The sequence below is a fragment of the Gymnoscopelus microlampas genome (genome assembly GCF_963454915.1).
Source record: "Gymnoscopelus microlampas genome assembly, chromosome: 3".
In the NCBI taxonomy this organism is placed as follows: Eukaryota; Metazoa; Chordata; class Actinopteri; order Myctophiformes; family Myctophidae; genus Gymnoscopelus; species Gymnoscopelus microlampas.
Genome location: NC_139940.1, coordinates 25,686,197 through 25,830,375, shown reverse-complemented (window position 1 = coordinate 25,830,375; position 144,179 = coordinate 25,686,197). Strand labels below are relative to the sequence as shown.

Here is a 144,179-nt window from a genome sequence, read left to right as displayed (position 1 = left end):
ATATATTTGAGACTATGTATATGTATGTACTGTATATGTAAACATATATAGTTACAATAGGGGTAGAGCCAGATAAGCTTAGGCTTCTTTCTACTCCTTTTCGAACAATTAAGATTTTATTATAAAGGTGAAAATGATTATGCATCACCACATTTTTTAATGTTTTATTGTACTTTTGAGTTATCGTTTTCTGTATTTTACTTCTTTTTCTTGTATGTTCTTTTTTTTTTTTTTTTACCTTGAAACAGTTCCTATGGGAGGAGTTGATGGTTTAACTCCGCCCACCATCAGCTCATATAAAGTTAATATGGGCCCCATATTAAGTCAGATAAAGGAATCTGCAGCATGCCAAATAACAAATTCATATTACCAAATGAGGAAGTTTGGTGACAATTGTCATGGAAATGTTCTTAAACTAAACAAATCTGACCTCTTAAGCTTGGTGCTGAGGGTGCAAGAGGGAATTAACTCTTAATCAATAATAGCACTAATAGCCAGTGGTGCACAACACAGCTATAGGTGGTGTGTTTCATGAAGATGAATAGTTAGGAAAAATGATGAACCACTACTGCAGTGGAGAGCAGGAACAATGTTGAGGTTCCTGAAAACAGCATTCATGTAAGCAACACTACCGGTACTATGCACGATATGCAACAATTATCTGACCCCTTATTGGATGATGGAAACCATGGAATTCAATTATTACGGGGCCAGAGCTCAGCTCTGGACCTGTTTTGTTATTGGCAGTATTCTGTCACTTCTTCTTTTTCTTCTTCTGCCACTTTTCGCAGTTCTGGCTGAACCGTGCAGTCGCTTTTTACGAAACTCGGCCATATGGTAGATGGTCATGAAAAACGATCAAGAAATAATTCTCACAATCTTTCGTCCAAAGGTGGCGCTATAGCACTCAATTGAAAATGGCAACTTTGAACAGGTACAACTCATGTCCTGTTTGACCTACAGCCATGAAACTTGGATACACATATGCGTCTCCTCATGCTGAACAACTTTCACCCTCTGACTTTTGACCTCTGACCTTTAGATCTCCCACCATTTTGAATTATATGAAAAACAGTCATTGGCTCCTAACTTCTGCATTTTTTCACTTATGGAAAATCCGTTGGAAATTTTTGTAGGCAGTGGTCCAAAGTTCAAGTGTTAAACGTTTCGTGCAGATTGCTCCAAAATCCTAGGATTCCATAGATTTTAACTATTGCAGTTTTATGAAAATTATTCATCTGCGCCTAAAACATACATGCAGACTCACATTTCTTTGAAACTTTGCAGAAATGTACAGGGTCATTCCAAATATCACTGAAACCAATCTTACTCCAATTGGCCAAAGGGGGGCGCTATAGCAATTTTTTGAAAATGCAGACTTTAAACAGGCGTAAGTCATGCCTCGTTTGGCCAAAAGTCGTGAAACTCTCTTACACATGTGCCTTGACTCATGAGCAACACACGTATCGATTTGACCATTAAGCTCCGCCCTTAGATTTTCCGCAATTTTGAGCAGTTTGAAAAATACTTGTTTTTGCCAGTTCTGGCTTAACCGTGCATACGCTTTTTACGAAACTCGGCCATATGGTAGATGCTCATGAAAAACTACCAGGAAATAATTCTCACACTCATTCGTCAAAGGGTGGCGCTATAGCACTCAATTGAAAGTGCCAACTTTGAACAGGTACAACTCATGCCCTGTTTGACCTACAACCATGAAACTTCGATACACACATGCGTCTCTTCATGCCCGACAACTTTTGTGGTCTTTTGACCTCTGACCTTTAGATCGCCCACCATTTTGAATTATATGAAAAACAGTCATTGGCTCCTAACTTCTGCATTTTTTCACTTATGGAAAATCTGTTGGAAATTTTTGTAGGCAGTGGTCCAAAGTTCAAGTGTTAAACGTTTCGTGCAGATTGCTCAAAAATCCCAGGAGGAGATAAATTTTAACTATTACAGTTCTATGAAAATTATTCATCTGTGCCTAAAACATACATGCAGACTCACATTTCTTTGAAACTTTGCAGAAATGTACAGGGTCTTTCCAAATATCACTGAAACCAATCTCACTCCAATTGGCCAAAAGGGGGCGCTATAGCAATTTTTTGAAAAGGCAGACTTTAAACAGGCATAAGTCATGCCTCGTTTGGCCGAAAGTCGTGAAACTTGCTTACACATGTGCCTTGACTCATGAGGAACACACGTATCGATTTGACCATTAAGCTCCGCCCTTAGATTGTCCGCAATTTTGAGCAGTTTGAAAAACACTTAAACCCAGGATTTTTCAGCTATTTGCGTGAAACTGTATCATCTGAGTGATCTCCTTTTTCACAGTTACTTGTCTGTTGGGCCAATGGCGTCTCACTTAAATGAATGCCTCACAATCTCAAGGTCGCCAGTTCAAGCCTCACTTGATGCAGACTTAATTTAAGTTGAATTGCAAACAACATGACTGTATCAATGAATACATGTGCAAATGGTAAAGATAACCTGAAATGCTTATTTGAGAGTACGTTTTTTCAACGTATGACATACTTTATCTGAAAATAGCTGATCTACAATCTCACAACTTTTCATGGTTTGTGAGCTTGTAGATCGGCTACTTTCACTAGTTTTGGTTCTGAGGAGATGTACAATTTCTTCATTGGTAAATGGTTTGTGAACGAGTGATCTTAGTGTTAGTGAAACAGGGGCTTGGTTCATGAAAGAAGGCAAGAGTTTATGATCTTCAACAGACAATATCAGCCTGGACAAAGCTATAGCACTATAGGTAGTGTTGCAGCCTATTAGTCTGAAGGTTGAGAGTTCGAATCCTGTTAATGGCAGTAGGTTGAGATGTCCAATCAAACCATTATGTTTCCATCTCTCTCTCTCATCAATCTATTGTTTCCATGTCACTCTCTCTCTCTCTTCAATCTATTCCGTTTCCATGTGTCTCTCTCTCTCTATTCACTGGCCCGTATTATCGCTGCTTGCAGCTATATTTTAGTATTAGTATTTGAATCCCACCCAGCTGGTGTTCACACTGGGAACATGAGCTCCCCGTCGGACAGGATGTTCCGGTTGTCCGGCAGGCGGTTCTTCCTCACGGTGCTGTGGCTCTGTGTGTTCGGACGTGTGCCTCGCAGGACATCGACTCAATGGTAAAACATCGCCGATCAAACAATACCGAACTATTCTTTCTGTCAACTGGGGCTGATAAATATATCATTGTCGTATCATTATCTAGATCAGGGGCCTTCAACGTTTTTCAGCCAAGGCCCCCCCTAGCTGAGAGAGAGATGAAGTAAGGACCCCCTCTATATTGTATAAAATGGTGTTGCTTTTTTTCCCTCTACACCTAAACCGCCTTGCACTGCGAGGCGTTGTGAGCTTGTAGATCTGCTATTTTTGGCTAAAGCTCTCCTCAGAAATGGGATGCTTAGTGGTTAACGTAAAAAATATCATATCACACAAAGATTTGGCGGCCCCTATGTAGTAACTCTGAGGACCCCCTAGGGTTTAATTGTACAACTTACCAGCGTAGTTCAATTAATTTGTGTCAACCAAAAACGGGGCTAAAAGTGACAAATATTGAGACCAATATCACTTTGTACAAAAATGCATAATGTGCCAATGCTACATTATTTTGTGAAATAAATGGGTTATATTTCACTGATAGTTATACTGTTCTTGTACTAAATTATATTAAAATGTAATCATCCTTCCTACCCTGGCATTTGGCCTTTGTGCCCTCAGACAATTGACAAACACCAGCCTAAAATGACAAAATTCCAGGTGTACACATATATATATATATATATATATATATACAGTATATACACTGTTTCTGGTTCCACTTCAAAATAGTCAATGCATTTTTCCCATTGACATTTCCAAAAATATTTATATCAATTATTTTAAGCCTAGCCATCCAGGGTCCTGGTGAATCATTACCATAAAACGTTTAATTCTGTGATAATTTTTTTTGGAAAACGAAGGGTATTTATTAAATATAGTATATCATGTAATTAAATATAAAATTAAAATAAATCACAGGAAAAAAATGTTTTATGGTCATGATTCACCAGGATTCACCACCTCTGGATGGCTTGATTCTAGGCTGACATGAATTGATATAAATATTTTTGGAAATGTCAATGGGAAAAATGCATTGACTATTTTGAAGTGGAACCAGAAAATGGCCGCCACTGCAATGCCCTATAAGGCATGCACACACCCACTTCTTTGTTCCTGTGTGTCTCCAGAAATGGCTGAGACGGTTTGGCTACCTGCCCCAGGCCAGTACAGAGCAATCTGCCATGATTTCTGCTGATACCCTGTCTGATGCCATCAGTGACATGCAGAGGCTCTACAACCTGGAGGTCACTGGACAGATGGACCACCAAACCATCACGTATGCTAGCTCCTCCTATTGGCAATAATGTGTGATAATGCTTGTTTCCATTGTGGTCCATTGTACAGTACATTGAGGTCAATTGAGGGTGATGTTTTTTGCTCCAAGGGTTTCAGATTTACTGGAAATATTCCCATTTATGTCCCAAACCACATTTAAAGAAATGCTGACTTAAAGGGATACTAGGTAACTTCGCAGATCTGTGTTTGTACACCCCCCCTTCCCTCTCCCCTCTTTGACAGGTATCAAAGTGATTGCTGTCTCTGATGCATTCATTGATTAGAGAGAGCACTAACGAAGTTGACACTTTTATGGCCCTATCAATCAACTCAATGCACAACCCCTTCGAAGTTCAAAGCGATCAATTAAGGACTCCGACCTCTCCCCCCCACAGACTTTTCAGTCCCTGCAAAGGGATGAATGTCAATACAAACAGTGGAATGTCAACAAAAACAGTGGAACGAAACCAAAATACAGCCAGAGGGATGTGTCTTTCTGCAGGAAAGGAGATATATATATATATATATATATATATATATATATATATATATATATATATATATATATATATATATTTAAATGTAGTCTCAAAGTTACCTAGTATCCCTTTAAAGTCAGCATTTACACTGAGACACATCACTAAAGGTACAGACACTTCAGCCAAAATCGTATCGAACAGTCGTGCAGTTCCACTGCAGTATGTATTTTCTGTAATATCTCCTTCTCTCCACCTTCCTCTCCCCTTCCCTCAGAGCCATGAAGCAACCTCGCTGTGGCGTTTCTGACAAGACTGAATCCAAGTTATCCAACAGCAGACGGCAGAAACGCTACGCTCTGGGGGGATACAAGTGGGACAGGAATCATCTCACTTACAGGTAAAAAGGAAAGTTCTGTTACTGACATACTGTAATTTTTCTATGTATAAGGTTGCTGTATTGATATGTGTGAAAATGATGTTGTGTTGTACTATGTAGACTGTACATACATACTATGTATATGCACTATGTAGATGTGGAGCATATGCCGAGTGTGCATCCATATATGTTCTTATATTTGTCCTGCACCTGGACACTTAAGTGGATGTGCATACACTTTCTCCTTTATGAATGGTTACCACACGATTTGCCAACAGTTTGGAGACTTACCTAATCTTGACCAAGACTTGCTGAGTTCTAGGCCAAATCCAACCAAAACCTGTGGAATATTAGGTTTCTGCATTCCTGTGGGGTTACTGTGGGGTTTAGGGAATTAATATTCCAGTTGGACAGCTCATTATTCTTATTTTCTCTCTCCTTCTCTCTTCCCCTGCCTCTAGTATCCAGAACTATTCAACTAAGGTTGGAGAAGATGAAACATACAAAGCCATCCGGAAGGCCTTAAAAGTCTGGGAGGAGGTCACCCCATTGACCTTTGAGGAAATCCCGTACGAGGAAATAAAAAGTGGACGACGCAATGAGGCCGACATCATGATGTTGTTCCCCGCCCGTCCTGTCCATGGTGACGGGGCGGTTTTTGATGGGCCAGGAGGGGTCCTGGCTCATGCCTACTACCCTAATGATATGTTAGGTTCGATAGCAGGTGATCTACACTTTGAATCATGGGAGTCATGGACAATCGTTAATCAGGATCTGGAAGGTAAGTGAAGGCGGTGACATCTAGCCTGGTATCCCCCCCCCCCTTCCGGAAATCTCATTTGCATTTGATTTCAGCAATCGGTCCGGTCTGCAGACCTGTATGGGCAATTTGGCTGTGGGCAGCAGCTGGGCGGGAGTAATACCGTTGACTGACAACCCCTTCAGCCAATCAGCAGTCCGTTACAGCACCACCAGAGCAATGTGACGCAGGGGGACTTTTGAAAGGGCCATGCCGAAAATAGGTTGCCTTATTCGGATACATGCGTGTCACTGCCCGCCCCTGCCAGTTCTCTGATTAAAAAAAATAAATAGGCTCTGTCATGATTAATTGACCACATGTATGAAGTTAAACAACTAAATTCTATCCGAACGATATGTTAAAAGTAAATTCCGTGCCTCAAAAAAGAAGTTTGAGAGCGTTTTGAAATTTTAAAAGAGATGAAAACAGCCGACTGAATTTCAATTATTACCCATTTCGGTCGGCTGCACTCGGTTCCATCCGGATTCACTCGGGTTCCACACCTGATTGGCCTACCTCCGCTGTCAATCACAGAACAATGAGCGAGGACGCTGATTGGTTCATGCTATGAACTCCGCAGAAACGCCCAGACAGGTCTGCAGGCCAGACTCACTCCTGATATCAAATGGAATTGAGATATCATTTTAAGGCTAATTGGAGTTGGTCACAGCCCAGTCAGCTCCTGTACATCATCTAGTATTTGCCAGGCTCCTCTCCTCAGCTTCAAATCCCTCCACCCCATGTTTTTGTCCCACCCTTCTTCCTGTTTCCATCCATCCATCCATCCATCCATCCATCCATCCATCCATCCATCCATCCAGGTACCCATAATCTGTTCCTGGTAGCAGTCCATGAGCTGGGCCACAGCCTGGGTCTGGAACACTCCAACAAGAAGGAGTCCATCATGTTTCCAAAATACCAGTGGATGGACACTGACAACTTCCAGCTGCCAGAAGATGACCTTTCAGGGATTCAAGACATCTACGGTGGGTTTACCGTACTGTAGATGTCATTACCTGGATTTGGTACACAAAGTTGTTCCACATCTGACTCAACTCTAGCTAAAGACTAGAAAAAACGGGTGGACAATTAATAATGCTAAATAGTGGATAGAGGATGACATTAGTGCTGTAGCCTTAGCGAATCCACAATAATTTGGTCCCCACTCTTTTGGGATGTTTGTTATTATTTGCACATACATTAAATGTGTCCTCTGCACTTTATCCTAACTATAAGAAGCAGTGAATGCTATTAATACAGCACCCAGGGAGCAGTTGGGGGTTACGTTTCTTTTTCAGGGTCAGTTTTGATGCGGGCCGAGGACCTTAAGGGCTTCTCTACCTAATCACTGGTCCTTGTGTATACTCTCTCCATCCATGTACTTCTTCCTGCCCTGTCCTCTACCATCCCAGAGGTGACCTGCTACACTGGCAATGGCGCAAACTATCGGGGAGGGGTTGCCAAGACGATCTCTGGCAAAACCTGCCAGGGCTGGTCGGCCCAGACACCTCACAACCACGACCGCACGCCTGAAAACAATCCAAGCAAGTATGAACACCCAGCCAAATATCTACCTATCTACAGTATCTATTAGGGGTGTGCCGATACACAAATTTCACGATACAATACACAATATTGGGCTTACGATATTGATACCATACGATATATGGCACTTTATTATTATGAAAATCTATGGGGGGGAAAAAACGCTTATGAAAATATATGGGGGGAAAAAGCAAATGCAAACAAATACTTCTGCTTTTGCAAAAAAATATATAATTGCAATTTTCTTTTTAAACGCCAAAACGATACATATCGTCACAAAAACGTATTGTGATATATTAAGGGACGATATATCGGCACACCCCTATCTATCCATCTGTCTGTCTGTCTGTCTACATACTACCTACTGTACTTACGGTATCTACTTACATATGTTTGTCAGAGGCCTGGACAACAACTACTGCCGTAATCCAAACAATGAGAGGATGCCATGGTGCTACACCACTGACTCAAAGACACTTTGGGAGTTCTGCCAGGTCCCAAAATGTGATGTTTCTCGCAAGCCAGGTAGCTTTTACCACTTAAGTTCATGACAATGCTTTCAATTGATTCTTTTTAGGACATTTCTGTTGAGACAAATAACAAACACTCATTTCTCTGTAACTATGATCAAGCTTACAGTTTACTGCTCTGTTACCAGAGCATACTTGCGGAGTTGAGTGGAAGCGGAGCGGGACGGGACGATTTTTTACATAGTGGGGAGCGGGTTTATAAAAAGGTAGGAGCCAACGTGGAGCAAGGACCGCTTGCCGCTCCAAGCCACTCCGGTCAGGGGCCGTGCACCACATGTTTGAACGCGCCCGGTCGCACAGACAGACTAAAATAAATCCAGATGTGCACAGCGCACGTCCCTGATCAAGATTTAATTCAAATGTCTCCGTAATCCACACAAGTATGTTTATAAATACCTTGTGTCAGCTATGTTATATCACTAGCCAGTCAAAGGAAACGATTTGAAACGTGCTAAAAGTGACAGCTTTTGGCTGAACAGTGACAGATTTTGGCATTTCCCACCGATCCACTCCGCTCGTATACTCTGTTATGTCTGTTACTGATCATCAGTAGTAACAGTATCACTGTCTCAGGGAAAGACAAGTGTGATTCCATTCATCAAGACACATCCTGGTTGCATTGAAACTACGGTTCCTGTAGATTGCAGCTCTACAAGCTCAAGAGTTTTAGGCCTCATGCAGTAACATTCTCTTATACTTCACTTATATTTGCTCTTTTGTCCATTATGAGGAATTCATAATAATAATAATAACTAAGGAGCTCAGGTCTCCGCCAGGACGAGTTGCCTAGCCAGGCCCGCAAACCAGGCCCGCAAACTGGGGCCACTTGGAATGGGATCTGAAAAATCTGACACATACATCTTGATCACATGACCCAAGAGACAAGCTGGGAACCCATAGTAAAACAAAAACGGAAAAAACATCGGCCTCTGCCACACATAGATACGTTTTCATGAATATAAATGAAACTTGATTTCGTTCACCTGTGTGATTCCCATAGCTGCACGATCCTTCAAACACACCTGATTTTCATCCAGACGGCGTATTACTCATTTTAAACTTAATCTGCACACTATAATGTGACATTTTAGGTTAGAAGTATGCCACTTAGTAGCAAACATGCTTACCTGGCCATCTCTCTCTCCCTTGTAAACAAACAATAGCCTAGCTGCATCCATGTGCAGTAGCAAACATGCTTACCTGGCCATCTCTCTCTCCCTTGTAAACAAACAATAGCCTAGCTGCATCCATGTGCAGTGATTGAGATTCCAGCGTCCCATAGCCTGAAGGGGTGGGACCTTCTGATTGGTTGAGACCAGGTTGAGATGACTGAATCTTCAAAATAAAATGACAGAAAAAGTCATTGCGCCCGGTCTTTAAAGGTTGCATGATGCTCAGTTTTACCACACATGAAAAGTATTTGTCATGGTCCTTCAAATGTGTATAAAAAGTTTTAACAAAAAATTCCACTCCATTGATCCATGGCAGGTGATTTTCTCTCACATTTCTAAAGCCTTTTCAACTGCAATGAAAAAATAAATCACTGGGAAGAAATCTTTGCCTGCGGGTGTCACTAGGAATAAGGGAGGGGATGGGCGAGGAGGAGAGTGGCCGGGATTAATGGCCTGTGTCTTCACTGTGTCAGATTACTTTTCAGCCTAATTATTCAGAATTTTTGGGTGTAATTGAGGTCATAAAACCCCCCAAAAAACATAAAAAATAAAAAAAAGTGAAAATGAATGTCATAGAACCTTTAACACCATTAATACAGCACCAAGGGATCAGTTAGGGGTTTCTTGCTCAGGGACACTTTGACACAGGGTGGTAACCTTTGGTTTACTAGAGGGCGTCTCTTCCAAAACACTGGTCCTTGTGTTTACTCTCTCCATTCATCTACTTCTTCCTGTCCTGTCCACCATCCATCGTCCCAGAGCTGACCTGCTACACTTGCGAAGGCAAAAACTATCGTGGGGAGGTGAACAGGACGAACTCTGGCAAAATCTGCCAGAACTGGTCTGACCAGTGGGTCCTGAACCCCGAATCCTTCCCACGCAAGTGAGAACACCCATTATGTGTACATGTACATGTGTGTGTATATGTATACAGTATGTGTATATGTATATGTATATGTATGTGTATATATTATGTGTGTGTGTGTGTGTGTGTGTGTGTGTGTGTGTGTGTGTGTGTGTGTGTGTGTGTGTGTGTGTGTGTGTGTGTGTGTGTGTGTGTGTGTGTGTGTGTGTGTATATATATTTGTTTATTTTTCTGCCATTTGTCTGTCTGTCTGTCTGTCTGTCTGTCTGTCTGCCTACTGTAGCTACCTACATATTTTGTCAGAGGCCTGGACAACAACTACTGTCGAAATCCAGGCTTGTATGACATGAAGATGCCATGGTGCTACACTAGTAATAAGTTTGACTTGAAGGAAAGCGTGGAGGCCTGCCCGGTCCCCACATGTGATGTGTCAGGTAGTTTTGGCCACTTACATTTATAACGATGATTTGATTGATTACTTTTAGGACATTTCTGCTGAGGAAGAATAACAAACCGTCATGTCTCTGTGACTCACTGTGCTGTTTGCAGAGAAACTGACCAGCTTACAGTTTACTGTTCTGTTACTGAGCGTCAGGGAAAGACGAGTGTGATTACACTCATCAAGACACTTGTTTCCACTCCAAGTACATAGATACCAGACACTATTTTAGTAATTTAAGTCATTTATCTCCCTCAATTCCCCAATGTATTAGAACAGATATTCTATTTTATCACAAAACAAAATATACTGTGCAACCAACAATATGGATTTAGAAAAAAAACGGGAATAACAAGCACTATACAAAATAATTAAAATCATACAGAATTCCAGTTCATTAAATTAAAGAAAATGTTTAAAAAGAACATACTGAAAGGATGTAGTAATGAGGTCTGAAGTCTCTCTCTCTCTCTCTCTCTCTCTCTCTCTCTCTCTCTCTCTCTCTCTCTCTCTCTCTCTCTGTGTCTCTCTCTCTCTCTCTGTGTGTCTCTCTCTCTCTCTCTCTCTCTCTCTCTCTCTCTCTCTCTCTCTCTCTCTCTCTCTCTCTCTCTCTCTCTCTCTCTCTCTCTGTGTCTCTCTCTCTGTCTAAGTGCTGTTTTTGTTATTAGGACTAGGGGTAGGACTAGATTTTTTTTTTAACTTCACCCCATGCCCTTTTCGAGCACTCTAGCGCTACCTCGTTTTTCATGTTTAAATTGTATTATTATTATTATACTATTATTATTATTATTACCCTTATTGTAATTATTATTATTATTATTATTTTAAGTATATTATGTTTATTCTACGTATTCTTTGTCTTTTAACAGTGTCGAAAAACAAACAGTGAACAGTATTAATACAGCACCCAGGGATCAGTTAGGGGTTTCTTAATCTCTCAAGACAGATTCAGAGCTCTGCAGCTGAATCTGTCGGGAGCTGCTGTTACAACGTGTATAGTTAGGAATGTTAGGAATATAAACCAAGACACGTGGGCCGGAAGTGGAGGGCAGAGGGCGGACCTAACGGCCAACATCCTGTTATCCACATTCTATTGGGAGGTCCCCCCATAGTCAAATTCAAAAGAAAAAAACAGAAGAGGGCGCTGATTTTTTCTTTTTTTTTATATATGGGTTCCGAGATTGGGGATTTCTTGCTCAGGGACACTTTAACACAGGAAGGGAACCGGGGACCTTCCTAGAGGGTTCTCTATCAAAAACACTGGTCCTTGTTTACTCTCTCCATCCATCTACTTCTTCCTGTCCTGTCCACCTACCATCGTCCCAGAGCTGACCTGCTACACTGGCAATGGCCAAAACTATCGGGGGGAGGTGAACAGGACAACCTCTGGTTCGATCTGCAATAAGTGGTCTTGGCTACCCTCTTTCCACAAGAACTCGCCCCAAGAAAAGCCATGCAAGTAAGAACACCCAGCTTGTTTGTATGTCTGTCTGTCTGTCTACATACTACCTACTACTGTACCTACCTACATATTTTTGTCAGAGGCCTGGACAACAACTACTGCCGTAATCCAGACAATGACAAGATGCCATGGTGCTACACCTCATTGACCATCCCGAAGAAGGAGTACTGTCAGGTCCCCACATGCGATGCTCCCGGGTCAGGTAGCTTTCACCACTTAAGTGATTGTATTGATTACTTGATCAACAAACCCTCATGTCTGTGTTACTCACTGTGCTGTTTGTAGAGAAACTGATCATGAGTATAGCTACGTAGAAGTAGATGTTTTTCATATATAAATATAATTGTTTTCAAATATATATTTTTTCACATTTTGGACAAAACAGACAATTTTACATCAAGGTGCCCAGATGTCCCTAGTGGCCACCTATCCTGTATCCACTTGATAAAGGATAATTCCTTTTAACAGGTCGTTCATGAAAGTCCTTGCGGTCTTGTTTCCAATGAGAACCTGTGAGCAATTAGGGGTTAAGAGTCTTGTTCAGGGACACATGTGTGCTGACCTGGCCTGGAATCGAACCTGGGGCAACCAAAAACTCATGTCTCTGTGACTCACAGCTTCCCCGTCTGTCTGTCTATCTATCTCAGCTAATTTTAATTGTTCTAACAGTATTCCGTTGTTTTAGTGTAGATAGAATTAGCCAATTATATTTGATCAGTGTTTTCACCTACCTGACACCGAGGACCGCACTCCATCTGGATCCGTTCTCCTGTACCACCATAGTCGGATCTGCGTGTCCCCACCACCGCTGCGAGGTGACTCGTCCATTGTTCCACCGGACTGACGCTGAGAGGCATCCCCCAGTTAGCCTCCCTACTGTTCTCGGTGTGGTTCTAGCCTCTGTTGCTAGCACCGCTGCCTTCTCAGTTTGTACTCTTCGGATCTCCACTACTCCTTTAACACCGACTCAAACTCCATCTCTGTCGTCGAGAGGTATCCCCCCGGACAGCCTTCCTGTTGTCCGCGGTGCAGTTAGCCTTGTGCTGGGACCGCTACCTAATCCACGAGCCAACTGTCTGCTGCTACCAGTACCAGCTAGCGTAGTTAGCCTGCTGCCTTCACTCGCTGCTTGGCTGGTCACGACAGTAGTCGGTCTGTCTGAGCAAGATCCAAGTCTACCCCGTCCTCGGCATGCACTGGATCGTATTCCTCTGTCTTCTTGCGCTCTGTCCACGGGAGCCCTGCCTGCGACCGCCTGCTGACAGTGCAAACCTAGCCTGCTGGCTAGGTTTGCTGTGCTATCCGTTAACCCAAACAAACGTGGGCAAATTCTCCTTCTATAGCACTGCCACCCAGGTTGGAATAGTCTAACCCCATCCCTCAAGAATGCAGTTCGCTGGGTTCATTTAAAACAGCCTTAAAAACTCACCTTTCTGGAGACCAAAAGAGGAGGTAGTACCATTTTCCCAAAAGAGGAGGTAGTACCCCCCTCACACTTTTTTTGGTGAAAATTATGTCATTTCTGTTCCTGCATTCTTTTTTAAATATAGTGTTATTTTTTCTGTATTTTAGTGTTAATATTTGGTTTGGTTGCTACAATATAGTGGGGCTCCAAGCTAGCATTGTTGGGCTAGCGGTTAGCAGAGGCAGAGCCCCGACAACAACACCACTGGACAGCATGACAATCCACTATTCCACCGCTGAACTTTACCAACTAAATATCCCCATCACTCCTGGATACATTAAAACCATCAAAGAACACAGACTTCTCCGCCGGCCCTGCTATGTTCACAGGGGCAGCCGACGCAAGTATATTGTTCGCTCAGAGAATCACATTCCCTCTCTGTTGCCCAGCCACCGGCCAGCTGTGACGTCATGCAACAACAAACCACACGTGCACACTATCTGTCTGAGAGCCTTAGCCAAGGCTCCTCACTCCGTCAGCATATCATCCCATCTCAATTGTGCACTGTTCAATACCCGTTCACTCAACCTCAAGGAATCCATCATCAATGACTTCATCACTGACAATAATCTGGATTTGATCTGTTTTACTGAAAACCCTTCGAATACATTTCACTAAACAAATCCACTCCCCCCTGGCTACTGCTACATGGACAAACCTCGCCTGGATCTTCTCTCTGCATCGCTCTCTGATGCCATCTCTGTCTCCTCCTTCACACAGAGTGAGTCTCCCACCAAACTGCTTAACATTTTCAACACTTCACTCACCTCCTGCCTCGACCAGCTCGCACCCAACCAAACCCGATCTGTCACCTTCACACACACTGCCCCCTGGTACACTGAAGAACGTCGCCACCTCAAATCCAAGGGCAGACAGCTGGAAAGGCTCACTAGGAAGACCGGGCTCACCATTCATGCAGAAATGTACAAACAACACATGCAGCTCTATACCGACACCATCAACTCCACCTGCAACCTCCCACCTGTCTGGAATCATTCTGGCAGTGGCAACCCCAGAGTACTTTTCTCCACCATCAACAAACTCCTCAAACCCATGGACACCATATTCCACTCCTTCACTGTGGAAAAAGGCAATACCTTCCTAACTTTCTTTCACGACAAAATCAACAGTATCCACAACCAGCTGGCATATACATACTAATAATGGCCGCGTTTCCCAAACGAATTTCAGCTCCTGCGTAGCCTAGAAGCTGCGTAGGAGCCTCCACGCAGCTGCGCAGTAGAAACCCCGCTGCACACTATCTTCGTTAGTAGCAGCTGTGTGTCCCCAACGTGGCATCTAAACAGGCTTCTGGAGACACCATCGTCGTAGGTTCCGCTACGTCTGTGCTAAAACTACATTCGTGAGACAGCATGCACGTAAAGACCTCCTGGACGAAGCTTATGTAAAGCCTACGTAAACTACTTAGTGCTGTCCTACTATAGTTTAAACACCCTTTGCATACATATATATATATACCTGTATATATATATATATATACAGATTTTTGCATATATACAAAGATAAAGTCTGACCTTTATCTAAATTACCTTTATATTTATTGGACACTTACATTTGTTTAGGTACATTCTGTAATGTATTAAAATGCATTTTAAGGTGACATTTCAATGCTCTTAAATGAACGGCGGCGGCCATTGTTGGCCGCCATTCAAAACATTTCAGAGGATAGAGGGGGCGTCCCCCTGCATGATTGACAGCTTTTAGCACCAATGGGGGGAATTTACTTTAGGAAAGTTTAGGAATATATATATATATATATATATATATATATATATATATATATATATATATTATATATATATATATATATATATATATACACACACATACATATATACACACATACATATATACACACACATATATATATATATATATATATATATATATATATATATATATATATATATATATATATATATAAATAACGGCGCGTAACGGGCGACGCCTCCCCAAAAAAACAGACATACATACAACAAAAACACTGCGACATGCCGTGTTGATAGCTTACAGATCTGTTCTTTTGGGGCGAGCGGCTGTTAGGAGGAACATCTGCGCTGGTTCTATGTGTAGCCCCCACACTCAAATTAGCGAGAAGTGGCGTGCAAAACACCTAACTATCGGGCTCAGTCTTATTGGCATGACTGGTAACGCGTTGGGCTGGCGAGAGGGAACTTCGGGTTCAATCCCAACTCACTGCTTCCACTACATATGCATGAACCCGGCGTTGATAAATTATAGCATGATCCGATAAAAATGCTGTCGTTGACAGAGCCAATTGTCAGATGTCCTGAAGCAGTCCACTGTAAATACAACGTTTGAATAATATATTTATGCATTAAATTACATCTACAAGCTTATGAGGCGTTGTGAGCTTGTAGATCTGCTATTTTCAAAAGATTTTTTAACCATTCACAGCTGTCACTTTGTGAGAGGAACTGGGGACTTTCGTCCTTTAGTTAACTTGGCTTGCTTAATATTTTTATCAAATGATCAGATCAGAGATCATCCGTGACAATTTGTAAACTTCGGGTTCATGCATAGAGGACGAAGCAGCGCAGCCGCTGGCCCTACCCAAAAAACAGATCTGCAAGCTGTCGATGCGGCATGTCGCAGTGCGTTGACGTCTGTTGTATGTCTTTTTTTTTTTGAGCAGGCATCGCACGTTATGCAGCGGCCCGGCCGTAATTTATATATCTAAAAATTACGGCTGTGTGTGTGTGTGTGTGTGTGTGTGTGTGTGTGTGTGTGTGTGTGTGTGTGTGTGTGTGTGTGTGTGTGTGTGTGTGTGTGTGTGTGTGTGTGTGGTCGTCGGTCTTTTCATCTATTTCGCTACGATGGGTGTCAGCGCTCGTAACAAACTGCTTCGTAGGACAGCACTCACGGCTATGCCTCTCCCAGGAGTAGGCGGGGAGTAGGCGGGGAGTAGGCTGCGTGCATTCTGTCTCACGAATGTACTTTTACCACACACGTAGCCAGTTTAGATGGCACGTAGGGGCACAACCACCTGCTACTAATGAGGATAGAGGCGTAGATTTCGCCGAGTCCCAGCGGTGTAGGAGGCTCTTACGCAAGCTGCGTAGGCCACGCATGACCTGAAATCTACGTGCCTGCTAAGGTATTACGCAGCCTGTGACGACACACGTTAGACCCGTCGTAGGTCCTGCGACGATGCTCTACGCACGAGCTCTTTGGGAAACCCGGCCAATGTCTATGGAGCAATGAGAGTTTAGGCGTGGAATCAAGCCACCCAGGCTCCTGGTAATTCATGGCCATAAAACATTTGATTCTGTTCATAAAATAAATATTTGGAAAACACTTGGGGGTCCCCAGATCAAATATGATTTGTTTAAACTTTAGGGGGTCGCAGCCTGAAAAGGTTGAGAACCACTATACTAATGGACTCCTAATGTCCTGGCATAGACATAGTGCCTGTGCAATGTGCATTTTAAAATGCAACTTCTGTATTAATTAAATCAGTGTACTACCTATTCTGAAGTAAACCAAGAGACTGAGAAATCAGCCACTGCACTGTATAGTGGCTGTAAAGGCATCAAAGCATCATGGTCCAACTCTATTGTTTCTGAAAACATAAATAAAGGGCCCTATTCTTGTCGGTGCCTTACCCGTTGGCATTACCCGCTGCCCTTGAATTACGCACAAGGGAACTGGCACTGTCACTTAACGGTGTCTTGCTGCCGCTATATCCGCTATTCATTATGCTGACTCCGTTACTTCCGCCTGGAGGTGTGCCCGTGGGTGTTTTGTTGCGCTTTCCCTAAAATTGCTATCTTGCCCACACACGTTTGGGAAAGCGCATAGTGGAATATAAAACCAGTAAACCATGCCAAATTAGCCTGGCATGGCCAGAGGGCAATTTTTCTTTTGCGATGGCAGATTTGTCTGGAACCAGGCTAGAGCGTGCCTGCAGTGGACATGTCGGAACTCTTCTCTCCTCATTCTCCACATATCTCTGTGATTCTAATTTTCCTATAATCAGCAGAAGTGAGAGTGTCTGGACTGTAGCCAGAGTGCGAACTGGGCACCTTCTGCTTAAAAGACATCCTCTCTACCAAAACAGTGATCCTCTCTCCATCCATTTACGTCTTCCTATAACAGATAACATTGTCTCAGAGCGGGCCTGCTACACTGGTGATGGCGTAGACTATCGGGGGAAGGTTACCAGGACGATCTCTGGCAAAACCTGCCAGAGCTGGTCTGCCCAGACACCTCACAACCACGACCGCACGCCCGAGAACCACTCAAACAAGTAAGAAGACACAGTATCTCAGTATATATACACATGTCGACCCTGTGTCTGTCTGCCTGCCTGCCTGCCTGCCTACTACCTACTATACCTACCAGTGGCGAATTTTCAGGACCTTCAGGGTATTCAGAGAAGGCCCTGGGATCCTCAGATGAAAGAAAATAAAAATTCTATAAAAAAACATTTTTTTTTTTTTTTTATATAATTTTTTTTTTTTTAATCAAGTAATTTTTTTTTTGCTAATCTTTTAAACTGCACTGTTTCGCTCGCCATACTTATTTTATTTGTTTTTGCCCCATGCACTGTGTATTTGAGTGTGTTTGTGCTGGGAAAAATAACAGCCAATCAGAGGATTTTTGTACATAGTCTCTGGGCAGAACATTCGCCATCGTGGGTATTCGAGCATACCCATGGCCATTGCGCTCAATAGTAGCTTAGGTGTGGATTGACAGTTTAAGCGACCAATCATATTTCGAGGTGTAGTAAATGGGCGTAGTCTTTCAGAGTCCAGGGTATTCTAGAAGGTAGCGGAAGTCGCGCACCAAAACCCGCTTGCCTGAGGTTACGTTTTTAGGAATACTAGGTGAATACTGGCGGATTTTCCCCGGGGTGATTGTGTTTTGGGGCGAGTGTTTGGTATACTCACTCACCTACGGGAAAGTGCCAGACTCTCACGGGGTCACACAGACTGTGATTGTATGTAAACAAACGCGACGCAACATGGCAGAAAGTGAAGTTAATACCGTTGCAAATGATGATGTTGTTGTGGATTTATTATCAGTGCCCTTCTCAAAGGCCGCCCAACACCGGATAAACTGGAGATCAACCAAGCTTCAAAAGCCGGCTACGAGCGGCATTTTCAGGGAAGCAATTGGGAACGATACATGTGGCTTACAGGCTCGGTTCTTAATAAGAAGCTGTACTGCTGGGAATGCTTGTTGTTTGGGACCGATAAGGGTGCGTGGAACTGGAGAGGTTACGATAACCTTAGCAGTTTAACCAAGGCTGCACAAAAACATGAAGGCTCAGCAAGTCACCTTAAGGCAACTATTAGTTTGAAAACCTTTGGAGACAATTTTGTCTTCAGGTGAACGTGAACCACGTCATTGGTGAGTGAAGCTGAATTAATTTATATTGCTGGATCTGCCGCTGTGCATTTTATTTACACACACTTAAGTTTGTCTTGAATTATTGGCCGCTGTGCCTTTTATTTGGGTCTTTCTTTGCATTGATAACTGTTGTTACGAGGCTGGTTGTGTGGTTGTATGGCACTGGTGGGCACCAGACCAGCGTTTATTTACCGCAACTGTTGGACAAAAAAAAGACTTGTTTTTGGAGCTTTTGTGTGTAGTGGTTCTGTGTTTGTGCGGTTACTTTTGCTTTACCAAGTAGCCTATACAATAGCCTACTTTATGCGGGAGTGCGGGAGGGTCGAGATGATATCCCCCCCACTTCTGGGACGAAGAAAAAAGAAAAAGACGAGCAGGAGGTTTTTCACGGCTGGAAAAGGGAAGGCTCGTCTGAAACTCACTGCCCCATTTTTTTCTCTAACCGAGGCCACCGGATTAGACCCGGGGCGAGGGGTTTAAGGGCGGCGGTTCTTGTTATCCATTTCTCAATGGAGAGGTGCGTTATGAGAGACATTTTTCTGATCCGAATTAACCGAATAAAAGTAAGAAAAACACGAAATAAAAGGGATATAACCGGGCCAAACCCGAAAAAAATCGCGCGCGCGCTTCGCGCGCGCGCATGGGCCGCACGCACGCAGCGCGCGTGCTCTGCGTCCCTGAGAAGGTCCGGTTCATTCAGGTACGCTTCGCCACTGATACCTACCTACATATGTTTGTCAGAGGCCTGGACAACAACTACTGCCGTAATCCAGACAATGAGAAGATGCCATGGTGCTACACCACTGAATCCGATACACGCTGGGAGTACTGCCCGGTCCCCTCATGTGATGTTGCTCCCGGGCCAGGTAGCTTTGAACGTGTAATGACGATGATTTTATTGATTACTTTTAGGAAATTTCTGCCGAGGATGAATAATGAGCCCTCATCTCTATGTGACTCACTGTACTGTTTGCAGAGAAACTGACCATGAGTTTAGCTACATGTCGATGTTCCCAAGCTTACAGTTTGCTGTTCTGTTACTGAGCATCAGCAGAATCCCTGCCTCAGATAAAGACAAGTGTGATTCCACTCATCAAGACACGAAGGCAAGGGATTATGTTTTCGCTCCTTTGAGTCTGTCCGTCTGTGAACAGCTAATATCGGACACCGCTGGACCGATCATTTTGCCACCTTATATTTGCGTACAACACGTATATTATACGTGAAAGTTGTACCCTGCATTTACCCATCAGAACTGTTAGGAGCAGTGAGTGCCTGGAACACCGCTGTTATACCTTTGTGTAGTTGAAGTTTTTCAGAAAACTTCAGGATTTAGAAGACATTTTTAGAATCGGCCTCAGGTCTAAATGGGTTATTACAGCACCCAGGGAGCTGTTAGGTATTAAAGTGTCTTGCTCAGGGAAACCTCTACACATGGACTGCAGCCAGAGTGCGTACTGGGGACCTTCTGTTTTAAAGACCGGATCTCTACCAGAACAGTGATCCTTGTCTTTCCTCTCTCCATCTATTAACTTCTTCCTATAATACCATCGTCTCAGAGCTGGGCTGCTACACTGGTGATGGCGTAGACTATCGGGGGAAGATTACTAGGACGATCTCTGGCAAAACCTGCCAGAGCTGGTCTGCCCAGACACCTCACAACCACGACCGCAGGCCCGAGAACCACTCAAACAAGTAAGAAGACCCAGCCAAAAATCTATCTGTCTCAGTATTTTATATATCCTATATCTGTCTGTCTGCCTGCCTGTCTGTCTACTACCTAACTACTGTACCTCCCTACATATTGTTGTCAGAGGCCTGGACAACAACTACTGCCGTAATCCAGACAATGAGAAGATGCCATGATGCTACACCACTGACTCACAGACACGCTGGGAGTACTGCCCGGTCCCCTTATGTGATGTTGCTTCCGGGCCAGGTAGCTTTGAATGCGTAATGACGATGATTTGATGATTACTTTTAGAAAATGACTGCGGAGGATGAATAATAAACCCTCTGCCTCATCTCTATGTGACTCACTGTACTGTTTGCAGAGAAGCTTACAGCTTACTGCTCTGTAACTGAGCAGCAGCAGTATCCCTACCTCAGAGAAAGACATGTGTGATTCCACTCATCAAGACACGAAGGCGAGGGATTATGTTTTCGCTCCTTTGAGTCTGTCCGTCCGTCTGTCCGTCTATGAACAGCTAATATCGGACACCACTGGACCGATAGGCGTGAACGCCGTGAAGCTTTGCACGCACACTCCTTCTGTTAAATCGTAACATAATTGACCAATTCACCCTTTTTCCTATAACTCAGGGCCATTTGAGCCAGACTAGATTTGTGCCATTTCACGTTTTCTTCTAAACACACTTTACTCCTACATTTTGTTCCCCCAGAGACGCAACCAAATCGTTACACCTCATCTCTGTAGATTTAGAAGCACTTTATAAGAAAACTAACACTTAACAGTATGTTGGTCTAACATTAGTACATGTGTTGCCACTGTTTTATTGTTGGACATGCGTTCGTGGCAGGTTACTTATGGACTTTTGAACGACCCCTCTTCCTCCTCTTCTAACCGGTATAGCGTGCCGGCACATAATCTTTAACAGAACGGCAATACCGGCTCGTTCCGGCCCACTGTCACCCCTGGTCTCAACGAGACGTGTTGTGAACTTGTAGATCTGCTATTTCCGCTACTTTCATACAACATCGTCATATGATGTATAGCAACAAGCTGTTTTAATCGTTGTTAATAGAAATTGATTCTATTGTGTTTATGTTTTTATTGTCTCCCATAGAACTGATCAGCCACTAACGGGAATCATGTTAGCAGAAGTGGAGAGCCAGACCGATGGCAGATTTCTGAGTCTGATCCTGATGTTCGAGAGTCCTAGCGATGTTTTGAATGATATTGTGTCAATAAGTGCAACATTTCAAAAAAATACCATTGCTTTGTGAACTATTTACAATTTACAATTTACATCCCTACATTTCATGTTTCATATTTTCTAACTGTGTTTCACGCACATGTTTTTACGCGGCCAGAGCTCAGCTCTGGACCTGTTTTGTTATTGGCAGTATTCTGTCACTTCTTCTTCTTCTTCTGCCACTTTTCGCAGTTCTCGCTGAACCGTGCTGTCGCTTTTTACGAAACTCGGCCATATGGTAGATGGTCATGAAAAACGATCAAAAAATAATTCTCACAATCTTTCGTCCAAAGGTGGCGCTATAGCACTCAATTGAAAATGCCAACTTTGAACAGGTACAACTCATGCCCTGTTTGACCTACAGCCATGAAACTTGGATACACATATGCGTCTCCTCATGCTGAACAACTTTCACCCTCTGACTTTTGACCTCTGACCTTTAGATCTCCCACCATTTTGAATTATATGAAAAACAGTCATTGGCTCCTAACTTCTGCATTTTTTCACTTATGGAAAATCCGTTGGAAATTTTTGTAGGCAGAGGTCCAAAGTTCAAGTGTTAAACGTTTCGTGCAGATTGCTCAAAAATCCCAGGAGGAGATAGATTTTAACTATTACAGTTTTATGAAAATTATTCATCTGTGCCTAAAACATACATGCAGACTCACATTTCTTTGAAACTTTGCAGAAATGTACAGGGTCATTCCAAATATCACTGAAACCAATCTTACTCCAATTGGCCAAAAGGGGGCGCTATAGCAATTTTTTGAAAAGGCAGACTTTAAACAGGCATAAGTCATGCCTCGTTTGGCCGAAAGTCGTGAAACTTGCTTACATATGTGCCTTGACTCATGAGGAACACACGTATCGATTTGACCATTAAGCTCCGCCCTTAGATTTTCCGCAATTTTGAGCAGTTTGAAAAATACTTGTTTTTGCCAGTTCTGGCTGAACCGTGCATACGCTTTTTACGAAACTCGGCCATATGGTAGATGCTCATGAAAAACTACCAAGAAATAATTCTCACACTCATTCGTCAAAGGGTGGCGCTATAGCACTCAATTGAAAGTGCCAACTTTGAACAGGTACAACTCATGCCCTGTTTGACCTACAACCATGAAACTTCGATACACACATGCGTCTCTTCATGCCCGACAACTTTCGTGGTCTGACTTTTGACCTCTGACCTTTAGATCGCCCACCATTTTGAATTATATGAAAAACAGTCATTGGCTCCTAACTTCTGCATTTTTTCACTTATGGAAAATCCGTTGGACATTTTTGTAGGCAGTGGTCCAAAGTTCAAGTGTTAAACGTTTCGTGCAGATTGCTCAAAAAACCCAGGAGGAGATAGATTTTAACTATTACAGTTTTATGAAAATTATTCATCTGTGCCTAAAAAATACATGCAGACTCACATTTCTTTGAAACTTTGCAGAAATGTACACGGTCATTCCAAATATCACTGAAACCAATCTCACTCCAATTGGCCAAAAGGGGGCGCTATAGAATAGAATAGAGCAGTTTGAAAAACACTTAAACCCAGGATTTTTCAGCTATTTGCGTGAAACTGTATCATCTGTGTGATCTCCTTTTTCACAGTTACTTGTCTGTTGGGCCCTTAAATGAATGCCTCACAATCTCAAGGTCGCCAGTTCAAGCCTCACTTGATGCAGACTTAATTTAAGTTGAATTGCAAACAACATGACTGTATCAATGAATACATGTGCAAATGGTAAAGATAACCTGAAATGCTTATTTGAGAGTACGTTTTTTCAACGTATGACATACTTCATTCTGAAAATAGCTGATCTACAATCTCACAACTTTTCATGGTTTGTGAGCTTGTAGATCGGCTACTTTCACTAGTTTTGGTTCTGAGGAGATGTACAATTTCTTCATTGGTAAATGGTTTGTGAACGAGTGACCTTAGTGTTAGTGAAACAGGGGCTTGGTTCATGAAAGAAGGCAAGAGTTTATGATCTTCAACAGACAATAACAGCCTGGACAAAGCTATAGCACTATAGGTAGTGTTGCAGCCTATTAGTCTGAAGGTTGAGAGTTTGAATCCTGTTAATGGCAGTAGGTTGAGATGTCCAATCAAACCATTATGTTTCCATCTCTCTCTCTCATCAATCTATTGTTTCCATGTCACTCTCTCTCTCTTCAATCTATTCCGTTTCCATGTCTCTCTCTCTCTCTCTATTCACTGGCCCCGTATTATCGCTGCTGGCAGCTATATTTTTGATTGTTTTACAATCTGTAACAAACTTTGCACAGGGCAGATATCGTAGATGTATTTTATCGATTTTGATGAATGTGACCAGTAACACATGTACAAAATGCAAAGAATTAGGTGCTTGCCCCAAATATTAAGTAGGTGTCCGGAGTATTTATGCAATGTATTAGTCCATATTTGTCAATAAAGAAGTGTTTTAATCCCATCTGTGACCGAACGCCATTTCCCCCCTCGTTTAATTCCTGTTTACATTGAGTGTAATTCCGGCGTTCACCAGATGTGCCCCGTCACTAACACCCATTAGGAACTTCCGACAGAATCGGCCACAGACGGGATTAAAACACTGATTTATTGGAAAATATGGACTAATACATTATACAAATACCCCAGACACCTAGGTAACATTTGGGGCAAGCGGGTAAGCACGTTATATTTTGTATTTGTACACGTTTGGAGAAATACGGGCTTTACTGGTAAAATGGCAGGACAAACGGGGGGGTGGTCGCTAAGACTCTCGTGGATACGACGGTAAAAGGAAGACTCGATAATACTAATCTACAATAGTCTTGATCTAAGGCTACAGATCAACAAACTTGCTACATAGTAACATATTCTATCGTGTTGTGGTGTATATTTAACAATGTATTTCTTATAAATACATGCATAGAACTTATTGGGTGCATACTGTTAGTCCGACAGTGCATTGGTCCGACAGCGCGTTTTCAATGCTAAACCTAACCCTAACCCTAACCCTAACCCTAACCTCCATCGGGTGCCACAATGGTCGGAGCAATGCGCTGTCGGATTAACGCGTGCCTCCCGAACTTATTACAACTTACCTTGAGGAGTTAAGAGCTGCTTTAGGAATTCCCTCCAACTCGAAGCAGATATCCGGTCGGGGATAGTCTCGCGTGGCCAGACTGTTATCATAGTGAAATAGTTTTCTGGCAACGCGAGAACGGAAACATATATCCGGTCTAGAACGGATACGGAAACGGAAACGGCTGTAGTAGGCGGAGATTGTTACTGAGGTTGCCATAGTGGGGTCATGCCTATGTTCCCTCAGCCCTATGTTCCCTCAATCCCTAACAAATTTATTTTATCCAAATTAGTCCCTATGTTCCCTCAGCCCTATGTTCCCTCAACCCTATGTTCCCTCATCCCAAATTAGACCCTATGTTCCCTCAGCCCTATGTTCCCTCATCCCAAATCATACCCTATGTTCCCTCAGCCCTATGTTCCCTCATCCCAAATTAGACCCTATCTTCCCTCATCCCTATGTTCCTTCAGCGTCACATATGGCCCTTCCATAATGTGCTGTTGGGGTCACCTGTTGGGTTCCCCCGGGCTCCCCAAGGTATCCCCCAAAGGTATAAGACTATATATAGATATATTATTAGTAAGTTATAAGTTATAAGACTTCATAAAGTTTTATTTACACCGATGATGATGGTGACCACAACATTAAATTGTGGCTACGTGGTGCAGCTCCGACGGCCCGCTGCTCCGAAAGCCCACCAGTCCAACAGCCGTCCCTGGGCACGGAGGTGGACCGGGGACCCCCGGGGGTCCCTGGCTCCGGAGGCTTAACCCGACCGGTCTGTCGGTCGGGTCAGGCCTCTACAGCCAGGGACCCCTGGGGACCCCCGGGGAGGCCTCGACGGACACCCGGCTCTCCAGGCGGTCCCGTGGACCCACTCTTAACACGTCGGGTGCCAGCGTTTTTTCATAACAACTTACGTTGGGTGCCAGCATTCTCCCCATTGACTGCGCTTTACTGTTTAAATCTGTAGACTCCGCGATGAGCAAATCCACACGAAAAAAAGCATCGATTCATGTTGAGCCATGAGCCTGGCTACAGCCTGGAACCATAACATTACCCTTGCGAGTTACAACGGGGGGGGATCGCACATCGCACATGACCGGTTTTCCCCACAGGAAACAGATTCGGAGATATAGGCGTTTCAAAGTAGGAAATAGACAGGAAGCGGATGTGATTTTTTTTTTTGTTTCCGGTGAGCGATCTGGCACTTCCTTCGCAGGATTACAATGGGTGCTCCCAGAGCTGCTCTAGCCCCGCCCGCGCGGAGAAAAACGAAAAAAACAAAAAGACCGTGTTCGGCACCGAACCGCCACTATGTAAACACACGGTTCAGACCGTGTTTGGCACCCGATGTGTTAAGCACCCCTCAGCGGGCGTTAAGTGAAGTTACAGACCGTGGCCCAAGCACCGCGGGGACCTGGTGGTACAAACCAGAATAGTCGCCCCTGGGACTATTCTGAACTTAGCGCGTCGGGCCCGGCTCACCGGCCGGTCCCGCGTACCCACGATTAAGCACCCCTCGGCGGGCGATAAGTCGGGGGGGGGGTCCCGCGGCCTACAGACCGCAGGTACCTGGTGGTACAAGGGGTGCCGCAATAGTTATCACGCCCATTAGCAGGGTCTTGTTTCCTCGCTGAAGATTGTCTTCTTTCCTCTATGGTCTGAGCTGATTTCATTTCTCTTGGCTATGGTTTCGCTAGGTAGCTGGTAGGGACAGTGGGAATCTCGTTCGATTAACTCAGGCGCAGCCACTGCTGAGTTGCGGGACAACCGCGGCGCCGGGCACAACCCACATAGATACGTAGCTGCTCGCAGGTTCATGTCAAGTTCCCCCGCCCCCAACCCCATCAAGGTAACTTGCCTTGTGGGTCTACAATCGGGAACTTTGGTTTACTCAACTCCTGCGTGCGCCACCTATGTTGTCTACACCCATATCAGTTACTGTCCCGGCGTGGTCACTTGGCAGTGACTGCACACCCAACTCAGACAAGTCTGCAGTGCCCTTTAAGACAAGCATATGCTACTGGCAGGATCAACCAGGTAGGCCTCCTGTTCCGCCACGGAGACAGCGCGCCCAGGTGAGGCGCGCACCGTGGGGTTGCCGCTGAGACCGCCAAGGCCCCCCGTGAGAGGGGCGGCGGGAGCTCCCGGCGGCGCGCACTGCGACGGTCACCACATCTGCCTTTGCCCCCTAGCCAGGTCGACGGCATTTTACGGGGGATCAGCGCCCGTGGTACGCAGCTGTTTGGTCGGTCGCCGGAGTACGCGACGCAAGCAGGGTTTGAGAAATGCAGTCTCCGGAGCGCGCCTTTGGGCGCCTTTGAGGGGCCCTCGGGCGGTCCGTGGCAGGACATCTAGGCAGACGGGGCGTCTCGGTCTCGCTAGGCCGGGGTGGGCCGCGGAGGAGTGCGGAGGAGGCCGGGGCCTCTCTGCACGTGGTCCCTCCGCGCCTGGTCGGCAGCGTCTGCCGAGCAACCAGAGGTGCACTAGAGGTGCACTAAAGGTGCCGGCGGGGCCCTTGCAAGAGGCGGGCTACGATTGCCAATCGGTAAGAATCAATTGTGGGTTCCACGGCCCTTGCAGGCGGCGTGGTTCCCGGAACACAGTGCTTTCACTAGAGTGGCCACCGTGGCCGACGGCGGGCCCTGCATTCGGGCAGGCCTGCCGTCCGTCCCGAGCATCCGCACGCCGGATCAACATATCCGGTCTGGGAAAAGTTGAAAAGTTGTACCGGGAGAGAATTTCAAAAGAGGGGGCCACGGTGGACCCCAGATCCTCCTGGGTTCTCCGAGGACCTCCAGGGCGCCCGTCCGCCCGGCCGTGCCCGAGCGGAGGCCTCTGTCTTCCCATAAGCCCGATGGCCACCGTGGCTCCAATTTCATGGCTCTTTCCCCCCTGTCGCGGAGGGGGGGAAGGGACCCATGGCCATCACCGCTCGGCCCACCCGGGCCGCCCCAGACGGAGCCTCGCGTCGGGCATCGCAACGGCCATGCTCCACAGGTACGTTCTAGAGCGAGTGGGCGTCCCGACCGGGAGACTTTTTCACAGGAGGGAGGCAGGGACGAGCGGGACGGCCCTAGCTATCCTATGGCACCAGTCGGCCCTTGTCCGTAGCTTCCCCCTCTCCACCAGGGGAGAGCCAGGGCGACCTGAGGCTGCAACACTTCAGGCTGCAACCTCCAGGATCCATGGCCCTGCGAGGCACGGGGACGCCCCCGAATATGGTGCACCATGTCCGGCCATGGTCCCTAGCCACCCTATGGCACAAGTGGCCACTTTCCCCCCTATAAGAAATTTCACGCATGGGAGAGGCCGTGAGCCCTAAAGCTCCTGAGCCTTCCAGAGCTTTTTTCAGGTTTTTCGGCCGCCGTTTGCCCGGGCAGCCACCCAGGGGCCCGGGGAGAGGCACCGACGCGTGCGCACCCCCGGCCCGGAAAAAAAAAAATCGAAATTTTTCAAAGAACCATGATTTTGGGGGTCATCGCCGCCCCGTCGCTACCCCAGGAAGGTGCCTCTTCCTGGGCATGATCCCTAGCTATCCTATGGCACGAGTCGGCCCTTCTCCCTGGCTTCCCCCTTCCAGCAGGGGAGAGGCCAGGAGCCCTGGGCCTCCCAGCAGACTGCCGGGTTCACACTCGGTTGCTCTACCCGCCCCGGGAGCCAATTAGCCAATTAGCTGTCCACAGACAGAATGACGGACGGACGGACGGACACACGGACAGGGGGCAAAACATACTCTCTCGCCATGCCTTTCGGCCTGGCGGAGACAATAATGATAATAATAATACATGTCTATACTAATATAGAGCTTTTGTAGATAGCCAAAACAACTATATTACAAAACAAATGAGTTTAAAGGTATACTAAGCTATGTAAAACTTAGCTTATTATAAAAATAAAAAAATTAAAGGGGGATTTAAATGAGTACAAACAAAGTTCCGATATACATACATGAACATTATACAGTCAAATGAATACGGGTTGGACATATATGGCGGGGGGTCCTCCCCCAGAAACGTTTTAACACAGTAGATACTGTATTAAAAAGGGAGTTTAATACTTTTATCAGTCATAGGAAAAGTATGGGTCAATTATTTTATTTTATCCATTACAAACCTAAACTTATAGAAATCGACAGACAGACAGACAGACAGACAGACAGACAGACAGACAGACAGACAGACAGACAAGACAGACAAGACAAAACATTAGAATATTACATGGGCTGATGGAACATAAGGCTAAAGGAACATAGGGCTGGGGGAACATAGGGTCCATTTTGGGATGAGGGAACATAGGGCTGAGGGAACATAGGGTCTATTTTGGGATGAGGGAACATAGGGCTGAGGGAACATAGGGTCTGTTTTGGGATGAGGGAACATAGGGTTGAGGGAACATAGGGTCTAATTTGGGATGAGGGAACATAGGGTTGAGGGAACATAGGGTTGAGGGAGCATAGGGCTGAGGGAACATAGGGCTGAGGGAACATAGGGTTGAGGGAACTTGAGTACGCTCCCGCCATAGTAACATCGCAACAGAAACAAGCTGAGAGAAGTCCGTAGATTGTAGCGAAATAAACTTTGTACACGTACTACAAATAAAATAAATGTCCATGTCTTGCTGGAAATGTTAACAATATGCATGTAAGTGCCAAGACGTTTAAGTGCTGAAACGCTCTTAAAAGTATAATATAATAAAAGTATTGATGTCCGCCATCTTTGGGCAGGTCACGTGACAACACATACCTTAACATTGCATCACCCATAAGAGTGGTTGATAACGGCCTACCAGAGTCTCCTGGGAGGCCAGTAGGGGCCTACTGGGCCATACTTATGGACTGAGACGAAGAGAAGTGCCCTGGCGGCCTTCAAACATTGCCCTAGTGAAAATGACCTGCTGATCCTTCGGGCTGCCCGCAGTGCAGTGCAACTGAGTGCCAGGCGATGCGCCAATGACTACTGGCTCCAGCTATGCTCTCGGATACAGAGCGCAGCTGACATGGGCAACATCAAGGGTATGTACGAGGGAATCAAGCAGGCATTGGGACCAACGCAGAGGAAAACCACCCCTCTGAGGTCTGCCACGGGTGAGGCAATCAAGGACCGGGCACAACAGATGAAGCGATGGGTAGAACACTATGGATGCCCTAAATTCCATCGAAAGCTTGCCTGTGCTGGAGGAGCTCGACAGTCAACCAACACTCGAGGAACTCAGCAAGGCCCTGGATTCTCTTGCTCCTGGCAAGGCACCAGGAAATGATGGAATCCCTGCCGAGGTCCTGAAGTGTCACAAAGACTCCCTCACCATTGAGCTGCACGGAATCCTCTGCCTCTGCTGGAGAGATGGTACAGTACCACAAGACATGAGGGATGCTAACATCGTCACACTGTACAAAAACAAAGGTGACAGGAGTGACTGTAATAACTACCGTGGCATTTCCCTCCTCAGCACTGTTGGGAAGCTCTTTGCTCGTGTCGCATTGAAGAGGCTCCAAGTACTGGCAGAGAGGGTTTACCCAGAATCGCAGTGTGGATTCCGAGCCAACAGGTCGACCATCGACATGGTCTTCTCCCTCAGGCAGCTACAGGAGAAATGTAGGGAACAAAGGAAGCCACTCTTTGTAGCCTTCATAGACCTCACCAAGGCCTTTGATCTGGTCAGCAGGGAAGGCCTCTTCAAGATCCTCCCCAAGATCGGATGTCCACCCCAGGCTCTTGTGCTTCATCAAGTCTTTCCACGAAGACACAAAGGGTACAGTGGTCTTTGATGGCTCAACATCAGATGCTTTTGACATCCGAGGTGGAGTGAAACAAGGCTGAAGCAAGCCTTCGGATCTGCCACAGAGGGCATCTATCTCCGGACCAGGACAGATGGAAAGCTCTTTAACCTTTCCAGATTAAGAGCAAAGTCCAAAGTTCAGGTGAAGTGCCTGAGAGAGTTCCTCTTCGCAGATGATGCAGCAATCACCACCCACTCAGCTGAAGAGTTACAGCAGCTCATGAGCCGCTTCAGCGAGGCATGCCACAACTTCGGACTTACAATTAGCCTGGAAAAGACACAGGTCATGGGACAGGATGTGGACTCACCACCTAACATCAGGATATCCAACTATGTATTGGAGGTTGTCCACGACTTTGTGTACCTGGGTTCAACAATCTCTGACTCACTCTGTATTGACCAGGAGCTCAACAAGCGCATCGGCAAGGCAGCTACCACCATGTCCAGACTTACAAATAGGGTGTGGACCAACAGTAAGCTGACACAGCAAACCAAGATGCAGGTCTACAGAGCATGTGTCATGAGCACCCTCCTGTATGGCAGTGAGTCCTGGACATTACACACTCGGCAGGAACGTAGACTTAATGCCTTCCACATGCGCTGCCTTAGACGCATTATGGACATCACCTGGCAAGACAAAGTGCCAAACAACACCGTCCTGGAGAGTGCTGGAATCCCCAGCATGTACAGCACTCTGAAACAGAGACGCATGCGCTGGCTCGGTCATGTGGTGAGGATGGATGAAAAAATGAGGCCCAAAGCCAGACAGACAGACCAGCATCAGTCTTCCCCTGTATGAAGTGTGGAAGGGAATGTAAATCCCGCATAGGTCTGTTCAGCCACACTAAACACTGCACCAGGAGCAGTGGAGCCACTCACCGGGGCGCGACTCCATAGTCTCTCGAGACTGACGGATGCCAATGATGAGACCAGGGGTCTTCAATGTTTTCCAGGCCAAGGACCTCTTGAGAGATGAAGCAGGGACCCCCCCCCCCCCCCCCATATTGTATAAAATTGTGTTGCACGTTAAACATTTTCATAGATTTCATAGACAGCTTCATAGACTTTGACAGCACTATTGGATTCATGTTAAGTTGCAGCAGGAGGCGTTGTGAGCTTGTAGATCTGCTATTTTCTGCTAATGTTCCCCTCAGAATAGGGATGCTAGGGTTCAAGTGGTTAATGTAACATAAAGTGTTGTGGAAATTCAATAATTCCTCGGTGAGAGAATTAAGTGTTAATACTGAAATATGGTGACTTAGACAGGGGCCATTTTCCAATTGCAGCCTCCTGAAGGTGTATCTTTAGGGCTGTTTTGAAAGAGAGTAGGGTTTTACACTCCTTTACTCCTTTTGGTAGGGCGTTCCAGATTTTTGATGAATAGCATGAGAACGAGTTACTTCCCTTTGTTGAGCCAAAAAAGGGTTGGACAAGGTTTGTGGAGCTGCCTCTGGTATTGTGATCATGGACATCATTAACATTTTGGAAGTATTTTGACAAATACAGGGGGATCCCAATGTTATGGTATATCTTGAAGACCAGGCCCATAGCAAGTTGCTGTACTCTGTCCGCAACCCTTAGCCATCCAATCCTGTCAAAATGATCAGGGGTTAGATGGGTTTTGTAATTGAGGCCAAGAAGTAGCCTTACAAGTTTGTTTTGGGATGTTTGGAGCCTTGTTTTTAAGGCCTTGGAGGTGTTGTGATACCACGAAGTACATGCATAATCGTAATGACCTTGTATGAGGGCCACTGCAAGAGTCTTCAGAGTCTTCTTACTGACTTTACGATCAATACTCCGCAAATAGCGTGTTTTTTTGTGGACCGTTTTGATCGTTTTTTCAGCATTTTTGTCACCAGAGAGGTCAGCCTCCAAGATAGAGCCCAGGTAGGTAATTTCGTATATACAATAATATGACAATAATTCCTATGTAATATAATAATGAGAACTAGAAAGTACTGTTCCTGAAGAAACAGTGTGGGATCGCTAAGAATGTTGCTGGTATTGATTATTGATAGTGTTAGTAGTGCTAAAGGTTTGACATTTTTAAGGTTTGAAAGGGTTGAAAGGTTCTAAAGGTTCTAAAGGTTTGAAAGGTTTGAAAAGTTTGAAAGGTTTGAAAGGTTCTAAAGGTTTGAAAGATGTGAAAGGTTTGAAAGGTTCTAAAGGTTTGAAAGATGTGAAAGGTTTGAAAGGTTCTAAAGGTTTGAAAGATGTGAAATGTTCTAAAGGTTCTAAAGGTTTGAAAGGTTCTAAATGTTTGAACGTTTTAGAACTTTGCATCTGCCTTGCCTGGCCAGTGTTGAGTGTAGCAAAAAAATAATAAAGTCATTTCATCAACTTATAGGATATCAACTGAACACTGCATACACGCGCACAACAGTGGTTAAATAACTACATTTACTCAAGTACTGTACTTTTTTTTAATGTATTTTTGACTTTACTGGAGTATTTTCAATTTTCATTACTTTTACTTCTGCTCCACTACTCTAAACCCAGTCCACTAGTTATTATTTGGTCTCAAATAACTCTTAAAGGAAATATAAAACGGTATCACATGAAGCATCATTCACAATTATATTTGTTCAAAGTTTCAGCCGTCTGACGACAGTTTTACCTGTAAACAGGGGCAAAGATGAATGAATGAATTGAATAATGAATTCACACGACACGGTGCATTCTCTCCAAACACCAGATTGTATCTGAGGAGAAAATAGCGCCGTTGCCCTCTACAGCAGGGGTCTTCAACCTTTTCAGGCCAGGGACCCCCAAACTGATGGGGTGATGGAGCAAGATATATCCCCCTACCCTACGAGGTAGGGGGTCCCGGCCACCACATATATCGTATATTTATGTATAACATTGTGTTTCATATGTATAAACAATTAAACATGAACAAATGGTTGCCTGGAGCCTGCTCCTACCCACAGGTTGTCCCAGTAGGTGTGCAAAAGACCTTTTCTTTCGCTACAAAATATGTATAAACATACCATGTTATTGTGCATTCAATACTAAGCTATTAAAATATGTCATGTTATGTTTAAAGACATATTGACATTTTTGGAAAAAAAAATAACAAAAAGTTTTTAAAACGTTTTTTTTTTTTTTTTTTTTAATCAAACAACAATTTCGCGGACCCCCTGCAGTACCTCCGCGGACCCCCTAGGGGTCGCGGACACCCTGTTGAAGACCTCTGCTCTACAGGAACCTCTGTGACAGACCAACATAATCGATCACTGACTCCCCAAAACACTCACTAGCCAATCACAGAATGATAGATCAAGATTATGTAGTACAGTAATATAATCATATTAAATTCTGTAAAACGAACCCACAATGTTGCTTAAAATAAAAGGAAATCCCTCAACATAGCTGGACCAAAATAAAGACATTTAAATGAAATACTTTTGACCAATATAGCTTAGACCGTTTTTGTATAAATCAATAAATCAAATAATTTCAACCTACTGCAATTTTTTTACTTGGGTAAAAGTAGAAAAATATTATAAAACATACTTAAAGTACAAAAGTACTCATTATGCAGAATGTCCCATTTCACAAGTTTTCAAATGTAGCCTATTAAAAAACTTCTGAAAATATCAGATCTACAAGCTCATTGCATCGCATAGCGACGCATTGTGAGCTTGTAGATCTGCTATTTTCAAATGGTCTAAATGTATAGGGCTAAAGTGGGTAATGTGTGTTTCACAGTGGTGGAAAGTAATTAAGTACATTTACTTAAGTACTGTACTTAAGTACAATTTTGAGGTATTTGTACTTTACTTGAGTATTTCCAATTTCCAATACTTTTACTTCTACTCCACTACATCTCAGAGGCAAATATTGTACTTTTACTCCACTACATTTACTTGAAAACTTTAGTTACTAGCTACTTTTCAGATATAAATTATGATATAATGAAACATACATTAACCACTTTAAACCTATTTTATACCTATGCTATTTGAAAATAGCCGATCTACAAGCTCACAACTCGTCGCATCGCAACACGTTGTGAACTTGTAGATCTGCTATTTTCAAATATTTAGTACTTTTACTTTTGGTACTTTAAGTACATTTTGATGCCAATACTTTTGTACTTTTACTCAAGTACATTTTTAATTCTGGACTTTACTTGTAACAGAGTATTTTTATATTGCAGTATTGGTACTTTTACTTAAGTAAAGAATTTGAGTACTTTTTCCACCACTGGTGTTTCTTAATAATAATCAAAATCTACACAGTAACTAGTAACTACATTTTTTATTTATTTAATTTTTAAATCATTGTAGTGGAGTAAAAGTATAATATTTGCCTCTGAGATGTAGTGGAGTAGAAGTAATTAAGTACAGACAATTGGAAATACTCCAGTAAAGTAAAAGAAATACCTCAACATTGTACTTAAGTACAGTACTTGAGTAAATGTACTTATAGTTACGTTTCACGCAAAATCTGGAGTGTTTACTTTGCACAGTAGAGAGTGGGCGGGGTCTATGGTGTAGCGTCGGCCTGGGTGTTGCCATGTCCGCCGATTGTAAGCGCTTTAGGGCCAATGTTGGTGTTATAGGGTTCGTTTGGTTTGGCCTCGTTTTCATAGACCTCGCTGCTTGTTTCTCTCGCGAAACCTGGCACACAACGACGCATGCGCAGTTTGATCACCAACACCACCGTGAGCTTACTAGAATTATAATAGGATTGCTCTAATGTGTATATAAAACGGAGAATACAATATGTAGCTTTGTTGGCTACTCTTCTCAAACGTTATTTCCATTGAAATACATAAAATATATATATTTGTTAAATGTTTTAAAGGTACTGTATTGACACTTGTGTAAAGCTAGCTGTTAGCATCATGCTAACCGTTAGCCGTTAGGTCCATATCAGCAGTGTTAGCTGGTGCTTAATTGCTTGGTTAGCTAACACTATTGTAGAATACACTAGCTACTATGTTCACATGTGTTTATATTACTGTTGCATGTTGCTAAATGTTATATATTATAAACATTTAAATGTACAACAAGGGGCCAGTTATATTAACATATTCATTCTCTCTCTCTCTCTCTCTCTCTCTCTCTCTCTCTCTCTCTCTCTCTCTCTCTCTCTCTCTCTCTCATATGTGCTGAAACATTGCCTGTACATCAGCTGCCAATGGTAAGTTAATTTCTTTTGTTTTTTATTCAAGATGCTAGATCTGCTTGTAGATCTGCTATTTTTGAAAAATCAAAACATTTTGCAAACCTTTGAATATATATTTTCGAATTTAATGAAGTAGCAGATCTGCTAAAATGGTACATCTGCTATTTTTGAAAAATCCTGAATCATTGAACCATTATCTTTTTTTAGTTTGGCCTATTCAAAAATAGCAGATCTACAAGCTCATAGCGTGGCACTGTGAGCTTGTAGATCTGCTATTTTTTTTAAATCTTAATTTTTTGCAAACCTTTGAATATATATAATTTTAAAATGAACATTTGTTACTCAAATCTTTGCTTCTGGGGATTCTACAAATGTATTCTAAATCCTAACAGTTTTTAGAAAAAACGTATGTTCTATAATCAGTGGTTTTCAAACCTTTTCATGTCAAGGGCCCCCAAAATGATATGCATTTGTCCGCGGACCCTCCCCCCCTCCAAAAGCACACATTTTCAAGATTTTTCAAAAATAGCAGATCTACAAGCTCATAGAGCAGAACTTGGTTCCGCACTATGAGCTTGTATATCTGCTATTTTTGAATAGCCAAAGTATAAAATAATGGTTAAAGTGGTTACACAGTTGTAATTAACAATTGTTAACTTTGTGCAGGCCTTCTGCCCACAACCCATAGCCCCAACTCCATTCATAATCTTGCAAGTGATCGCGCGTATGGGCATTAGAGAGAGCGCAAGACAGAGATTTATGTGTTGCTGTGTGCGAAAAATAAAACCGTACAAACTGACTGACCACAAGCAGGCGGGCAGTAGCCTATTCACACCTGACCGCTTGGATCATTGTTATAGTAGCCTATTGGGATCATTTGCGTCCATTCTGCGTGGATGTGTGTGAGGTGTAGTGTTAGACAGGGCAAAAGCTATAGACCATATTCACACGGCCGCCATATTGGAATTTAACATTGAAAGTGCCGCCACCCGGGGTGGCTACTTTCATTGACTTCATAGAAACATGGCCGCCGTATGAATATGGTCTTTAACAACCTCATTAACAGGTGTATCTAACTTCTCTCAGTTGTTCCTAATTTCACGTAGAATCTAATTCTGCTCGGGACATTTTTGTATTGTGCATAGTTAATAAGATCATTTGCATAAACAGACCTTTATTCCCGAAATGGGACCTGACCGTGGTGCTGGAAGCACTGTGTCGGCCCCCCTTTGAACCCTTTGAGACTATAGATCTGATCGTAAGTTTCAAAACGGCGCTCCTGGTGGCCCTTTGCACGGCGAAGCGTGTAGGTGACATTCAGGCTCTCTCGGTGAGTGAGGACTGCATGTGGTTTTCGGACGACGGCAAGAGGGTTTTGTTGAAACCAAACTTGGCCTTCGTGTCCAAGACCGGCGCATTCGCCAGGGCCCCGGTGGAACTGGGGGCTTTTCATCCTCCGCCGTTCTCTTCGGCGAAGGATAAGCGGTTGCACTGTCTCTGTCCAGTGAGGGCCCTGAGGCTCTACTGTCAGAGGACAGCAATGGGCCGCAAGTCGTCTCAGCTCTTCGTCTCCTTTGGCCGGGGTCAGAGGAAGGCGGTAGCTAAACCGACCCTGTCCAGATGGATTGTGGAGGCGATTCGGTTGGCCTACGTTAGTAGAGGGGTCCAGTGTTGTAGTGCTAATTTTGGAAGTGAGGGAGCGCACCCGCCCCCATGATTAAAAAATGTAAGAAAAATAAAAATTAAAACAGAAGAAAACAAGAAATGACTAAAGTCATAATATAGCCGCTAGCGGCAGGCTTTTTTTGCCCCAATCTGCCGTTGAAAAAAGGAAATTTAAAAAAAAAAATTAGAAAAAAAAAACTTTTTGAAAAAACTTTAAAAAAAAGAAAAAAAAAAGAAAAACTTTTTTGAAAAAATATATGTCCTTTTGAAAGAAAACAAGAATAAATATGATTTGACATTCATATTATTAGCAGCTGTATTGTGTGTGTGCCCCCCCCCCCCAACTACTCAAGTTAAAGTGTCAATACTGCAATGTAGAAATGTAGAAGAACTCTGCCAAAAAATGGCATACCTCAATATGACATTTTACGGCTATATTATGACTTTGTCATTTCTTGTTTTTTTATAGTGCTGTAACATGTTATGGCCTAATCACTGTCATTCAAGCATAAATGTCTTAACATTAAAATAAAAATAAGTAACTGGTATAGGACTAGCCTACCTATTGTGGTACAAAACAAGTCCTTCTGCAGTGAATTACAACATTAGGATTGTGCAGAATTCAAGAAGCTTTATTTGTTACTGACTCATAAAGATACAAGCAGCTAAATGTTGTTGGAACTTGTACCACAGATGGTTCTACATATAATTGATATAATGAAGAAAAGAAAATATTAAGCAAGAAAATAAAATGGACAATAATAAATAAATAAAAATAGCCTACAGATATATACAGTTTTACGAATACTCTGGGACTTGTCTTAGACAGGCATGTCATCAGTGGTGTAAAGTAACTACATGTACTCAAGTACTGTATTTAAGTACAATTTTGAGGTATTTTTCACTTTACTGTTGTATTTCCAGTTTTCATTACTTGTACTTCTACTCCACTACATATCAGAGGCAAATATTGTACTTTTACTCCACTACAATTATTTGAAAACTTGAGTTTCTAGTTACTTTGCAGATATAAATTATTACATTATAAAACATACATGAACCACTTTAGCCCTATTTTATACCAAGGCTATTTTCAAACATTTTTGTACTTTTACTTTTGGTACTTTAAATACATTTGGATACCAACACTTTTGTACTTTTACTCAAGTAAATTTTGAATTGCGGACTTTTACTTGTAACAGAGTACTTCTAACATTGCAGTATTGATACTTTTACTCAAGTAAAACATTTGAGTGCTTCCACTGCATGTCATCTAGGGCTGTCAGTTGTACTGTAAAATGGCATTCGAATTTCAAAGCATTTTTATGTGTAATATGCGCGCGCGTGCATGTTCCTGTGCGTGCGTGCGTGCGCGCGCGCGCGAAGCGATTTTTTTTTGGGGTTTTATTTTTGAAAATGTTCGGTTTTCGGGCGGGTTCGGGTACTTTTTCCCCGTTAAAAAAAAACTTTATTTCGGTTTTAGGGTTGGGTTCGGGTTACACAGTACAACGAACATCGAGGTAGTTAATTGTGCACGTTATGTCCACTAGACGGCGCCCCATCCAAAGCTACTTTTTCAACGCAACAACACTGATGTCGCTTGCATGTAATAATGGTAGGCAGGCACAAAATGTATAACGTTGGATACGTTGTATTTTATTGAGTACAGCACAGATTGCTATCTAATGCACTTCACTTGCACTCAGTAGACTCAATATGAAATGAGGAAGGAACAGTCTTTAACAGCAAGTCCAGTTTCTCTCTCTCCTTTTTTACCAGCTTGCAAAGCTGGTCTAAGAATCGACAGACCTACTTTCAACACATTACAGATTTGCATTCAACACATTACAGATTTGCATTCAACACATTACAGATTTGCATTCGACACATTTGTGTGATTGGCTGTCCTTTAAGCCCCCCCCTCCCCCTGCAGAGGGCCATTACTGGTCTCAGCTGTGCAAACAAAAGACCTGCTTGAATGGAATGTTAAGTAGGCCTCTCTCTCTCTCTCTCTCTCTCTCTCTCTCTCTCTCTCTCTCTCTCTCTCTCTCTCTCTCTCTCTCTCTCTCTCTCTCTCTCTCTCTCTCTCTCTCTCTCTCTCTCTCTCTCTCTCTCTCTCTCTCTCTCTCTCTCTCTCTCTCTCTCTCTCTCTCTCTCTCTCTCTCTCTCTCTCTCTCTCTCTCTCTCTCTCTCTCTCTCTCTCTCTCTCTCTCTCTCTCTTCCCCCCCCCCCCCCATTGGAATGGCTGAGATTTTATTTTAAAGACAACTTTTACATTTTGTGCTGCAGATTGGGGCAGAAAAAGCCTCCCGCAAGCTGGTATATTATGACTTTGTCATTTCTTGTTTTAACAATGAATAGGCTATCAATCATGACATGAACACATTGTGTTCATGTACACTGACCAGTCCCAATAAGTCCAGCAATGAAAGTGAAATAAGCGAACATAGCGACATTGCAACTGTAGTGTAAATCTTAATCTGTTAAATTATCTTGTCAACTTTGACCAAACAAAACCACTGTTCCAAACGAATAAAATAATATGAAAATAATAAAGTGCTCAGCGTTCAGCAGCATCAAATAAAAACAAAATAAAACAACAACATTGGCGAGACTTAAAGGTTGTTAGCCAAGAACACAAGGCGATCCACATTTTCTGGATCTAATGCAGAGCGTTTTTTATTTACGATTATCCCGGCGGTGGAGAAAACCCTCTCTGCTCTAACTGAAGTACCCGGGATGCACAAATAGCGCCGTGCCAGCTGAGCAAGGTGGGGGTACTTGGAACATGACACCCGCCACCACTCCAGTGGGTTGCCGTCGCTCGGTAGCGGGGTCTCTCTCTCGTACGACACCATCTCTTGTTGTAGTAGGTCTACGGTGGCACCTATAGTAGGACCAGATTGAAAATAAGTGTTTTGTTACACTTTACACTGGGTTTAAGTTATATTGTGCTTACTTTTATTAATTGTACCCAAAAAATGTACCAAAATAAAATAAAAACAAACCTGATGGATCTGTGGCTTGACTGTAAACATTCCCAAACAGATCTCCCATGGCGCTAAGAGCTGTTTTCTTGGCTGTCTTGCCCTGGCGCGATGTCCCTGCTGTAGCCATGGCTGCTTCTTCCTCTTCTTGCACCGGGCCCTCAGCAATCACAATCACATCTCGCTCCTCGTCAACCCGCAGCAACTGCAGTTCAGTTTTAATTTTCTCACGTACTTTATGTTTTTGTCCGTCGTCCAAATGAACCAGCCGAAGGAACCGCGGGTTGAGGTAGCTAGCGGCGTTAAGTAGCATGAAGGCAGATTTGTCCTCGCTGTATCTCTTCTTGAGGTCAGTTGAGATCTTTGTTTTCATTTCATTGACTGCTGCTGGGTCGTCCGTGGAAGCCTGGAGTTGCGACAAAAGCACAAACTTAAGGGGAAGAACGGCTGATGCTGTTGGGAATCGGTCGGTTGATAAACCCTCAGTGGCCACTTTGAAAGGCTTAAGCACTTCTCTGACCCTCTCCATAATCCTCCACTCATTGGTGCTCAACTCCAGATGACTGAGTTTCTTTTCCATGATTACCGCTGCAACGGGAGCTTGTTGCTCAGCTGCCCGACACACCATGTCGTAGGTGCTATTCCACCGAGTAGCGCAGTCGTTGACTAGCTTATTTTGTGTGACTTGAAGTGCCGTCTGCTTGGCGTCCAGGAGGTACATGTCTGCTGGAGACTTGTTGAAATGCAGTGCTGTGGCCTTTAGTCTGCTGACCGGAGTTTGAATGGCTCGAACTGCTAGACCTTTCCTCACAGCCAGGTTAATTGTGTGAGCCATACACGGGACGCTGGTGGCATGGAGGTGCTGCTCCACCGCATTAATATAATTAGTTGCATTGTCCGTGGTGATGGCGAGAACGGACTCACTACTAACGTTGTACTCATCGAGTATGCCTTGTATGTAACCTGCGACATTCTCAGCTGTGTGGCTTGTCTGGGCTTCCGCGGTTTTGAGAATGACATCTTTCATCTCCCATTTCTCATTTATAAAATGTGCAGTGAGTGTCACATAGCTTTCCGTTGCTAGTGACGTCCACCCATCTGTGGTCAGGGCAATCTTTTCTCCAGTAACCATTTCTCTGACTTTGTTTTTAGTGACATCATATAGCTTCACAACTATGTCAGTGATTGTAGTGTTGCAGGGAATTATGTACCTTGGCTCAAGCTCCCGTATGAACTCTTGGAACCCAGCCCCCTGCGAGAGGTTAATCGGCCTCATATCTTTGCAGATAAATTGTGTCAATTTGTTTGTAATCGCCTTCTGGCGAGCAGCAGGTAAACCTCGCGACGAGGAGGAGGGGGGCAGAAACGAGGTGATCCTAGCCTGCTTTAAATGTGGTTCATCCACATCTGCCATCTCGGCAAACGTAGCAGGGTGCAACATTGCGACATGATTCCTCAGGTTGCTTGTAGTGGTGTGATACTTCATTTCGATCTTGCATACTCTACAGATTGCTATGTCTTTTCTTGTTATTTTTCCGTTTTTGGATGGAAATCCAAAAACTTTCCACACATCACTCCTTAAATGATCAGGAGTGGTGATCTCTGGTGCATCCACGACGTCGCCGCCTTCTGCCATGTTTACATCTACTGCACTCACTGTCGCGCGGTGCTGGCTCACAAACAGTATTGTTGATATCACGTGACCTGACGAGCACATTTTTTACATGCCTGCAGGCAAGAAGCGGGCTTGTTTCGCATCGTTAGATTCTTTAATAAAACACATTTTATTTAAAATATTATAAAAACAAAATGTATTTTTTTTAAAATAATAAATGATAAAAGCTACATTCGAATATCAATTTTAACATTCGAATATTATAAAAAAAAATATCATTCGAATTATTTTCGAATAGTGAAATTCGTTCTGACAGCCCTAATGTCATCACAGCTAACTCCTCAGAGTTAAATCAACACTGAAGGGAGCCGCGATGTCTATTGTGATGAGTGTGTGTGGAACGGCTGTTGTAAATCACAGATGATTAGCAGATTCTCCGCTGGCCGAGTTTTTATGACTCTCAGCCTCTCACTCTGTCCTCTCACTATTACGGTTAGCATAGCATGTTGCTAACACATCAGCACAGACAGTTGAATGCAACGTTGCCTTCTGAGGAAAAGCAACAACAAACTTTTCGCCGGAGCTGATGTGTGTGTGTGTGAGAGAGAGAGAGAGAGAGAGAAAGAGAGCGTGCGCGCGCGCGAGAGCGAGAGAGAGAGCGAGAGAGCGAGAGAGCGAGCGAGAGAGCGAGCGAGCGAGAGAGAGAGAGGGACAGATGGAGACGGAGGGGAGGTGCTGCGAGGGGAGGCGGGTGCTGCGAATGACGGCCGTCCATTGGCCGTCCATGGACTTTAAAGTAGTGTCTCCCCATTGGCTGTAAAGTAGTGAAGGACAGCCAGGACAGCCAATAGACAAATAGGTGTCGCGAAAACATGTCGTGTTGCGGATGATGATGTCTGAGGCTGTTTGTAGAGCCGCCGCGCTTTCAGCTAGCGGCTAAAAAGAAGTGAGGGAGCGCCGCTCCCCCGCGTCCCCCCTCCACTACACCCCTGGAGGGGTCCCTATTCCTGTGGGACTGAGGGCCCACTCTACTCGGAGCATAGCTGCATCCTGGGCCCTTTACAAAGAGGTTTCGATGCAGGAGATCTGCTCTGCGGCTACCTGGTCGTCTCCCTCGACCTTTGCCTGTTTCTACAGCCTTGACGTGGCGGCGTCTGAGATGGCGCGCACTGTCGGAAAGTGGTGGTGACACCACCGTGTGTGGCGTCACTCGAACCATGGACACACGCATCATTCCTATCCCAAGGGGTCAGGATAGGCGCAGTGGTGTCCTGGAAAGTGATCACCACGGACGCCAGCCTCTCAGCATGGGGGGCTGTACACGAAGGCTACTCAGCCTGGGGGTTGTGGGACTCCTCTCTGAGGAGGGCCCACATCAACTACCTGGAGCTTCTGGGAGTCTTTCTAGCTCTCAAGTATTTCGAGAGCCGCATCGTGGGGTGTCATGTCCTGGTCAGAACGGACAATACCACAACGATGTGTTATGTCAACAAACAAGGAGGCTTGGGGTCCCTTGTATTGGACAGACTAGCGCACGAGCTGACGCTTTGGAGCGTGCAACGCTTGACGTCGCTACGCGCCTATAATAACTTGTGATTTGTGAAATGGGACATTCTGCATAATGAGTAGCCTACTTTCTAGTTTTGGTACTTTATTTTGATACCAATATTTTTTTACTTTTACTTAAGTACATGAGTACATTTCCAACCACGAGGATAGTGCCAGGGACCACCATATAATATTTGTGGTGTTCAGTGTTTCCCCTAGCCAGAAGCTGAAAGTGTGGGGGAGGATGAGTGGCGTGAAGTTATTTTGCGTGCACGCCTGTGGTATTCATTTCTATCTGATTTTGACTTGCATACTGTTCATAAAATATAAGGAAATAAGGGCCAATATACGACACGTCCAATATTTTTTGGGTTCTCAAAATGCATATTTGTGCTCAAACACAAATATTTATATAGTACATGTGCACAGTAATGAGCAGGAAAATATCTGTATAGTTTACATATGAGTTGTCTCCAGATTTAGAAAAATATACTTTTATTAGACCAAGTAGTATAGACAAACTGTCAAACAAAAAAGACAGTGGTGGAGGAAGTACTCACACTTCTTACTTAAAGAACCAATGGGCTATATAGCCTGCAGTGCGCATCTGGCTCACTCATCTTCAACAGGAGTTGGATGGGATGGCTATTAGTAGGGGGTGCTAACCACAAAAAATGGCCAAATCGTTACGCGGCGGATAAAAGCATGAAATTTGATACAGATGTCCCTTGGGTCATCCTAAAACATCCTAGAAGGGGTGCCCAAAAAAATCTTAAACAGGAAGTGAGTTATGGACAAAATTCAAAATGGCCACCTAAACTGTTGACCGTTGACTCAAAAGACACCAAAAGAAACTCCAAAAAGCATAAAATTTGGCACATATGTCCCTTGGGTCATCCTAAGACATCCTAGAAGGGGTGCCCAAAGGAATCTGAAACAGGAAGTGAGTTATTGACGAAATTGAAAATGGCCGCCTAGTGTTGTCGATTGACTCAAAAGACAACTAAATAATCTCATAAAAGCATACAATTTGGCACACATGTCCCTTTGGTCATCCTAAGACATCCTAGAAGGGGTGCCCAAAAAAATCTTAAACAGGAAGTGAGTTATTGACAAATTTTAAAATTTAAGATTTTTTTGGGCACCCCTTCTAGGATGTTTTAGGATGACCCAAGGGACATCTGTATCAAATTTCATGCTTTTATCCGCCGCGTAACGATTTTTCACTTAGCACCCCCTACTATATAGCGTGTTTAATAAATGAATACATATTGTGGGGTATCGATCAAAGCCAAGAGTCAGACAGTGGTGGTACAAGCCCAAACATGGGTTTTTATTCAAGTAATATGGCACACTGCATAACGTTCAAATCATAATAAAGGTGAATTATCTAGCACTGTGAATAATTGTTCAACAAAAGTTCTTCCCAGGGTTGGGGCTCAGTTTGGGCATCAATCATTCAGCATGGTGCGACACAGATTCAAAGAGGGGGGGGGGGGCAGTCAGAGAGCATTGTTTACACAGGGAATCACTTCTTTAGAGGGGCTGTCCTCACCCCTTTCAATAGGCCTCGCTCTGCCTTTGCATGCGAGGCTTGTATACGTTCCATACGGTGCCTACAACATATAAGAGACAACATTTTAGCGGACTTTTCACTTATCAAACACACAAGCTTTGGAAGGGAAATAGTGGAGTCTTTTTCTTACCGCCTGGCTGCCCGTCCTTCACCATGGAGAGTCCTACACTAGTGAGGGAGAGAGAGCAGAGAGTGTTTATAGCCAACGCCCTGCCTGTCACACAGGTGCGCGGAGTTGTGGCTGATCGAGGAGGTAGAGTGGCAGGTACCGCCCCTCGATGACGCAACCTAGGCTACAGCGCTGTCTCCTTGTGTTCTCTCTGTCTCTCCACCTCTGTCTCCCCATGGTGGGGCGCTTACCTGCCAGGCGGTCTCGTGGCAAGACTCCACAATATATACATTTTGAATGGTCAATTCTAGATTTACTTGAGTAAAAGTACAAAAGTATTGGTATCAAAATATACTTAAAGTACAGAAGTAAAAGCAGTCATTATGCAGAATGTCCCATTTCAAGTTTTCAAAACGTATAAAAACTTTGTAAAATAGCAGATCTACAAGCTCACATTGAACTTGTAGATCTGCTATTTTCAAGACAAATCTGGGAAATTGGATAGCTCAGATTGTTGTTTTATTGATTTGTCTCAATGTAGGGGTTCCTAAATTTTTAATTAGAATCCTGTTTTTTTGGTACACACATCAGACAATGTGTGTTAGATTACATGAGTTTTCGTAAGTTTAGTATGTGTTCAGCTTCTGTGAAGTCCACACTATTCAAAGCTTTTTGTACACCTATGTATACTGCCCACTTGTGGCGGCGCTGAATGAATAGATGAATACTAAATGAATAATAAAGTCTTCCCGGTTCAAGCAATTACCTCCTTTTATCTTCTTCTTTACAGAACTGTCAACATGGGTGATTTTGCTGAGAGAATTAAAGACTGTCTCAAAGACAATGTCGATATCGCTGTCAAGTGCCCATCCGGGATTAGTGAGTTTGATATAGTGGAAGCAAAGGAAAAATCCACTAAGTATCAAGTGGAACATGGCTTCATGGCAATTGCCAGAGTAAACTTCGACAAGGACAAGCTTAAAGGTATGGATGGGTCAGAATCATCGAATATTCAAATAGTCGTTTTTAGGATACAAATTTAATATAAAAAATATTAGTAATGTTGTGGGCGTGGTCAAATATTGGAATCATCGTTATTAACACTTGCATGACTAAGCCATCAATAGGACCGATTTTGAGAATTTAAAGTGGATTATCTTCTCTCATGAAGCTCTGAGAAAGTTCCCCTTTCATGACTTTTCCTAAATATTTGTTTCAAATCATCTCCGTTTTTTTTTCTCCTGAAACATATTATAAATATGAAATATATACCATATATACCATCCCAGTCGTCATATTTTGGCTAAATTGACCGCTCTCCCCCTCTCTCCCCCAGGGTAGAGCACTTTACACCTCGAGACCCCCCACAGAGCGGCCCGTAGCGCAGCAGAGACTGCGTCTATGTTGCCATGTCTGCTTATTATAAGCGACTTTGGGCTTGTTTTTCACGTCTTTCTATTATTATTATTATTATTATTATTATTATTATTACACATATATAATTACATTATAATGGTAATAATGTTCTACTCCACTGCACCTCAGAGGCAAATCTTGTACTTTTACTCCACTACAGTTATTTGAAAACTTTAGTTACTAGTTACTCTTTTTCGAATTCAGTCATTGTAAAGTCACTTTATAAAGGTCGGCTATAGTAACTTTAGTTACTTTGCAGATATAAATAAAATATATAAAACAGTCAATAATAAAACCAATCACATCACTTTATAAACAAGCACTGAAAATAATGAATAAAAAACGATTAATACACTTTATTTAGTAAGACAAAAAAACAGAAAAACAGTACATGGAAGTAACAATGAGATCCCCACATACACAAATCACAAATCATGATGACATATAGGAGAGAATACACACTAGCCTATTGCTTCATGTCTCACTGTTTTCTATGCAGTAACATTTTCATAGACCTGCTTGCTTATTTCTCTCTCAAAATTTGGCAACCCATTCACTGCATCGTACAGCGCTACAGGTCGTGCTGTTTTAAAATGCTGTGCCAACAGATCTGATCTACAAGCAGATGGCGTGTCAGGCAGCGGCTGTTTTATGTTTGTAGATCAGATATTTAGCGCAGGAATGAGCACATTTGTGGAACATAGCGATGTGTTCACTTGTTACGCTGAGAGGAGAGGGACAAAGAGGAGACGATTCTGTCAGCGTGGACAGCTGATAGAATGAGAGCTTTACGCTGAGACAATAATGTGAATATTATATAATATAATATTGGTTTGTCAAGAGATATCCATGTGTTTTGGACAATGGAGATAGTCACGTTATTAGACAGTGGCTTCAGCGTTCATATAGGCTCCATGTTTCACTGAAGAGTTTAATGTGACGCTACAGATTGTGCTGTTTTATACGCTTTTTTTTATAAAGATTTGACATACATAATCTGCAGTTACCATTACATTTTATAATACTATTTTATATATATATATATATATATATATATATATATATATATATATATATATATATATATATATATATATATATATATATATATATATATATATATATTATATTATAATATATATATATATATATATATATATATATATATATATATATATATATATAAATATAATACATTACTATTTTATGTTTCTGCCTGCCTACAACAACAACATGTGGGCTCACTGACTGCGCAGAGTGCAATTGAGATGTTAATAGCTATTTAGAAGACAATGGAAGCCCCCACTGTTTAGGGGAGAAAGTGTGAACTAGTCTGGAGCACAGAGGGGAGACAGTAGCCAATAGGATAGCCTTATTTGGGGATCAAAATGATCATTTTTCAGGCAGTGTAGGGGATAATGAAACCTCAGTCATGCTAGTGTTAATAGAATTATAATAATCAAATCTCATTTTGGTCCTTTCCCCACAGGTTTCAAAAATAAAATTGAAGTGGGGTGGATACAATTCCTGGTTAAAACTAAAGGCAGCAATCCAGACCATGTCTATGAGGTCATTGGCTTTTATGAACCCGAGGATGAACACGTGACGGGAGGCGACCACGCAAAGGGGTAAGTGTTGTGACAGGTGCAGAAACAAAACAATGGATTAATAAAACAGAAGTGTATAGACCCTCCAGAAAAACTTGGGCAAAAATCCTTAATTATGCGGGCTAAAATTCTTGATTATGTGGGCTGAAATCCTACATTTTGCTAGATGATCCTAGATGAAATATGCAGGGTTTTTATGTGATTTTATGCGGTGAAATTGTGATATATGCGCCGCATATTATGCGATGCAATGCACATATTAATCGATGCTATGGGATGTGATGCGCATATTATACGATGCGATGTGGCCTTTTTGATTTTTTTTACCCCTGCATTATTATGCGCCTTTTTGCTGATTATGTGGTAAATTATGCGATTCATAATCACATTTATCTGGAGGGTAAAGTAATTGGAGCGAATGGCATTGCGTGCAGCACAAATCATTGTCTTTGAATAATAATAATAATAAATATAGCTGCAAGCAGCGATAATACGGGGCCAGTGAGAGAGAGAGAGAGAGACAGACAGACATGGAAACTGGAGAGAGAGAGAGAGTAATGGAAACTGGAGAGAGAGAGAGGGAGAGAGACATGGAAACGAGAGAGAGAGAGAGAGTGCGATGGAAGCGGAATAGATTGAAGAGAGACATGGAAACGGAATAGATTGATGAGAGAGAGAGATGGAAACAGAATGGATTGATTGGACATCTCAACCTATTGCCATTAACAGGAATCGAACTCTCAATGTGGTATCTTTAAAACCACAGACTTACAGGTTTTACTGCACTATTGAAGTTTGCCAACAACGCCATATTGTAAAGATAGTTTGATGTTCCAGAGATGTGAATGAGTAGTTGAAGAATGGATTTGAGACATCACTCCAGCAGTGAGGTTACTTATTCCAGTTTATTTCATAGCACAAACAGAGTATCAACAGCTTTCTATGGAGACCCTGAGGTCCCCACAGTCGGCCCTTCGGCCCTGACTGGCACACACACCCTAGCTTACATTTGAGTCCATCTTTTATAGCAGTGGTTACATTGAAATTGCCAACAACGCCATATTGTAAAGATAGTTTGATGTTCCAGAGATGTGTAGGATGTTTGAAGAATAGATTGAGACATCACTCCAGCAGTGAGGTTACTTCTTCCGATTTATTGCATAACACAAACAGAGTACAAGCAGCTTTCTATGGAGACCCTGAGGTCCCCACCGTCGGCCCTTCGGCCCTGACTGGCGCACACACTAACTTACATTTGAGTCCATCTTTTATAGCAGTGGTCACATAGAGAATAAGAGGAGGTACGTGTTGGGTGTGACAGCCCTGTAAGGTGAACCCCCACCTTCCCTGGCCCCACACATTTGCAACTATAATGGAGCCAGGAAGGGAAGGGTGTCAGCCTTGATTCCAAATGCATATCCGCTCTGTCTATCAACTAAAACAATAGGCAATGTTAATTGTCACCCCCACAGTGATGTTGCTAGGTATTCAATCTAATGGGTCCTGGGACCCAAGGGTGGTCTTTTAGATGGGTCCCACAAAAATGCACGGCGTTTAACTCGTGTTTCATCTTATATGGTTATATTCATGTAGAACAGTGTTTATCAACCTTTTTGGTGCCAAGGTACACCTGGCTTAGCCAAAATATCCCAGGGTACACCTAGATATATGGTGCGTATATATATATATATATATATATATATATATATATATATATATATATATATATATATATATATATATATATATATATATATATATAATATATATATATATATAATATATATATATATATAATATATTATATATATATATATATATATATAATATTATATATATATATATATATATATATATATAATATATTATATATTATATATAATATATATATATATATATATATATATATATATATATATATATATATATATATATACATACACATATACATACAGATTATTGGGCAGGTATAAAGAAACCTTGACCATTACAAATATATACATCTTTGGCCTACAAATATATACTGTCTGAATGAAAGCCATACTATTTTGGCACACTGAGTATAGCAACATTGTATGCCTTTCATTGCTTTCAAGGCAAAAAACAAACCATGTCACTCTGCCTTTCATGAATATTCAAGGCAAAAAAAGTACCATATGTCATTGCTATGCGCTAACTCCTAGCATCAAACTCCGCGGGAATTGATAGTTTTAAACTATCTAAAATGGATCTAAAATGTTGTGCTTACCTCGACAATAAGTGTTGTCCCTACCTACTTCAATGGACTACTTTATTTGGGCTGTTTGCTGGATTCTTTTTTTTTTAACGTGGCACAACGAGCGTGCGTGCGTGCGTGCGCACACACACACACACACACACACACACACACACACACACACACACACACTCTCACAGGCTGCAGGCTGCAGGCAACCCTAGCAGTGGCTGCACAGGACAACATATTTGCATTCCTGTGGGTGATGGTCCCTACATTGAATGGACTCGGCCGTGGCTGTGTGTGAAACGGATGATGGCCGTATCGATTGACCGACGCGCCATTGTTCTCGAGGGGCTGGTTTCACACGTTCTTCAAAGCTCACGGTACACCTCGCAAGTACACTTAGTGTACCATCTACCGCGGTTGATAAACACTGATGTAGAACATGTATCTGAAAGAAAAGTACACAATTCCAAATCCGACAACTTTAATAGTGCAAGTGTAACATAGAACAGTGCAAAGTATATGCAAACAGAACAGTGTATAAAGTTAATTAAATGGCATCAAAATAAATACAGTAAAATAAAGACATAGTAAATTAAATACTTTGTGGTGCACTCAGTGAGGTAAATACAGTGTACTGTATGGTACATTATGCACTGCTCAATTAAAGGCTCTGTAGCATAGAACATATATTAAATAGCACCAAAATAAATTATTTTCTTTTAGCAAAAATAAAGAGTTTGAGGTCCATTTGGGACTCTAGATTGAAAACTGAAAAATAAAGCAGAATTAAGTCTCAGTAGCACTTCTACTTCTTGTACTTCATTGTGTACAGCTTCCTATCCTTGGCATGTTTCCAGTGGCCAAGTGCCTCTTCAAAAGGGAACTCTGGCCATGTGGGACCCAGGTTGACCTTGAGGAGCTGCTCCTGGTGCTCCAATGTCAGCCTGTTCCTGAGAGGGGTGAGGATGAGGTTCTGTTTGGAAAACCCTCGTTCGCAGCCAGCTGTGTGCACAGCTAGGGTAGTGGCCAGTTGAGCTAGGATAGTGAGGTTAGGGAAATCTTTCTTGTGGTACTTAGTAACCAATGACCATAGCCTCCACATGCTGTCTTTGGGGTAGTGCTGCGCTATCACAACCTTCTTCACCAAAGCCCACTCCTCTCGTGTTTGTGCAGCGTTAATAAGGGGCTTAGAAGTTGTCTGGTGGTCCTCCCTGTCCTCCTTCCATCGATGGGTTTGCTCACACCCATAGTGAGCAATAAGTATTTCCAGCTCCTCCTCCCCAAAGACCTTCAACTCCTCCTCACCCATGAAGGCTACTGGGCGGAGACTCAGCACACCAAATGCAGACACCAGAGAGGTGTTTGGAAATCTGGAGTGCATGTTACCAATCATGTTGTCAATGAATTTGACGCATAGCTGCTCCAGATTTAATGTGCCCCTGGTGATTTGGTGCTCACCCTTGTACATGTTGTCCTGGATGTCGCTGGCTAATGCCATCAGGTTGGGGGATTTCATCTCTTTGATCTTTCCCAGATCTTGTATTGCCAGGTCCAGCTTCACTTTAACCAAGGCAATATCAATATTCTCAGTTTGCAGGAACTGGGACAAGATGGTCACAGGGGCCATTGCATCCATCATCAGAGCGGTGATGCTGATGAATTTGACTGTACCCATCTTCTTCTTCAGGCCATTTGCCTTGGGGTCTTTGCTGACATCCTGGGATACATCTGTGAAATAGGACAGCAAACTGTCCATGGTCCTGTGCACACTTTGCAGAGCATTGAAATATGACAGCCATCGGACTGAATGCATCTCTTTGTATGTCAACACAGGGTCTTCCAGCAGTATCTGTATATCTTTGATTCTGGCTGCTCTTTTGGGACTGCCACGGAAGTAGTAGAACAGATCAGTCAGAATCTGCTGATGTTCTTTGAGATCTGCTATTGACTCTGCTGCTTGAGATGTACACAAGGCAAGGGAATGGGCAGCACAGTGCACATTAACCATGTGTGGGTTGGCCCGAAGCAGTATTCCTGTAAAGCCTTTGTTTCTTCCTGTCATGACGGCCGCTCCATCCGATCCCATGCTCATTCAATTCAATTCAATTCAATTTTATTAAAGTGTCAAATCACAACAAGTTGTCTCAAGACACTTTACATGTAGAGAAGAGACCCAACATCCCACCCTGAGCAAGCAATTTTGCGACAGTGGCAACGAAAAACTCCCTCTTAATTCAACAGGAAGAAACGTCAGGCAGACCCTGGCTCTAGGGTGGGGGCCTTCTGCCTCGACCGTGTCGGGGGAAAGAAGAGAGAGAGAGAGAGTAGTAGTAACACAAGTAGTAACAATAACAATAATAGCAAATATAATAGTGTAAGATACTAGCATATGATAGTATAATATAGTACAGCAATAATGTGTATGCAGTATATAATGGAATAATATAAAAATCTTTAAGATAATATAATATACAGTATAGCGTAGTGGTATAGTGTAGTGTAGTAGAAATCCACGGTCGTGTCCAGGGTCATGCTCCATGGAGAGGCCCGGTCCGGTCCGCAGTCACAGCCTTGAGCCGCAGCTGGGGGTCCATAGTAATAGTTCATGGACCTGCGACGTGGGAGGTAGAAGAAACTCCGGGGAACGAGTCCCCGGTTGTAGAATTAGTGGCAGGCCTTACTAGAGCGTGAATCCGTACAGGGTTAATTACGATTGTACCAATGGGACACAAACCCACACAACCAAAGGGAGGACGAGAAGAGAGAGGACGAGGGGAGAGAGGAGAAAGGGGGAGGTGGGGGAGAGAGGATGACTATAGGGAGACTGAGTCTATACACTTCGGCTATAGGCTTTATCATAGAGAAAGGTTTTTAGTCTAGTTTTAAATATACAGAGTGTGTCTGCTTCACGGACTGAGACTGGGAGAAGGTTCCACAGCTGAGGTGCTTGAAACTTAAATGCTCTGCCTCCTGTTCTAGTTTTTTGGGGGTTTACTGGAGCCTTAAGCATTTTTTTATACTGTGAACGTAACCTTTATACTGTGAACGTCATCACCTTGGTTAATGGGACGTCCAGCTCTGACATCACTTCCTCAATGGCCTTTGCAATCCCCACACCCGTTGCATCCCTACACTCTTTATTGGCAACAAAATGAGTGCTTGGTTCAAATGTGCCAGCGTCAAGGATTTGGACATACACAACAAGCCGTTTATGGTTTGTGATGTCTGTAGACTCATCTGTGAGTACTGTCACAAATGGAGATTCCTTCAACTTCTTTTTTAGGCCAGCATCCAGAGTGGCTGTCATACTGGACAGCATTTCTGTGGCTGTGTATCGTGAACTGTATGAAACAGCCTTTTGCTGTAGATGTGCAAGATCTGGGACACCAATCTCTGTCATAAAGCTACTTAACGACCCAAACTTGGAAAGGGGGACCCCCTCCTGGGCCATCCAGTGAGTGGTTTTAAACAGTGCCAGTGCTGCCTTGTCCTGCTGGCTGTCCACCTTCACTTGAATTTGTTCTAAGTCTCTTTGCAGAGCAGGAACTTTGAGGCAGGACTTCGTTGGTAGTGACATGGCGAGTGAGGGCGGAGCACTGGAAGTTGTTGCATTGCTTAAATTTGTGCAGAGATGAGCTGGTTTTATTGTATTTTGTACAAATGTCACAGTACATGAATTCATCATTCGAGTATCGCAGCCATGTGAATGTGGTGAGCCTCTGCTTGAGAAAGGTCCGCTTTTTCTTTTTAGAGGGTGGAGGTGCAGAAGGTGGCAGTTCATCTGCAGTAGTTGGCTCATCAGACTTTGAAGTAGAGGCAGAGCTAATCATTGGCAATGGAGAGGTAGGCTGTGCGGCTGTGACAGGGAGGGGAGCATCACAGGGAAATGTAGGAGTAGAAGATACTGTATAACAGAAGAAGAAAGAAATTATTATAACTAAAACTAGCAAAATAGATAACTTACTGAATATGTGATGAGACAAAAACATCAATGTTTCATACTACATATAATATGTAGTATGTATACTAAATATGATATTTCATAGTATTTTGGCTATATAATCTATATTCCAATTATTTTTAGCTGTGCCAGTTTGAACTGTTAATACATCTTTACATCGATTGTTAAACAAAATAAAAATAATGAAACAATCTAAACTATTACCTTGAGATGAAGTAGAATCACAGGTAGATACAGAGGATGTAGTCATGGAGGTAGGTATGGGGTCATCATCATTAGCAGTACTTGATTTGGGTTTAGAAAATAGGCTTGCTATTTTCTGTTGCCCTGCAGCAGGCTTGAGAATCTTTTTTGGTGCCATTTTACACTAACATTATATATTTACGGGGCCAGGCTTCCAGCATGGACCCGTATTGTTATTGGCATTATTACGGGGCCAGGCTTCCAGCATGGACCCGTATTGTTATTGGCATTATTACGGGGCCAGGCTTCCAGCATGGACCCGTTTTGTTATTCAGATTATTCCGTTTCTTCTTCTGCCACTTTTGGCAGTTCTGGCTGAACCGTGCAGTCGCTTTTTATGAAACTCGGCCATATGATAGATGGTCATGAAAAACGATCAAGAAATAATTCTCACAATCTTTCGTCAAAAGGTGGCACTATAGCACTCAATTGAAAAATGCCAACTTTGAACAGGTACAACTCATGCCCTGTTTCACCTACAGCCATGAAACTTCGATGCACACATGCGTCTCTTCATGCTGAACAACGTTCACACTCTGACTTTTGACCTCTGACCTTTAGATCTTCCACCATTTTGAATGATATGAAAAACAGTTAAAACCTATCTCCTCCTGGGATTTTTGAGTAATCTGCACGAAACTTTTTACACATGAACTTTGGACCTATGCCAAAAAACGTTTGCAAAATATTTTCCATAAGTGAAAAAATGAAGCTTTAATGAGCCAATGAATATTGCAGTTTTATGACAATTATTCATCTGCCCCTAACACATACATGCAGACTTACCATTCTTTGAAACTTTGCAGAAATGTAAAGGGCCATTCCAAATATCACTGAAACCAATCTTACTCCAATTGGTCAAACGGGGGCGCTATAGCAATTTTTTGAAAATGCAAACTTTAAACAGGCAAAAGTCATGCCTCGTTTGGCCGACAGCCATTAGACCTGCTTACACATGTGCCTTGACTAATGAGGAACACATCTATCACTTTGACCAGTAAGCACCGTCCTTAGATTGTCCGCAATCTTGAGCAGTTTGAAAAACACTTAAACCCAGGATTTTTCAGCTATTTGCGTGAAACTGTATCATCTGTGTGATCTCCTTTCACAGGTTCTTGTCTGTTGGTGGCTTCTCGCTTAAATGTGTGCCCCACAACCTGAAGGTCACCAGTTCAAGCCTCACTTGGTGCAGACTTCATCTAAGTTGCATTTCACACAACATGACTATCAATGAATACATCTGCAATTGTTAAAGATAACATGAAATACTTAATTGAGTGTTTTTTTTACATACAGCTGATCTACAATCTCACAACTTTTCAGATAGCAATGAGAGTATGTTTTTTCAATGTATAACATACTTCATTGTGAAAATAGCCGATGTACAATCTGACAACTTTTAATGGTTTGTGAGCTTGTAGATCGGCTACTTTCACTAGTTTTGCTTCTGAGGAGATGTACAATTTCTTCATTGGTAAATGGTTTTGTGAACGAGTTGTGTTAGTGAAACAGGGGCTTGGGTCATGACAGAAGGCAAGAGTTTGTGATCCTCAACAGACAATATCAGCCTGGACAAAGCTATAGCACTATAGGTAGTGTTGCAGCTACCTAAGAGTGCCTCACGATCGCAAGGTTGCCGGTTCAAGCCTCACTTGATGCAGACTCATTTAAGTTGAATTGCAAAAAACATGACTCAATCTATTCCGTTTCCATGGCTGTCTCTCTCTCTCTTCAATCTATTCCGTTTCTATCTTCAATCTATTCCGTTTCCATGTCTCTCTCTCTGTCTCTTCAATCTATTCCGTTTCTATCTTCAATCTATTCCGTTTCCATGTCTCTCTCTCTGTCTCTTCAATCTATTCCGTTTCTATCTTCAATCTATTCCCTCTCTTTCAATCTATTCCGTTTCTATCTTCAATCTATTCCCCCTCTCTCTCTCTCTCTCTCTCTCTCTCTCTCTCTCTCTCTCTCTCTCTCTCTCTCTCTGAGGGTCGGCCATAGCTGAGTGGTTAGGGAGCCAGAGGCTCTGGTTGACCCAGGTACGATTCCAGGCCAGGTCAGCAAATGTGTCGATGAAATGAAATTTGTCCCTGAGCAAGACTCTTAACCCCTAATTGCTCACAGGCCCTCATTGGAAACAAGACCGCAAGGACTTTCATGAACTGACCTGTTAAAGGAATTATCATTTCTCTTTCTCTCTCCTGGCCCCGTATTATCGCTGCTTGCAGCTATATTTCCATTTCTTCTTCTTCTTCTTCTGCCGTTTTTGCCAGTTCTGGCTGAACCGTGCATACGCTTTTTACGAAACTCGGCCATATGATAGATGGTCATGAAAAACGATCAAAAAATAAATCTCACAATCTTTCGTCAAAAGGTGGCGCTATAGCACTCAGTTGAAAATGCCAACTTTGAACAGGTACAACTCATGCCCTGTTTGACCTACAGCCATGAAACTTCGATGCACACATGCGTCTCCTCATGCTGAACAACTTTCACACTCTGACTTTTGACCTCTGACCTTTAGATCTCCCACCATTTTGAATTATATGAAAAACAGTTAAAACCTATCTCCTCCTGGGATTTTTGAGTAATCTGCACAAAACTTTCTACACATGAACTTTGGACCTATGCCAAAAAACGTTTGCAAAATATTTTCCATAAGTGAAAAAATGAAGCTTTAATGAGCCAATGAATATTGCAGTTTTATGACAATTATTCATCTGCCCCTAACACATACATGCAGACTTACCATTCTTTGAAACTTTGCAGAAATGTAAAGGGCCATTCCAAATATCACTGAAACCAATCTTACTCCAATTGGTCAAACGGGGGCGCTATAGCAATTTTTTGAAAATTGAAACTTTAAACAGGCAAAAGTCATGCCTTGTTTGGCCGACAGCCATTAGACCTGCTTACACATGTGCCTTGACTAATGAGGAACACATCTATCACGTTGACCAGTAAGCACCGTCCTTAGATTGTCCGCAATCTTGAGCAGTTTGAAAAACACTTAAACCCAGGATTTTTCAGCCATTTGCGTGAAACTGTATGATCAGTGTGATCTCTTTTTTCAGAGGTTTGTCTGTTGGTCCAATAGCGTCCCGCTTAAGTGTATGTCTCACAACCTCAAGGTCACAGGTTCAAGCCTCACTTGGTGCAGACTTCATCTAAGTTGCATTTCACACAACATGACTATCAATGAATACATTTGCAATTGTTAAAGATAACATGAAATACTTAATTGAGTGTTTTTTACATACTTCATTGTGAAAATAGCTGATCTACAATCTCACAACTTTTCAGATAGCAATGAGAGAATGTTTTTTCAATGTATAACATACTTCATTGTGAAAATAGCCGATGTACAATCTGACAACTTTTAATGGTTTGTGAGCTTGTAGATCGGCTACTTTCACTAGTTTTGCTTCTGAGGAGATGTACAATTTCTTCATTGGTAAATGGTTTGTGAACGAGTGATCTCAGTGTTAGTGAAACAGGGGCTTGGGTCATGACAGAAGGCAAGATTTTTTTCATCCTCAACAGACAATATTAGCCTGGACAAAGCTATAGCACTATAGGTAGTGTTGCAGCTACCTAAGAGTTTCTCACGACCGCAAGGTTGCTGGTTCAAGCCTCACTTGATGCAGACTCATTTAAGTTGAATTGCAAAAAACATGACTCAATCTATTCCGCTTCCATGGCTCTTTCTCTCTCTCTCTCTTCAATCTATTCCGTTTCCATGTTTTTCTCTTCAATCTATTCCGTTTCCATGTCTCTCTCTCTGTCTCTTCAATCTATTCCGTTTCTATCTTCAATCTATTCCGTTTCCATCTCTCTCTCTCTCTCTCTCTCTCTCTCTCTCTCTCTCTCTCTCTCTCTCTCTCTCTCTCGTTTTGAAAAGGTTCTTAAGTTTTGAAAGGTTTGAAAGGTTTGAAAGGTTTGGAAGGTTTAAGGTTCTAAACGTTTGAAAGGTTCTTAAGTTTTGAAAGGTTTGAATGGTTTGAAAGGTGTTAAAGTATTAGTAGTGTTAAACGTTTTGATAGTGTTGAATAGTGTAACATAGTTTCCATCTCTCTCTCTCCCTCTCTCTCTCTCTCTCTCTCTCTCTCTCTCTCTCTCTCTCTCTCTCTCTCTCTCTCTCTCTCCGCAAGGACTTTCATGAACTGACCTGTTAAAGAAATTATCATTTCTCTTTCTCTCTCCTGGCCCCGTATTATCGCTGCTTGCAGCTATATTTTTTCTTTTTATTTGTATAGTTTATTTTTAATTCACGTTTGTTGTTTTCAAACGTGTTAACCATCAGGTCTGCTACGGATCTACAGGTCTACGTCATGGCAGAGACGTCACTTTTCAACTCTGCAACAGACGGCCCTTGTGTGTGTGTGTTACACGCAAAATCGTTACCCAAAGAATTCGGTCTGAGCAATGAGCATGCGCAAAATGGCGGCTCCCATGGATCCTTATTATCATTTGTATCGTCTTTCTAAGACTATTTCTACGTGGATTTTATTGTTTATAAAGTAGGATGTGGCCATGCAAAATGGTGGTGTCCCATGGATTTGTCAAATATTCGCGGTAAAAAAAATATTTTACCGCGAATTATTTTCATATTTTTTTCTGTTGGTGACAATTGTAGTGCGTCCCATGGACGCAACGACGGTGCCATGAATGCGTCCTTTTTCAATACGGTGCGTCAGAGACGCAGGACGAAACCTTTTACACATGAACTTTGGACCTCTGCCGACAAAACGATAGGAGTGGATTTTTTCTAAGTGAAAAAATGCAGAAGTTAGGAGCCAATGACGGAGATGTGTGAGATCTAAAGGTCAGAGGTCAAAAGTCAGAGGGTGAAAGTTGTTAAGCATGAGGAGACGCATATGTGTATCCAAGTTTCATGGCTGTAGGTCAAACAGGGCATGATTCAAAGTTGGCATTTTCAATTGAGTGCTATAGCGCCACCTTTTGACGAATGAGTGTGAGAATTATTTCTTGATCGTTTTTCATGACCATCTACCATATGGCCGAGTTTCGTAAAAAGCGACTGCACGGTTCTAGCCTGGTAAACCCTCCCTCCGGAAATCTCATTTCCATTTGATTTCAGGAAGGAGTCTGGTCTGAAACGCCTTTCTCCAATAATCGCTCTGCTCGCCGAGCCGACGAGCCTATCAGCGTCGTCGCTCATTGTTCTGTGATTGACAGCGACAGTTGGCCAATCAGGTGGCGAGTTCGAGTGAGCCCGAATGAACCCGAGTGCAGCCTGAGAGCCGCCGACAAAAGACGAACGGCAGCCATTGTTGTTGTCCGAGTGCCGTCACTTCTTAGTTTCGTTCTTAAAACGGTCTCAAACTTCTTTTTTGAGGCACGGTATTTACTATTAACATCGTTTGGATAGAATTTAGTTGTTTAACTTCATATATGTGGTCAATTAATCATGACAGAGCCTATTTAAAAATATAAATTTAGAGAACCGGCAGGGGCGGGGAGTGACACGCATGTATCCCAATAAGGCAACCTATTTTCGGCATGGCCGTCCCAAAAGTCCCGTTGCGTTACATAGTCTGGAGCTCGTCAAAATGAACTGCTCATTGGCTGAAGGGGAAAAACGATCATTGGTTGAAGGGGTTGTCAGTCAACGGTATTACTCCCGCCCAACTCCAGCCCACAGCGATTATTGCAGAAAGGCGTTTCAGACCAGACTCCTTCCTGAAATCAAATGGAAATGAGATTTCCGGAGGGAGGGTTTACCAGGCTAGCACGGTTCAGCCAGAACTGCGAAAAGTGGCAGAAGAAGAAGAAGAAGTGACAGAATAATGCCAATAATAAAACAGGTCCAGAGCTGAGCTCTGGCCCCGTAACTAGAAAATACTGTTCCTGAAGAAACAGTGTGGGATCGCTAAGAATGTAGTTGGTATTGAGTATTGATAGTTTTATAAGTGTTAAAGGTGTTAAAGTATTAGTAGTGTTAAAGGTTTTAAATGTTTAAGGTCTGAAAGGTTCGAAAGGTTTAAGGTTTGAAAGGTTTAAGGTTCTAAACGTTTGAAAGGTTCTTAAGTTTTGAAAGGTTTGAGAGGTTTGAAAGGTTTGAAAGGTTTGGAAGGTTTAAGGTTCTAAACGTTTGAAAGGTTCTTAAGTTTTGAAAGGTTTGAATGGTTTGAAAGGTGTTAAAGTATTAGTAGTGTTAAACGTTTTGATAGTGTTGAATAGTGTAACATAGTTTTTTAGGGTAAAACAGTGATTGCTAGGGTATAATAGGCATTTGCTATGGTCTAGTTGGCAGTGCAGTTTCTAATTAGTCCCCCCAGGAATTCGCGATCGCGGAAATTACCGCAAATTTGAAGGCCATCATTGGATTTCAAAGCCGTCCGCGGATTACAAGGTATAATGCAGAAAATCTTGGTAAAACACCGCCGTACGGAGAAGTATTCTCTCTCTGTCTCAGGGCAGTGCGAGCTGCTGCTAAACCCCCCCCCCCCTCCTCTCACACACACAGGCATGTAGAGGGAGAGAGAAAGAGAGAGGGAGAGAGAGTGAAAGTGCTGCGCAACTACAGCCCAACTTCAAAGCAAGTTAACGATGGCTCGTTGACCCCAATGTGACCACTAGGCAATCAACACTGAACAGCACTAATTAACTAATTAATTGCACCTGTGATTCTTGTATCTGTCCGTGCAGCCTAACTTCAAGTGTGACTTCTAAGTTCTACTTCTCCTCAGAAGGACAACTTTATTATTTCCCTTCCTGAATGACAAGAGTATTATTATTGCATTTGGCTATGTGCAATAACTGCAAGCCAATGTTCAGAGGCATTGTCAGTATTTGTATTAATTTCTTTCATTCATATTTCTTTAGTCGCCAATAATTCAAGCCTGTGTTTTGAGACATATTGTCTTGTATTTCTACAAAATAAATGGTAAAAATGCATTCTACATGCATAAATACAAAAATAATAAAAAATAAAAAATGATTGGATCGGTGATTACTATCGGCCTGATCGGACCACCTCTATTTATAACCAGTAACATTCACTCAATTACTATGTTCCACAGTATTTTAGTGTTTTAGAATGGTATAACAATTAATTGTATCTATTTCAATATGGAATTTACTTGATTATTATAACTTAATTTGTTTTAGCTTGATAACTGGCAATTTCAGGTTGTTTTTTAATGCCCGGAATATTAACGATAAGCCACGGAATCAAGAATTGCTCTCCGCGGAATCAAGACTTGCTCTCCGTGGAATCTAGACTTTTTCTCCGCGCTTTCCTGGGGGGACTATCTAATAGGCGATTGCAAGGGTAAAACTGGTTGCTAGTCTAAAAGTACAAATTATTTCAAAAAATTCAAATGGTAGCCGATATGTCCTAAGTAGGCCGAACGTAGAGTAGAGTTGGAACGGAGTTTGTAGCTAAAAGTATAAAGGACTAGTTAGGGTCCAAAAAACGGGCGGAATATGGTATATAACTAGAAAGTAGTTAAGTTTTATAAGTGTTAAAGGTGTTAAAGTAGTAGTAGTGTTAAAGATTTTAAAGGTTTAAGGTTCTAAAGGTTTGAAAGGTTTAAGGTGTTAAAGCAGGGGTCCTCAACTACAAATCTTGAAGGTCCACAAATCATTTTTTGAATAAGCCAAAGGTCCGGTCATTAAAGTCGGTCAATCAAGCCAAGCTTATCAAATCGGATCCCCTCCCAACCAACCAACTTGACAATACTGGGGTGCAGAGTATGAAAACATAAATGAAAAAAAAACATGTTCCTTTTAACTAAAATAAATACTAACATAAAACTAAAAATCATTTTAATTTGAACAACAATTCAAATACTTTATTACGCCCCCTCCAAGAATCCCCCAAAAATATATCAGGAGGGGGTTAAAGAACCCTCTCTTTTTAAATACAGGCAAGTGAGCACAGGAAAGGAGGGGGACTGCTGTGTTGTTCTTCCACTAAATCCTCCCCCCCTTAACGCCAGAGGTTAATCTCATAATGTACTCACCAGTGCCAAGCGTTTATTGTTGTTTTTTGTTTTCTTCATGTCGCCATAGACCCCGCTAAAAACGGTAAAACTCGCGTTCATTTGGTTCGACACAAACACGGGATCCGTGTGAAACAAACAGTGAAAACTGCGATCCGATCCTCCATTTTGAAGTTACAGCCTATAACGTTAGACAGGGCGATGCGAGGAGAAAAACCACAAAGGAGCTAAATCGATTCAAAGCTGATTCCTAGACAGGAAACAGATGCGAGCGAAAAAAACGGAACCAGTTTTATTTCGTTTCCGGTCGGCCCCCGGAACCGGAAGGGGTCGGAAAAAAATCCGGAAAGTGCACTTTTTCGGTTTAACATGGGATTTCAAGTTTGCGTAGATCTACGCGACTGGCACGCTGCGGCTTTAAATTGGTTCGCGTAGATCTACGCGATTGGCAGTCAATGTGTTAAAAGTTTTAACTCTACTCTCAACTCAGCAACTCAACTTTGTCACCACATCACTTGTACCTGTAAAACCTGTGATGTGGTAATACAGTTGAGTTGATCTGAGCAGATGAGCAGGGCTAAAGGTCAACCTCAAGGGGGCAGCGTTGCATTAGGTAATACTGCAGAGTCAGCTTTTTCCATTTACGTATCCATTCATTTAGTAAAAAAAACATTTAAAAAAATTAAGAGGTTTCAATTCAATTCAATGGTTAGAAGCTGAACACATCCTTAATGTACAGTAAGTTATGTCATTGTTAACAACATTATTAACACTTTTTTACATAAATTAATTTAATATACTTGATTGTATTTGAATATAAGATACGGGCTGCTATTTACCTGCACACTCGTTGGGCCTGCCTGATGATCTTCTGGAACCGTCTCCTCCAGAATTTCCTCATACATGTCCCTCAGTGACGGTCCGGCGACATCAGAGTCATTTTCTGCTCGCGTCTTCTTTCCTTGCGGTTCTTCTGGGTCAGGTGTCTCACTCTCAGATTGGATCATCTTCTCCACTAACTTCTGTAGCGCAGTTGTTGCCTCTTTTTTGTTGCTTAGTACATTAAAATAACGGTCTTTGAAGCGGGGTCTAGGATCGTTGCCAAGTAGTACAATGGCTCAGTGAAAACGTTAGCAAATCTGTCAGTCACCGCTTGTAGTAGAGTAGAGTGCTCTTCGAGGTGCCGACCCCACTGTCTGTTGCAACCGTCTTGCTCAGGAAACGTTTTAGTGCGAGAACTGATGGAATCACGTCAGCCGCATTAGCTGAATGAGAACTAATCTCACGGGTTAACTCTTCGAATGGTGCGAGAAGCGTGGTCATTTTTTCTATGAGGCCCCACTTGTATGCGCTCAACTTTTGATTCGCAGGGAGCTCATCATGTTCTGTCCCATAGACACCAAGTGCCCTCTTCTGCTCATAAAGTGTTTTCATCATATAAAATGTGCTATTCCACCTCGTTGCGACATCCTGTTGGAGCACCTTGTGAGTTTGATCCAGCTCCTTCTGTATGGCTTTCAGCCGAGAGGTGGCCAGTGGAGAGTGCCTAAAATGTCCTACTATTTTTCTCCCAACAGCGATACAGTCAGAGATGCTTTGCTGGCTTAAAGGACAACTTTGTTTTTTTACAACCAAGGTTTATATTTTAGCTTGTAATTAAAGTAAATAAAAGATGAGTGTTCTTTTTTTTTCATTTACTGCTTTCTATAGTTTTAGCAATTTTCGCGCTATTTTTTACAGTGGGCGGGGGCATTCTGTCCGGTGGCTAAATATGCATTTTTTACACAATAAAAAAGGTCCTGTGCTCTTTGATGGCCAGATGTGAGTTATTGGGGTCTAGAAGAGCTACTGTAAATAATAATAAAGAAAACGCCGGGTTATTGTGTAAAAAAAGACATATTTAGCCACCGGACCACTGTAAAAAAGATGGTGAAAATTGCTAAAACTATAGAAAGCAGTACATTTAAAAATTTTAACACTCATCTTTTATTTACTTTAATTACAATCTAAAACATAAGCCTTGGTTGTAAAAAAAACAAAGTTGTCCTTTAACACACCATCATGTATGGCTAGCTGCAGTGTATGAGCCATGCAGCCCAGGCTTTTAACACCACAGTCTCTCATTCCCTTCTCCATATTGCGGGCGTTGTCACGCAGCACAACGTGCACCTTATCTTTTGGTATGTTCCACTGAGCAAACATTCTGTTAAATGCGTCAGCTATGTTGGTCCCTGTGTGTGAACAATTAAATTCTTTTGACTGCAACACAGCTCTGTTTACATTAAAGTTGTCGTCAATCCATTGAGCAGTAAGGCTTAATATGCTCGTCTGGCTCACGCCAGAGCTCCAGATGTCCGTCGTAAAGCTCACGTCATTTACATTGCTGTCCAACAACTTCTGGATATGTGCGGCTACGATGTCATATAAAGCAGGGAGGGAAGTGTCGGTAAGGTACTTGCGACTTGGTAGGGTGTAACGCGGGTCCATATGTTGAATCAAACGGCGAAATCCAGGATCATCCACGATAGAAAATGGCTGGTCGTCCAGAGCGATCATCTCCATGATCTTATTTGTGATTGTCGCTGCCTTTACACTGTCTTTAACATATGTTTTGTTTTGTTTTTCAATGATTGGCGTATGGGGCTACCCTCTGTGGCTGTTGTTGCTTTTGGCTGCGTGGTTTTAGTTTTGGTTTTAGCGCCTTCCTTTCCCAATAACTCTTTGACAAGGCTCTCATGGCGGTTGTGCAAATGAGTCCTCATGTTGGTAGTGTTAAATGATTTTACATGGGATCCTCCTCGCAAAACTTCGCCATTGCATATTGCAATTCTTGGGTCTTCAGGTTTAACCTTGAATTATGCCCAGACGGCCGACATCTCTCTTTTTTTTATCCTCTCTTTACTTGGTTTCTTGTTTACTGTTGTCTCGGCCTGACAAAACAGTGGGTTGTCTGAGAAGTTGCAACCGGCTTTATCATACGTTTGTGGGCAAGAAGAAGATAGCAATTTTAAGAATAGAGCAACAACACGCCCATTGCCACACCTCCAGCCGCAAATAACAGAGTCGGCATAATGTATAGTGGGTTGTGTGGACGTAAGATATTGTTTGGGGACAGCGGGAGCTGCCTTGTGCGTAATTAACGGGTAGTGGGTAGTGCCAAGGGATAGTGCACCGCGGAAGATGTGTGTGCGTGCGTGCGTGTGCATACAGCATCCATCACACATTCTCTCACACACACACACACACACGCACACGCACACGCACACACGCACACACACACCAGGTAGCCCTGGTTGTTATTGTCAGTGAATCTCTCTGTCCTGCTCACTCTCTCTCTCTGCCCGCTACAGGATTGTGTCTTATTATGAAAGGCAACAAAAGCCCATCCTGGATCAATTAGATAAGTTCAGGTGTCATGACCGTGAGCACTTCCCCTGGGCCTGCAACAAAGGGACCGTGATGAAGGGTGGAGGCCAGTACATCGAAACATTCGACTATCCTTCCACCTCTTGGCAACTAAGAGAAAACTTCAAAGATGATGATGATGTATACAAGATGCACAGGTGAACTTAAGAAAGACCCAAGGCACTGCATTCAGTTGAGTTTTTTTTAAAAGCCTTTATTTTGTCATGGCTTGCTTGGCAAAGTTAAAAACACAGGTGACCAGCGTGTTTCGGCTCAGGGGCCTTCATAGGGTCCAATAGCTATGACATGCACACACTCGTCACTATATAGCGACCACAGACTGTCACTCATCATTAAAAACTCATTACAAATAGAGGTGTAGAAAGTTAATTTCTGATTTCCTGTACATGCCCAGGTTTACTTATATTCTATGGAAGATGGATTTCAGAAGCATCTTGGTGGCAATGGACACCGAAACAAAGGTAGGACTATAGCCATTTACACTGAGTACGATATACTATAACTATAACACGATAATGAATTACTGTATGTGAGCGTCCACACCGAAGAACGATAACGTTATGTAAACAGTGCACCAAACACGCACTGTGCAGTAGGCTACAGCTGTGTCAGCTGATTATTAATTATAAGAAGGTGAGCTTACCTTCAGTAATGCCAGCTAGCCTAAACGCTATCCTTAGCTATTCAGAATAAAGTGCATAATAAAACAAAATTGTTTTATAGGTAATAAAGTATTAATAGTGTTAAACGTGTTAACACATTACCTACTATCCACGGTTCTACTCGTGAATCAAAATGTACCCCTTTACCTGCCACGGGCTCATTCACGGTTTAAACCGTGAATGTGTTTTTTCATTGATTTACTGTATATTACACTCTTGCGCAGCCTGTGCGTTAATATTGGACCTGTAGATGAAGGGGTTAACCGAAAAAACACGTCATCAGTCAGCTGATCACAAACAGCTGTTTGCCCATTTGTGACAAAATGGAGACGGACGGTAGTCCTGCAGCGTCGGGCCGTCGGCCATTGCGCCCAAACATTTGCGAGAGACAGAGAGTGACGGTGATCGGAGTGAAAAGAGTGGGGGTTGGTAACAGCAATAGAGTTAAAATTATTTTTGAGACAGGTCAGTCAGTTTGTGAGTCAGTTAGTGATTGAGAGAGTGTGTGTGTGTGTGTGTGTGTGTGTGTGTGTGTGTGTGTGTGTGTGTGTGTGTGTGTGTGTGTGTGTGTGTGTGTGTGTGTGTGTGTGTGTGAGAGACTGCGTGAGAGTGTGTTAGAAAGTGTGAGCGTTTGAGTGTCTTTAGTTTAGTTTTAGTTTTTTAGTTTTATTTCAGTCGAGAGAAGAGAGGAGAGGAGATCATATGGTGTAGTGTAGTCGGAGAGAGAGGAGAAAAGCTTGTAGTTATCGGGGAGAAGAGGAGAGATAATTTGGTGTGGTCGGAGAGCGGAGCAGAGAGGAGAGGAGAGGTCAGTTATAGTGATCGGGAGAGGAGAAGAAAAGAAAAGAGGAGATCAGATATAGCGTAGTATAAGATAATACTGTCTCTCTCTGTGATAATATGAGGGCAAAAAAAAACTCAAACAAACAGGGGCGCCAAACAAGTGACCGGTTCGCTACGCCAGCAGACACTGTTGGAGTCGTTGATGACTCGGGCTACTGGGGCACAACCAGCGCCGCTTGTGGACGATAAGAAGTGGTTACGCCAGTTACTGGGATTGGGCCCGCAGCGGGCCCATCTACTGCCGCGGTACCGACCGATGGTGTTCGTCGGAGCGGCAGGACCCGTCCGGAGCCCGGAGCTCACTTCAGCAGTGGTAAGATTATTTTTTATTGTGTTTTATTGTGTGTGTTTGGTGGACTAGACACGAGAAGTTGTTGCCAGGTCTGCTTATAAGTTATAAGAGACACACACACACACACACACACACACACACACACACACACACACACACACACACACACACACACACACACACACACACACAGGATGATAATGTAGCCTATATAATTACTATGTTCTATTGTGTGATGCCTTATACAATTGCTAAAACCCCACAAAGCAATGGTACATGGAGGCTATATATTTATCATGCATGTGTGTGGTGCCATAACAAATAGCAGATCTACAAGCTCGTTGTGAGTTTGTAGATCTGCTCTTTTTATTATTTTTTTGGAGGGGGATGCATGTGCACACAGCCCCCCTGTGTGTTGATCTGAATTGGACTGACTATAGATTCACACACAACACTGTAGCACCACCAACACACTCTGTCTGATTATGAATGATGATAATGTAGGCTATGTATTTACTATGTTCTATTGTCGGATGCCTCATAAAAATAGCAGATCTACAAGCTCTTTGTGAGTTTGTAGATCTGCTATTTTTAGTCGCTCTGTCTGGACACGAGTGTTTGCTAAAAGTCTAAATTGGTATTTTGTGTATGTATATTTACAGCTAACCGACAGCCCTGCCGACTTTCTACAGCTACTCCTGCCTGATGTTCTGCTCCAGGAGATATGCAACCAAACCAACTCATATGCTAAGCAGAGACTTTCAGAGAAGCCACATGCCAAAGGAAACCGTTGGACAGCATTGACCGTTGTAGAGCTGAAGCGTTTCCTGGGGCTGCTGTTTCTGTCTGGGCTTGTTTCCAAACCTGAGCTTTCACACTACTGGTCAACCGATGAGAACCTAGTAACACCGTTCTTCGGCAGGACCATGAGCAGGAACCGCTTCCAGTTGATTTGGAGCAATCTTCACTTCAATGACACTCCTTCTAAAGACCCGATAAGTATGGCATCAAATCTTATATGCTCTGTGACTCAACGACCGGCTATCTTCACAACATGAAGCCAGACTGTGGCATCAAGTGTTCCATCCCGGATACCGTCACCTACCTGCTAGGAGGCCTTGCAGGTGAAGGATACCGATTGTGGATGGACAACCTCTACAATAGCAATCTCTACAATATAACCCTGTAACAATTGAGCACACACACACACACACACACACACACACACACACACACACACACACACACACACACTCTCTTTATTACTTTGAAAAGAAAGACTTTGAGCTGTGTTGCACTTGATATGCCATGTGATAAAATGTGTTCAAAAGCAGTTTTTTTTTTATAAAGTATTGTTTACATGACTGATGTCAATGAAGGCGAAAAATAAACGTCAAAGACTTGAAATCATTTTTTATGTCTAAACGTGTTTCTTTCACTAAAACTCTGAATCCAAGAGAAAGCTGTATGCAACTACCTCTAGCTAAAAAACAGAACATGCTATAAACTTACTTTTTTCCCAGATGAAAGAAGAGATTCTAAGCTTTATTTTGAGATATTCCATGTGTCCATAGTCCTAGCACAAAACATTCTGTGTGTCCTCAAAGATTTTTATGACTCTAAACGTGTTTATTTTACTAAATCGCTTATATCTCTGAATCTAAAGCAGTTTTTTTTCATTTTTTATTTTTATAAAGTATTGTTTACATGACTGATGTCAATGAAGGCGAAAAATAAACGTCAAAGACTTGAAATCATTTTTTATGTCTAAACGTGTTTCTTTCACTAAAACTCTGAATCCAAGAACAAAGGACAGTTTTTGGTGAAAACAAGCTGTATTCAACTACCTCTAGCTAAAAAACAGAACATGCTATAAACTCACTTTTTCCTTCAGATGAAAGAAGAGATTCTAAGCTTTATTTTGAGATATTCCATGTGTTCATAGTCCTAGCACAAAATGTTCTGTGTGTCCTCAAAGATTTTTATGACTCTAAACGTGTTTATTTTACTAAATCGCTTATATCTCTGAATCTAAGAAAAAAAGGTCATTTTTTGGTGAAAGCAAGCTGTATTCAACTACCTCTAGCTAAAGAACAGAACATGCTAGAAACTCACTTTTTCTTTCAGATGAAAGAAGAGATTCTAAGCTTTATTTTGAGATATTCTATGTGTTCATAGTCATAGCACAAAATGTCCTGTGTGTCCTCAAATATTAGTCAGAATGGTCAAAATCCCTGGCACTGAGGGAACCTTTTCTGAAAAACCCCTCTGGCAGGGAATGTGTTAAAGTACTTAAAGGTGGGAAAGTATTAGTAGTGTTAAATGTGTTAACGGTTTTAAAGGTGTTAATGGTTTTAAAGGTGTTCAAGTATTAATAGTGTTCAAAGTGTTGATAGTGTTGACAGTGTTGAGTAGTGTTAAATGAATTTTTTTAAGGGTAAAACAGTGGTTGCAAGGGTCTAATAGCTGGTTTCTAGGGTATAATAGGCGGTTGCTAGGGTCCAATAGGCAGTTGCTAGGGTATAACAGTGGTTGCTAGGGTCTAATAGGCGGTTGCTAGGGTCTAACAGGCGGTTGCTAAGGTTTAAAAGGAGGTTGCTATGGTCTAATGGGTAGTTGCTATGGTAAAACAGTGGTAAGGTCTAATATGCAGTTTCTATGTCCAATATGCAGTTGATAGGGTAGAACAGGTGGTTGTTACTAGGGTGCCTACTTGTTGTCAATTGTTTTATGAGCTCTTGTTTTATTGGATCTTGTTTATTTGATACACTTATTTGTTTGAGCTCTTTCTTATTTGATTTTCCTATTTGTCTCATCTGCTTAAGAAAGTAGGTAGCTGATATATTGCACTTTTACCTTAGCGCTAGGTATACTCTTAGTTGCTTGTTTTAGACTACTGGTGATTAGTAGTTTCTTGCCTACCTATGTTGAATGCACTTTTTGGAAGTCTCTTTGGATTAAAGCGTCTGCTAAATGACTGTAATGTAATAAGCCGTTGCTATGCTTCACTGGAGCTTTTTGGAAATGCAAAATGGCATTTCCCCTGAAATGAATGGGATTTTTGCAATTAAAAGTTAAATATCTCTAAAAGTACAAATTATTTAAAAAATGAATATGGTAGCCAACAAGTAGGCCGAACATTGTAGAGTTGGAAAAGGGGTAAAAAAACGGGCAGAATAAAGATAATAAGTAGTGAAGATAACCCTAGGTTACGTATGTAACCCAGGTTTTATTAGTATCGTAAGTGAGCTACTTACTATGGGATATCATCGCCCCCCCGGCGATACTACAGAGCAACACACAGGACTCCCGAGCTCCAATTTCATTGGTGTAGGGTCAATGTGACGCAAAACACCGGCGACAGGTGGTGGTATAAATACCATCGCGTCACAGGAGCTCGACCTCGGTAACCTTCCACTCTGCACGCTACACTGCGCACAGAGGGGGTTAAAAGCGTAAGTATCTCACTTACGATACTAATAAAACCTGGGTTACATACGTAACCTAGGGTTATTATTTCGTATCTCCAGTGAGATACTTACTATGGGACACATACACGTCCCCCGGGGGAGCCCATGTTTAACCAACCCCACCCAAATGCATGCCCACCGACTCGCCATTGAACCCGTCATGGCAAGCGGAGGTCGCCAGGTACACCTTAATGGTAGAGAAAGCTAAATCATGATCTAACCTGTCCTGCAGGTAGGTCAGAATGCTTACTACAGAAGCCTGGAAAGCCTCCACCGGAGGTGACTGCTCCAGGCACCAAGTCTCGAACATATTCCACCGAACGTCATACTGACGTCTGGTAGAATCCGCCCTAGCCCCCTGTATATTGGCTACCACCGCAGGGGGCAGGCCTTGCGAGTTTAAACTCAACTTTTCACGGGGTAAACCCACAGGTCTAGGTCTTTGGGGGTCTCGTGGAAAACCTTGTTCCCTCCTGGTGTCAGAAGGTCTCTGAACAGGGGGATCGGCCACGGCTCGTCTTAGAGGAGGGTAGTTATCTCCGACCTCCACGTGCCCCATGCTGGTGCTACTAGCAGAACTCTCCCCCCCTGGGTCCTGATCCTCTCCACTGTCGGACGGATCAGACCCAGAGGTGGAAATGCGTACAGTAGACCGCTCGGCCAACCGTGCGCTAGAGCGTCTACTCCCAGGGACTGGTCCTGGATCCTGACTGAGAAAAAACGCGAGCACTTCGCGTTCTCTCTGGATGCAAACAGATCGACCTGAGCCCGGCCGAACCGGGCCCAGATCAGATCCACGGCCTGCTGGCACAGCGATCATTCCTCGCCCCGGGGCCCCCCTCTGGACAGCAGGTCCACCCCGCTGTTCAGGTGATATTGTCCGTCCTGACCAGGACATGACACCCTTTGATGCGGCTCTCGAAGTGTTTGAGAGCTAGGAAGACCCCCAGCAGCTCCAGGTAGTTGATGTGGGCTCTCCTCTGGGAGGAGTGCCACACCCCCCGGGCTGAGTAGACCTCGTGAACAGCCCCCCATCCTGAGAGGCTGGCGTCCGTGGTGATCACCTTCCAGGACACTACAGCGCCTATCTTGACCCCTTCGGACAAGAAGGCCGCCTGCATCCATGGTCGGAGTGACGTCACAAAACGTGGTGGCACTACCACCGTCCGAGAGCCCATGGAGTGCGGTATCCTGAGAGACCGCATCCATCTCTGGAAAGGTCTCATGTAGAACCTGCCCAGCTGGACCAGGTGTATGGCCGAGGCCATGAGACCGGCAGCTTGCATGCAAGTTCTGTACGTGACCCTGCGCCCCAGGCGCAAGGATCTCACGCATGACAGAAAGCTTGTTATCCTGTCCTGGGACAGGCGCGCCACCATCTTGGTGGAATCCAAGGATATCCCCAAGAAGGTGGCTTGTTGGGACGGAATCAAAACGCTTTTCTGAGCGTTCACTGTGAAGCCCAGGGACTGTAGCTGCGCAATGGTCAACTTTGTGTGCCGCGCCACCTCTTCCCTCGACTCCGCTGCCAGCAGCCAATCGTCTATATACGTCGCCAGACACAGACCCTGCTGTCGCAGCGGGGCTATCGCCGCCTCCGTGCATTTCGCGAACACCCTGGGGCTCAGTGACATGCCAAACGGGAGCACCGTGTACTCGTACACTTTGCCTTCGTAGCCAAAGCGTAGGAACTTTCAGTGCGGTGGGTAGATTGGGACGTGAAAGTAAGCATCCTTGAGATCTATACTCGTCCACCAATCCCCTTGACGTATCGTCTGCAACAACGTCGCCGTTGTAAGCATTTGAAAGTTGAAAACCCTCAGAAACCTGTTCAAACCCTTGAGGTTCAGAATAGGTCTCACCCCCCCCCCCCTTTCTTTTTCACCAGGAAATACCCTGAATAAAAACCCAGTCGGTTCTGATCCGGAGATAGTTCCCTGATAGCGCCCTTGCTCAGGAGAGCCAACACCTCGTCCCTCAGCGTTATGGCCGCTTGGCCCGACGCTCGGGAGAACACTAATTTGGTTGTTAGTGGAGGTATGCTCGAGAATTGCAACCTGTATCCTTTTAGTACGGTGCGTAGCACCCAAGGATGCGGATTGCAAGCTTTCCATTTGGAAAAACATTGAGCGAGAGGATTCACGGGGAAGGTGGGGGCTACTGACGTCACCTGCCCTGTCGGGTTCTGACCATCCGCCCTGTAGCATTGCACGTTAGCGCTAGCTGGGCTAATGTCGTTTTCGTCATGGAGCGAGCGCCCGTTCCCATGGGAACGTGAGACGCTGTCGCTCTGCGTGACGAGACAACGGAACCGAGTTGCGGTGTTGTACCTATCCGAATTGCGACACCCCTCGGGGAGCGTTGATGGAGTAGCACCGGGGTTCGTTGATGTGAGTTCCGTCTCGCCTCGTCCGCCATGTTGGCGAGGTCGAGGGGAACGGACCTTTTGTGTGGTGTGTTTACCCGGAGCGAAACTTGTGTTCCCCCTGGGGAGCTTCGCTGGTGTAACACCGGGGTTCTCCGAGACGTAAACTTCCGCCTCTCCTCCGCCATTTTGAGATGACTGAGGGAGGCGGCCATTTTGTGCTTCTTCCGAGCCCCAGAGGCGTTTTGCCGCCATCTGCCGGACGGAAGAAGGTACTGCAATGGCGCAGATGGAATTAAAGTTTCGACTACATTGAACCCCCTATTTACACAAGACATTTGATACATTTGATTCATTAGCAAAGGTTTCTCTACCTGCGTTTGAGTCATCATGTTTACAGCATGCACAGTATTTGACAGGGAATCAGCTGGGCGCCCGACAAAGACGGGCGATGAATGTCACTTCGTCTGCCTCCCTTTACGAGCAGGCCCGCTGCTGTCCTTGTGCTGGGGCCTGGGTGAAGGTGGAGGAGGTTGAGCACGCTTTTCATCCTTGCGCCTGACATCCTGAGCACCGAAGGAGCCTTGAGGGCGCTCCCAGGAGCTGGCTTTGGTACTGGATGCCCTGGACGCTCCACGTTTGCGTCCAGATGTGCGCCTGCCACCCGCAGCCCCCTGTTGTTGTGGCCTAGCCGCGGTGGGGGCGGTGGGTGGTGAGAGGAGGCCTGCGGCTGTCTCCTTTAGCTGTTTCTCCGCTACCTGGGTCCTGGTGATCAGGTCGGCTGCGGTGTCAAACAGGTTGTTGGCCTTGAGTGGAAGGCCTCTGAGACCCGTGGTCATGATGGCCTTCGACTCCGAGCCCGTCCACATCAGCGCGTTGCATGTGCAGAGAATCGCGAGCTGGACCAGCTTCGCGAGCTCCACAGCGTCGTCGACCGAGGTGGAGTGCAGGTCCGCCGCTGTGTCCGTCTCCAGCAGAGGCCGGGCTAGTTGCTCTTTAAGCTTCGCCGCGGCCGAGCCCTGGAGCAGCGACCCCACGTTCATGGCCTTGACAGCCGATGCAGAGGCCTTGTACAGCGCGGCGTGTGCGGCGGTGGTGGACCTTTTCTTGTGATTGACGAAGACGGGGCCACTCCCGTGGCTCAGTCTCACCGACCCTGATTTGGCCATCTCGATGGCAGTGGCGAGGTCCCTGTCCATCGGCGGGAGGTCCCCGTCAGGATGTCGGAGGCGAAACCGAGAGGGATCGGCTCCTTCCTGACCGCCCAGGAGTACTGCACTGCGTCCCTGACGCCGCAGGCCTCTGGTAGCAGCTTGGACTCGATCACTCGAGGGGGGAGGGGTGCCAATGCTTGGAACCCCGGTATGGGGACCCCGACGGACGCCTTCGCTGGCTCCATCGGCTGTGCCAGGCCGCATCTGGCCACAGCCCTCTTGAGCACGACGGAGACGGCCTCCTCGGATATCCTCGCCTGGCTAGGAATCTCCGGGGATATCGCCGTCTCTGGAACAGGCACAGGAGGACCCGGGCTGGTCATCGTTACCTCCTGTGACTCCTGTTCTTGGTAGGATGTGAGGCCTCCACCCTCCTCGTCCACCCCCAGGATGAGGACATCGTAGTGTCTCCCCAGGCGGCGATGGAGGTAGTGGGGGAGAAGACGAGGTCGTCGCTCTCTTGGGAAGGCCCGATGGCCTCGACAGCGGCGTCCGGGTCCGGAGATGAGGATGCGGCCCTCGAGGCCTCCTCATTCCGGATCTTGCTGACGGCTCCACTGGCACGTGGGGCCGAGTGGAGAGAAGGGCCCAGGGCCCCCAGGCTAGTGCTAGCCGCCGGCGCCCTTGGTGCTTTGGCGGGCGACGCTTCGGGGCTAGCACTGCCGTTAGCTGAGGCAGCTAGCGCCGTGGCCCTGGCCAGGCGACGCTCCAGCTGGGCCTCAGACAGGGCCCCGCAGGGGCTGCAGCCGTGTTCCGCCCAGTCTCGGTTACGGGTGACCCAGGCGTGAGCGAGCCCCAGGCAGGACAGACAGAGGGTGTGGTCGTCGTCTGCGGCGATGAGGAATTCACATCCCCGCATGCCGCAGGCACGAGGCGCCTACATCTTCTTTTCTCCGTCGAGCACGAGGCAAACAAACAAAAGGCTAGGTTAGCCTTACCGCTGTTTACAGCGCTTTAACGTTAGCGTTAGCTTTAGCTTAGCTGCGCGCCTCGTGTCGAGAAAACGGAGAGGATAGGAAAAATAAAGTAATAAAGTTGAAGGAACTCGGGAGAGTTATCGATTTAACTGAAACTTGTTTCACGAAAGCACCCGTGGAGGAACACGTGAGTGCCCAAGCTTTGGGTTGTGTTGGAATTCGTCAAGTTTCTCCGTGGTTTGTAGTTCAGCTCCGTGCGCAGTCGCGTTGCAGAGTGGAAGAAGAGGTCGAGCTCCTGTGACGCGATGATTTTTATACCACCATCGGTCGCCGGTGTTTTGCGTCACACTGACCCTACACCAATGAAATTGGAGCTCGGGAGTCCTGTGTGTTGCTCTGTAGTATCGCCGGGGGGCGATGATATCCCATAGTAAGTATCTCACTGGAGATACAAAATAATAACATTAGTTATTATTAATTGTGCAGCTGATTCTGAACTCAACTCAACTTCACTTTGTTGTCACATCACAAGTTTACAGGTGTAAAGGAGCTAAAGGGATAGTTCACCCCAAAATTACTTTTTTTCCCTATGGATCAGTCACTCCATGGAGACTTGAATTGATGGATATGTTTTTGTCTCATTCCTAAGACAATAATTTGATGACCAGCGGACCGGTTGGCAGCAGTTCCAGTAGGAGACACAAAGGAGACTCTTTGTGTCTCCTACCGAAACCGTCAAATTATTGTCTTAGGAATTAGACAAAAACTAAAGAATATCCATGAATTCAAGTCTCCATGGGGTGTGTAATCCATAGAATAAAAGTCATTTTGGGGATGAACTATCCCTTTAAGATTTTGTGCCAGCTACTCACAACTTGCAATTACATTTATGTAAATATGTATAAAAAATCACACCCCGTGTGAAGAGAGCGGTGCCTTTGATGAGCCCCGTATTGATGTTGTCATCAATGTTTGTCTTTTGGACAGACACACAGACAAAGCCAGATATAGGAGTGTTTGGCACCACTCAAAAATCACACCCCGTGTGAAGAGAGTGGTGCCTTTGATGAGCCCCGTATTGATGTTGTCATCAATGTTTGTTTATTGGACACACACCCGGACACATACACGGACACACAGACAAAGTCAGATATAGGAGTGGTTGGCACCACTCAAAAAACGAATAAGAATAAGAATCTCAAATCTCAAAACAAATATCAACAAGTTTGCTATGCATGAGGCCACGCACTCGGATTGGATACCATTTATTATCTGTGATACCCCAGTGTACACTGTAATATCCTCAGTGATAATTCACTGTCCATTTGGAACCTCTGGAGGTCCCCGGACCTCACATTTATGCAGAAATGGATGCGGAAATGTGAGGTGTTGTGTGAAACACAAGGCCTAGTTCTCGTCATGAATTTAAAATAGACTGTGCCTCTAATGCCCAATGCTGTACACCGATTGCCACGTATCATATACCGCCTCTGTTGGATGGAAACCTCATAAGTCCAAATTCCAAAACTTACTTTTCAGGATTCAAATTCAGAAACAGCAAAAGTAGCTGATCTACAAGCTCAAAGCGCTTGCGCTGCGTTTTGAGCTTGCGGATCTCCTACTTTTGATACTTTTGTGTGACGCTGTAGTATGATCATGTCACTCAAGTCACTCATTTACGAAAAAAACACAAAAAGTTAGAATATGGCGATGAGAGGTTTCTGCCCCACAGCAATGATATATAAAATATACTAACATTACACTTTCCTCTCTCTCAACCCAAGGAAATGGCAGAGCTTGGACGGGTCGACTGGTGCATTGATACGGCGTACGATGTCAAACTTAAACAATGTGCCAAAAAGGACAACAAGGCAACAAAAGAAGTGGACGGACCTTCTGGACTCAATTTCCCTCGTTGGGCTAGTGGTGACTATCACGCGGCGAAATGTGAACACATGAAGCGTATGATTAAAAAAGAGTACTCATAAGGAAATAAGTACTTTTTCCACCAATTTGGAATGTCCTCAGAAAAGTTAATCAATTACAGTAACGCGACTTTTGCCCCTGATAAGCAACGTATTATGCTGTATCTTGATAAGAAAGTCGTCTAAATGCCCAATGATAATTACTGGGCATTTAAATTACTAAAAAAAATCACTCTGTCCTTTGTCACAGGCTTTCCTTTAGTTGTACACGTTCCATTTCCACTTCCATTTCCTGTCAATAGAAAGTAGAAAGGAAGCTTAATTAGAGAGAGCAAAGTACAGGTGCTCATGCTCAAGGCTATTCTTCGGCACACATAACCTACCTACCTCTGTAATATCCTGAGCAACAACACCACAGGCACGCGCGCGCACGCGCACACACACACACACACACACACACACACACACACACACACACACACACACACACACACACACACACACACACACAGTATTCTTCCATGAGCCATCAGTCCTGGCAGTAAGTGCTGTCCTGGTGTTTTTACTGTAGGTGATTCTGAATTATTTTAGGATTGATTCTCTACCGAAAGTTATCTCAGTGACTTTAATCTGCCTTTCCTCTTCATTTGTCATCAAATTTGGTATCTCCACCTCATATTAAATTCATCTCACACAAACTTTTGTATAATATCTATATCAGTGGAAGTCTGAGACAGTGGCATATTGTAAGCAGCAGAATAAACATTTGTTTTCCATTATCTATTCTTTTACCATCTTTCTTTCATACCTCTCATTTTTGCCAGACCCAGAGGGTCGGCCTACATGAGGCTTTGTCTCACACACACACACACACACACACACACACACACACACACACACACACACACACACACACACACACACACACACACACACATCCCCTTCATCTTTCAGACCATTTTAAGCTGTATTTCTTTCAGACTGGGGTTCAATGGCACTTGTCTACGTTTCTGATTGTTAGTTTTAACTTCCAGGTACACTGTCTGTCGTAGCAAAGCATACATAATTGACTTATAACTATCCATTGCTGAAATTTTTGCAGGTAAAGGCAGTATTTGCCTTTACCTGTGTTCTGGAGTGACCCCACTCTGCATGTTTTCCAAGGAAAACAAAACAGCAAGTAGCCTACTTCTTGACCCTGGAGTGAAGTCTTGATAATGTTCCAATCCCCAGTCGATCTTCCACACATTACTATGTCATGTGCTTTGTAAAGACATATGTCCTTGTCTAGAAATCGCTATATATCACATTGACAGTAAAGAAGTGTACACACACACACACACACACACACACACACACACGCACACGTTCACACACACACACACACACACACACACACACACACACACACACACACACACACACACACACACACGTGTACACGCGCACACACAGGTCAGTACTAAGCCAGGGTTGTGTCCGGGGTTCAAGGGTAGCTGAAGGACACAGCCCCAGTTCTTCCTCTTAGGAGGGGTTTTGACATATCCTGTTATTCAGACAAATCACCTCCACCAACACTGGATAAGTCAGAACATGCTGACTGGACCCTGGATATCCTTCAGTTGTTACATCATAGTCTGTGTGAACTGCAGAGCTACAGGGTAGCAATCTGATAAAAGAAATTGTAGGTCTGTAAAGCATAAAACACACTTTAGGCCAGTATGCACTTCAATGTTCAATGTTTACACTCAGGATTCTGCTAGAATGTCTCATAATCTGTCCAAGTCACTCATAGAGAAAAAACAATTACCACCTGTTACCAAGTGGTGCCGCTTTATTTATGGGAAACATAGAGCCATCCAGAAAAGTAATCTACTTGCTTATGTAAGACTTGACATTAGTGAATTGTGATATATCTCATTATCTTATATTAAATGACTATTATAATGACTATTATGTCCGGTGTAATGTATTTGAATGAATGATCTGAATGTTTCTCCATGCATTGTCCATGTAGTTTGTCTGTATGTAGTCCATCTTAAATTATTTCTTCTTGCCATGAGTAACAGGCTCCTGCTGTACCACATTTCTAGCTGCCTATTGTTTTTGTTTAGTTTTTTTGCGACAGCACCACCTAGCAAATTGGTTCCATCCGCAGGCTTGCAGACCCATTTATTTATTTATTAGAATATCCCCTTGGCTAAAGGGAGGGCGCGCCGGCCGGCCGGCGGGCGGACCTCTGACGTCACGATCATGTCACCGTGTCACCATGACTCAGCCATAACCAGGACGGATCTGTTACCAAACGATCAGTTGTGTGCGAACAGATTCAACAAATATGTTTGGACGTTGACATTGTGGTAACGAGCAGCACAGACAAGGCTGGTCAATAGGAGGGTCTTTCACTCAACAACAGGATTGTGGGCAGGATGGGAGCCTCATCTTCAACCCCTGTTCCTCCAACCGCCAAGGCTGAGGCAGTGGCTTTCACACCACCTCAGGGCTGTCCCATGCACCACGATCAACAGTCTGTCAAAGTGTCTCCTCCGTCAGAGTGTCCCATGCACCAAGCACAGCCAGTAAGTGAATTTCCCATGCAGCAAGCAGCGCCACCAGCAGCTCCAGCTCATCAGGACAGGGCCTATGAGTTTGTGGGATGTCCAATGAAGGGAGCAGCGGCGGGCATGAAGAGTGTCATCGACCCGACAAACATGATGCCTCCTCCTAACCAGATACCCGCTCCAGACCAGCCCTTCCCCCTGCCCGTCAACCGGCAGGAGTCCATGATACCCCGGCACGGTTCAAGCAAGAACTGGGTCTACCCTTCCGAACAGATGTTCTGGAACGCCATGCTCCGGAAGGGGTGGCGCTGGCGTGAGGAAGACCTGGGTCCACATGACATGAGCAACATCATTAAGCTCCACAACCAGAACAACGAGCAGGCCTGGCAGGAGATCCTCAAGTGGGAGGCTCTTCATGCACAGGAATGTCCTTGTGGTCCCTCTCTCAAACGGTTTGGAGGTAAAACAGAGTTTTCTCCCAGGGCACGCATCCGCCACTGGATGGGGTACGAGCTGCCGTTTGATCGCCACGACTGGATCGTGGACCGATGCGGGAAGGAGGTGCGCTACGTCATCGACTACTACGACGGAGATATCAACAAGGAAACATACGAGTTCTCCATCTTGGACGTCCGTCCCGCCTACGACTCCCTGGACGCGGTCTGGGACCGCATAAAGGTGGCCTGGTGGCGTTGGACCTCCTAAAAAAGACTGTCCCTCGTTCTCTTCTCATTCGTCGGGATGTGACGTGTTGTGAGCTTGTAGGTGTGCTGTTTTCAGAACATGCCCAAAATAGGAACACCAGCTGTAAAGCACTTAATTCATACTCCATCGTACTAGGATCTACATGCTAACAATGCGTCACGGTGCTCGCTTGTTTATCAGTTCTTTCTGGCAAGTGACATTGTCGTACTAGTATAAATTAAGCTTAAAGGATTTAAGTACTTAAAGTATCTCACACACAGACACACTTCAAAATACTTGTTTGGACGGAATCCTCTTTTCACATTTGGAACTAGTGAAGCAAGTCAAGAACACTCAACATTACCTCAAAGGAACAGGCTGTACCGATATTCACCATGCTAATCATATTGATGATATTTAAACATTGAATTATTTCCTTTAGGCTTGTCATGCAATTAGGAGGTCTATTAAATAGACCTCCTGCATTGACTGAAGCTGCTCCTCTGATAGACCCAAGTGGAACCCATAGGATTCGTTGTTAGAATTATTGTTTGATGATAGATATTGGGAAAACAAAAGAACCCTTCCCTGGGTGCCTTTTCTCCTTCCAGACTGGGTAGGACGTTCTGGGACCCCAAGCCGGCTCAAGGTCCTGACCGTTTCCAGTCGTATCCCTGGTCACCGTCACAACCTCTGCTGCACGCTGTCTGTCTGAATGGCTTCGTAGTTTGAACCAAATGGACCCGCTCTCAGAGTTACGGAGCCACAAGGGTCCATTTGGTTCGTGACTGTTAGTCATATAGCTGGGGACCCCCTCTAAGGTCCCCGGGCCCCACTTTGAGAACCGTTGGTGTACAGCATCCATGCACTGTCGCTACAATCAGATTTTGGTCAAACCCACCTTATTTAGGCCATACCGTGATCCGAGTTGAGCTGAAATCGAATCGTCGGTTGGGGTTTAAGTGGAAATGTGCCTCAATTTCATGTGAATGCTTTGAAAAAGTCGTTTTTGATGTCCAGCACGCTGGATTCATATTGTTTATAGAGTTGAAGTGGGTTTGACCAAAGGGCCGTGTAAGTGTTAACCCTGTAAGGACAAGACTAAAATATTACTTTTAATGCAATAAGTCAGACTTATTGCATAACTGTTTATTGCAGTTACAATTGCCCCTGTGATGGGGGCAATTGTGGCTGGGGGCAATTGTAACACTGTGAAAATAAGTCATATTAACACACTATATCTCAAATAAAAGCACATCACTAAGTAATATGTATTGTATTGTATAATTTAATATTGTTACTTAAGAATGTTTTATATAAAATTACAATTATTGTTTTTTTATACAAATTATTTTAATTTATTTTTTGTTTTTCCAAATGTAAATTTTTTATTTAAATGTATTTTTACTTTGAAATGTAGTGAAATATGTTAATTTACTAACATAAAAGTATGTAATCCCATACAAAAAAATCTGCTTGCACTGTAACACATTGTTACAATTGACCCCGGTCACAATTGCCCCCCATCGGGCAGCCATGATGAAATCCCATATCCTAGCTAGAAACACCTATACTAGCATAGGCTACTAATGTTAATTTGTGACCAATAACATAGAGATGCAATTCATCTAAGTTTAAATTAGCTGTCGTCTAAACTTTAGACAGCAGAAGGGAAATACTACTTTCAAAAATGTACTTTTACACCTCAAAATCTGTTTTTGTTGAAAACTTCTGCTGAGATTAAATGATCAATTATTTTACCCTTCCATAGCATGTGCAGAAGAAGCCTCATCCCTCTAGCTTGTTTCTGATTAGAATTATTGAGTGTGTTACATTTGGCCCCTGTTACTTTTGACTCCAGTCTCCCCTATAGTTTTCTTTTTTTAAGAAAAGGAAGGAAAAATAAGTTCTCAGCTCTGAGAATCAGAATCCCTCCCTTCTCCCTCCCGGTTTGTGTGTGTGGTTTTGAATGCTGAGGGGTGATTTCGTATCGGAGGAGGGTTAGGGTTATGCTTATTTCATGGTTTGGATTGGAGGATTGATTGACAGCCCCAACCACTATCCTGTCCCAGTACTGTAAAGTCATCATCGCACATTGCATCGTAGGGCTGGCCAATAAATCCTTATTATATTAATATGATAAGAGACTAGATGTCATATGGGATTTGGATATTGTATATGGCATAAGTGTTATCTTGTCCTGGTTTTTAACTTGAGCCTTAATTTATACCTTCCAAAATTGTCCCGAACTTTCAAAAATAGTGAAAATAGACAATCTGGCGTCAGTTCAGCAAAAGCTAAGGTAAGGTTAGGGTATGCCACCTCATACCCTGATGAAGACATAATATGTCGAAATGTTGGTAACTTATAAATAAAAAAGTTTATTGCATCGTGGCTGCGAGTCTGTGCGACCTCTCCTTTCCCCTTTTTTAGTTTACTATTCCAGTGGTCAGCACCTCCTTACTGCTGGTGTGCGCTTTTGTTCTTCTGTTTGATAGGGTATGGCACCTGCCATACCCAATTGACACCCCTGCTCAACGAATCGCAATGCAAAGCACTCACCATATATGTGCATAAAAGGGACAAGCAAAGCAAAAAGCAAAGTTTGTTGTTTACCCAGGGTGTCGGACTAAGCACGAAGCTTGTTTCCAGCCGGACCCTGCATGGAAGCCTTGCTCAAGGGCTATTCAGCGGTGATTCATGATTGATGTGATGAATTGGGGAATCGAACTAGGGACCTTCCGGTATCAAGGCCGCCCCTCTAACCACTAGGCCACCGCTGCCACTAAGGACTGACAGATACAGAAATCTCCATATATGGGCATGAGAGAGAGAGAGAGAGAGAGAGAGAGAGAGAGAGAGAGAGAGAGAGAGAGAGAGAGAGAGAGAGAGAGAGAGAGAGAGAGAGAGAGAGAGAGAGAGAGAGAGAGAGAGAGAGAGAGAGAGAGAGAGAGAGAGAGAGAGAGAGAGAGAGAGAGAGAGAGAGAGAGAGAGAGAGAGAGAGAACCCGATCCTAAGTTGGCTAGAAAGTACTTCAATTTTTAAGTATAATATTCTACCCTCAGGCCACCAACTTGACCTCCCTCAGGGGACTGCAGCCGAAAGAGAGAGCAAGGGGAAGTCATTCAGGTTTTCCTGAACGGTTCTCCCTGCCTCCACTTGTCGGCTCTTGTTAGTGCTGAGTGTCAACATGTTCTGTCTGGCCCAGTCTGTCACCCTGTGTCCTTGAGGTAAGCACACAAAATGTCTGGATTATGCAATCTGCCAGATGGTCACCCTATCTAGCCCCTCTATACTTTCTCCTCTGGTGAGCACTGGGAATGAAAACATGAAAGCAAAAAACAAAAAATGAAAGAAAGAGAACGTGTGTGTGTGCGTGCGCGCGTGTGTGTCTGTGTGTGGCACAGAGGTCTAGCCCTAATCTTTTCACAACTTACCCTCTTCCTCTCTTCTCTGAAGCCAAACGGAGAGACAGGCAATGTAGATAGATGGATAGAAAATAATCAATAACTATAATCCACTTTATATAATACCTTTCTTGAACAATGTTTACAAAATGGTTAACAGAATAGAAACAGAAAGCAACATAAAACAACACAACAATCCAATGTTAAGAATTCTGAAACAACCAGAATAATGAAAGAGTAAAACATAGGGAAGACTAGAAGGTGCACTCAGTAGAGCCCAAATCTGTGCCAGGAGGCATGCCTACTAGTAATAGGACTAATAGCGATGTATGCAGTTCCATTTCTACATACAACCATGATAGAGAAAGGTGGCATGTGATACCAGTGGTATATTTTATGTACTAGCTTCCTCCCAGGATATCCTGATCACATCACCCTGATCACATCACCCAAAACTTATTTTGAAATCCGGCATGCTTGTTCGTCAACTTTACATGTCTGTGATTTCAAGACAGTGCTCTACAAGGCTTTAGTCTTTGTCCAAGCTTTTCGGAATTCGTTTCGGAATTCTGTACTCTAAATTCTGTAAAACAGGCCTTAGCTCGTTTTACAGAGTCTTTAAACTGCAAACACCTCGGACTGAGTTGCGCAGACATTAAGAAGGCCTGTCATTCTTTTGTGCCATGACCAGTTAAATCATCTGAAGGGCTTTGAGAGACGTTTTGCTAATGACAGAGCAACAATGGGAATTGTAATAAACTACAGGAGGTTATGAACGCATGGATGACAGATAGATGCTCCTTTCCTTCCTCTAGATCCCACTCATACGGCTCTCTCCTCCCCTTGCCTCTTCTTCCCTGACCCCTCCCCTCCACTTCCTCTCCACACATGAGATACGAGTTGACGCTAGCTGTTGCAAGCCCTTGTTCCGGTTCCGGACATTCCTGGCCGTTACTCAAGGCAGACCGGAACCTGGATATGAGCTTCAGACGCGCATCGGGACGGTCTTTTCGGTTTCCGACGACTTGTATCTTATGTGTTGATGCACCCTCTGACTACTCTTCTCACTCTCTCTATCTCCCCTCCCTCCCTTTTCATCACTTCCTTCAGAGACATGACCATAATACAGAGATAAATAAACAGATCGGCTTTCATGTGGATATGGATTGAACTTGTCAGTCTGCTTAGTGGAAAGATCAGTACTCTGTACATCTGTCCATAGCTTGCCAAAATGAAGATACGGTAGACAATTATTGTGTCTACTGAACACTGATAAGGGGCTCTTTAAGCTGGTGATGTGGCGCCCTGGGGAGCATGGCAAGATTAAGTGTACCTGTGGATAAGAGAGCATCACTGAAGATGACGTCAATGTGCTCATCTGGTCGCACTGACATCTGATGGCGGCGTTGGATATGGATAGGGCATTAGATAGGCTCCTGTTTGAATTGTCTCAAAAAACAAACAAATACCTCCAGTGACAAAGCATTCTGTTTATTAAATACTGTGGTGTTCTTTGTAACAGAACCATGAGTTCTGACATCCCCAAACAAATGATAAGACAGCGATAGCGACACATTTTGGTGGTGGTGGGGCGATACTGAGTCAAGACCGAACCAGAAGAATATGAATCCCAATAAATTCCATGACCAAATAATTCTGTTGTACAAATTTTAAAATGTGTATATATATATATATATATATATTTATATAAATGTAAGTAAAATATAACTCATACAACATTTTACTGACTTTGGAACAGTTCAGAAAGTGTCAAACACCTTATTGCCCACGCTGATAAATATGATACCATCTGGCCTGCATTCAAAAGAATGTGTAAATAATTTACATCAAACCTTTTGAAATACGCGAAACAAAATGTACTGTATGCATAAATTACTCAAATTAGGAAGTAATTATTCAGGTGATTAATTACAAAATAAATTGAAAATCAAAAAATAAATTAAATAAACTGTATTAGATCGAGATCGAAACATCAACATGAGACAACATTAAAGCCTTACTCCCTGCTGTAAAGTACTGTAAAGAACTTGGACATACTAGTCTGGTGGTGACGGTTTAATTTAATTTAGAGAAAAAACAAGTGGCATCCATTAACACAAAAACAAATGTGCTTTGACCCCAGCTTTGACTGAGGTCATGTAGCCTACTAATCACATGTTGAGGTTGAATGCTTGGTTATCTGAACCAAAGAGCTGTGAATTTTACAGCAACCCATTGCTCATATGCCTTGTCTTGCTTTCAGGATATATAGATATACCAGCCTCAGACCACTTTCAGCCTGGTGTCCCTATTTTGGGCATGTTGGCGAAAGGTTCAACTTTTAATTAAAAAAAAAAACATTAGCAAAATAGATGACAAGCAGCTCACTGTGCCTTTGTGAGGTGTATGTGTATACGGTGGATGAGGTGAGGTGAGGTGAATATGTATGACCGGAGGGTGCTATTGGAAACATTTGAAAATTGTGGAGGCAAGATATATTATAACTATCATGGGCGAGTGGGCGACAGTCTGGCCACGCGAGACTATCCGCCTGGTAACGCTATGTTAATTGGCTCCTGACCTTATTTTTAGCTCTATGCTCCTGATAGCTTGGGTTCTGAAGGCTGAAGGGGCGTTCCCATTACTCTATGGGCGTTCCGCAGCGCGCAGCACGTACCACATTCATCATCATCATCAGTCTCCCTCTACTCTGGAGGACACAGTGGAAGGACGCCGCTGGCTCAGTCCGTGGATATTCGCCAAGATGCTTCTCTCATATGCACAATATAAACATTAAAATAAAGCAAGCCTGGGCTAAACCACCACAACAGCAACAGCATCAACTAGGCTCCTCCATAAATTGAGGAATCGAACGTTTTCAGACCGTTAAAAACCCTGTCAGTTCAGTTGGTACTTGGTACGTTGATAACGTCAGATTGTCTTTGTTCACTGTCTCGCTGCGAAATGGATCATTTAAAGGAAAACAGATCGGATGAAGAAACTGAATACGAAGAAGAAGAGGTGGACCCTAGAATTCAGGTAACATTATGCAAAAAAATACCATGCGGTTATTGACATGCTGTCTGGTGACATTTCTCTCAATCGAGTCGAGTGTGCAAGAGCATAATGTAAGAATATCTTCTGTGCATTATTGGGGTAGATTTGTTGAACGGTTCTTTCTAACTTCTTATTTAGACCTCTAAATAATGGCAATCTAGTTAGTAGTAGACTATTCTTCACAGGTTTGACCTGGTTTGGTTAAATCTGGAGCTGGTGACAACCAATGCCCAAGATACAACAATTAGCTGATTTAACGGCATTAAACCTGGGTACCTATTTTAATGTAATAATAATAAAGGTTTTCAAACCTTTTCAATATTTGATATAATGTTCAATATAACTATTAGGATACATGTTTTAAATAGGCTACAGATGGTTGAAATTGACTATTTTTAAACCATTGTTCAGTCTCCTATGGGTTTTACATATAATATTTCAACATTATATAAGCTAATTCATTCCAGCTGTTGGCCTTTCCCCCACTAGTATATCAATATACATTTTTGGATTGCTTTCTCTCTCTCCCCCTCTCCTTACTATTGCTCAACCTTCTCCATGGTTCTCCTTGTTCCAGGGAGAGCTGGAGAAACTCAACCAGTCCACAGATGACATCAACAGATGTGAGACAGAACTGGAGGTGAGTTTATGGGACGATAAGTACACACACACACACACACACACACACACACACACACACACACACACACACACACACACACACACACACACACACACACACACACACACACACACACACACAATAATGTCTGTGTCAGGACCTTGTACATGAACTATCCTTCACTATGCAACTTATGACCAGATAAGACAGACTGACATTGACAGGCAGTTAAATTAAACTGACATTTTCAGATGTATGCTTAATCATTACAGTTAACATAACGTCCTACATATCTTAAAGTATCCAAGAAGAAATATGTTCACATGTTATTATGCTTGTCTTACCAGATATGGTCTGGTACGTTAGAGTACAATTTGGGTGTTGTCTAACATTCACAATGAATGGGTCAATGGACACCACCACAGTATTAAGGCAGGGTAACTGCATTATTATAGGGGCAGCGGTATCGGCTACCAATTGTGATACATATACAGTACTTGAATTTAGAAGTTTAGCAGACGCTCTCATCCAAAGCGTCTTTCAAATTGCAAGGTTGGAGTAAGTGCCATTAACCTATAACCATTAAAACACAGACTTTGACCCGGGGAATCCAGTGTGCCTTTTTGGTGTCAGCAAGCTCAGTCAAGTTGCATAACTCTGATCTTTGGAAGCTATTGGCCTATAAAGGCTGATGGCTTACATTTCTGTGTGTGTGTGTGTGTGTGTGTGTGTGTGTGTGTGTGTGTGTGTGTGTGTGTGTGTGTGTGTGTGTGTGTGTGTGTGTGTGTGTGTGTGTGTGTGTGTGTGTGTGTGTGTGTGTGTGTGTGTGTGTGTGTGTGGGCTCAAAACGCATTGTGAGCTTGTCGTGATTTAAGTGACTTTATCCTTTCATGTGAGGATAGAGAGAGTGAACTCTTCAAATCTGAAGGGCAGTACAGAGGGTTTGGATGCTATTATCATGTTGACGATAGGGCTGAAGTTTTTGTTTAAAAAAAAGCTTTTTTTTACCTCTTTCTCCCCAATTTAGTCACTATGCCAATTGGATCAATTCCTCCCAAGACACATTTGTGCGTTGTCACTGCTGTTGTATCCTACTGACTCACCTGCCAGTAAGGAGCCTCCTTTTTACTCCTCTCGCCCAAAACTCCTGCTGACAGGTGCCGCTCCAGCCTGCAGGAGTATGTGCAGTGACAAATATCACCCTCCATGCCCCCTTTGCCAATTGTGTTCCTATAAACGCTCAACAAAGCCGGATACACCGCGGTGGATTCGAACACCCAGCCTTCGTGTGGTGGGCAGGCACTTTACCACTGTGCCCAACTGTTGATTATTTTCTTAGTGATTATTCGATCAATTGCTTTTTTGAATAATCAAGAAGTACATTTTAGTTGTTTTGTATATCAATGAATCAACATGGAGGAGAAAAAAAGAAATTATGATTTAAAAGAAAAAGAGTTCATGGTCCGCTTATATCATTGTATGTATGTATGTATGTATGTATGTATGCATGTATGCATGTATGCATATGTATGTATATGTATATATATATATATATATATATATATATATATATATATATATATATACACATACACATACACATACACATACATATACATGACATGTAGAAACGACATCTAGGATTCAAGCCTATAGAAATAATTACTAACAATTGGTCACCCAGAAGAAATTCCCCATGTTTAATAATGCACTGTACTTCCCCCTTGCATGCAAAGCAGAAGTGATGAGCAGCTGAAAATGTTTGTTTCTCCGGAAGCCAACGATGTTCACTAAACATAAGCTTATTTTCATAATAACACACATGGCACTGTCGTAACTTTCACCAGCAAAAGTGGAAACGAAAGAAATACAAAATCGATTATTTTATTTAAATTGTTTATTTGCCATAATCGAGTAAAAATCGAATAGTCCGATAACTGTTGCAGCCCTAGTTGATGAGAAGAATTGCATCACTGTTTGACCCCAGGTGTGAGGACAGAGTGTCCGCACTGCAGCCTCCGCATCTCTGCCATCAGCAAGAGAGGAAGAATTAACCCATTAAGACCTGAGATACAATTCTACAAATGTCTTCTAGATCCTAACAGTTTTCTGAAACACTTATGTTGCTATAATATCAGTGGTGCAGTGGCGCTCCAACGCTTTCATGTCAAGGACCCCCAAAATTATATGTATTTGGCCTCAGACCCCCATCTGAAAATATTTTGTTCCAGGGACCCCCAGAAGCAAAGATTTGAGTACAAAATGTTTGCTTTAAAATATATATATATAAGATACAAGAATATATACAAGATTTTTCAAAAATAGCAGATCTACAAGCTTCATATCAGTGCCGCGCTATGAGCTTGTATATCTGCTATTTTTGATTAGCCAAAGTATAAAATAATGGTTTAGGTGGTTACACAGATGAGTTTCCGTTTTTAACGGGTTAAAAGGGGAGCAGAGAGTGATGGGGATGAAGTATAGAAGTAAAAGCAACAGCATTTAGCATGCTGTTGCATATCCATCTGGAATGGATATGCTTGGGCATAATGAAAACGGTTGAAATCACGTTATTCTTGTTGGACGACATGGTCGTTTGATTAAGTAGAAGTTCCAGAGAGATAATACTGGATTGCAATGAAATAAAATAGAATAACAAAATAAAAGTAAGATACAAATAAGGATAAGCGGTACTGGTAAGACTCTCATTCAAAACCTCTTAGCAGCAATGTTGAATGTGCAGAATTTGGAAGATATACTGTACCTGTATATCTCAGAAAACAGGCTTCATCATTCAAATTTTCATGCATACGTTTTATTTATGGTTATGCTGTATGCAGCTACTTGCTTAAGTTGATCTGTCTGGGTGCTGTGGCGTTGTTCCTTGCGATCTGTATTGGTTCAATTTTTATGCTTTTGTCTAGGAATGATGTGCTAATTTCAAGCAATTGCCATTGCTGCTCTGAAGTCACTCTAGAGTTACAGTGTAACGAACAGATCCTCATGATCCTAGAATGATCATGCATGATATCGTCGCTGTCGGGTGAAAAACATGTATGTCCTAAACCGTTCGTTTTTTTTATTATTTTAAGTAGTGAAAATAGCCAATCTACAAGTTTGTAGATAGGCTGTTTTCACTTTTGTGCGACACTCTTGTACGATGAAGTAGGGCATTCATTTACGAAAAAACATTAGAAGTTGAAATATGGAGATACAAGGTTTCTGCCTGACAGCGACTACATGCTGCAGTAAGTAGAAGGGTAGACAGGATGAAGTTGTCTCAGAAAGAATGAGGAAGACAGCCAGTGACTGTATACACTGTATACTGTAAGTCCCATACCAAGCTGAGATCTTGTTGTTGTCTTCAAGTCACCATCCTCCGTGTATTTGATCTAATGCTAATGTGATTCTTGAATCTCCGAAATTCAGAGAGGTTGAAAATAGAATTAAGGTCAAGCATTTATTTGTAAATTCTTAGTTGTCAAGTGTGTCGAGTTTCCTTTGAATGTTCAATTTTATTATTTTATTGTTGATTTAATTAGCCTTGATTTTACACTAACCAAGTTGATGTAATTTAGCTAATGTGCTATATTAAATCTTTAATAAATAAAACTCTTGCCATCCTCACATGGCCACACACACACACACACACACACACACACACTGGACCTAATTAAAACCATCAATTAGCTAAGTTGCAGCAGGTTCATATATAGACATTTTTTAAATCTTAGATTTCTAGTAACTTTGAAATTGTATGAATTGATTAAATGTTTCTGTATGTCTCTTATACCCCCCCCCCCCCCCCCAACAACATGTTTTAAGAGATACATTTTTTACAGAAGTTGTTTAGAAACATCCAAGTTACATTTTGGCCTGTTCTGATTTTGTTCAGTGCTCATACATGATTTGCTGATCAGTGATCATGATTCATTTATGCTGTTTTTCTTCAACATCACCCCGCTTCACTGCCTTTGAAGCGATGGTAAATGTTTGGGTTTAGTGCCTTGCTCAAGGGTACCTCATAGATCATCGAGGAAGGGATCGAGGGAGTAAAAGTAAAAATATTTCCCCACATTTATCATATATAAAACCCTTTAAAAATATAGATATTTTAATTCAGGCAAGTACCGGTACTGAAGTTACCATCTGATGTTTATAAATGTAGCCTAATATGCTTTTATTTATCCGGACTAAGTAATTTAACCCAATTTCTTGGTTTCTCTCGTGTCCTCTCCCCCATAAGGATGCAAGACAGAAGTTTCGCTCTGTGCTGGTGGAGGCCACTGTGAAGCTGGATGAGCTGGTGAAGAAGATTGGCAAGGCTGTAGAGGAGTCCAAGCCTTACTGGGAAGCCCGCAGGATAGCCAGACAGGTCAGACACCAGGGATGGATGGATGAGAGGGAAACGGGATGGATAGGTGAAGGGAGGGAAAGCTGCATACACTCAGTGGATAGAAGGGCTGATGTGGAGGTGGGTGGAGGTGTGATTGACAAATGAGCAAGGAGATGGTCATTATGGAGATAAAATGGCATCCTTTCTGCTGAGACTGAGAATAGTGCAGAGAAAGTGATTCATTATTTGAGACCGCGTTGGTTTGTCCCCATTTAGCCTGATGTGTGTGTTTGTGTGGTGGTGGTGGAGGAGGGGGGGCAGCAGAATTAGCAGCCACCTGTGCTTCTAGATAAGCCCACACAGCTAGAAATGTGCATAGAGGAGGAAGCACAGGGATCGACTGACATGTGAAACCGTTTGAAAGGTTTCTTTGTGCCATTTGTTGCATCTTTTCTCCTGTAATTATGCCATTGCAGGGTATTGGCAACGTAGTAATTTTAAGTGGTCTCTTTTGTCAAGCTGAGTAAATGAGGGACTTGTTTTTATTGTCTAATGCAACACTGGCTGATGAGGAATGCAGGACTGACTTTTCAGTTGGATCATCCTTTTTCAATGCCTCTGCTGGTAATCTCAAAATCATAAGCTAGCAGCTTGGAACATTCCAATTTATGAGTTGATAATATATAAATAAATGAGACTCTAATCCAGCTCTAAGAGCTGGGCCGGATTTGTGAAGTACAGCATGATGCTATGAATACAGTATGTTTCATGAAAGTTGTTTTCATATTGCGATGCGTCGCGTTGTAGATTGGCTATTTTCACTATTTTCTTTTTTATTAATGTTTTGAAACTTTTCACCTATAATTAATGACCCAAAATAAGGATAAATTATTAGTCGATTATCTTATGAAATGCCATACCATAAATTATTTTTTATAATTAATGATTAATAATTATCAATAATTAAATTGATTAGTTTGCTGTTGCACCTCTACAGTGGATCACTTACAGTATGTGATTATAAACATTATATGAGTATGTTGTAAACTCATGTTGTTAAACCTGTGCTTTATCTTTGCCATAACTTGTTATATTGTTCACTAACTGGAATGACCCTTGTGATTTTGGTGCATTGAACATCCCTGACATCAAACCACAAAGCTTCCCTATGGGAACTGAGATTAGGATGTAAAGTTTTGTTTTGGTTCTTATTTCTGTCTTTTCTCAAGAGGAAATGCAGAAGCATACGATGTGTGTGTGTGAGTGATGGGAGTGTTGAATATTAGGTGGTAGGAGTTTAAAGTTTGGGCTGTACTCAGTGGTGTAGCTTACATAGGGATGCTGGGTTACAGCAAGGGGGCCCCCCTGCTGGTGAGGATTTTTTTCCTTTTTTTGTTCCTCTTAGCACCAAACGGCGTGGAGAAAGTGAAATTTAAAACAGAAATGTATACGGACCTGGGGGGCCCTTTTGATCTGGAAAACCCATGCGGAAAAAGGTCTGTCTACGCCACTGGCTGTACTCCAAGCATGCCTGAATTAAAGGGTAATTCAGGGTAAAGATTTTCTGGTGAAGCAGAGTACTAATTATGTTCAAGATTATCTGGTGGTCAGGATTTCAAACTTCGCGGAACTTGGAGGTCCCATATTTCATCCTTCATGTCCCCAAGAATCCAGCCTATGAAAGTGCCCTTGTTTGAACAATTTGAATAAGAAACCTATCAACAACAAGTCAGCTTTATCTTCAATCTGTATATCTACAGTAGTAAGCTTTATTGGGTTTCTCAAAAGCTTCTTAGAAAAGGCCTCTGTTTAATTGAAAATATAAGGGTCAAGATGTTTCTTGGAAGCGACCTTGTAGATTTTTATCAATCCTTTCTCAGTTTGTCTCTTTGCTTGGTCCGCTCACTGCTAGCTAGACTGCAGTGGAGTTTTTATCAGATCTATGTCTCGCTGCACTGCAGTAGCAGCCAAGCTCCTAATGAGAATCTTACACTGGCTGCAAGGAATGTGATGATTCCAGGAAGGGTTATTCTGGATAAGACTATTTTGTTTGATAGTTTTAAATAAAAGACCTACAGAAGATTAATTGTACTTCCATAATACTAAGAAATTCCATCCAACTCACCATATAGATGCATGGTACTGTATATGCATCTTGAACTTGTGGTAGGTAACCGCTAATTGTCATGGTGAATTCAGCCGCCATAGTTTGTTTGAAAATGTATCTTTTCACCAACAGAGTTTACTGGTGACTACAGACTATCAGCCTGGTTTCCTGTCAAATTTAGGGTGGATGTGAGGGACAGGCATGATTAGATTTTCCTGTTACAGCTGTCAGTCATGCTCAATAGCACTGTTGTGCTCTCTTGTCCTGTTATTAATGGAGCCAAATGAAAACAAAAAATCTAAAACCGTATGTTTTGGCTCATACATTCACTAGAGATTTGCATTTCAACCATTTCTTCATCTGTGAGGGCGCTTTAAGGCGTTTGTATCTGTCTTCTCTGTCTCGGCTTTCACACCAGCAGACTCCAAAAAGCATCTGTGTGTTCTTACAAAGCTATCCTCACCTCCCATATGTTGTGGTGTTTTTGGATACAGGAATATTTTCCTGTACAGATGGGAAATGGATACTGTACTCAATTGAGTTTGAAAAGACACAATTGTTTTGTACCCTGAAGAGTATTCTGGTCTGAAAAACAACACTCTTAGTGATTGAGTCTGTTTGAAGAAAGGTAGCAGGTAGTTGACACTCACCATAAGCTCATGAATGCGAAGTAATAGTTATATTATAGCGGAAGTTGTATAAACACACACACACACACACACACACACACACACACACACACACACACACACACACACACACACACACACACACACACACACACACACACACACACACACACACACACACACACACAGATGTCATTAGTTAAGTTGGTCAAATGTCGAAGTGAGTAGTAGCCTAGACACAGAAACACAGTCATTCTCTGTTATGATTATATGATTAGGACTGACATTTATCTGCTTGACCAGTGAATACATTAATTTCACACTCATCTGCGTAAGCACATACTAAAGCACTTGATGCCATGGCCATCAACTGCTTTATGAGATAGACTGATGCTTGTATCTGCACAATGATACGAGATGCATCTATTGTTTTCCTACTCATTCTGTTCTTTTCTATTTCTCATATCTTCTGGTCACGGCCATGCGTCCAGTACTGTATATTCTCTGTGTGTGTAATAAACTAATAGAACTTGTCGTGTGATATTGCCTGGTGTCACACCTTGTTCTCCAACCACCTTTTAGATAGAGGGACACTATCAGGACCACATGGAGGGTTGACTAAATTCACAACATTTTTCTCTTTCACACTTACTTACACACCGATTTCAAAATATGGCTTCCATTATTGCACAGTATGTGCTGTAATGGCACTTTAACACAACCTGACAGCTTTCCTAATCCACCCTCCAAATTACCCTTCCTTCATTCCTGCCTTCCTTCCTTCATCCCTGCACAGCTCTGCCGTTCTCAGTCATCACTCGTCATGTTCTACTAATACACCAACACGACGACTGTTAGTTTTTAATATTGAGTTAGTATCAGTGAATTGGAAAGTCTTTGCACGCTCTCCCCCATGCTGTAGTACTGATAAGTGCACATTATTTACTGTTCGAGATAAGCAACAGCAGCAAGGAGTATTGAAGGGTGGAGGAAACCCACTTACTTTAACCTTGGAGAGTTTCAGTATAAAATGCAAAACTGTTGTTTTAAAAAACAAACCAAGCAGATGCCTTCCTGTTATAGAACAGTCTCTCTAACCCCCAGGAACATGCTATATAATTTACATAATCTAAAACCTGTCAATTAAGAGTAACAGAAATTCACAATACGCACATTTTAGACACTTAGCCGATGTTCTTACACATGGAAAATTGATATCTTTGCACAGACAGTGTATTGCTCATGACCACTGTTAACCCATTAAGGCCTGAGGTTCCGATTCTTTAAGGTTCCGAAAAACGTATGTTGCTTTTTCATGTCAAGGACCTCCAAAATTAGATGTATTTGGCCGCAAACCAACATCTCAAACTATTTTGTTCCAGGGACTCCACCATAAGCAAAGATTTGAGTTAAAAAAGATTATTTAAAAATATATATATTCAAAGATTTGCACAAATCTTCACGATTTAAAAAAAATAGCAGATATACAAGCTCGTAGTGCGGCACTCTGTGCCATGCTATGAGCTTGTATATCTGCTATTTAGAATAGCCAAAGTATAAAATTATGGTTTAAGTGGTTACACAGATGCGTTCCCGGTTTTAATGGGCACGTCGGCTGTTGGGGGAATGAAACCTGTGATCTTTCATTCATGGAATGATCTCTTCAGCCACTACTGTATGTCAGCACATGCTCCCTAATAGTGCTACTGCATATTTCAATCACTGACCACTTTGAATGCACATTTTTCTGTATGCTGAGTCTGCTGCTCTTGTAGCTGAACCAACCATGAGCAGTTTTAAACTTTCAGGAGTGTTCTTTGTAACATCATGAAATATAGATGACCTCCATTTTACTTTCCACTTTCCATGCCTCTTGATTATTTAGTTGCTTTTGTAGAAAGTCACTCAGGAGTTTTCAACGGTCCTGATCCAAACTCTTCAGCTGCCCCCTGGTGTGGCCCATTCTCTTGGCATGTACCTCCAAGTCTCTGTGCTAGTAAATGTTACCTGCTCTCCTTTTTATAAATACCAATGCTTGTTTTATTTTTTTGCCATTCATCAAAAGGTTTGTAAGTTGTAGGCATCACTTAAAAAGAAAAAAAAAGGATCTGATTTGGCTCACTATTACACTCAGTTAAATTTAATTTAAATGTTGTTCTCCCTTTTGTGTGGCCTGACAGAAGGTGGTATAGGCATCCAATCCTGTGGCATCCTTGTTGTTGCTGCCAATTACCACTCTCATCTCTTGCACCTGCAGCAATAGTATTGCAGCGACTGATGTCCTTTAACAAGAAATGATTTGAATAAATCATATGCCACAGGCTTCTCTGCCTTTTCTATACAGTATGTGAACACATGCAGGGGAATTAATGTTGACAGAAATGTACACACACATACACACACATACGCACGCTTACACGCACACGCGCACACACACACACACACACACACACACACACACACACACACACACACACACACACACACACACACACACACACACACACACACACACACACACACACACACACTTTAAGGGTCTACACCATGACTTTTAACTTTTTCTTCATTCTTGTGTGTTTTTGGTCTTCCCCACCTCTCTTCTGTTACAAAAAATACCCGACTTCGAGCATGCAGGCTTTCATAGGCACTGTGTTTTTTATGTAAATTGGTCTGAAAACAGTCCGTCAGATTTGTTCCCCCTGCCTACGTCACGTCTGGGAACAATAACTCCCGTTTTTCAGTTCTAACCAAAAAAAAAAAAGTTTTTATTTTATTTTAATTTTTTCAATTTTTTTTCTTATTTTTTTTTTTTCCTTTTTCCACACAGAACCAGGACATAACATGCATACAAACTGGCTCAATAGCGCCCCGTGCCAAACAGGACAATGTGGTATTGCAGGTGAAAGTGCTTTATAAGCCAGAGAGAAGTTAGTTGGAATGAGTATATCTGAGGCTTGATTTAGACTCAAACCTTTTGAAAAACGTTTGAGGGACATAAACAATATGATATTAAATATTTTTTTTTTTTTTAAATTCATGGTGTAGCTCCTTTAATAGTTTATGCCTTACATAAAGAGCAAAGACTCCAATTTTGAGCGATTCAGAAAAAAAATACTAGAAAACAAGGACTCCGCCCCCAGAGGGGACGATGGGGGCGTTGTCACTTTTTTTTTTTTAAATACTTTTTTATTGGAATTTTTAGTAATATGATAAACACATCAGAGAATTCAAAAATAAAATATACAACATAAAAACAACAACAAACAGTTATACAGATACAAACAAAAAACAGAACAACAACACACTCTTGCTCACATACTCTCCCTGCACAGATCTTTTGTAAAAAATCATGAGAAAAATAAAAACACTCCAGTTCCTTCTCTTTTTTTTATAAGTTAACCATTATGTAGGAGGGGTCAGCGTTGCCAGGTCTTGTAAAATTTGTCTTCACTCCCTCTCAATTCAAACTTTATCTTTTCCAATTCCAAATAGTGCATTACATCTTTCATAAGTGCAGTATGGGTTGGAGCCTGCACTTGTTTCCAATTTAACAATATCAGTCTGCGAGCCAGTAGAGTCACAAATGTTACCATATTGTACTGAACACTAGTCAGTTTGATCGTAGGCCCTCTGACTCCCAATACTGCTGTCAGTGGATCTGGGTCAAAAGGTTTTTTAACTATGTCTGACAGTGATTTAAATATATTTAGCCAAATTATGTTAATTTTGTGCAGTGCCAGAACATATGGGCTAAAGTGGCTGGTGACTGGCCACATCTGTCGCAGGATTAATTTACAGTTGGATACATTTTGTTGAGCTTTTCCTTTGACAAATGTAATCTGTGTAATATTTTATCCTGGCGCATACTGAAGAGGAATATACTAGTTTTTGTGATGTAGACCATTGTTCATCCGTGATAGATATTCCTAGATTGTTTTCCCAAGCTGCTTTCAAATGATCCAAGGAGGTATTGTTGTCTAAATACGAGAGAGAATTATAAATAATAGAAATACCTCCTTTGGTCAGAGGGTTAAACAGAAATATAGAATCCATTGGCGAGTCATCAGGGATATTTGGAAATGTTGCAGTGGTTCGAGTTAAAAAAATACGTATCTGTAAGAACCTGAAAAAATGTGATTGGGGTAAATGAAATGTACGTCGTATTTGTTCAAAAGTTGGAAATAACCCTTCGATATAAAGATCTTTAAAAGAGTGAATACCATATCTGTGCCACACTTGAAACAATACATCGGAAAGGGAGGGAGGAAAAGCATGGTTCGCAACCAATGGAGACCGCACAGAGCCTGGGTGCCAACCGAAATGTTTTCGTATTGAGAGCCATATTTTAAGAGATTGCGAGACTATGGAATTCTTTGGCACGTTGTCACTTTCTAATACAGCCCAGAACCCAAGTTTTCCAACTGGTGTGGTGGCGTGGCTTGCTAAGCATTGGACTGCCAACCCCAACCTCCCGTGATCGAGAATCCCACAGACTGTTGGCACTCTTTTTCCGACAACGTGGACATTTTTTTGCAGATAAAGTATAGTTTTGGACCGCGACGGAGGCGCGCAGTCTCAAGCGAACTTGAGCCACGAGAGGCACCACCGAGCGAGCCAAAGCGAGTGAGTTGCCGTGCCGAACGTTGCGAAGTTCTTGAGCCTACTCAGCGGCGTCCGAGTTACGTACCGATAGGGACAGAATAGTAAATGTTAGTAATGTTTTGGGGCGAGTGTTTGCCCCAACTGCCACTCTAAGTGACTACTAGCCAATCACAGCGCGTCTTTTTCGGGACTTGGCAGAATCCAGTTGATTAAAACTATCACGTACCGTGGAGAGAGCTATGTGTGGACAGAATACTGTAGGAGGACCTCAGGGGGTTTGTGAACAGGGAAAGGAAGAGAGATTGAACGTATTGTAAGTTGGACAATGGTATCCAAGACAGTGGTTTTGAAAAGCAAATGATGCCAGCAGACAGGAAGGAAAGAGGGGGAAAGAAAGACATGGATAACATCATGCATACAAAAACAAAGACATCTTCTGCCTGGTGTTGAAGTTAAGTCCTCCATGAGTACCGCTGTACGTAGATTAAACAGATGTGAGGCTTTGTCGATTCACATACAAGGGAGGGGGGATAACGGAGGGAAAATGAGAGGGAGAAGCAATGAGCTAATATCTCAGTCCTTTAGACGATGATCCTCTGGAATGGTGACAGCGGGGATTATTATTTTTTGGCGCAGCTGGAATTGAGTGCAGTGAGGGGGAGAGGGTAATATGATGGCTAAAGAGAATAAGAAGAGATGGGGGGGGGGGGGTGGGGGCACTTCAGTTGATGTATGAGATTGTTCTGGCTCTGAGTAAAGGAGGAGACTTGAGCCCACAAACCTGTCTCATTTAAGATGGATGGAAAATAGCAAGAAGCTGCATTTTGGGTAGAGATAGACCTGCAGTGCATTGTGCCAGGAGGGAGCAGTTTGTGTTTTTGGACTACGGCACTCTGTGTGAAAGCATGATGAATCCTTGTTAATGATTCGCTGTCAAGTGCAAAACTTAAACTTGTTTCAATTTCTCAATGAAAACAATCTCAAAGCCCCAAAAGTCTTTTGCTTTGTTTTTCCTTTTCCTTTTTTTTTTCCTTACTGTGGGGAACGTTCCAGACGTGGGATTTGAACAGGGATCTGATGCCATATGGCCATGAAGCTAGTCTAGTCGTAACCCTGTGGTTATGTTGGCTGGTGCTGTGTCGTCCCGCAAGCCTGCATCGGTGACCTTTTGCTTTTCTCTCTTGGCCTTTGTCTAGCTTTCTGTTGCTTTCGCTTTTGTCATTTGCTTCTTATTTCTTTTTGTTTCTCTACTCATTTCCACTCCCTATATCTCTGTCTGTCTGTCTGTCTGTCTGTCTGTCTGTCTGATGATGCATGGATGGCACAGCTGACAAGGGCCAGTGGGACTTGTAGGGGGGGGCGGTATATAGAGAGATGGATGGATTTGAGGGGGAAAGGGAAACTATAAGAAGGTCAAAGCCATCTGGTCTTGTGCTGGCCTCCTGGGATGTGTGTGTTTTCACACTGCAGTACACCAGTCAGTCCTTAGTTGTAATTGCATCAACGCACGTCATAGTAGCAGCCTTGACACAATGTTGTGTGTATGGGTGTGGGTTTCCTATTGTTCCTCTATGAGTGACTCAAAGTGTGTGTGTGTGTGCGCACTAGCCGATATAAATATATGACAACTGGTAAATGTGTATTTCTTGTGTACTGTGTTGTACAGTATGTTATTTCATATGTACTGTGTGGACAGTTGGAGGGACTGTGCGTGCATATAATTATTACATTGTTTTTGTGTGTGTATGAAGCTATCAACCATAGCACTACATGTTTTATTCTTTCGTGTCATCATGACACTGCAGTCAGTCTGCTGTACACTAGACTGACAAAAGAAACTCCTCTTATTCATTGCCCCAATCCGATTTCTCCACCAGAAAAGCCATGTTATGCAATGGACAGCTTTTACTGGCTCCATTGTCTTAACATCAGAACAGGGTCTGAGCCGAGATGCAGCTGTCAATGGAAATTTAAGTGCTGTCAGGGGAAAATATGCATTTCCAACTTGGTTCTGCTTCAAAACCCACGTTGACGTTTGAAAGCTACATGGCTGTCAGCTTAATCTTTTGTTGGTTCCAGAAAAATGCTCTCATCTGACAACTGTGAGGGAATCGGACTGTAGTCCTAAACCACAGCAGAATAAGCTAAATTTGGAAGGAGAGGCAAAAACAGTACAAAAGAACAGAATAGTTTTTTTGTTCCAGTATTTACTGGACTAATATCATCAGCTCATCTGCATGTTTTCGACTTTTACCTTTGTCTTGTTTGTGATGTTGTCTGGGTGACTGAAATTCCCCCACGGGATCAATAAAGGTATCTATCTACAGTATCTATGTCCCGTCACGTCCTGACAAAGGCAAAAGGCTGAAACATATTGATAATATGATGAAATTTGCCAATGATCAAGCGTGCTCAACGGCTTAAGTATGTTACTTTGAAATGGTTTACATGTTGTCTGCCTACTCAAAGTGGGAGGATGAGAAAACACAGGAGCAGTATGTTTCAACTGTGAAATATCATCAGTAAAATGTTTAAATGGCTTGTTTTCTTAGCTCTTTTTATGCAAAGGGCTATACTGCTTTCTTACAAGTAAGTATCATGCTAGCATGCCCCTTTTAAGAGCTGAAAAGGAAAATGAAATCACATTTTAGGGTTTGAGGAGATGGTGATCTCACAACTTCAAGGTTGTTTAAGCTTCAGTCTGACCCTTCACTTAACTCATTCAGTGCCTGACTTATTTCTGGCAGTTTGGGTCTGAGTGCCATTTTTTTTTAACGTCTTATCCAGTGGCACAGGGCTTATGATACAACGGACGTCTTAGACGTCGAGTGGCACTGAATGAGTTAACTATCCAGACCCCTCACAGCATTCATGAGGGGAGAATTGACCACATCTCATACGGTCAATGAGGGCAGGAGTCATACAGCTAAAGGACGTGCCATATCTGGGTTAATTTGTCCATAAAAGAGCGTAACATGAAGATCAGTAGTCGATAACCTCCCTACACTTGAGGCACGTGCGGTCCATTCCGTCTTTGAACTCTGCAGCTCCTCTGCAGATATCTAGGCCAGTCATAACTTGTTTTCGTCTCTCCCCAAACAGCGACTGTCCCAATGAAGGGTCATGGTTAGTTGAATGTGACCGGGCAGAAAGCAGGGCATGTCAACATCCAGCAGCTGGCCTCCGTAAGGAAAGGACACTTAGTTGACTAATCTTACTTCCTTGTCACAGACCTTAATTGCCTGGCTTACTTGAGCAGGAAGAGTTAAAAGTGGCAAATTCTGGTGGCAAATTGTCCCCCTTCCTCCTGTGTTATTTATTTGCCAGAGAAGTCGGGGGGGGGGGGGGGGCGGAAGTGGCTCAAAGTTCGGTGAACTTTGAAGTCTGTTTTGGTTGGCACGTCATTGATGCCAGGAAGACGGGAAGGCCTCTCATGATGAACCAGAGTCTCCCGCTGATGGGCTGACTTCACAGACAACAGAGGAGCTTGGACACAGCCAGGAGCTTATCTTCAACATGCCAGCTCACTAGTGAGTTCTCTGTTAAGGGCTCTCAAAGGAGTCATGGGGTCCTGTGAATAATTCCAACAGATTATTATTCAAATCAACTTTCTTAATGTTCAAAGGAGTCTTGTGGCTTCTTTAAATACTTACTTTCCTTATACTGTACTTACTGCATGCAGCTGTCTTGTGGCTTAATGTTGAGACAGACATTTTGCAGAGCCATCACAAATCTGAATAAGAACAAAGTATCAGATGTTAAAAGGTGTGTGTGTGTGTGTGTGTGTGTGTGTGTGTGTGTGTGTGTGTGTGTGTGTGTGTGTGTGTGTGTGTGTGTGTGTGTGTGTGTGTGTGTGTGTGTGTGTGTGTGTGTGTGTGTGTGTGTGTGTGTGTGTGTGTGTGTGTGTGTGTGTGTGTGTGTGTGGTGGTGGGTGTGAAAGCGAGAATTGGGAAGAGAGTGAAAACAAATGCTCAGTCTCACTCAACTCTACCGTACAGAATGGGGAAATGAGAGAATAGAGTCTCTTGCAGGTGAATGCAGAGCTCGGTGATTAAAGGGGAAGTTCACACCAAGATGAACTGTCAAGGGCCGCTCACGCCAAAAAAGCACTCGCACCAAACAGTGATAAAGGGCCGTGGATTAACTTGTCTTTGCATCCAGGCTCCAAGCAGCTTTATTGGAGAGCTGATCAAGGAGCTTGTGTGGAAGAGATCTATTAAATAACCAAAAATAAATGTGTCTCTGATATGTGAGAAATAGACCACGCTGACAGAACCACTTGTACCTATTGAAGAGGGAAAGAATCGATTTTCTATGTCCTCTCTTCTCTCACTATCTATCCCTCTCTTCTTCATGTCCACCAGGGTTCACCATTCTAAATCCTGTCACATCTATATCCATCCTCTATTCCCTCAATTATTTCATTACCCAGCTCTCTCTACCTCTTTTCCTTCTCTTTCCTTCACAACCACTAGTCACTCTTCCACCCATCTCTCCAACCTATCTCCTTGCTGTTCTGCGCTCTCATCGCTAGTATTGTCCCCTTCCCTCCCCTCCTCCTGCATCACTTTTCTCATCCTCTCTCTTGCTCTCTCGCTTTCTCTCTGTCCAGTTTTGTTTACTCTCTTCTTGTCTTTCAAAGTCACTCCCATCCTTCAGGAGGATTTTGAAAGGAGCAATGAGGCTGATACACAGTGAAATTCACAATGTTCAATTTAACCATTTTAAAAGGGTTTCCAATTTTACACTTTAAACAGTTAAATGAACACTCCTGGTTCTACTGTGTACAGATGGCTTCTGGCTGACACTATGATGTCACAGAGGACAGCACAGGATAGGATACAGTGAGCAGTCTGAATACAACAGTTGGTAAGGTTGATAAGCCAGTCTGTTTAGAGTAGGGTCATATTCAGTATATTGATTAGTTGGTCATATGCCTCCTGCTCATTTGTTACATGTATGCGGCGTGTTTGATTTGTACTGAGTTTTGCATTGGCTCGTTTTTGACTGAGTTTCAAGCCCTGTACAGCCAAGCACAATTGAAAGATGCACGTGAAGGCATGTTTAGCTTATTTGATGTGCACTATTGAGGACGATTAACTTCTACACTGCTTCTGAAAGAGTGTGCATGGTACATTATTCAACATTATCGGCCTGTTGTTAAAGATGAACAGGAAAAGAGCAAGGAATCTATTATGTTTTGGAAAATTGGGTCAGGGGAAATAATGGAATGTTAAAGTGAAATGTGTAACCATGGTAACCATGGTTATTGTGCATGCAGAGAAGATGTTCTCTGCGTTATGAATTGTAAAAAACACACAGTATAATGAAATGGACCTTTTAACGTTTCTTGACTAAAATAGACCAAACAGGCTGGAAGTGTTTACTAGTCTATAGAGAGTGTTTGATAGAGAAAGAAAGAGAGAGAGGCAGGGGCACAGGATGAGAACACGTGTACTGTAGTTTGGAAGTCTTGTGGCCAACGTGACAGACTGACACACTTTTCACAGGATGATGTTGTGGGTGAAAAAAGAAAAGGGTACAGTCCCTGGCTTTCTCTTTCTGACATGAACAAATATGTAGACTTGTGATTGACTCTCAATAAGACCCAAATTATGGGTCTGATTCCCCACCCTATACGCAGGTGAGTCATGTCAGAAAAGGCGAACCAGAATGACTGGAATGCATCTGTGTCATTTTAGATTTTAGCTATAGCCATTATTTTACGCTTTGGCTATTCAAAAATAGCAGATCTACAAGCTCATGAGCTTGAAGATCTGCTATTTTTGAAAAATCATTAAAACGTCCAAATCTTTGAATACAGTATATATTCTTTTAAAGCGAACAACTTTTCATGTCAAGAGACCCCCCCCCCCCCCCAGAAGCAAAGATTTGAGTTAGAAATGTTCTCTTTAAAAAAAGAATATATATATATATATATATATATATATTATATATATATTCAAAGACTTCACACATTTTCATGATTTTTCAAAAATAGCAGATATCTGCTATTTTTGAATAGCCAAAGACATCGTAAAATGACACAGATGCGTTCCCGGTCTTAATGGATTAACTGGGAACGTTCCGACTCCAAGACAGCCGCTCTTCCTCCTGAGCCTGGTACAGGAATAACGGGATGGGCCATATGATGCAAGAAGACTGTATAACAGATGCATGTTATAGACAATGCGGTACACATGACTGTCTACAATTCTACATACAGCATTGAATGGTATACAGAAGAGGCCATAATGATGGCAACAAGGCCGAGGTTGTTTTGACTTTTGCTGCACTGGCACATTGATGGCCACGGGTAATGTCATTACACTGAGCACGCGGTGATGTCAGAAGGTCTGGAAATATGCTAGCTTGCAGGTCCTCTCTGTGGCCTTTCCAAGAAAAATGTGTCACGTGTTGACTGATAGTTAATCTGGAGAGGAATCTCCTAATTTGTAGCCTGATGTTTTAGCTGACATTGTTGTCCTCCAATGGGATTTAATTCTGTACTTGGAACTTGATGTCTGTTTGTGATGGTGACCCAGATTTAACTGATAGATAGTAGGAAAGAGGGATAGAGAGAGTAAAGTTACTTAGTGGAGCTGTTGGGTCCTGAAGTCAGTCTCTAAATGCTTTGCTCAACTAGAGACTGAGGACTATCTCACAGCTTTTGGACTGGGTGGAAACAATTAGAGAGAGAGAGAAAAATAGAAAACTACATTGCAGAATTAATCAAAAGTCTTTAGGGTGGCCCTTCATATTGGGACAGTGAGTGGTTTCCAAAGCAGTAGGTGTAGGTTTGTTATTGCCATTCTAGCAACTACCCAATGTATTTGTACTTGTATTTATAGAAGTCCTGAGATGATCAGTAGATGGAGATCATCTGATTGTTAGGTATCGTGAGACTAGCATCCCCTTGACAAATGAAAACGTACTTAAAATGTGTTGTGGCCAAGCCCAGGAGATCTGTCCCTATCAACCTCCCATCTGTTTCTCACTCATATACAGTACTGTACCAGTGGTAGGTCATCTACTGAAGTAGAGCACACGATCAGTGCTTCAGAACTTAGAAACCTTCACAGACATCCAGAAAATGTTCTTTAAAATGGAAAGAGAAACACACGCATGCACGCACACTTGCTCTCTTTACTCTGACACACACACACACACACACACACACACACACACACACACACACACACACACACACACACACACACACACACACACACACAGCTTAGTTTGGTTTAACCCATTAAGACCTGAGGCCGATTCTACAAATGTCTTCTAAATCCTACGTTTAAGAAATTACAATATCATTGGTGCTCAAACTTTTTCATGTCAAGGACCCCCAAAATGATATGTATTTGGCCACGGACCCCCATCTCAACATATTTTGTCCCAGTGACCCCCAGAAGCAAATATTTGATTACAAGCTTGAGTGCCGCGCTACGAGCTTGTAGATCTGCTATTTTTGAATAGCCAAAGAAATCTAAAATGACACAGATGTGTTCCCGACTTTAATGGGTTAAAGCCATGACTCGGCTCTTTTCACCCACAGATATATAAAGAGCTTAACACAATCCAGTCAGCTAGGAAGGCATACTGCCAGCTGTTACAATGAACAGATTAGAGGAGGAAAGTAGGAAACGGGAAAAGATGAACTTTGTGCTGTTGGTAGCATCTTGATGTTTCATTACTGTAACAGCTACAGGCAAGTATCATTCTGGATCTGAGCCATTGGTTCTCAAAGTCTGGTCCGGGGACCCCCAGGAGTCATTGAGGGCGTTCCAATGGGGTCTCCAGCAAAATGAGGATGGTTCTCTACACCAGGGTTTCTCTAAGTGGGTGCTGTGATGCAAGTCCAGGGGTGCTGCGGAATACTTTGATAATATTTGACTTTGTAAAACTAACCTGAGTTGCACTGTACTTGGTGCGTTCTTTTTCAGTCTACGCTTGTAGCATTGTGACGCGTTGTGACGCGTAGATCGCCAATTGTTTGCCGAATGTTCCCCTCAGAATAGGGATGCTGGGGTTAAATGTTTAAAGTTTCCTAATGGAAACTGATATTCTCTCAAGTTTTCCTTGTGACTTAACTGTATCTTCGGGGGAAACATTTACACATTTACTTACAGTAATATGACCGTAATATGACATAAATATAAGGTTCTATAAATTAACAATGCAATTCAGGGGTGCGTGGATGAAAAAGTTGTTTACAGGGGTGCCCTGAGCCAAAAATGTGTGAGAAGCCCTGCTCTATACTCTCTCCACTGTTATGTCCCCACTTACCATATACAGTAGACAACTATAGAAGTTTTTACTAAATATCTAACAACAAACAAACACAAAACATATAAAAATGGGGGTCCATGGCCTAATACGTATCAATTTAGAATATGTGACACGAAAATATTTGAGAACCACTGTTTTAGGCTACCGTACATGTCAAGTATTTTTTGTCTGAGCCTAGGAGAGCACACATACAGTGACTAAGGAGGAGGAGAGCACACATACAGTGACCGAGCTGGCAGCGGCTGATGCCGCAGGATGAAGATGTTATTTATATCTGACATCCATCATATTAAAATAGACGTGACACCTGTTTCTGACAAAATCAAGAAAATGGAAGCTCCTTGAATGCAGAACAATATTTAATTGCGCTGTAAGGCAGTGCAAAGTACAAAATGGCACTTGACATGTACATGTTGACATGGCAACAAAAGTGGGAACGGAAGAACTCTGGTTTGACACATGTTGCCATTCTGTGTTGCATGTGTGTCGACAGACGTTGAAGTGTTCCTTGCCGTTAAAGGTGCTTTTTTTCCTACTTTGTAGTTTGCATTGCCTTATAGCACGATTAAATATTTTTCCTGAATTCAAGGACCCAGTATTTTGGACCAGTTTGGAAGCCTTTCTCCTGCTATTCTTTGTTGTTACCCTTTTCTAATCAAATGATCTATTTACATTTTAGTGCTTTTTGCAAGATAGAACACCTTTTCTTCAAATACAGCAGAGTGCATGTCTTAAGTCGATACATTGGTGCAAACCTATTGTGTCGAGAAAAACTGAGGCTACAGTTTAACATGAAACATTCAAATTTAAAGCACTTCTCTATGTGTGAAGAAACCCCAAGTGTGAGGAAAACACTTTACTTTGAGCTTGAGCAACATAATGCTCTGTTTGTCTGTCTGTGTGTGTGTGTGTGTGTGTGTGTGTGTGTGTGTGTGTGTGTGTGTGTGTGTGTGTGGGAGGGGGGGTAGTCCACTGATGTCAGGGATGTGTTATGCATGGTAATGCTTGGCGTAGGTCCACTCTGGGACACAAAGACTTGGTGTTGTTGTTGGGTACTACTGGTCATAGTTGCTATTTTTTTCACAGTGACAAATCTGATGTTGTGCTATTTTTAGCCAAGTCAGCTGTGTATGTGGTTGGTTATAACACAAGTTTGTAGTCCTAGTATAATAGATCAACAACAACAATGCACTGAAAAAATATATATCCTCATAATTACATTTTTTTTAATAATAATCCTCATAATTAATTAAACCCTCATTACAAAAAAATGCCTTCTTTTTGCTATGAAAAGCTCTGATATCGTAATTTTCAAGCCTTTATTTGTATAGGACAGTGAAGAGAGACAGGAAATGGCAGGAGAGAGAAATGGGGAAGGACATGCAACAAAGGTTCTCGGTCGGATTCAACAGATGCCCCATCTAAACAGTTTTTATGGTTTAATCACTGTGATGGGAAGTGATAATTACATTAGTTAATGAGTTGTAACAGGTTCCTTTTACAGTACCCGTGTTGTACTTTGCTATTTTACTTATCTAGTATGTTGACATTTTGTGACCGTATTATTTATTGATTATATTTTTTGCAGTATATGTTCAACAGCTCAACAGGCTCTCTCTTCCTACCTTTCTCTCAGGCTCAGCTAGAAGCCCAGAAGGCCACCCAGGATTTCCAGAGGGCCACGGAGGTTCTACGGGCAGCAAAGGAAACCATCTCCTTGGCAGAGCAGAGGCTTCTAGAGGAGGACAACCGGCAATTTGACTCTGCCTGGCAGGAGATGCTTAACCATGCCACTCAGAGGGTGAGGACACAGTGAAGGGTGCTTTTTTGTTTCTTTAGGGGTCGTTCTATTTGCATCTCACCTGCACTAAACTCTTTCCATGGTTAATTCTGTGTATTGACTTATCATGACTTCTGACCGGCTTCTGCAGGTGATGGAGGCAGAGCAGACGAAGACGAGAAGCGAGCTGGTTCACAAGGAGACGGCCGCTAAATACACATCAGCCATAAGTCGCATGAAACAGCTGGAGAAGAAACTCAAACGCACTATCAACAAGTCCAAGTGAGTCCCCTGCTCTGTTCTGACTACTAGCAACCACATTGCTATGCTACTTTCTGCTTGCATTCATTCCGTTGGATGAATGCTAGGTAGAGCACCAATAATGACACAGCAATAAGAGAGACATACAAAAAAATCAAGTTATGCTTCCCCATTCTTTCTTAGACACTGAAACTTGCCCAAAATGCAAAGTTAATTTGCAAACCACATTGAATAGGTCTCTGAAAATAAAGTCAGATGATCGAGGGGGAGGTCGAACTTGTCGTTCCTCTTCTGAAATATCACTAAATGATGACACTGTCACTACATGGAGACATTGAAAGAGGCAAAGATACAGCGTCAATGTTAAATCTTTGAAAATACTTAGTTGGGTAATGTCATTTTATAAAATTGCAAATAGGACACTGGCTGTGTCCTATTTGCGGCACATTCAACAGAACGATGAGATCTATTATAGATAATATAACCAAAGATAATCAACTAAACAAGGAATTAAATATATGTGTAACATAAAAAATGTGATATACAGTATGTAACTGTTTCCCGGTGATTCTCCGATATTAACAAACAATCAGAGTTGTGGACTGTTAAATAAGGTACTTTATCTCTCAAAACGACTTTAGAGGCAGGTTACCACAACAACAAGGGGAACCTTATTGACCTACTGAGTGTAAGGATCTTTTTAAAAAGCCATTTCCCTTCATGTCAACAAGGACCCTTGAACAAAAGACAGGAAATTCTTAACCTAAACCTAACCTATTCTTAACCACTGTTCAACGAAATTGTTAATCCTCAACCACAACTTATGTAAGACATTCCGTGAGTGCCGTGTCCATACATCACTCATTAGACAGTGTTTGTGGAAGGCAGTGTCAGGCACACTCCTATAGTCTTTCCAGCTGTCAGAGTGAGCTCATTGGCCAACACTCCCAACGGGGTTGAAAGTTCTCTCTGCATTGCCTCTGTTAGCCCTGACCTGCATAACATATTGCTTGCTGTTGGAAACCATGTGGGTATTTACATACATTGTTAAAGGAGTAGTTCACCCAAAAAAGTATGTATTTTCTATCAATTACACACCCCATGAAGCAATGAATTCATGGAGGTTATTTAGTTTTTGTCGCATTCCTAAACCAATAATTTGATGACCGGCGGTCTCTCGGTAAGAGACTCAAAGTCTCAAAGACTCAAAGTCTCCTACCGGATACATTAGCATCTTTATGCCGCTAAGAAAATGATTGGCTTTGGAATGTGACAAAAACAAAAAAATCTCCATGAATTCAAGGCTTCAAGGGGTGTGTAATGATAGTGTTGTAGTTTTGGGTGAAGTACACCTTTAATATACTGTAGGCATTCCCAATACGAATGGAACCCTTAGGGCCTTTTTTAAAATACCTATTATATCGCAAGGGAACGTCAGTTTTCAGTTTCACTCAGCTGAGTGCTGCCCACATAGGAGCACGGAGGGGGAGCAGTTCGGGGTTAAGTGTCTTGCTCAGGGACACTTCGACACAGTGCTGAGGGCTGGAATCGTACCTCCGGACTCCCAGACGGGCTCTCTAACCATTCAGCTATGGCTGCCCCTTTACAAAAGGAACAGAACCTCTAACTCTGGCAGTGTTAGTTCCATATTCTACCCATAGTGTTTTAGGATCACGGTCAGTTTAAGTTAACAGATGTGCTGTTAATTTTGTGTGTGAATGGAGCTGGCTTATGTTTAAGGCTTGCTGTGTGTTGCCTCAGCTGTGGGTTAATCCATTCTGCACAGCTAACGCATCCACCCCCTTCCAGGTTGTCATGGCAATAATGTTGCTACAGTGCTTTTCTGGGTTATTTGTTTTTCCTTTCCTATTGCTTCTAACCCCCCTCCCTCTCTATCCCCTTTCTTCCACAGGCCTTACTTTGAGCTGAAGGCAAAGTACTATCTGCAGCTGGAGGTATGTGCTGGCTACTGGCTTGTAGCATACTTCCAATAGCCCAGTGATTGCATCTTAAGTTTGTAATGACTGTGTTGTTGTGGCCATAGCAGGGGTTATTTCTAGGCTATTTTGGTTTATCTTTGGTAAACAACCTTGACCTTGAACTGTGAACATCATTTTACAAGTAATCTCTGCTCTAGAAGATTGCCTTTTTGGTGCTACAGGTACACCCTATATCCACTAAACCCTTACCTTTGTAGCATTGCATTAGATGGCCTCTCTGTCTACAGTAGCTTACCAAATTTTGCAGTTAGCCAGGTTCCTACTATTGAATGTTAATCAACAGGAAAATAAAATGTATTCTTTGGTGTTCTACCAAGTTGATATGTCTGACATCAATAATTAATGTGTTTTGAGAAATGTGTTTTCATTGTCACCATCACACTTTAATCTAAAGCCTGATTTATACTTTGTGGTAGGGTTGTCCGATATTGGCTTTTTTACCGATAACCGATATACCGATATTGTCCAACTCTTAATTACCGATACCGATATCAACCGATACCGATATATGCGGGGATTATTGTGATTAGGGTAAGCTCAAATTTCATATCATACACACCATATACAGTAAGAACTCCTGTAACTTATTTATAAAGCAAAAAAATATATAGGTATCGTTTTTTTTCAAAAACCGATACCGATATTTTCCCCGATATCAATTTTTATGCTAATATCGGCCGATAATATCGGGAGGCCGATAATATCGGACATCCCTACTTTGTGGGCTGTCTGAAATCCCAGATCTTCTGCACGCAACAAAGTATAAAATAAGCACAACACCCCTCCCTTATACATTGTGCTGCTTGTGCTCTAGCAATTGAAGAAGAATGTGGATGAGCTCCAGGCCAAGCTGTCCCAGGCCAAAGGCCAGTACAAGACTGCCCTCAAGAACCTGGAAATGATCTCTGACGAGATCCATGAGCGCCGCCGCAATTCCACCATCGGCCCCCGGGGGCGGGGTGTCGGCGCCGAGGGAGACAGCGTTGCTGGGGACGACATCTCCAGCTTCAAGATGGAGTCAGATGGTATTTCCAGTAAGTACAAGAGTCCTAATTGTGCTGCAACAGAACCGAAACAAGTCTTTTTTTCTGTATAATTTAACCCATTTTAAGGATTGAATACTTTATTAGTCAGAAACAGAACGTGGTACAGTAAGACATTAAAGCTAAACGGATAACACAAAAAGGTCCTGGGGACTTGTTTCCATTGTGGTCCTGGTCCATTCAAGCCGGTAACGTCTCTGTGTCATTTTAGTTCAGTTGCTATAAAGCAACATAATTTTTTTAATTGTTTTTTTAAAAAAGATTTGAAGGTCTTCAGAAAACGTTACATTTAGGATTTAGAAGGCGTTTTTAGAATCGGTCTCGGGTCTAAATGGGTTAATGCCTTCATTAAGGTGGAAGATAAACAACGGACTGTGGCTGCTGTAGAGCCTGTGCAGATAGAAAGGAGCACTGTTGTGGCAAAATCTTAACATTCATTTATACTTCATCAAAGATTTAAAAAAAATATATATATATATATATTTATTCTTTTTTTAATTATTATTTTTTTCCCTGACTGGGAAAAAGTGTTGACGTTGACAACTTTCAGTGGAAAATATTCCACTTTGTTGAATGAAAATGATTATTCAGCATATTTTAGGTGTTGTTTTTAACTGCTGCAACTCTAGATACTGTATCAGTTCTCAAGTCCTTGGAGCCTGCAGAGTTGTTATGTACATGAAAACATAACTAATCTTAAAAAGATCTTGAAAGCACTTGGCATGCAATGGCTTTGTTGTCAACATACCATTGTGAGTGGTATCAAGCCTGGATCTAATGTGTGGCGATTAGCGGAGCATCGCCACTCCCACCCACTGATTATGTGTGTATTCAGTTAATTCACGTGTATTCAGTTCATTCACGTGATGACGTTGCCCAGCCGCACTCACTTTTATTAATGCAATGACGTCACTCTACCTGCCTGAGTAGAGTTGCCGTCTCGTCTCTCGTTTGCTGCAGCGGTCCGCGTGTTTATTTGTTTGTAGCCACTCAAAGTTAGGTTTTGTCACATGGATCGGGTTGCTCGGAATCGGAGGATACAGGTTCATTGGAGGATCACACTAAGAGGACGCATTTGCTCTGGGGATCGTTGCGATCATCGGGAGTAAACCCTCGGAGGAGTGGGGATTTAACCAGCGAACTTTCTGCACGTTCGTTACTCACGGTCAGAAAGTGTGCTGGTTAAATCCCCACTCCTCCGCAGCCAGTCCTCACGGAGCTCCGACGAGACGCCAACTCTACTCAGGCAGTTAGTGACGTCATTCCATTCATAAAAGTGAGTGCGGCTGGGCAACGTCATCACGTGAAATTAACTGAATACACGTGAATGAACTGAACACACACATAATCAGTGGGCGGGAGTGGCGATGCGCAGCTAATCGCCACAAATGCATGAGTCTGATTTGATCCACACTATAAGGCAATGGCCAATTAGGAAAGGTAGAGCCCTCACTTGTCTTAACTCTCTTAATTCCTGTGTCCATACCATTCTTCCAAACCCACATGTACAGTATAGTGCTTATTCCAGATCAGTTTAGTTTATGGCACTGATAGTGTGAAACTGCAGCTGAACTGTGGAGAAGCAAGTTGGTGGTCCACCTCCATTCGGCCTTGATTATGAGATATATATGTGGTCCCCATGGTAACCGCATGGCACCAGAGCATTAGCCAACCCAAATGCAGACAAGGTTATTGCTGTTGCATGTTAACCCGTATTAAAAAGGAATGTGCTGTATTGGCTGTAATTTTAATTGGACAGTTTAAAGTGCATGGGTGTGAGCACACATGTAGACATGCAGTAAAAGTAAGCAATGACAATTTAATCGTTATCTCTTTGCTTAGGGTAAGGGTTTAGGTTCCTCCAGGTTGGTTCATGGTTGTGTAACACACACACACACACACACACACACACACACACACACACACACACACACACACACACACACACACACACACACACACACACACACACACACACACACACACACACACACACACACACACACATTTGATGAGGTTTTGTATCTGTTGGCTCCTCCTCCCTGTCACTATGATGTACATTTCTCTCTGTTTCATATCTTCCATTTCTCGCTTCTCTCATCTCCTCCTCCTCTCCTTTAGTCTTGTTTAGTCTCAATGCTGTGATGCAGATACTGCAAACGTTAGTCACTTAGATTAATTTCTCCCCATCCCTCTCTTTTGTCTTTCTCTCCCTCTTGTCTTTATCTGCCTCCTCCGCCTCTTTGTCCTCCCATCCGTTTCCTCTGCTTTCCATCCATTCCCTCTCTCCATCATCTGAAATCCCTACCACTGCCCCTCTGTTCCACTGCTGTCACCCTTTCATCTCTCTCATCCTCTGTTCCATCCCTCCCTCTATACTGTATGTCTCACTGCCTTTCTTCCCATTAATTCTTCATCTTCCCCAACATTCTCTCCGTCCCTCTAACGTCACCGTTCTCTCTTTTCAGTGACGTCAGTGTGTTTTGAGGATGAGGCGTGCAGCAGCAGTGTCATGTCTGAGGAGGACGACTCTGAGACTCGATCCACCTGCAGTCTCAGCTCCTCGCCCAACAGCCCGCAGGACCTCCTCACAGCCTGCCCCTTCACCAGCTCTTGCTCCTCTCCTTCCTCGTCGCCGTCGCCCAGCCCCTCTCCTTCCTCTTCATCCTCCTCTTCCTCGCCAGCTCCCCTGTCGTCGAGGCCCTGCAGCCTGGACCTCCCCAGTACGGTGTCGCTGTCCGACTTCGGCCTCATCTCACCCGTCCTGGGCCCGCGCAGTGAGTGCAGCGGGGCGTCCTCACCTGACTGTGACCTGGAGAGAGGTGGGTGATGTGTGTGTGTGTGTGTGTGTGTGTGTGTGTGTGTGTGTGTGTGTGTTTCAGCTTTGAGGCAGACACTGCAGTGCAAGTGTGTGCGCGTGCAGAAAACAAACAGAAGTGAGATGAATGGTGTGTTAGAATCTATTCCCAGTATGACATGTGATATTGTGGTACCTGAGAATCTGTTCCCAGTAAGATATATGATATTGTGGTGCCTGTCTGACTCAACACCTGCGCCACAGGAAAAGCCTATTAGTCAAAGTGACAGCCAACCAGGTGCAGGTGGCCTGCATGCACTTGCTGCTTTTACCTCTGGGTCCATAGTGCAATTTGCTTCGGCTCATTTGGATGGAGGAAAGCTCTCGGCTGCTGTGTTTCATATGTCAGTCATGATAGGGAAAATCTTTGTGGAAGGGATTTGCGTGGCCTCTGAATGTACAGTACATGACTGGAAACGTTTTTTGTAGGGTTTCTAGAGTGCATACCTTTCACAAATACACCAACAGTAATGCATGAAGCAGCAGCAGGACTTTCAGGCAATGAATCCCAGTGCTTTAACTGTGAACAATTATCCATTCTTGTTATTATTGTATCAGAAAACAACATCATTTCTTCTGTGGTTCAGGTGACAGAGCAGAAGGAGCAGAAGGGGATTTGGACAACACCCCTAACAACAATAATAACTCCACAACTAACACCAGGAAGCTCCTTACCCTGGAGGGTCGCTTCAGCTTTCTCAATCTGCGACGCCCGCGTACGGATAGCACCAGGAAATTGGACGGTGACAGCCCAACCTCTCCCCAGAATCCCATCCAGACCATCACCCATTAACCAAAAGGAAGTTTGGGTTTGAGGGGGAAAAGGGCCACTCTTAACCAAACTGTCTGATTAAAGATAAGATCGTCATGCTAACTGTCACAGCTATGTGCCATTTGTGAACTCTATGAACAATGAGTGACTAAATGTTATGGTCTGTGTATATACAATACGGTTCCTATGGATCATAGTAATGATGTTAATGACTGTCTGCGTTCTAGGATTTTTGTGTTTTCTTAGCCCCACTTCCTGACCATTCACTTTTGAACGTTAAAAGCTAAAGTATCACAGTTTTGGAGTATGGATATATGTTGATAGTGAGTGGTTATGGAAGGGAAATAGGGGTCCAGGTTTTTCTTTTTTTTTTTTTACTGTTGATGCTGATGGATTACTGCACTTAATGTCAAAAAGTAAATACACTGCATATGCTACCTTTTGATTTGAGATTATTCTTACAACTTTTGTACTTCTGTGACTGCCTTCCTTTAATACCAAATGGAAAATGAGGGCTGGTGATAAAAACGGAGGACTTTTGAGTTTGGCATGCTTTAAAGCATTGAATGGTCATCTACTGCTTAGTATTTTAAAAGAAGAAGTCACAGGTGTAGTTTAATGAATAACCTCAATAATAAACCTTCACATATATGCCCTTATAAATACCTGTACTATGGAATATGTTGTTTTTTTGCATTCAGAAAGATGTATGGGCGTCATGGTACATCATGGGCCCTCAAGCATTACTAGTTCTACTTCAGTTTCCATTGAGTTGCATAAAAGACTACCCACATCCACAGGCAGTGTAAGCATGTGATCAAGTCTGGATCTTGCATATACTATGGGGAATTGGACCATGAGCAGGCTATCTTTATAGATTTGAAGAGGATTTGATTCTCAAAATGGCCCATAATGGATTGGTTAGAGAATATGCATAGAAGTGAAGAATGACTTGTTTTTCCACCTCCATGACCCATTTGTTCAATTATCACTTCTGCTTTTGTGTGGTGGCAGAGAAATGGGTGTCCAGATCTTGAGACGGCATGCACACTTTCTCCTGAGGATGATCATAATAAAAGATAAAGCAATAAAATAACATAATTCTGAGTGTTCACAGATATTTATAAACATGGACCTTTTTCTGGAATGAGATGTCCACATTAAAAATGGAGACATCTATATGTCATCTATCTGTATTTTAAACACAGCCAAGATTGCAGGGCTCTTGAGTGCAGAGGGAGTAAGTTGCCCGATGAAACTGCTGCTGGAATGTGTTAGTGAGTGAAGTGATTTGTGTACATTGGCAGAATGATGGATGAGTGATATTTGAGATTGCATCCTCTGCACAGTGTCAACAAAATGGATCTGTATTAGCGGTTAGATACACGCTGTCCAAAATGTACCACAGTAGTGTGTAGGATTATACTGTATGTGTGGACTTGGCTATGTTACATTAGTTTAAGATGAACCTTTATATGCTCAATTTTTGTGTTATTTGTCTTTGTAATGCACTTGTCACATTATGAGAGAAAACATCTGCCATTGTTGGCATGCGTCATTGAAATTAATTGTTACCAATTGTTAAATAAGTTGAATATAATTAACTTGTGGTTGACAGTACCGTACCTATTACTTTCAGTGAGGCATGCTCAATTGTTGATTAGCTTGAGTGCCAAATATAAAAATCACATTGTGAACAGTGTTGGGTGATGAAAAATAACTGTCTAAAATGAAAAAAAAAATCCTTTACAAGCTTCCTCTCCTTGCGTCTTTGTAGTAGCGTTAAGAAAGTGTGCAAGGAACGGAGACTGTTAGGAAAGCATTGCTTCCTGTAAACTTTATCCTGTCTATGTGTGTACAACATGTAATGTTATGCGTGTATTACGTGTCACATTCTGGTGTGGAATTAATGATGTACCCATGACCAATGTCCTTTGATAGCTGTATTTTTCCAGTGGGCCATGTTATGGTAGAACTTTCCGTCTTATTTCCACATCTTATGTGCCTGTTTTTCAGAGAGTAAAATAAAAGGTTGTTCACTGCATTGTCGCCCTGCTCTCATCCAAGTCTATTTGCTGTTTGAATGGTACAGTAAGTCATCCAGTATGCTTTTAAATTGGCTAATGTTATACACCATTGAGATTGCATCCTCTGCACAAAAAAAATCATAATTCTATACTGTAATGACCCAAATATGTCATACTATAGACTATAGAGCCATGCCATACAGAGACGTTTGGGGGCGCTGGAAGCAATATCAGGGGGATGCTGAGGTCCTATTGGGGGTGGGGCAATTTAATATATTCAAGTGCACATTTTCTTTTTTTTCATTAACTCTGCAGTCAAATGAGGTGTGGTTTCTGAATTGTGTGTAGTTGCACATTTTTTATTGGGACGATGGAAGATTGGCTAGATTTGTAAGTGTTGAATGGGGTTTGTACAGGCGGGAGCATGTCATGTTCAGTATCATATATGAATGTGACATGATACTGACTGTGATACATGATACTGACCATGATACTGATATACTAGGATGAATTACAGTGGTGCAGTGATTGAGATACAGGACTTAAAATCAGAAGGTTGCTGGTTCAAATCCAACAAGGACATTTTTTGGTAGCACTTTACAATAATGACCCGTTATAAAGCATTTATAAACGTTTATAAGTAGTTTGTAAACTATTAACAAATCATTAACAACCTGTTTGTTGACATTCGTAAATGATTACTAAAACCTTTATAACTACAGTTACAAATCATTTGTAAAGTATTAGTAAGTAGTGAACTATTCATGAATAAGCCATTTATATACATCTGTAAAAGATTATTAAATCATTTGTAACGACCCATTCTAAAGCATTTATAAACGTTTATAAGCAGTTTGTAGACTATTAACAAATCATTAACAACCTGTTTATTGACATTCGTAAATGATTACTAAAACCTTTATAACTACGGTTACAAATCATCTATAAAGGTATTAGTAACTATTCATGAATAAGCCATGTATAATACATCTGTAAATGATTATTAAATCATTTGTAACTGATGTTACATAATATATACAAGCTATTGGTAGCTTGTTCATGTTTAACATATGCTTTGTTAAACATTCCTAAAGTATCTATAAATCCTTAGTACATGTTATTATGTGCCCTATAGTAAAGTGAAGACAGTTCATCATTTACAACTGTCTGTTAATGTGTTTGTTCATGTTTAACATGCTTTGTAAAACATTCCTAAAATATCTACAAATCCTTTGTACATGTTATTATGTGCCCTACAGTAAAGTGAAGACAGTTCATCATTTATGACTGTCTGTTAATGTGGACTTTCTCCTTACCTGTTGCAAACTACCTGGCTTTCATGAATGCAGACACCAAACAATTACTAGAATTATCATTCATGTTAAGCAAATGATGCGTAAGACATTCGTAAAGAGTATGTAAACCATTTGTGGTGTTAGGGACCAAAAAAGTCACTACAAAGTACTACCAATCAACTCTAAATTGCCTGAAACGTACTCCTAACAGGTTTTTGGGGGGACGATTTTGGCCTCCACACTTAGTGATTATTTCGGATTTAACTTTCGTTTCGGTGGTGACCAACTTTCGTTTCGGTAGTTTGATTACAAAATGTAAGTTGTGTAAAAAATAATCTGACTATACTAAGTTGTTATTTGTTTGTTTAAGTCAGGCTATACTCTACTCAGAGTCATAAGTTTACAAAATGTACTAAAGTACAGTGAACGTCTGTGCGGTTTGTCTTCATCACTGAAAATAACGTACATGTAAACTGATGTCATGTGCAGTTGGGGTGAAGAAACACAACCATTTCACTCCTAATAATACCTATTTGATTTGACATCCTGACTTGCTGCTGTAGCTGAGGCTTGAACCTGTTACCTGCGGCTCACTAGTCAGTGACTCTATCCATTCACCTACAGCTGTTTCCTTGGAATCTGTGGTTCTGAAACGTTTTGTTGTCAACCCCCCAAATTGACATGTACTTGGGCAGTGGACCCCAATGTGAAAAGATGTAGTGTCAGGGCCCCCCATGAAAAAGATTTATATTTATGCTGTAACACATTTTTTTAAAGTTATTTGTCTTGTTTGTTGTTCAAGTCAAAGCACCAGGAAGGCTTTGACTTTTGCAGACTGGCTTCCAGAAGATCAACTGAAAACTACCAGGAAGGCTATATTTGTCATCCAACTGTTAGCTCAATGGGTTGAGACGCAGTATACATGATCCAGAGGCCATGAGTTCAAATCCCATTGATGTCTTTCGTATGATTCTTTCCTTTGCAGACTGGCTTCCAGAAGATCAACTGAAAACTACCAGGAAGGCTGTACTTGTCAGCCATCTGTTAGCTCAATGGGTTGAGACGCAGTATTCATGATCCAGAGGCCATGAGTTCAAATCCCATTGATGTCTTTCCTATGATTCTTTCCTTTGCAGACTGGCTTCCAGAAGATCAACTGAAAACTAACAGGAAGGCTGTACTTGTCAGCCATCTGTTAGCTCAATGGGTTGAGACGCAGTATTCATGATCCAGAGGCCATGAGTTCAAATCCCATTGATGTCTTTCCTATGATTCTTTCCTTTGCAGACTGGCTTCCAGAAGATCAACTGAAAACTACCAGGAAGGCTGTACTTGTCAGCCATCTGTTAACTCAATGGGTTGAGACGCAGTATACATGATCCAGAGGCCATGAGTTCAAATCGCACTGGTGTCTTTACTGTGATGCTTCCCTTTACAGACTAACTTCTAGAAAAACAAGTTAAAACCACCAGAAAACCTGTAACTCTCAGCCAACAGCATAGCTCAACTGGTAGAGTGTCTGTCCAATAACATGACTTGACTTGACTGGGTTCGATTCCCACTCGAGTCAAGTGTCCCCGGTAACTTGGGGTAACGGATAAATTGACTGATATCCTTAGTGATGCTTCCCTTTGCAGACTAACTTCTAGAAAAACAAGTTAAAACCACCAGGAAACCTGTAACTCTCAGCCTACAGCATAGCTCAACTGGTAGAGCGTCTGTCCAATAACATGACTTGACTTGACTTGACTTGAGTGGGTTCGATTCCCACTTGAGTCAAGTGTCCCCGGTATCTTGGGGCAACGGATAAATTGACTGATATCCTTAGTGATGCTTCCCTTTGCAGACTAACTTCTAGAAAACAAGTTAAAACCACCAGGAAACCTGTAACTCTCAGCCAACAGCATAGCTCGACTGGTAGAGCGTCTGTCCAATAACTTGACTTGACTTGAGTGGGTTCGATTCCCACTCGAGTCAAGTGTCCCAGTTAACTTGGGGCAACGGATAAATTGACTGATCCGTAGAATAACTTGTAGGAGTGTGCTGGTTCAAATCCAGTACAACCCAGGACCGAGCGGTCCTGGGTTCGATTCCCACTAACGTCAAGTCCCCGGTAAATTGGGGCAGCGGATAAATTGACTGATATCCGTAGAATAACTTGTAGGAGTGTCCTGGTTCAAATCCAGTCACCACCTTAGTAACTGAAACCGAATCTGGCCAATTCGGTCTCAGTTACTGAGATAGATAGAGGGTGTGTAGAGTAGGTGGAGTAGAGTAGTGAGTAGAGTAGGGGTAGAGTAAAGAGGGAATATAGTCGGGGAGTAGGAGAAGGGCCCAGAGTAGGGGGAGGCGTAGGAATAGGGGGAGGAGTAGGGCCTAGAGTAGGGGGAGGAGTAGGAATAGGGCCCGGGGTAGGAGTAGGGCGAGCCCTACTCCTCCCCTGAGCCCTACTCCCCCCCCTATTCCTACTCCTCCCCCTACTCTGGGCCCTTCTGGGACCTACTCCTCCCCCTACTCCCCGACTACATTTACTCTACTCCGCCTACTCTACACACCCTCTATCTATCTCTCGTCTCTTTGTAGTGGAGTAAACTTTTTTTTTCACCATTGTGTCACTACCGAAACGTTTTTGTGTCACTACCGAAACGAAAGTTAAATCCGAAAAAATCACTAAGTGTGGAAGCCAAAATTGTCCCCCCAAAAACATGTTAGGAGTACGTTTCAGGCAATTTAAAGTTGATTGGTAGTACTTTGTAGTGGAGTAATTTTTTTTCACCATTCTCTCACTACCGAAACGTTTTTGTGTCACTAGTAGTGACATAAAAACGGGTGTCAATGGTGTCAACTTGACACCATATTGCATACTTGCATGAAAATGAATGAAAATATATGAATAACCATGTTTATGAATCATTACATTTGTCTAAGATGGACTGTTGTTAGCTTTAAGCCCAAGCTGCAGGTTACAGACAGCCCAGTACACAATTATACAATCCCAGGTTGATCTAAAAACGAATGTTACATGATTTAGTGGCTGTCAAGTTCTTTCACAGTTCAGCTCCAAACCCAAGACAAGGACACAACTCAGTCTTAAACTCAATCAACTCCTTTATTTTTCCAACTCTTATATTTCATTTTGGTTGGTTTCTTTTCGTTGATTGGTCAATCATAGTCAGGTTGTAAACCTTAAAAGACAGAGAGAAAACAAGGTTTAACAACATTGCCGTTTTACAACAAATTAGGGTATTTATTAAACAACTTAGGGTTTTCAAATAATAAATGTTTTAAAACAATAAATGTTTTAAAACAATAAATGTCTTAAATGTCTCACTGATTCACATATATCGCATTACTGCTCATAACTGGCGCACACTTTCCCATCATGACTACACTCACCTTCTCGCACATTCTATGTCCACCCAAAGCACGCCACGTCTCCCACCTGCACTTAATCCTTTTCATCCAATGTGTACCTCATATACTGTACATGCCACATCACTTCTCAGATGCCGGTCATGATGCCACACCACAACGCCAGCTTCACACCCCTTCATTGCAGCTGCCTGACAGCCAAGGTAGACTTTACTGCATTCCCAAACTTCCAGCCATTCTCTTCGCAAAAGCATATGTACATACTCATGCTATTACATTGACCTCCAACACATTCTCTTTATTTCACATCCTCACCCTCACCTACTTCTCTTCCACAGTACACCTACCGTGTCAAAAACACATTGCTCATTGATGCCTTTACTTGGCTTTCCAATGCAACAAATATATCCACCTCAACTGTCTTCCATTATTAGGTGCAGACCATCAACCCAATCACCTCAGCACACACCTGCCTACTGGCACAGAACAACAACACCATCAACACAGTCACCACACACCGGAGCACGCTGCACACACAGCAGGCCCTTCCTTGCAGCTGCCTCACAAGCAAGGTACTGCCTAATGCAATTCTCATTACTTCCACTCATGCAGTCCACTGTCATCCATGTACTACCTACTCTTTCACATCACCACCATGCACACACAACTACAGCCTGTGTGTCTGTGTGTGCGTGTGTGTGTGTGTCTGTCTGTCTGTCTGTCTGGCAGTGTGTGTGTGTGTGTGTGTGTGTGTGTGTGTGTGTGTGTGTGTGTGTGTGTGTGTGTGTGTGTGTGTGTGTGTGGGGCAATAAGGTGAGTCTGCAATGAGCCAATATTCACAACGCCTCTTTGCAAACAACAGAATCCCACGATCCACCTCCCTTAAAGGAGCATACATCCCATCTTAATGCCCACTCTGTGCTACAGCGACACAAACACAAAGACAGACACACGTAGGCACCAGTGAACGCAAAGCCCCGCGCAACGGCTGGGGTCTCGGGGGGCGTAGTCCCCCGAGACTCTAGTAAATGGATAAAGTGGTTAAAATGTTTATGATGCTACCTTAACTACTCTAGCTGGGAACCCCCTGAAATCCCCCCAAGTACCCCTGGGGGTCCCCGGACCCCACTTTGAGACAGGCTAAGAGCTTGTAGCTGCGTTAGCATTTGGAACCGTATCCATCACACTAAGAGCTGGTGTGTGGACTTCACGTCTGATAAACCATTACAATACCAGTGGTCTTCAAACTTTTACGTTTCAAGGACCACCATAACGGGTCCATTTGGTTCCATTTGTACACTAAAGAGTTACAGACCTGTAATGGTCCATTTGGTCATCAACAATTATAATGATAATGAAGGATCCCAACCCTACACAATAAACATAAAGAATAAAACAAACCATGTAAGGGTAAATACAACATTATGAACATAAAGATAAAATAAACCACATAAGGGGAAATACAACACTATGAACAAAGAATTAAACAAATCATGTAAGGGTAAATACAACACAATGAACATAAAGAAAACATAAAACCATAAAGGGTAAATACAACACTATGAACATAAATAAAACAGACCATATAAAATGGTAAATACAACACTATGAGTAGGGCACTGCAGGGAATTGAACCCCATCCCGGTAAACCAGGAGAACCACACCAGAGCCTTTGTTTTTATGTTGTTATTTACAAATCACATGGTAACATTCACTCATTTAAATTTCAACAGTAAAGTCACTTCACAATTTTCAATGTAGATATTCATCTATACTCTTTGTCCAGAGTGACTCACAATAAACAAGGTAAACACATACATAGAATACCATCACATTCAAATACAGTAAATGGAAGTTAAAACAAAACATACATTACAACTGAAATATTTTTTGTGCAAATAGTACATAATTTCCAATGATATTATCCATCAAAGACTAATGCTATTATGTAATTTTGACAAGCCTATGAAGTCATGACGACCAAGAAGAAAACAGGAAAACAATAACCCAAAATACATGTCAATGATTAACATTACAACAATAAAAAAGGAGAAAAACAAAATACAGATAAGATACAATAAACTAAAAGATATTCAAATTAATATTTGCACAAAAAAAAACTCTTGCTGACCTCCCTCATCTATCCCGTCACAGTTCATCCATTTACCAATTTAGTTTATCCACTTAACAAGGCTGCCATGTTAAAGGACAAGTCCGGACTAGAATAACAGCCTTTTTTCCTACTTTTATTTATACCAAATGTCTGGCCATGGAAAATTCATGAACAGGCCATAAATAGGTAGCCATGTTTTCACTCCACACAAACTTTAAGGAAAACTCCTTAGACAGAGATTAAGAAAATATATTTGAATTTTATTTGTTCATGCTCATAAAGTGCTCCAAGAGCTAAGTGAAAAGTGCAGCAGCAAACTTTTGGGTCAAAGGACCATCGTCAGTGCCTCGCCTACTGACCGCCGTGAATAATGAAGCTTTACCCGCAAATGACAACACATAAATCCACATCACATACAGCGCCTATGGTCATATGTGATGTGGACTGACGTGATGAAGACTTACCTGCACATGACTGAATTGACGTGAAATGATAAGACGAGACGCAAATCAAATTACGCAAAATGAAACTAGACATAAATCCACATCACATACTACACTACACTACACTACACTACACTACACCAGACATACACTATGGTCATATGTGATGTGGACTGACGTAATGAAGCTTTAACCGCAAATGATTAGATCTGATGATATAGCACTGACGATGGTCGTATGACCTAAATGTTTGCTGCTGCACTTTTCACTTTGATCCCTTGGAGCACTTTATGATCATGAAACGAATAAAATAAAAATAGCTTTTCTTTGTCTCCGTCTAAGGAGTTTGTGGAGGGAGTCTTTTTTCTGACAGTTTTGCTTTGTTTTTGAGACCAGCTACAGTCAGTAAATATTCCTCTTTTTCCTTTTAGTTTCCTACAATAAAAAAAAGTAAGAAATGTACAGAAATAAAACGTTATTTTTCAAAGGAACCTCATATATTTAAGGAAACATGGAACAAAATGGACCCTTGTCCACTGTTTCCCAAGTTATGGGTCGGGACTCAATAATGGGTCGTGGACACATTTTCTTGGGTCATGAGTAAATAACCCCCCCCCCCCCCCCCAACCTGTTAATTAAGTATTCAATCAAAGCTTCCAGCAGGTGATTGGCCTGTGGATTACGGTTCATTGAACATTAAATACATTTGAAAATGACATTGGTTTGTTCTGAATAGAGCAGATATGACATATTGGAATATTGTTGATGTCCAAAAAACATTATACAATGTGAAAATAGCCGATCTACAAGATCAATGTCACAAAAATAAAGAAAAACATTTAAAATAATGTCATTTAGGAAAATGCTAAATAAGAAATTCCATAAAGAAAATAAAATAATGAAAATCTACAAGAGTGAAGATCTACAAGCTCAAACTAATTTAATAAAGTAAATTAAAAAAGAAGCAATTCCATAAAGTAGGGGAATCATTTGTTTAACATACAACTTACATTTAGTTGAAATTTAAACCAGTGGTTCTCCTAAATATTTGGCAAAAACATTAAGATTTAATATAAAAAAGTTATACTAAATAAATAATTTATACTAAGTTAGTACCAATGGATTGATTGGTCTTTAAAGCATGATCTGAAAAGTCCCACCCATCTGTCCACTTAACACGGCTGCCATGTTAAGTGGTCAGATCCAGAATAAGGTTGACAACTACAGCAGATGAATGGATTAACACTCTGTACATGAACATTTAATTAAAGATCTACAACTACGGCAGATGAAAACCTAAACCTATGGATTAAGTACATGAGCAACATGTAATTAAGTTTCACAATTAAGATTGACATTTTTAGAGGAACTTTATTTTATTTAACACTTTTTAAAGCTCTGTGGACATCGTTTTAATAAAAACCTGACAATGCTTTTAATCGGGTAAATGACATATAGATCATATTTGTTATTGGTCGGTTATGGGTCGGTCAAGTTATGGGTCGGGACTCAATGGTGGGTCGTGGACACATTTTCTTGGGTCATGAGTAAATCCCCCCCCCCCCCCCCCCCCCCAAACCTGTTAATAAAGTATTCAATTGAAATCAAAGATCTACAACATCAAAACATAACCCTATCGATTAACGCTCTGTACATGAGCAAAATGTAGTTCACAATTAAGATTGTTTTTAAAGGAAAAACTATTTTATTCAACACTTTTTAAAGCTCTGTGGATTTTTTTTTTTTAAATGACAACCTGATAATGCATTTAATCATCGGGTAAACAATACATCATATTTTTATCAAAAAAACAAGGCAAAAATATCCACAGAACTTACAAGTGTGAAATACAATCTTGACTCTTCCAAACAAAAACATTTAGAAATTTGTAGTAATTTAATCATTACAGACCATAAATGTGAAGCCATGTTAACATCTTTATACGAAAGGAAAACCGGTTGAAGAAAAGACTCACTCCACAAAAACCTTAAGAAAAACACCTTAGACAGAGACTAAAAAAATATATTAGTGTTTTATTTGTTCATGCTCATAAAGAGCTCCAAGTGCTAAAAGTGAAAAGTGCAGCAGCAAACGTTTGGGTCAAAGGACCATCGTCAGTGCCTCGCCTATTGACCGGCATGAATAATGAAGCTTTACCCACAAATGACAACACAGAAATCCACATCACATACTACACTACACTACATTACGGTCATTATGTGATGTGGACTGACGTGATGAAGGTTTAATTGCACTGACGATGGTCCTACGACCTAAATGTGTGTCGCTGCACTTTTCACTTTGAGCACCTGGAGCACTTTATGAACATAGAAAAAATAAAATAAAAATATATGTTCTTAGTCTCTGTCTGAGGAGTTTTCCTTAAGGTTTTTATGGAGTGAGTCTTTATTTCTGCCAGTTTTAATTTGTTTTTGAGATCAGTCAGTGAATATTCCTCTTTCCTTTTAGTATCCTACATTTGTTTTACATGAATAAAATACAATATTTAGAGTAGTAAAACGTTCTTATGTTTCAAAAGAACCCGATACATTTAAAAACAAAAATCAAAGAAATTCAATTTAAAATATTAAAATAAGAGTAATGAAAATAGCAGATCTACAAGCCGAGCTTGTAGATCTGCTATTCTCACTAGGTCCCAGGGAGACATCACATTTCTCTTTTGGGTCTCGAGCTAAAACGTTATGAAAATCTTTACACTGAAATGTTTACATTCCAGTGTGTTTTTGCCATTGCTTGTTTATTGATAATTTCAGATCCAGATTCAAACAGTGACAATTTTTTCTGGGGTCAAATAGTAAAATGAAAATTAATTAAAAGCACATATAAGAAGCAAGCAAAATAGAACATGTGCTATTTCGTGAAAACAACAAATCTAAGCAATAAATTAGAAACAAAACAAAAAAAAGAGGTTGTGAAAATAGATTTACATGCTCGTTGTGAGCTTGCAAATCTATTATCTTCACTAGTTTGGGTCCTGAGCTAAAAGGTTTGGGAACCTCTGCAGTGGCACAATGCCTGGTAGCTGTTAAATATAGAGCTTACACATTTTGAATGACATCAGTTATGACTGTAATGTTTAGAATGCAATCACACAGTTATGACTAATGTTTATTTTATTTTCCAGAAGTAATACAGTCTACAGTTACTGAACTGCCTCTTACACAGTGTCACAGTGGCTGCTAGCTGATGCCTATGAGTTCAATTCAAAGTTTCAATTTAAATGGTGCATTTATCTATAGTACCTTTAACCAAAGCACTTTGTAATGTGCATTACATTCACCAACATACTTAGCAGGGGGAGAGATAGAGAGATGAGGGATAAAGAGACAGAGAGAGGGATAGATAGAGAGACTCGTATAATTTACATCATTTGTGAACGATTGACATAAATCATACGAGGCGCATATGACGCAATGGCAGCAGCATTCTTTGTTTCATGTTCTCTGCATCAGTCTCAGTCCAGCATCAGTCCATTTTCTTCATTATTCTCCGGCCAAATGACGAGCATTGTACGCAAACAACGTGAAACGAAGTCCACATCACATACTGGTCATATGGTTGTATGTATCGTTTATATTATATTATTATATTATTATTATTATTATTATGTGATGTGGATTGACGTGATGAAGCTTTACTCGCAAATGACGGCACAAATAACGAGTAACTATACGTGATGCACATGCCGACATCCGTCAAACACCTTCACACCACATACTGGTCATATGCGATGTGAATTGGCGTGATTAAGCTTTACCGCAAATGACGCAACGCAAAATCAATTGTGCCAATATTTGTCAGCAATACAGCAACAGCATGAATGACATTAGTACACAACACTATGAATGACATTAGTACACAATATACAACACTATGAATGACATTAATACACAACATACAACACAAGCAACAGGAATAACCAAAGTTAATCATTAAATGCATATGATATGAATGATGGCCCTACATCTCTCCCTGTTCTGACCTACTGTAAACAACGGCGTGTACCTCGCCTAAAAGAAAAAATTGCCGACCGATGTGAATGACGAGCTATCCGCAAATGTCGTGAAATAATCACAAAATCACATAAATCCACATCACATATAACCCTAACCCTACGACCAGTAATGTGATGTTATTATTATTATTATTATGTGATGTGGATTGACGTGATGAAGCTTTACTCGCAAATAGCCTGAAACGGTACAACGCCAATAAAATTACGCGAAACGACACGACGTAAAGGACGACATGCATCACATACCTCCACATATGTTCATATGTGACGTGGACTAACGTGATGATGTTTTACCCGCATATGTTGTGAAATGACACAACACAAGACATACATCACATCAATGCACATCACATACGGCCCCCGTGTACGGTCATATGTGATGTGGGCTGACGTGATGAAGACTTACCTGCATATGACGGAAGCGACGTGAAATCAAATGTAATTTTTACCCGCATGTGTTGGGAAATGACAACACATACATCACATCAATCCACATCACATACTACACTACACTACACCATGGACTTATGTGATGTGGGCTGACGTGATGAAGACTTACCTGCACGGATATGACGTGAAATCCTGAGACGCGACGCAAATCAAATTACTTAACGCAAATGACGCGAAATGCTACGAGACATAAATCACACAAACGCTGGCCGTGACCCAATAATAAAAAAAAACTGGTCCAGTCCCTTACATATTATTCACGAATGACGGGCATTGAACGCAAACGACGCAAACCGTTGGCCCGCCACCCGTTAAATGACGCAACGCAAGCGGCACTGATAGTGCAAATTTTACAGTTAAAGCTAAAAAAATGTTTAGTTGATACTATGACAGGGCAAAAAAAAGCTATATATTTTTAACTTTATCAAAAATAGATAAAGCACAAATATGTTTAACTATGTGAGTTTGCTATGTGACCAAGAGCCACATATACTATACCCTGTCACTATATTATACAACCTAGTATACATATACTGTACCCTGTCACTATATTATACAGCTTAGCGTAGGCCTACATATACTGTACCCTGTCATTACATAAACAGCCTGGATACGTATACTGTCAGTACTACAAATAGAACCAAATGGACCATATGGACGGGTCCATGTGGTTCCATTTGTACATACAAAAAAAAACAAAGACACACTAGAAGGAAAAGAAGTTATAACTTTATTCAAGCAAATAATGAAGAGAAAAGAGGGGAAGTTAAAGTATGGAGGTCAGGCAGAAACCTAGACACAAAATAACTTGTGTGCCAATGGATCCAATGTAATTATCATGATCTTTGCGTTGTGAGCTTGTAGATCGGCTGTTTGTACTGCTTTAGCGTGTGACACTGTATGACCAAGTAAAGAAATGTCTTTACGACAAAAAATGAATTAATAAAAAAATATATATATATATATATATATATATATATATATGGAGATACAAGGTCTCTGCCCGACAACCAATGATAGACCGTGTCACTACTATCACTTACCTTGAACAGCAGCCACGACTCAGACAACAGCAAATGAAATAAAAAAAACACTAAGAAAGAAGCAAATGACACTACGCACATCATTTGCCTTCTCTTTTAGTTTGCACAGACCTACAGCATAGATGACTGTTGTTAACACAGTGTTAATGGGGCTACATGCTACCATAATGATACCAGACATAAATCACATAGCTCCACATCACATACATTTGTACACACAAACCACTAGTGAAGAACTAGTGCAATAGACAGGCAAGAAGAAAGAAATGTGTTTGTGAAAAGAAAGATAGACAAAAATAAAAAATCGATCAAATAACTCAGACACAAAAGTAAATAATAACAAATGATTTTGTTATTGCTTTATTAAAGCAAAGAATAGAGAAAAAGAGGAGAAGTTACGACCACATATGGTCGTATGTGATGTGGACCGATGTGATCAAAAAGTTGGGCGCAAATGACGTGAAACAATAAATAAAATCACATAAATCCACATCACAGAAAGGCACATGGTCCTATGTGATGTGGACCGACGTGATGAAGCTTTACCCACAAATGACGCGATGCAAATGACGTGAAACGATAGACGACGCAAATGACCACATACATGGTATGGTAGCATGTAGCATGTAGCCCCCTTAACAAGCAGCAGCTGCAATCTAAAGGTTCCTACCTTCCTGCCATCTTCACTTACGGACGTCTTCTTCTTGTCATCTTCGTGTTCTGTAAAGACAAAAAAAAGAAAACAAAAACGTTGAGTTGAGCAGGCCTTACAGGGTGACATTTTGGAAGCAAAGATGGTCTGTAGAGCCATAAGCTGGTCACTGACAGGGCTGTGTCACCATTATGGCATTTTACTTGAGTAATTGTCACAAATAATTACGATTAAGGATTTAAATTGTATTGTACATGAACATTGAACATGTCTGAAAATAAATCAACACTTTTGTAACTAGAAGAGTGGGCACTTCAATGTGTAATTGGCCATTCCTATTCCTCAAAGTAAGTAATTAAGTAACTTAAAAGGAGTAGTTCACCCACAAAATTACTTATTTTCTATCAATTGCACACGCCATGAAGCCTTGAATTCATGGATTTGTTTTTGTCGCATTCCTATGCCAATAATTAGATTCCCGTCTCCTACCGGCTAATGTATCCGGTAGGAGACACAAAGTAAATTATTTGTGTCTCCTACCGGAAATACACCCGGTCATCAAATTATTGGCTTAGTAATGAGACAAAAACTAAATCATGAATTCAAGGCTTCATGGGGTGTGCAATTTATAGAAAATAAGTGATTTTTTTTGGGCGAGCTACTCCTTTAAGTACATGATTTGAAGATGCTTGACTGGCCTACAGCCACTGTGGGCATAAAACCATATGTTTTAGGTCTGATAATGATGTACCCACCCGTATATGTTCACATCATGTATACTTTACATTACTTAAAAGGGATAGTTCACCCAAAAACGTACTTTTTTTCCTATCGATTAGTCACCCCACGGAGCCTTGAATTATGGACCGGTAGGCACAAAGGAGACTCTTTGTGTCTCCTACCGGAACCGCTGCCGGTCATCAAATTATTGGTTTAGGAATGAGACAAAAACAAAAACCATATCCATGAATTCAAGTCTCCATGGGGTCCATAGGACAAAGTGTTTTAAACTATCCCTTTAAGACAGGGGCCTTCAACGTTTTCAGGCCAAGGACCCCCTAGCTGAGAGAGAGATGAAGCAGGGACCCCCTCTATGTTGTATGAAATTATGTTTGAGATAAACTTTTGCTGCTCTTTTTTCCCCTCTACACCTATAAATCTTTGCTAAAAAATAGCCTCCTACCTCCAGCACGGTCGTGTGTTACAGTGAAATTGGTGACCTTCAGAAAACATGCGACCATCTCGTGGACTTCACAAAAACATCACGATGTCCAAATGTAAATAACAACCGTTTGTTTATGAACAGAGCAACTCTGTTCATGAACTAACAGCAGTGATTTACTTTGGATGTTTGACATGTGATGGACACGATGGACACATCTTTTGTCAGGTCACCAATTTCTCCATAACACTGGAGGAGGCAGAATGTTGAGGGTTGGGATTCGGCTTGAAAATAAAACCACAGACGTCTTGGTTCAGCTCTCAGCCGCTAGACCAGTGGCTCTCATACCAGTCATCAGTTACCATGAGTATAAACCCTAGGGTTTATACTAGACCAGTGGCTCTCAAAGTGATGTCTGATATCAGCCATCAGTTACCATGAGTATAAACCCTAGGGTTTATACTAGACCTGTCACAATTATTACATAATAGCCTAATTGCAATTATTTGAATTTGCAATTGTGTTTTGCATAATCGTCATAATCATTACCATGTTAAAGCTGTTCAAATATTTTCAAACATTTTGTGGAAATAGCAGAACTACCAGCTCAAAACGTGTTGCGATGCGACACGTTAGGAGCTTGTAGATTGGCTATTTCCACTCTGCTAATCCCACTATGAATGTATTTTTTGTAATAAATAATGTATATTATTTGTCATATCTGCCTTGTGCAACTTTTATTTACAAAGCCCTAAAAGCCTAAAATAAATTACATTCGTATTCATAATGTTCCAATGCTCAACGTCAAACACAATTAAATCTTTGATCGCAATCATTTATGTGACAATGAATCGTCAACTTATATTTAATAATATATAATAATAATAACAATGGTGACACAGCCCTAGTTTATAATGGTCAGCAGTGGTGGAACAAATACTGATTTTTTTTACTTAATTAAAAGTATCAATACTGCAATGTAGAAATACTCTGTTACAAGTAAAAGTCCGGAATTTAAAATTCACTTGAGTGAAAGTACAAAGGCACTGGTATCAAAATGTACTTAAAGTACCAAAAATAAAAGTACTCATTATGTAGAATATCCTGTTTCACAAATTTCAAAATATATTAAAATCTTTTGAAAATAGCAGATCTACAAGCTCACAATGTGTCGCATCGCAACACATTGTGAGCTTGTAGATCGGCTATTTTCAAATGGCCAAAATGTATATAGGGCTGAAGTGGTTAATACATTTTTTGTAATTATAATTAAAATCTACAAAGTAATTAACTAAAGTTTTCAAATAAATGTAGAGAAGTAAAAAGTACAATATTTGGATCCGAGATGTAGTGGAGTGAAAGTAAAAGTATTGAAATTTGGAAATACTCAAGTAAAGTACACATCCTTTGAAATTGTACTTAAAGGGTAAGACCACTTTGGTAGAGGTTTGGGTTTGATGTAACTCCCAAGGTTGACAAGAAATCAAAAATAATTGCTCCATTGATTAGAAATTGATAATTCAAAATATGCTCCTCATTGACTTACATTGTACGTTAAAACAGCTCTCAAAGTCACTCTTTTAGCACGTTAATGAACCCAAACAAAGTTGATTCAGACAATATAGAGCATCACCAAACCCAGTACTGTTTTTTTTTTTTTTTTAAATGTCAACTTCCTGTTGATTTTACTATTTGAAGATCTGGATCCGCGGATCCAGTCCGGGTTCTCTACTTATTAAAATGGCAAAATCAACAGGAAGTTGACATTTTTATTAAAAAAAAAAACAGTACTGGGTTTGGTGATGTTTTATATTGTCTGAATCAACTTTGTTTGCGTTCGTTTTTGTGCTAAAAGAGTGACTTTGAGAGCTGTTTTACCGTACAATGTAAGTCAATGAGGAGCATATTTTGAATTATCAATGGAGCAATTATTTTTGATTTCTTGCCCACCTTTGGAGTTGCATCATGGCAAGGTAACTACACAACCCAAACCTCTACCAAAGTGGTCTTGCCCTTTAATACAGTACTCAAGTAAATGCACCTAGTTACTTTCCACCACTGCTGGCTAGGTGTGATACAGGTACGTACCGTGTGGGGTCTCCCGCCGCGTGGTTGAAGATAGCTGGTATTAATAGAGCCGCGTAGGTTGTATGGCACCACGTCCCGAGCACCGTACGCCTTGTATCTCCAACGGAGAGCGTTCGTTGGCACCGTTATACGTTTCAGCTCTCAGGGCTCGTTGCTGCGTTGTCGAGGTTCCATCTTCCTGCCCCTTGTCCTGAGTTACAGACACTCTATTACCAGCTATCTCCTGATGACTCCATCCATCCTTTGAACCTTCCCTGAAGCATTCATACAGCGAGTCAAACGCTGAGTCATAGCTAGAAGCCATGACTCAGCGTTTTCAACTCACTGTATGAAATAGATTTAGTCCACTCTGCAGAAGGTCACCACATGATTAACCTGCAAGACACAGATATACAACAACATTACATTTAATATATTTTATAATAATAAAAACAATAATAGAAAATCGAGTTTTTAAGTAGGCTATAGTGCAGGGGTGATGCAACTTTGATGATGTAGAGGGCCACTATATTTCCACACTCACTCAAGAGGGACACATTGCATATTGTTACTGTCGGACAGAAAAAAAAATAGCTGATCTACAGGCTCAGAGCGTGTAGATCTGCTATTTTTGCTATTTCGGAATCCTTAATTATTTTTTGGTATTTTTTAATTGGAATCCTGAAACATATCTTTTTTTATTTAATTTAAAATACATTTAGTTATACTTAAGTTAACTTTATGAACTTAAATACAAATACATTGGACAGTCATTAAACTAATAATATCAGACTGAAGTAATTAAAGCGGGTCATGATTGCATGTTTGGAATTTGAACAGCTGAAATCAATAATATATCACTATTAACCTGCGGCCGCACTAAGTGAAGGTGAGGGCCGCATGTGGCCCCCGGGCCGCCAGTTGCCCATGTATGCTATAGTGTTAGCCCTTTAAGACCGGGAACGCATCAGTGTAACCACTTTAACCATTATCTTACACTTTGGCTATTCAAATATAGCAGATCTACAAGCTCATAGCAAGGCACCGAGTGCCGCGCTATGAGCTTGTAGATCTGCTATTTTTTGAAAAATCGTGAAAATGTGCATATTTATTTTATTCAAATCTTTGCTTCTGGGGGGTCCCTGGAACAACATTTTGAGATGGGGGTCCACGGCCAAATACATATTTTGGGTGGTCCTTGTCCTTGACATGAAAAAGTTTGATTATAGCAACATAAGTTCTTTTCAAAAAACAGTTATGATTTAGAAGACACTTGTAGAATCCCCCCAGAAGCAAATATTAGAGTTAAAAATGTAAATCTTTAAAACATATTTTGAAAATGTGCAAAAATGTCCATGTTTTTTTTTTTAAATAGCAGATCTACAAGCTCGTAGCGTGGCACTCGGTGCCGCGCTATGAGCTTGTAGATCTGCTATTTTTTGAATAGCCCAAAGCATAAGATAATGGTTAAAGTGGTTCAACCTCTCGTCCTACTTGATCATACTACAGCATCGCATAAAAGCATCAACAACAGTAGCAGATCTACAAGCTTGAAACGCACAAAACACGGTTTGAGCTAACCTTTTTGGACATTCTGAGGTTTCCTGCCGATAAAGACTATATTATAGTTTCATTTTAGCATTGGATCAAGACTCAGATTTCTTCTTATCGAGTTTGATATCGATATTTAGTTTAGATTACTTATTCTCCTGCCTGAGTGTTATGTTATGTTACAACTTAGCTCCGTTATCTATCCTATCCTTAGGCTTTTACATTTGTTTTGTTCTAGATATTTTATGACAAGTATGAAATGTGAAAAGGGCTGCACAAATAAAACATTATTATTATTATGATCTCATCTATGACATTCTTGAACTCTCCAAAATGGTGTTTGTAGTTAGTTCCATGTTAAAGTCTCAAACATCTCCATAAATGTATCAATTCTAAATATAAAGTGTTTATCTCAAAGGCACAGATGTTATCCCACCATACGGACCCTTTATGTTCAGTAATATTCCGTATTATTCAATGAATAAATGTTTCAATCTGGTCTGTCTGAACATCACTGTATCATTCAATGGGTGTACGTGGCGCTGTTGCAGCAGGTGAACGCCGGTATTACACCCCATGTAATCCAAGAAATACAATGACGTTCATCCACATACGGGATTAAAACACTTCTTTATTAAACTATACTGAATATTAACTGAACACTAACACCCCGTATATAAGGATAACATCTGTGGCTTTCAGATATTCACTTTATATTTACAATGCATACATAAATGTAGACGCACGAGCCTTAAACACAGAACCACAAAATATTTGGTAAAGTGGGGCTGTTGCACTCCATGTAAATGTGGAAATAGAACTGCGTTCCGACACACAGGGGATTAAAACGCGTCTTTATTCAACTTTACGTAATATTACGGAATACAACAGACCCGTATGGACGAGTTACATCTGTGTCTTTGTTTAAACACTTTATGTGTTGGATTGGGTTCATTTATGGGGATTTATGAGCCGTTCAAAACTACTAACAAACATCAGACTCGACCACCATCAATAAAATCCCTGACCGTCTTGTTCCAAGGCTAAAATAGATTATAAACGCACATTAATGTATATATGGCGGGTTTAGATCTACAAACCTCACAGTGAGTGTGGTTTAACGTTTAAACTTTAGGTGACAATTTAGTTGTATTCATTTGGAACAAATATGTATGTTTGATGCTAGGTCCATAGAGAACCTCTCACTCCACTATACAGTAGCGGACTGAGGTTCTTTATGGAGCTAGTTTGATGCTATAGCCTTGAATCAAGACTATAATAGATGAATTAATCGATTTAGACATTTGTATATTATATCTATGAAGTAAAAGTCAAGACCGGATAAAAATGACTAGTTTGATGCATTTTCTCCCTCGGTTATAAAACACAATATTTCTTATATTTGTCCATGTTTGGTGTCATAATAATTCACAGTCCTACAACACCTCCTCGAATGCTTAAATAATAATTGTGTTGAATATTAGTGGATAAAAACGTGTCATGTTGATATAAATCAAACATTAGTTTACCTTCCACAGAGCACACAGTGGCACAGTTCACGCCAAACTTTTCGAATCAAGAAGGCGTTGGGCGCCTGCGTCCAACTTAAACCCATATTCACATCCGGTCCAAAGCCCCGCCTACTGGATCCGGTACGGTGAACAAGACATAGACGCACCATTTCCGTTTCCGTTTTCTGACCGGATGTTGATCCCCAGACTGCTATCAGTCATCATCAACACTAAACCATCTACACCTGTGTGGAGTCAGAAAGCTCCACATTTTATACTTTAGCTTTTCAGAACATTAAAAAAATTGCAGATCTACAAGCTCACAGCAAGCCACGAAGTGACGCTGTGAGCTTGTAGATCTGCAATTTTTGAAATGTTTTGAAAAATCTCGAAAATGTTTGGAAAAGTTTGAATAATGTTGAATTTCTTAACATAAATCTTCTCTTCTGGGGTCCCTGGCACAACATATTCTCAGATGGGGGTCCGTAACCAAATGCATACATTAATGTGGGGGTCCTTGACATGAAGAAGTTTGAGAACTGATTTATAGATCCATAATAATCTCCATACACAGTGTCTGATGATGGACACTATGGCGTCCAAACAGCAGTTTTCCAGTCTTTCCATGATGACAAGTCACTGTTTTTTATAAAAGTTCAAGCGGGTGTTATTTATTTTGCCATAACACCCACTTTTACTGTGTGGAAACAACGCCCCCACTGTACTGAGTACATCCATGAGTATTGGCTTCGGTGCCGGTGCTAGGCTGGACTTGAACTTGTGGCCTTGCTTGCAGAGATGGGAATTGAACCTGTGGCCCTGGTCGCCGTGTGGCTTTCTGTGCCAAAGCCCACAGAGGTGTCCACCACCAACTATCCACTGCCTTACGCACCTCGACACATTTAAGTGTGGTTCCTGGATGTCAGTGTTCAACACATGCTTCAGAGTAAAGATGCAGGAGGAGGATTTGAACCCACAAGCTTTGGATTATGTAGACAGTATCCTATCACCGTGAGCCACCCTGACCCATCAAGACCGGGAACACATCTGTGTCATTTTTAGATTTATTTGGCCCCTGGAACAACATATTTTACAAATGTTTGCTTTAAAAAATGTATATTCAAAGATGGTCATGATTTTTCAAAATAGCAGATCTACAAGCTCATAGCCATGCTATGAGCTAAATTGCGACGCGTCTAGTTTAAAATATGCTCCTCATTGAATGTGTGTCAGACATTTTTCATAATATAAAACAAAATCTGTAATATATTATCAAACATCTAACAACAATATGAACTATAGTGTAACAGAGTGACTGACATATCACATGAGTCATTGTGAAACAATTATGATTCATGGTCACACACTATTTCAGTAATATCATTAATTTGATTATATCTTATTGTATTGATTTCATTTTATTTGAATGCAGGGTCATTCAAATGAGTCCATATACAAACACATGTGTTGAATTAACTGTGGAAAAACTTGAAGAACAAAGGCACTGGATTAAGTAAACTTGGCTGTTAGCCTGCTCCTGACCAGGCTAACTTCACAGCTAAATTGCCATGGTAACTAAAGTAGGCTTGCTTCAATTCTCTTTTGTGGAATCGGGTCATGGCTAAACTTAGCCAGGGTGAACTGGCTAAACTAATCTTCAAGATAATTCAGCTTTCATGAAACGGATTCATTGCTAATCCTGGCTAAATTAAGCCAGGATAGTTGTTAAATCCAGGCTTAACCCCTAATTCTGCTTTCGTGAAATAGGCCCCCGGTCAGTAGATGTAGCCAGCATAAGAGATGTGGAAATATGGTCAGTTGAGTCTTCTTTCACCATATTCTTCACAAGTGGGCTACAGCCACATTTGTTGCCCGATCTAACAACCCAGTGGAGGACCAGGGTAGCCAAGAAAAAAACAGTTGAACTGGATCCACTCTTGCAGTATTTTAAAACAATTTGCCCAATCCTACAGGGTGTTCAATGATTTTCTTTTTGGAAAGTTATGTTGAACACCGATATTGGATTCAGATAAATCCCTTCATGCTGGGTTCATACTTTAATTTTACATTTTGCACTTTTTCTAATACTTTTGTACTTTTACTGAACAGGCATTTTACTTGTAACTGAGTATTTTTATATTGTGGTATTTATTTTACTTAAAAGCGATAGTTCTATCGATTCGTCACCCAATGGAGACTTGAATTCATGGATATTTTTCACATTCCTATCCTAAGACATTAATTTGATGACCAGTGGACCAGTAGGCAACGGAACCGCTGCCAGTCATTAAATTATTAAGTCATTTTGGGGGTGAACTATCCCTTTAAGTAAAAACATCTGAGTACCTCTACAACCATTGATAAAGCATAATGAAGAAATCATAAATCAAAAAGCAGTGAGCATTGTTTGTGTTTGACATTTGTTATTTAAAGTGACATTCACTTCGGTGGGACATTTACAATGGGGCTTTGGCCTTTTATCAATCAATAATTAGCCATATAAAATAACAAGAATATCAGTTTACATGTTTACATTGTTTGTAGGTGCTGAAATTTAATTTTAGGCTAGGCTGAATTGAGTCAAAGTTTTGACATGCCCAAAATAGGGAAGCCAGGTTGAAAGTGGTTAAATAAAAGCAGGTGACACTTGAGTGTTCTCAGGGCTGATATCAATGGAATCTCATATAGATATGCATGCTAGTAAAAATGCTCTATTGACATATTGCTTCAAGCACTGTAAAATGCAAGTGCTTACCGCTTATACATGTACGCTTTGTGAACATAATGGTTTTCAGTAGTACAACACTACTACAGTACGTTACTGGTCTGTCCATTAGTCAGGTTCAACTTATAGTTGATGTGCTGCAACTGATGGTAACCTGGTGTGCTGATTTCTACTAGCTAATAGCTAGAGTATCAAGTTTATAGGGCCTAGACAGATGGAATACACAGCAGTTATATGTGCTGTGAACGAGCAATGTCACCTGCTTTTCACAGCAACAAACAAGGACACTGTAGCAAACATTGGTAAGAGTTTCTCTGGTCTTAGAGATAAATAGAATTGGCAAGTGGATTTGTGAGGTACTGGTAGGGAATACAGACTACATGGTTCTACAGGTTGTTCAAGAAAAGCCTGACAATTTCATTTTGGTATTGTCTTTGGGATAAAAAATAAAATGGTAGAAAAGTGCAAGTACCCCCCCACCCCCAAAAAAGATAGGATTAGAATAGACAGGATTGACAATACATGGTTACAATACATATATTCACGCACACACACAGGCTTCCATGCTCGTATCAATCATTCTTCAGTGAGAAGCCTCTCTATCGCAGGCAGGCTGATAGTCTGTATGCAACTACAGTAGCAAGCCCACTGACAGAATAAGGACATCATCAATCTGCTTCCACACTGTATCCCTGTGTTGTTGCACATGTGCTGCTCCTGAGTAGAAACCCATACTGTACCTTGTGTTTCTATACACTAGCTGGTGGCTTTCAACAGACATGACAGAATAAGTCCTTGACTCCACACCTGAGTACATTTGGTAACAGGTGCATAAGAGAGAACTCAGCTGTATACAAAGGATCTGAAGCCTGATTTGCAGTTTAGACATTTCAAGGAATAGTGTTCTTCATCTACTGACCTTCCTCTGTTATACCTGTATACCGAAACTATTGTATTGTCTATGTATTGAAATGCCTGTATTTTATTCCCAAATCTTGAAAACGCTCCAGCAAATTTAAACACTTTAACAGCCTGATTTGATTGTTTGAGTGCAGAACCTCCAGAAAACTGCTGGTTACCTGTCAAAGTGGCACGAAACAAAGCATTGATAACAAAAAGTTGCCTTACAATCAGAGTGACTGAGTGTGTGTTACACTGACCATCAGGAGTATATTTTCTCTGCTGCTCTACACACCTGCTAGACTCCTGCTCGTTCTGGAGGTTTGTGTTGATTTCCTATAGAATATCCAAATAGAAGACAATGACCATTTCACGAATACAATTTGTCATTTGTTGTGGCCATGAGAGCCACATGAGAGTAATCATGCCAATATTATTGGCAGCATGTATTTCTTAATAGATGTCTACTGTATCTATGTTACTATGGCAAAGACAGCATGGTGGCCTTCTGTGACAGCTTTTCATCATTACTTGGTCAAGAAGCTTTATTCGTTAACTCCTTTCCATGCCTCCACCTTCCCCTAAAGCCTTGATTCTATTACAAACTATAATAGAATAAGATTCTCTTATTTCAATGTATTTGATGATCCATCGAGTCTTTGAACCATCAGTTACAAAATGTCAACAACTAAGAATTAACTTTGAGGCTTAAACCGATCCACTGAAACTGATTCAGGTCCACAGAAGGTCGTTAGGGAGATGCTGGGAGAGAACGGCTGAATCCAACATCTGGTGGGTTTTCTTCAGGCCTCACCACCACATCCAATGTATGGCTTGAGAATATCCTTTAATGCCACTTGATGTCTCTGTTGCTGTGCATTCCAAAACCCTGCCAAATCCTCCTCCCTGCAGACCTCCCCTCACTGCAGCTGGGAGACTTTGAGGGGCGTGGCACTGCCAAAGTCCAAGAAGAAAGGTCCTTCCTGTTTGGGTAGAAAGGTGGTGGGGATGACGTTGTAGATGCCTGCTGGAATATGGTCCGCCTCCATGTAGCTGAAACCACACCTGCAAAGACAGAGGGAGAGAGAGACCATGTGTTGTGAAACACTGTAAACGAACTAGATGTTTTTTCTTTCTTCAGGGAATAAGGAGATATAGATCGCACCTCAGTTTCCATGACCACACACACCAAAATAAACATTTGCTGAACATGTGCAGTGTAACTTCCCCAGTTTGATATAATCTAATACTGTGAAAACAAGTCACTGCACATGTTAAGGCGCAAAACACATGACCTAGGGCATGTGACAACAACAACACTACAGCATGCCAGGGACAAAGAAAAACTGTTAATCATGAAATATACGATGCATGTCTAGCTAATTTATAGTGACTAGAAAAAAAGCTCCCTTCCAACGGGAAATCCCCCCATATCCCTCATAACCACCCCCCCCCCCCCCCCATTTTCAAAACAGTTCCTACCTCAACCAACAGCACAGTGAGTTTGTGAATTAGTTAGTGTGGTTGCCATGACAGGGCACATGTCAAATTGACTTCATCGGGAATCCCAGGCTTGTACTTTGCTAAGAGATACGTTGTACAGTTTAATTGATATTGATTTATTAGTGCATTAAATTTCCCCATCAACTTTCATGGGAAAATGAAAAAACTCAAATTCAAGTATTTTTTCTCAGAAACCGTAAGGGCTAGAGCTAAAAGACTTGGCAGGGAGGTTCATAATTTAGTGCGAAATTATTTAAAAAAAACATTATATATCATTCGGCCACACGGTGGCGCTATAAAAGCCCACTTTACGTTTTGGCCTATAACTCTTGGCCAATCTCACAAAAATCGGTACACATGATCTCTGGACCCATGCGATGAACACCTCCAACGGTATTCCTCCCAGCGTATTCCTCGAGTCAGCGAGTCAGCGAAT

The 144,179-nt window shown here is 42.1% G+C and overlaps 4 protein-coding genes and 1 pseudogene across 5 annotated transcripts in view; 3 read left to right on the top strand and 2 right to left on the bottom strand.

Annotated features, from left to right (window-relative positions):
* Positions 1–40,122: 40,122 nt before the first annotated feature.
* LOC311041789 (E3 SUMO-protein ligase ZBED1-like) lies at positions 40,123–42,130 on the bottom strand (the record flags this gene model as incomplete). The annotated part of the gene is made up of 2 exons (XM_084052275.1): positions 40,123–40,394; positions 40,516–42,130. 2 exons carry the CDS (start codon positions 42,128–42,130, stop codon positions 40,123–40,125), a joined length of 1,887 nt encoding a protein of 628 aa, XP_083908401.1.
* Positions 42,131–46,180: 4,050 nt separating this feature from the next.
* LOC311041982 (uncharacterized protein) lies at positions 46,181–78,913 on the top strand. The gene is made up of 5 exons (XM_084052481.1): positions 46,181–46,326; positions 48,248–48,386; positions 66,114–66,326; positions 66,584–66,650; positions 77,737–78,913. The coding sequence occupies exons 1-5, from the start codon at positions 46,284–46,286 to the stop codon at positions 77,938–77,940; spliced, it is 666 nt and encodes a 221-aa protein (XP_083908607.1). The 5' UTR covers positions 46,181–46,283; the 3' UTR covers positions 77,941–78,913.
* A 1,393-nt stretch (positions 78,914–80,306) lies between these two features.
* LOC311041512 (holocytochrome c-type synthase-like) lies at positions 80,307–81,144 on the top strand (the record flags this gene model as incomplete). The annotated part of the gene is made up of 1 exon (XM_084051914.1): positions 80,307–81,144. The coding sequence occupies one exon, from the start codon at positions 80,307–80,309 to the stop codon at positions 81,141–81,143; it is 837 nt and encodes a 278-aa protein (XP_083908040.1). The 3' UTR covers position 81,144.
* Positions 81,145–87,249: 6,105 nt separating this feature from the next.
* sh3bp5b (SH3-domain binding protein 5b (BTK-associated)) lies at positions 87,250–118,941 on the top strand. The gene is made up of 9 exons (XM_084052120.1): positions 87,250–87,568; positions 88,164–88,226; positions 92,455–92,583; positions 109,817–109,981; positions 110,112–110,242; positions 112,134–112,176; positions 113,036–113,255; positions 115,733–116,086; positions 116,709–118,941. The coding sequence occupies exons 1-9, from the start codon at positions 87,494–87,496 to the stop codon at positions 116,912–116,914; spliced, it is 1,386 nt and encodes a 461-aa protein (XP_083908246.1). The 5' UTR covers positions 87,250–87,493; the 3' UTR covers positions 116,915–118,941.
* Positions 118,942–140,037: 21,096 nt separating this feature from the next.
* LOC311041788 (calpain-7-like) overlaps positions 140,038–144,179 on the bottom strand; it is an 8,243-nt pseudogene continuing 4,101 nt past the window's right edge. Inside the window, exon 4 of the transcript XR_014602869.1 lies at positions 140,038–143,305. The product of XR_014602869.1 is annotated as a calpain-7-like (transcript). The remainder of the gene's footprint in view (positions 143,306–144,179) is intronic.

What these genes read in the sequence shown, in the direction of transcription:
- sh3bp5b (XM_084052120.1), top strand. Translation starts at nt 87,494, where the DNA reads ATGGATCATTTAAAGGAAAACAGATCGGATGAAGAAACTGAATACGAA. An exon ending in CCCGCAGGATAGCCAGACAG is followed by an intron (nt 92,584 to 109,816) that starts GTCAGACACCAG and finishes CCTTTCTCTCAG; the next exon opens with GCTCAGCTAGAAGCCCAGAA. An exon ending in GGAGTCAGATGGTATTTCCA is followed by an intron (nt 113,256 to 115,732) that starts GTAAGTACAAGA and finishes CTCTCTTTTCAG; the next exon opens with TGACGTCAGTGTGTTTTGAG.
- LOC311041982 (XM_084052481.1), top strand. Translation starts at nt 46,284, where the DNA reads ATGGCAATTGCCAGAGTAAACTTCGACAAGGACAAGCTTAAAG. An exon ending in CGACAAGGACAAGCTTAAAG is followed by an intron (nt 46,327 to 48,247) that starts GTATGGATGGGT and finishes CTTTCCCCACAG; the next exon opens with GTTTCAAAAATAAAATTGAA. An exon ending in GATGTATACAAGATGCACAG is followed by an intron (nt 66,327 to 66,583) that starts GTGAACTTAAGA and finishes GTACATGCCCAG; the next exon opens with GTTTACTTATATTCTATGGA.